Raw genomic sequence first — 144,179 nt, forward strand, 5'->3', positions numbered from 1 at the left:
AAAACAAATTTATTTTTTCAAAACAAAATAAATATAGAAGAGGAAACAGAAAAAATGCCGCAAAGAACTTAAAGATTTAAAGAGAAAACAAATTTACTTTTTTCAAAACAAAATAAATAAAGAAGAGGAAATCGAAAAAAATGTATAGTACCTTGCCTCCTATTACCGCCTAATCCCCTATCAATTCTCTTGTTTTTCTTATTTGTTTGACATAAACGTGAAAAATAGAGGTGAAGTGAGCCGAAAGAAGAAACATCTAAATAAAAATAAATTTATTAGTAAAATATACTTGTATTATTATTATTTGAAAGATTTCTATTTTTATTTTGATAATTACTTTTTATTGTTACTGTAAAAACTAAAAATAGGGTGAGAGTGGTTTTGTGTTAAAAGGAAATGTTTGGTTTTGAAAAATGACCGTTAGATTTAATCTAACCATATATATATATATATAAATAAAAATTAAACAAGCTCATTTATATTGATTGTATTTCAAATCAAGCTGTTCGAATTCCCGATTGTTATCTCTATACAATTAAAAACCCCAATTGTTAATTTGTTATTACCATACAGTTCTAACGGAAGTGTATTCCATCCCCAGTTGATTACAATTAGCATCCGCAAAGTTCTGATATATATATATATATATATATATATATATATATATATCCATTGCATTCGTGGTTAAGCCCTAAGGTATGAAATTTTCTCGTGTTTTTATTTATCTTCTAACGCATATTAACAATGCCATTTTTTTATTTCATGGTCTGACAACAATTTGAACAAATGTGTGAACTTAGTTCAGAAGAAATATTTTAGAATGAAAGGATTAATCAGAAATATTGAAATCATCTCATTGCTACACCAACTGATTGCCAATGTAAAAGTTTTTAGCTTGTAGGTATATTTTATTTTTATTTTTATTTTGTAAGTATTAATTTGTGTTATTTATTTGTTGATTTTGTTTTAACTATGTGTAAAAATGAAAGAATTGATCAGATTAGGATGAGGATTTGTTGTGGAGAGAGAGTAACAATATGATAAGAGAGAGAGAGATTAGCTCTTGAAGGCGCAATAAACCTACTCTCTCAATTTAGAAAGATAAGTCTTTATACTTCAAAATATCTCAACCGCTTTTTCCTCTCTTTTCCTTCTGTTTATAAACTTTTTCAATTATTCTAGGAACTTTTTCTTTAGTCTTCCATGTTGGACCGATCATTTGGGCTCTTCTTGAACACTGGCTCATTTCCTTTGCTTTGGGATTGGGCTTGGAGATTGTCTCAAGGGATGTTGGGCCTGATAGGTGGTCATCCGATCGGGCTAAGGGTTCTATCTTGACCCAATCTTTGGTGATATGGGTCGTACCTGGCCCTGGCCATTTTTGGTATCTTCGCCTGCCCCAATAATCTTTCCCTAATTGATTAGGGTGAGATTATCGAAGAGTCTTAATAATGACATGACTGCTCGAGGCGGTGACGTGGGGAAGCGAACGGTTGGTTCAGAGGCCCATATTTCAGAATTTGAAATATCATCATTGCCATAACTTATTGAGTCATTTCCTCTTTAAAACCCCTGACTTCCCATCTTTTACCTTTTTTCTATCTTTCCCATCTTTATTTTCAAGCATCATCCCCTTTGATCGTTTCCGTCAATAACCAGGTCTTCTCCGGTAAGTTTTCCTTTTGCGATTCTTCATCTTTCACTTTACTGCGGTGTACTTTGCAGATTTTCTTTCTAAGGTTAGTCCCAATCTCCTGTTATTTTTCGAGGATTTTGCTCTTTGCTATTTTTTAAAAAGAAAACCTAAATCCGAGAGTTTCCTCCACCATTGCAATGGCTCTTGACTTAGAAACCTTTCGTTTGAAGTACGAAATATCCAACAATGTCTCCATTAGGTTATATTCTGGGGGTTTGGATGAGAGAACTGGTGAGGGTCTTCTTCCCAGAGAGATCATCTTCTCTCTTCTTCACTTAAATGTAATTAGATTCCCTTTGCATCCGTTCTTCTGTTATGTCTTTGACAAATTTGGGTTTTCCCCTCTTCAAGTTAATCCCAATTTTCTCAGGGTAATATCAGTTCTATTGATTTTAAATCGTGATAGAAATCTAGATCTTGACATCCTGGACCTTCTTCTCTACTATCGAGTTACCAAAATCAGAACCAGCGATATATACTTCCACTTATTTCCCCTCGAAAAACGATCTATATGTACGGATAAACTCGCCTGTGAAAAAGGTTGGAGAAGTAACTTAATCGGGGTCAATAGGGCTTGTCAGACTCCAATCGCTCGGATTTATCCTATCCCGACCATTTTTGGGGAGTGTTCTGTCCCCTTATACAAAAAATATAAGAAACATAAGAACGACTGCCCCTATGAAATTTGCCTTTCTCGTTTCTGCACTTTCCTTTGCCGTTGCCTTGGCATTCCTCATGATGAATTGGTTTTCAGCGTTTGTAGGGCTAGACTCGATTTTCTAAAGGACAAGATGTTGAACATCATCCCTTCCACTTCCGATCTGCTTACTCCAGAAAATCTCTCTGACATATTTATCCTTAGTGCTACTATGGAACAAATACAGATCCCTTCCTTCAGCATGTGGAGGAACTATTCTGCAGTTGTTCTTACGGCTACCCTAGCTGCTTCTGTGGCCATTCTATATGCTCCGATTGTTTCCCAAAACCCTGGCCAGCCTACTCCTGAACCTCTCACATCCATTTGAAACGAGGTTCCTCCCACGCACTATGCCGAGCGATAATCCTTCTGAGGCTTCACCATCAACTACTCCGAACACTGAGGGATCAACTCCAATCCGAACAGCTGCTTCGGAAAAAAGCCTGAGCAAGAGACTCAAGCCTGAGGGTGGGTCTAACCAGGATGACATTTTTTCGTCTCGAAGGGCTAGGACTTGTAGGATTACCACTACTCTCCCTTCATCACTGGTGTCCATTTCGAAAGGTGAAGCGGCTAGAACTTTTGCCTTCTCCCTAGTAGTGGTTTTATGGTGCCCCCTACTTAAACGGGAAGATGGGTTAATCGTGGCTCATACAGACTCTGTGCTCAAGGATGGTGCCACTTCATTTACTTTTTACAAGGGCATTTGGACCCCATAAGACCTGAAAACCCAGAAGGAAATGACCTAAAATGAAATGTTCAACCGCTTTCCCTCGGCTGCTGTTGAGGTAACTCTTTTCTGCCTTTTGACAAACTTCCATTTTTTCCTCGCTAGACCCTTTCATACTCGTACTGGATGTATCATAACGCTTGTGTCTTTATGCAAACTCTGTTCGGAATTATCACTTTTCAGAGGAATCTTGAGTTGCCAAACTAGAGAATTAAAGCCCTCTCCCCTGGACTTGATAGATCTGTCAAAAGTATGGCAGTAGTAAAAGCCAAGAACACAGAACTGTTGGTCAAGCTAGCTGAATCATAGAGAGAAATAGATGCTCTGAAGAACAAACGGGACTCTCTTCATAATGAAATGGACGTCTTGAAGACGGGAAAAAATGTCACGCAGACTGAGAGAGATGCGCTGAAGGTTGAGAAGGGGAACCTCCAGCGCTCTTTAATCTCTGAGCAGCTGACCTGGTCCATTTTTGAAGAGAAATCTTCGAATAAGCGTACTGCTCTACTAGGTGTTATAGGCAGAGTTGATGGTGGTATGAAGGCTCTTCATGCTCGTTTTTCTCGAATTGGGGCTCTCAGATACACCGAGGGGTATAGAGATGGTTTTATTAATCGTTCTCCTCTTGAAGGTCAAGCGAGCTCCTATGTAGGTCTAGATGATGTTGACGACTTTTTAAAGATTAACCCACCAAACGTTTACACCGACCCACTTCCTGATCATGTCGAATGTATACTCATAGAACGCAATGAGATTGCAACCTCTGGAGTTATCCCATCCGTTCGCCCTCTGATCGAGTATCTCTCCCCATTATTGCTGTTGTTCCTCCTACCATTGTAACCAATGATAGAGCTCTGCCAACTGAGGAAGTCATTCATCTTGACTTTCCATCTAAAGGCGAGGAAATGATCAATGATGGTGAAGAAGACAATAGACCAGTAGGAGATGATGAGGTAGCCAATGATGGTGGAATGGGCAATGGATCCACCACAGGAGAAGAGATGATAGATTAGAGTTTCGCTGACCTTTGTACTTGTTTTATTTCATTCTGATATCACTTTTTGTATACCCAGAATCATTTTGTAATGATGAATGGAATGATAATTTAATCTAGCCAAATGTTCTTATTTCGGCTTGTATTTGAACGAGATGATAATTTAATTTTGCCTAGTATTTGGCGTTCGGCTCATTGTGCCACTTGCCACTTACCACTTACTTGATTAAGTGCTTGGCGCTTGGTTAGAATACCACTTGCCATTTAACTTTTCATTTTGTGTAAGTTTTTGGCGTTCGGTTCATAGTGCCACTTGCCACTTATTTGGTTAAGTGCTTGGCACTCAGCTAGAATGTCACTTGCCACTTGACTTTAAATTTTGTGTAAGTTTTTGGGGTTTGGCTCATAGTGCCACTTGCCCCTTATTTGGTTAAATGCTTAGTGCTCGGCTAGAATGCCACTTGCCACTTGACTTTTTATTTTGTGTAAGTTTTTGGCGTTCGGCACATAATGCCACTTGCCACTTACTTGGTTAAGTACTTGGTGCTCGGCTAAAATGCCACTTGCCACTTGACTTTTTATTTTGTGTAAGTTTTTGGCATTCGGCCCATAGTTCCATTTGCCAATTACTTGGTTAAGTGCTTGGCACTCGGCTAGAATGCCACTTGCTACTTGACTTTTTATTTTGTGCAAGCTTTTGGCGTTCGGCTCATAGTGCCACTTACCACTTACTTGGTTAAGTGCTTGGCGCTCGGTTAGAATGTCACTTGCCACTTGACTTTTTATTTTGTGTAAGTTTTTGGCGTTCGGTGCATAGTGCCACTTGCCACTTACTTGACTTTCAGTAAGTGCTTTTTATTAATCTCTCTCGGCAGCATGTACTGGCAACTCGACCATACCGATAAACTCCACCTGCTTCCCATCGAATCCTAACAGTGGATTTCCTATGGGTTTGAGCTTTTCTGGTTCAATCTCGAGCCGCTCGAATGTTACTCTTGTCATTACATTTGTGCTACTCCCCGAATCAATCAAGACTCTTCGAACCAAGCATTCTGCTACCATCAGGCTAATAACCAGGGGATCTTCATAAGGGATTTGAACTTGCAACACATCTGTTCTGTCAAACTTTATTTGAACTGAGCTGTTTTGCTGGTGCAGAGCGTTTACACTGCCTATCCTTTTCTTCATTTGTGCTTGACGAAAATGCATTCGGAGCAGTTCTTTTAACTCTTCGGTCGGCTCAGGCCGGCCATGAATTGCATTTATTATACAAACATGCTTAGTGTTATGGCAATTCGGCTTCTAATTTCTTTTTATTTACTCATCCGGTCGGTTTTATTTTACTGTTGGTCTTTAAATGTAACCAGCGAACTTTCCCTTTATTGTCAGCATCTCCACTTATCTTCTTAAATTCCTGCATTCATTAGTCAGATGTCTAAAATTACTATGAAAAACACAATGTTTGGATTGATCTCTTTGTTCGAACGGTTGTCTGATCGGTAAGGGAGGGCGAAACTTATCTTTATTTTCTTAGAACAACCTCGCCAGGCTGACTTTGAGTGGAGTGATCGATTCTTTCTCCCTAGGCCTCTTTTTTTCTTTCCAGGGGGTCGGACGCTGTGGTGCAACTTGCTTTGTCTGATCTTTGTTTTGGTCTTTTCTTCCACTGTGACCATGGATGTCTTCCTTGCGTTAGCAGCTTTCTCTTCCTCTAATCGCATAAAACCAGTAGCTCTCTGGTTCAACTCATCCATGGTCTTCAGCGTATTCACCACTAGATTTGTGTGGAATGGTGTTCCTCGGTTCATGGATAATTTGAACGCTTGAACCGCTGTGGATGGATGACACTCTATTACCATGCTCTTTTCTAGGTTAAATCTAGTGAGAAAAGTTTGGAGACATTCGCCTTCAAGCTGTTTCATTGTAAGAAGACTTGAAATGTCCTTGGCCGTCCGCTTGTTTCTATAATATTGGCTTATGAATCTGTCGCACAGGTTCCGAAAGCTTTCCACCGATCCCCTTGCCAAGTTCTTGAACTAGTTAAGCGTCAGTCCAGTAAGGCTCGTAGGGAAAACTTTGTACATTAGAGCATCATTTTCTGTATTCAGAGCCATTTTTAGTTGAATGTGATAAACATGTTCGATCGGATCGCTCGTTCCATTGAACAAAATCAAAATTGGTATGGAGAATTTTCTTGGATTTGGAGAATTCAAGATCTCATCTGTAAACGGTGAATCGACAGTCCGAGCTGCTGTGTGGAGGGCTTCATTTTCCTTCGAGAGTACCTTTTGCTCAATAGATCTCTTGCCTGAACTTCTGTAGTCATACGTGGCCATTGACGCATGGTAGACTGGATTGAACGTCTTTTCTTTAGTTAACTCCTTCTGCCACGATGGCATAGCTTTATTGCAACCGAACTCCATAGCTTCTTCTCGTCTAATCCTTTCGTGATGTGGATCGAACTCCATGGCCTCTTCTTACCTAATCCTTTCGCGATGCGGATCGAACTCCATGGCTTCTTCTCGCTTGATCCTTTCGCGATGCGGATCCAGATAGATAGATCCTTCCCGATCTTCCAGATGATGGATATTTGGTGGAAAATCATCCGGCCTGAAATTTCATGGCGCGGATCTAGGGGAACGTTTCTTTCTTGTTCATCCTGGAGAACGGTGTTTGGTGGTTACGGAGGTGCCGGAGCGTGTCGTCGCTCCATTCTGGCACTCAATTCCGCATTTTCTCTTCTTAGAGCCTCAATCAGGTTCATCAATTCATCAAGTTTTGCATGTTGTTTATTTTCTTGTGCATAAGAACTCTCACCTCCGATCATCGTTCCCGACCGGAGCAGAGTCATCAACTAAGAAATCTTGATCAGATCTGAATTCTACTACCGTAAGTGTATTGGATCTGACCTTTGCCTGGCGAAATTTTAATTTTCGTCGACTAGATCTGAATCTTTTCTGCCGTGAATTCGTTGGATCTGGCCTTCGTGAATCAAGATCAAACCTTTGCAAAACAGATCACAATCTCCTCAGGTCGGAGTCCAAACAGATCACAAACCTTTGGGCTCCTCTTGAACACCGGCCCATTTCCTTTGTTTTGGGATTGGGCTTGGAGATTGTCTCAAGGGATGTTGGGCCTGATGGGTGGTCATCCGATTGGGCTAAGCGTTCTTTCCTGACCCAATCTTTGATGATATGGGTTGTCTCCGGCCCAGGTCATTTTTGGTATCTTCAGCTCTCTTAACCCGAATATTCCGTAAAATTGGATTGTTTTATTTTTAATATTTTTATACAAAATTTAAACACATAGTAAAATTTTATTGAGACACGTCACTTAGGATGCGTTTGGATACATAGGAGAGAAAAGAAAAGAAAAGATAGTATTAGTTAGGAGAGAAAAGAAAAGAAAAGAAAGAATAGTAATAATTTTTATTCATATTTGGATAGATAGGAGAGAATATAAAAGAAATAATAGTTATTTTTATTTGGATAAGATAAAGGAGACAAAAGAAAAAAAAGGATAATGACCAAATTACTGTCTATCCTTCCTTTCATAATGTCCCTAAAAATACTTTTGTTTATAAAAATACTTTTGTTCATATATGAGAGTGTTGGAGCCAATAACTCAAAAAAAGCCATTTAAATAGCAATATGATGCCTTTATTTGATCTGTAAACAGCAAAAAGAGAATCCAAAGAAAATCGCGGTTCATGATCAATTTTTTATTCTTCAAATATAAGTGAGTCATATATTTCTAATCTAAATTAAATTTTTTATTTATTTTTAAGTTTATCTCTGTGGAGGGAAAAAAACTCCCTCCAATAAAAAGCGCACACGTCACCACTACCCATGTCTACATTCCAAGGACATATAAGGCCCATCATGCTCAAGCTCAAGTTGAGGGTATTTACAGCCCAAGACCATTGTTATTTGTCCTCCAACTTCCATCAAGGCCGAATCAAGAAGTCATCAGCCCAGCTTATGAGTATTTAACATCCGGCCTGTTACTCAAGCCCAGCCGGATCAAAATATATTCAGCCTAAGAATGCACAAGTCCTACCATTTGAAGGATTTACTGTAGAAGGAAAATTCTGATAGGAAGTTCTGTACAAGGCAAGTTCTATGTATGGAAAATTCGACAATGGAAAGAACTCTATTAGAAAAGAATTGTTATATAAAAAGAATTGGAGGGCAAGCAAGGCGAGTCCTACCATAATTTTGCAATCTTTTGTGTATAAATAGAGGCTAAGACCTCCAATAAAGGATCAAGCAATTTACGCTTCTCTATACACTGTTCTTATTTATTTTTATTATTTTTTGAGTGAGTTGTTTTATTTTTCTCAATCATTATTGGTTGAGCGAAATTTTGAACCTACACTTTGGCGCCGTCTGTGGGAACCGTATAAAAATATATTCCTACTTGTTCTTCAAATTAAATCCTTTAGTCGTGTCTGGAATGTCAAACGGAGAGTCAGCAATGAATCAACAGATAGAATTGATGCAAAAGATGCAAGAGTTCTTGCACCAATTTGAGACACTCCGGCAAGCAAACGATATGAGTGTCGCCCAGATAGCTGCGCTTCAGCAGCAGACTCATACGCTGCACACGGCCATGGCCAGGCTAACGCCACAACCACCACCAGGCGATGCTGCAGCACCACCCCCCACCTGGAATTTACCACCGGTTCACGAGCCTCCAGCCAACGAGACACCACCCAACGGGGCGCGACCTACTAAGGTTCAGCAAAAGCAAGGGACGAGGTCCGAGGTGGTTGCTTCAGATAATCTCCAGCATCGCACACAAGATGAACAGGCCCAGTCCAGCCATAGGCTTACGGTATGGTCCAATGACGTTCCAGATGGCGCACGCGCACAAGATGCCTTCGACGAAAAGAAGCTCTTGAGAGTCCAGACACCAGCCGAGATGGCTAGGGAGCACAAGAACTCCTTGGTCAAGACCCCATTTACTGACGAGGTGTACCTTGTGGAGAGGGCGAAGAAGTTCACTATGCCATCCTTCACCCAGTTCGATGGGGCAGGATACCCCTCTCGACATCTCGATCATTATGCGCAAAAGATGGCACTGGACGATCATAACGATCCGTGGATGTGTAAGGTTTTTCCTACCAGTTTAACCGGAGCAGCGTTAGAATGGTTCAGGAATAGGCCACACAAGTCTATCCCTGACTATGAGACCTTGTGCACTATGTTCTTAGCCCAGTATTGCGGAAATAAGAAGCAGAAGAAAAGTATCGCCAGCCTTTTCACCATAAGGCAAAGGAAGGGAGAAACTCTGCAAGATTTTCTATCCAGGTTTAACATGGAGGCCTCGGAGATAGCAGATTGCCACCCTGCCACGACAATCGAAACATTTAAGTTGGCAATGATCCAGGGAACCAAGTTTCACACATCTTTGGTCAAATATTCCCCCCCGGATATGCAGACTTTGAACGCTAGGGCACAAATCTACATTCGGTTGGAGGAAAACGTAGCCCACCGTGCACAGCACGCTATCCTCGTCACAGTGGAAAACAAGTCTCGAGAGAAAGCTGCGAGCACAAGGATGCAGAAGGTTCCTCATACCGCCACACAAGTCACCCAAGCGTCTGAGAAAAGGCGAAGGACAGAGGATAGGCTTACCCCTCTCCGTACTACCTTGGCGCGCCTATTCCAAGAGAATAAGACGAGGTTTGCGACTCCTCAGCCCATGAAACAACCCTTGGAGCAGAGGGACAAAAGCAAACATTATGCCTACCATAGAGATTATGGGCACACCACCAATGATTGCAGGTCCCTACAGCAACAGGTAGAAAGCATGATAGCGAGAGGCGAATTGGTGGAGTATCTCGCCACGAAGGAGCACGTAAAACCTCGGGAGGTTAACCCTCGACGGGTAGAGGGCGGCCAGGTAAAGGTTATCCATGCTATACACGGAAGGTCAGAGGATGATGAAGAGTCTGAAGAGTTGTACAGATCCAGGCTGAGGGAGGCTCATAAGTTACGAAGATTGTCTTCGGTAAACACGGTTGCACCAGGCAGCATCAACATTGGATTCGGTAACAATGATCTTTCTAGAGTCCAGCGCCCGCATGAGGACCCCTTAGTCATCAGCCTCCTGGTAGCGAATTATATGATCAGGAGAGTGCTGATAGATCCGAGAAGTAGTGCCAACATCATTACAAAAATAGCTTTTGATCAGTTGGGGGTTTCACCATCATCCATCAGGCCAACTTCCAGCCCCCTAATGGGATTTGATGGCACTAAGGTGAATCCGCTTGGGGTGATCGATCTATCCGTTACTGTAGCAAAGAGGACTCTGAAGGAAAACTTCGTCGTGACAGAGATTCATCAATCTTATAACCTCATTATGGGGAGAGGTTGGATCCATCGTATGAATGGAGTCCCCTTTACACTTCATCAAGTAATGAGGTGTTTATCCCCGGATGGCAGGGAGGTCATCGACCTTTGGGGAGACCAGGTTGCTGCAAAAGAATGTTACATGCTAACGCTACATGAAGCAAAGAAAGCGTCGAAATTACCTCAGTCAGAGGCGAATCCCAAAGACGCAATCAAATAGCAGTTACAGTACCCTCTGCCCAAGTATCTCAAGGCAGAGGAAGAAGCCGAAGCTGAAGCACCTACCGAGGAGTCCCTCGAAGCTATAGAGGTAGTCCTCGGAGACCCTCAGAAGATCACCTACATTGGCTCATCTTGCACAGCCGAAGAGAAGGAAGCATTGATCAGAGTCATTCAGTGCAATTCGGATGTCTTTGCCTGGGATCACTCGGACATGGTGGGGATCGATCCTACAGTCTCATGCCATAGTCTGAGGGTTAACCCAGAGTTCAGGCCAGTCAAGCAGAGGCACCGACGGTTCGCACCTGAACGGAATCGCATAATAGCTGAGGAAGTAAATAAACTATTACAAGCAGGATTCATTCGAGAGGTGCAATACCCACAATGGCTCTCAAATGTAGTAGTCGTTCAAAAGAAGAATGGGAAATGGAAGGTATGCGTAGATTATACCAACCTTAACAAAGCTTGCCCAAAAGATAGCTTTCCTCTGCCCAAGATTGATCAAATGGTGGATGCTACGACGGGTTATGAGAGGCTCACATTCCTCGATGCATACTCCGATTATAATCAGATTCCCATGAATCCTGAAGATAAGGAGAAAACTGCTTTCATCACGGAAACGGGCACTTAGTGCTACAGAGTGATGCCCTTCGGTCTAAAAAATGCCGGAGCCACCTACCAGCGACTTGTCAATAAAATTTTCAATAATCTGCTGGGAAATATAGTTGAAGCCTATATCGATGATATGGTGGTCAAAAGTATACGGAAAGAGGACCACCCGAAGCACCTCCAGGAGGTCTTTGATACTCTCAAGAGATACAATATGAAGCTGAACCCCACCAAGTGCTCCTTCGCCGTCTCGTCAGGACAGTTCCTTGGGCACGTCGTAAATAAAAGAGGAATAGAAGTAAGCCCAGCTCAGGCAAAGGCACTCATACAGAACCAGGAGCCGAAAACCCACAGGGAAGTGCAAGTTTTAACCGGCTGAATTGCGGCTCTCAGCCGGTTCATATCCCGATTATCTGATAAGTATAAACCTTTCTTTGATGCTATTCGATCCAAAAACAAAGATATGTGGGGACCTCAGCAGCAAGAAGCTCTCAATCAATTAAAAAGCTACATGACAAAACCCCCAATCCTTTCTGCTCCAACGCCTGGAGACACTCTCATCCTGTACTTGGCAGTATCAGCTGTAGCAACAAGCGCAGTGTTGATCAAAGAAGGAGGCAAGGTTCAACCCCCAATCTTTTACACAAGCAAAACGATGACGGATGCCGAGACATGGTACAGCAAGACAGAAAAGGTAATCCTGGCGTTAATTTATGCCAAGAGGAAACTTCGACATTACTTCGAGTCTCACAGCATAATGGTACTTACAAATCACCCTATACGGGCTATCCTAGCTAAACCAGACCTGTCTAGTCGAATTACAAAATGGGCTATTGAACTTAGCTCTTTTGACATCACCTATGCACCGAAGGTATCTCACAAGGGGCAGTCGGTAGCAGATTTCTTACTAGAGTACGAAGATCAACCTGAGGAACCGACACTTCAAGAGCTATACTGGGAGTTACGGGTTGATGGCTCTTCCAACCGAAAAAGGGCAGGGGCCGGGATTGACATCACAACACCCGAAGGTACCAAGCTCCAGCAGTCAATTTTGCTAGATTTCCCATCTACTAATAACGAGGCCGAGTATGAGGCGATGCTCGCCGAACTTCGGCTAGCTAAACAGCTACAGGTACGATGTTTAAAAGTTTTTAGTGACTCACAGCTTGTGATCAATCAAATGACAGGGCAATATTCTCCCAGGGAGGAACGAATGAAGTCGTACAAAGATGCTGTAGAGAGTGCTATCTGGGAATTCGATCAAATCGAGTTCCATCAGGTACCACGAGATGAAAATGCCGAAGCAGATCGATTGGCCGCAGCCGCATCATCTTCAGATGAAGAGTTGATTCGGCTTGTTCCAATCGATGTTCTCGAAGAACCCAGCATTAATCCCCGGCAAGAGGTGATGGTGATCCCGGAAGTACCACGCGAGCCCTGCTGGATTAATCCAATCGAGGCCTACCTCAAGGAAGGGGTTCTCCCGAATCAGAAAGCTGAGGCAAGGAAGCTTAGGCTTACCGCGGCTAAATACGCAATCATCAATAACCAGTTGTACCGAAGGTCATTCTCCGGTCCCTTTCTCAAGTGTTTAACCCCTACTGAGGCTCTCACAATTCTAAAACAAGTTCATGAAGGAGATTGTGGAAACCACTCCGGAGGAAGATCCCTCGCACACAAAATTCTAACCCAAGGTTATTTCTGGCCATACTTGGCTTGGAATGCCGAGGAATACTCAAGACGATGTGACAAGTGTCAGCGCCATGGTCCAATAAAGCACCAACCTGCCGAAGGTTTGCATGCCATGGCTAATCCATGGCCGTTCGCCCAATGGGGGATTGATATAGTAGGACCATTACCCAAAACCATGAAAAAAAAGGAACATGTGCTTCTGGCTATGGATTACTTCACCAAGTGGGTGGAAGCTGAAGCCTTCTCCAGCGTCACCCACGAAGAAGTAAAGCATTTCATTTGGAGCAACATTATTTGCCGGTTTGGGGTACCAAAAGTCATCGTAATGGACAATGGTAAGAACCTCGATAATAGAAGTACAAGGAAATTCTTTAGCGAACATGGAATCCTGCAAAAATTGGCTGCAGTTAGTCATCCACAAGGCAATGGGCAAGCTGAAATAACTAATCACACGATATTCGGGTGCTTAAAGAAAAAATTGGAGAAGTTGAAGACAAAGTGGTACGAGAATCTCCCTCAAGTGCTTTGGGCCTATCGAACCACTCCAAGACGACCCACGGGAGAAAGCCCATTTGCTATGGCATATGGATCCGAAGCTGTCATTCCTACCGAGTCCATAATCCCAACCCTTCGGACATCCTTGGTACTGGAGGGAAACAATGAGCAACAACTCGAACATAGCCTTGATTTGGTGGACGAAAGGAGAGATGCAGCAGCAATTCGTCTCGTGGCATACCAACAGCAGGTGTGTAACAGTTATAACAAACGCGTCAGATTCAGGAGCTTTGTGGTAGGTGATTGGGTTTTGAAGCAGGAGACAGCTTATGTAAAGAAACTGGAACCTAATTGGACCGGACCCTACAGGGTTACCGAAGTAGTGGGGAAAGGAGCATATCGTTTGGCCGAAGCTGGCGGACGTCCCATTGCGCGTCCTTGGAACACAATACACCTGAAAAGGTATTTCCATTAGTTAAGTTTGTCCATTTTGCTACAACTTCTTCGCAAATAAAGTTACGTATGTCCACAGTCAGCCAAGCTTTTCTTTATTTTGCTTCTATGTTCAGTACCACTTTCTTCTATTTTTGTTTCTTTTTCTAAAATTGGGGGACCATACTATGCATGGCATTCGTCTGATTTTTTCACAAAAACAAAACATGAGTTATGGCCTGTGCTTAAACCTTTCTATCCCACATCGACAAAAAAGTATGTGCCACATTCTGTTATATATGGAAATATTCAAATAGTTAATCACGGTGTAAGGAGGGCCCACTGGTATTTAAGGCTGTCAAGCTCAATACCAGAGGCATTCCTTACACCGACCTTTTTGACAAAATTTAGTCTATGTCCCACATCGGATAGAAATAAAAAAGAAATGTGGTTCATATATGCGTGGTCCACAACATTTGGTTGCCAAGAAGGGAGTATCAGTGGAGGCAGGTCTCTAAAGTCAACAAATGGAAAACTTCACAGCCACTGTTACTCGCTTTCTTAGCCTCCTATCATTTTTGAGTCCTCGGCCTCATGATAAGTGGTTTGAGGAAAAATGTAAAACAAACCTCCCCTCAGGCTCAGCGCCGAGGAGTAATTCATTCGCCTCGGACCTTAAGTGTCTGGTTCGGCACAACCTCCCCTCAGGCTCAGAGCCGGGGAGTAATTCATTTAACCTCCCCTCAAGCTCAGCGTCGGGGAGTAGTTCTCTCGCCTCGGACCCTAAGTGTTCGGCTCGGCAAAAATTTCGCCCCAGACCCTATGTGTCTGACTCGGCAAAAATCTCGCCTCGGACCCTAAGTGTTCGGCTCGGCAAAAATCTCGCCTCGGACCCTAAGTGTTCGGCTCGGCAAAACCCCCATCCGGCACCACGCTAGGGAATGTATAATTCGCCTCGGATCCTAAGTATCCGAGACAGCTTCGGACCCTAAGTATCCTATTCAGCACTAGTCCTCCACGACTCAGTGCCGAGGGATAATTCGCCTCGAATCCTAAGTATCCGAGACAGATCTGGACCCTAAGTGTCCTATTCAGCAATATTCCTCCACACTCAGTGCCGAGGAGTATTCACTTTAGACCTCTGGTACCCGGATCAGAACTCTTTCCTCCGGACTCCAAGTGTTTAATACCCTGTGGATGCGGATATATCATAAGTTCATCATACTCCACCCCACATCAGGAACACACGAGAAGGAAAGAGTATGTATACGTCTACTGCAGGCAAGTAAAAGGCAAGGAGGGTTCATTTAACAGTTAAATCATTGTCCATATGAGTCATCCTGCGATATCAACTAAACTGTTAAAAGGATCTCCTTCTTCCCATAATCCTTGCGTTTTCACGGATAGCATAAATCCGAAGCATAAAGACAATGTTTAGTGTTTAAACACATTACTAGTCAGAGAAATATGAACAGTATCAAGAGCATACAGCAAAAACAAGTCAGGCAAGCCTAAAACAAAAAGTTATATTCATTACTCATTATCCCAAAACAGGCTGTTCATAAAAACAAAATACATGGTTCTACTTCCTCTTCGGATCGAAGGGAGTAGATTCAAAAGCATCCACTACATTAGGACTTGAGGTAGGAGGAGTTGAAGCCGCAGGAGCAGGGGAGCTAGGAGTACCCTTCAGGTGTGCCTTCACCATCTCGGCAAAGTGGATTTCAGCTTCCAAAGCCTCTGGCCCTTCATCGTATGGGAAGTGCACCCCCACCTGCTTGTCAAAAGCGTCCGGATCCATCGTCTTAGGGCCTGAGCCCTGATTATAGCCAGACCGGAACGCTTTAGCACTAGCCAGGTGCGCCAGACAGGAGTAGCGCCTCTGCATTTGCTTCCCCGCCTTGAAGCAAGTAGTAAGAGCCTCGGTCAGGCGTTGAACCTCGGCCTGAAGAGAATCCACCTTAGCCTCAGAGGCTGACAACTGCCTCTTATACGCATCCTTGGCTTCAGAAGCTATCTTCAGATTGGTAGAGGCAGTAGTGGCTCTCTTCTCTGCATTGTCAAGATCCTTTTCCAACTTCTTGATGGAGAGGGATTGAGCTTTAGCAGTGGCGCAGAGGGCCATGGTGTGGTATAGACTCTGTTTAACAGGGAAGCAAATATAAGCATAAATAGAAACACAAGCAAGCAAGAGTAACATAATTCTGAAGGAGCAATGTGAACCTTTATGGCCCGGACTGGGGCAGAGGGGAGTAGTTGCTCCAACCCCATTTGGCTGATGGCTTCCTCGTCCTTTGGGAGCCACATTCCTCGAGCCACCGCCAGTGCAGCTGAAGGGTCTGTAATCACAGAATCCCCTGAGTGTAGGACTGACCTATCAGCCCTGGTGAAGGAAGGAGTCCAAGGAGTCCCAGTCTCAGCTAGAACAAAGGCCCTGACTTTATCTTCAGGTTCGGCATCTCCAGCCTTTTTTCCTCTGCTTTTAGAAGGGACCTTGCCCTTGCCAGAGGATGAGGGGTTGAAGCGAGATTTCTTCATTGGTGGTTCCTCAACCTCCACCTCATCCTCAGTTGATCTAATAACGACCAAGGGTTGGGCATCTTCGGCTTTCTTTTTTAAAGCCTCAGCCCTTCGTATCTCCTCCTCAGTCATGGGAAAACTGTCAAAGGATGGTAGAGATAGATCCATGAGGTCTGCAGCAACGGCACTGGAGGCAATGTCCTTGAGGTTTGAAGAAGTTAGCAGGTCCTCGATAGGCGAGGGATCACTCCAGACTCGTTCCTCAAGAAAAGAAAGTCTGTTCCTTGCTGCGGAGGATGGGAATGTAGCTGAAAAAACACCAAGAAACTCATAAATACGTCGAAACATTAAGACTTGGCAAGGAAAACAGCCAGAACACTTGGTATGAAGGGAGGTTAAATATTCTATACCTAATTTCCCGAACTTGCGCGGGATGGGAAGCATAGTTGATTGGGACACGAACCATTTCCCTTTAACTATAACCATCCTTTCTTTCCATTTCTTTTCGGATGAAGGAAGGTTCGTGCATATCCTCTGATGAAGGGGAGAAGTAAAAAAGAAGCGACCAGGCTCGGTCCCATGCTTAGATATATTGTAAGTAAGCAAAAGATCGGCAAGGGTCAAATCCAGAGCCTCTAATTTCCGGCGCACCAACAGTGCCGAAAGGATGCGAAAGAAATTAGGGTTTACCTGAAGGGGGGCAAGACCCAGCTTATTAAACACTAAATGGTAGAAGGGATGAAGAGGGAATCGGAGGGCGTTAAGATGCCCCACCGAAAGAAGCAACTCATCCTCCTCAATTCCCTCGCCGGAGGTAAAATCGGCACCCTCGGGATATTCTGCAATTTCTACTCCCTCAGGAATATCAAATTCTTCCATTACCGAAGCAATAGAGAACTTGATGCGGCGAGTAGAGATGATTGCTTTCTTCTCGTCATGAGTAAGAACATAATCAGAGCCTGAGGTAGATGTCTCGGTTGGAAGAGGGGAAGTACCTAATGGATTTGACAAAGGGCGATCTGTAGAAACCCTAGGAGGGGGAGCCCTAGTGCGAACGGGGGAAGATGAAGGTGTGGATTCGGAATCCCCAAGGTCTATACGTTCGGAATAGATGAAGTACTCATAAGGAAAGATTGAAGAGAAAGATGCGAGACTAACCTGACAAAGCGATGGAATGAAGAACGCAGAAGTGCAGCAAGGGCAAATGTAACTCTTGCAAAATCTTGTACGTCGGAGTAATAATGAAAGACCTCGAACCGTTTCTGAAGCAAAGTAAAAAACCGGTTTCAATTCCCTCTTTAATAGGAGCCGTCGCTCAATTAAAAACGAAATTTGGGGCAAAGTGTGGAGGGAAAAAAACTCCCTCCAATAAAAAGCGCACACGTCACCACTACCCATGTCTACATTCCAAGGACATATAAGGCCCATCATGCTCAAGCCCAAGTTGAGGGTATTTACAGCCCAAGACCATTGTTATTTGTCCTCCAACTTCCATCAAGGCCGAATCAAGAAGTCATCAGCCCAGCTTATGAGTATTTAACATCCGGCCTGTTACTCAAGCCCAGCCGGATCAAAATATATTCAGCCCAAGAATGCACAAGTCCTACCATTTGAAGGATTTACTGTAGAAGGAAAATTCTGATAGGAAGTTCTGTACAAGGCAAGTTCTATGTATGGAAAATTCGACAATGGAAAGAACTCTATTAGAAAAGAATGGTTATATAGAAAGAATTGGAGGGCAAGTAATGCGAGTCCTACCATAATTTTGCAATCTTTTGTGTATAAATAGAGGATAAGACCTCCAATAAAGGATCAAGCAATTTACGCTTCTCTATACACTGTTCTTATTTATTTTTATTGTTTTTTGAGTGAGTTGTTTTATTTTTCTCAATCATTATTGGTTGAGCGAAATTTTGCACCTACAATCTCAAACAGAGAACAAATCAAGCTCATAACCTTTTTGAAAAATAAGAATGGTACACAAAAATAAAAAATAAATAAAATGCAACAATTTTAAGAATGCTCTAAAAAATAATTAAATTTAAAGAGGAAAAACTAAATAGAAAAAGTGTCCAGCACAAATTGTCAAGTATACATGGTTTAGCTCATGCTATATGTGAAAAAGCTACTGGCATAAGCTAAACTACCAAGAAGTCAAAACTGTAAAAATTAAATTAAGGCAGATATTGCTATCACAAATGTCTACCATATAACCAATATTTCTGGTTTGAGTGTTGTTAACGAAGAACATAGGTACTGGGATTGACGCCATGGGAGGAGGGAAAGAATGAGTGATGAGAACGAGGAAGTTTTATATAATATAATAATTGGGATTTGAATGGTATAATTTTTTTGTATGTTGATTTATGGAGGCTATTTCTGGTATTGTTAAAATACCATTTTCTTCACTATGCTTTCTCCCTTATTTTCTCAAAATGGGAGAGAAACCAAATGAGGGATTGGTATCCCTCCCTATCTCTCTCTATCCTCTCTTTTCTCTTCACTTAACCCACCTAAATACACTCCCATCATATCCTTTATTTTATTTTCTCTCTCTATCCCTCCAAATCAACCCTACCAAACACACCCTTAGTGAAAGGAAGTTCCTCCAAGTAAAACAGAAGTGGATTATTATCTTTTTAAAATGAAATTTTGGAGGGCATTTTAGACATATAATTATTTTGAATGTCTTTGTAATTATTTGACTTAATTAAATTAAATTTAAAAAAAAAATTGTAAGATAGATCACTTTATTATTTTGGATTCCTAACTTGGTTTAAGTGTAATTTTTATTATATAATATAATTGCTTGAATTTGGGAAAGAAAAAAAAATAAAAAAATTCTGATTAAACTCCTTTGATCTCTTAGAATGGATCGATCCAAGAAAATTTATTGTCAAACATATACAAGTATTTAATCTTATAGCGGTTAAGACACTACATCAACAATTTATAATATTGTTTGACTAAAAATAGTACTCCCTCCGTTCCATATTAGTTGTCCAATTCAAAAATTTTGACTAGCTGCCACTTTTTATTTTTGAATCATTTGAGATCATTTTTTGTCATATTCTTTTTAGGATAATACTTAACTACTCACGGATGAGTAGGGTAAAACTACTCACCCCTTTGTGGTCCAATAACAAAATAACACATCATATTTAGTAATAAAATAATTCACACTTAAAAACACTATATATATTTATTCGATAATTGATCCGAGAAAGTAAAGAAATGTGTGAATTATTTTATTATTAAAGGTGATGTGTTATTTTGTTATTAAACCACATAGGAGTGAATAGCTTCACCCTACTCACCGGTGAGTAGCTAAGCATTATCCTTCTTTCTATATACTTATATACTACCTATATTCCATATTAGATGTTTACTTCAATAATTTTTCTTTTTTTTCTTTTTTTAATTCATTTCTCTTTTTTGAATTCATTACTTTAGGCTTCTCTTTCTAAGTACATCAAATATTTCAATATATAACATAGGAGTATTAATTTTGTAAAAAAATGGACTAACTTTTTTTTTAGAAGAGTTCATTAACCACTGCTTCAAGCTTAGGTGTCAAGAAGGGTTTGAGCCGCGTAAGCTTGTTTTTGACTATTCAAAAGTTCAAAAGGCCACGTGGTTACTTCGTTTTAAACATTTCTGCATGCCCCCCCCCCCCCCCCCCCCCCCCCCCCACACACACACACACTATTTATCTCGTTACAAGTGTTAACAATTATTAGCCAGGTCTCAGCACTTGCGAGAGTCTACTTGCATGGGACTATTACTGTCTCTTTCCAAAGTTTTCATCTTCAGCAAACATCAGCTCAACAGTCAGCACAAGCTAGCAATCATTACAATTACAATCTAGCTTGAATCAAATAGATCATAACAACTTGACATAAATGATTATAAATAAGAAGAACATGTCGCATGGTTGATCAATAAAATTATCAAAAATTTATATTGAACAGAACCAAACTTATTATATTATATTGATGGAAACTTTATACAAAATACATACGAACTTTTAGTTGAACAAACAGAACACACACAAACATACAACTTTAGCCTGGAATCTCAATAGCCTTCACCACTGGTTTGTTCTCTGCCGCTTTAGGGATAACCACAGTAAGAACACCATTCTCCATGCTAGCCTTGACCTCATCCATCTTTGCATTTTCCGGCATCCTAAAACGGCGGAGGAACTTTCCGACGGTCCTCTCAACGCGGTGCCACATGCCCTTCTTGTTCTTCCCCTCCTCCTCCTCCAGCTCTCTTCTCTTGTCACCGCTGATTTTGAGCACCTGTCCGTCTTCGAGCTCAACCTTCACTTCTGCTTTCTTGAGCCCCGGAAGATCAGCCTTGATTATATGGGCCTCGGGGGTTTCTTTCCAGTCGATTTGTGGTTGGACGAAGCCAGGGGTACTGTCACGATCAGAGGTCGGAGGGTTGGCGAGGGTGCCTGAGAAGCCTTCAAAGGGGTCCCAAGAAATAAGCGACATGATTCACTATTTCTTCACCTGATCAGAATATATTGAGATGACTACACAGAAATTTCTCAGATATTTTGAGGACTTTTAGTTGATGGGAAGTGGATTGTGATAAGTACAATATATAGAGCACATAAGATGTATCTCGTAGTATCATGGCTGCATTGGAGAGAGTGTTCTCCACTATTCCACAAACGTCTTAGTTTCTCCTGTACTTTTTTTTTTTTTTTTTTTTGAAATTTGTCATGTACTTGATAATATATATCATTATTCTATTTATTTTATTTTATTTTATGAAGATAAGTGGGTCGGATTTGGATGGGGGTTAAACAGTATAAATGGAATGAGTATACAGCATTATCCAACAACTTGATCTTTTGAGTAAATGAGTAAGCGCCCACTTGTAATAGCTGGTATCATAGTCAGACCCAATCCGACTCGAGATAGGAAGAGTGTCCCGACTACAACGAGCTCGTTGCGTGGGTTCGAGTGGGCTACTATTTCTAGTAATTAGAGTTGGACTTGAACATGATGTTTTAACTTGAATTTAATTAACTCAAATTTTAACACAATTTTTATATACTTAAAAGTGTTTCTCTCAATTTTTGTGTTTAAATCTTGATTATTTTAATATTGAACTTTTGAGAAATGAAATTCTTCAATATTTCTACAATTTTTAATTTTTTATTCGTAGAAGTAACCAAACTAATCCAAGACCAACTCCATTTGAATATTCAAGCCAATTTTAAAAATTGTTAACACAGTGGGCTTGATTTGGAAAGCTTACGAGGATTGGGTTGCGTTCGACATGGGCTGAAGGTCTTGTAACTTTTGTTTGAGTCGGTATTGATCTCTCAACCCGCCCACCCTGTCCAAATTTAGGGTGGCAAGATTTAGAGTAACAAAATTTGGCATGATGTTTTAACATAATTTAAACTCAATACGAAATTTATAAGATCAGATTGACCTTAATTATGTTATTGACACTAATTTGTTTATTTAATCATGTCATTTTTTGTTCCCAGGGGCATAGCGGTGTTGACAGGTATCTAGGAGGTAAGTTTTTGAAATCTTGCTTTCGAACCGCACTCCTGACTTAAATAGTATGTGTGTTGTAGAGCGATATACGTGTTTTAAAAAAAAATATCCTGTCATTTTTTAATTTGAAAACTCACCGGATTTAAGATATGTTTAATTAATCATGTCCACGGGATAGGTGATGTTCATTCGCTAATTAGAATTGAATATCACAGCTTAATAAATTTCAAACCAAGAAAGAGTCTGTAGGGTTCTTTCTTATTATACAAAATCACAATAATAAAGTAGAGATATCAAACACAAATGTGAGGGACTCAGAAATATCTTGGACAGAATAAACACACAAGCCAATGGGATCTTAGTGAAGGTAAGAATGTTTGCTTGTAAACTGAAGTTTGAATTTGTAATCCTGCATTTAAGGCTTTAATTTATAGTTCAAGGTTGGTGGGTAATATCCCAATAGTTCTAATTTCTCATCCTCTATAACTAGGGTTTTGCTTGTACTCGCAGGTTGCTCCTTTAAGATTTATTAATCTGACATTATGCCAGGGTTCACGGTTCGAGTGTCATATTCTTGAGACTTGATGACCTGCTAAGTTTGTTTCGAACTCGAGAGTAGTATCTTAGAGATTTTTTAATGTCCTAATATGACGTCGGGGTTAGAGATTTTTTGATGTCCTAATATGACGTCAGGGTTTAGGGCTCTAGTAATCTAGTGTCATGTTCTTGAGACACTTGATGACCTAGCTTGGTGCCTAGGTTCATTTCGATATCTTTGATGATCTCGGAGTTATTTTTACTTTTCAATATGCCAAGTAAGCTACCACGTGGCACTAATTGATACCTCAATGGTCTACAAGACAATAAGATTATCATTTTTAGGGATATTTTGTTAATCTTACTAGAAGGATTCATAAAATTTTTCCCCTTCTCAACTTGACTTCTACCATTCATTCTCCTAAAATCAGTCATCAATCAGCTCAACCAGATATTTAGATCCTTTATCTTGCCAGGTCCCGAAATGAAGACAAGTGGAACAAAAATTGCTTGGGGGAAGGTTTGTAAACCTAAGAAGGAAGGTGGTCTTGATATCCCAAATTTGGAGCTCTCAAATAAAGCTGGTATCCTGAGGTACATTTGGGATCTCCAAACAAAAGGAAATGACAGGCTTTGAATCAATTGGTGTAACACTCACCTCATTAAATCAAGGAACTTCTGGACCCTTAAGATCCCACAACCTTGCTCATGAAGTTGGAGGAAAATACTGCTGCTCAAGCACCCTGTAAGCTTTTCATCCAACATAGGATTGGTGATGGCACTGATACATCTTTCTGGTGGTACAACTGGATCTCTGGTGCCCCTCTCAGCACAAGACATCCACTGAATACTCTCACTGATGCTGGATTCAATGACACAATCACAGTAGCCACATTCATTTTAAATTCATCTTGGTCCTTCCCTACAAGCCCCATAAATGCTATTCCAGAGCTACTTTCACTCCCTTCTCCTTGTCCTTCAAGAAGAGATAAGAAACTGTGGTTGGCATCACCAAATGGTTCCTATAGCCTTAAGCACACATCATGGCATCTTGCAGAACACTCCCCTCCAGTCTTTGGTGTGGAAGTCACCCACAATTCCAAGAATGAAATTCAATCTATAGCTAGCAGTTCAATTAAGGCTTCTAACACTTGACTGCAAGTCTATGTCCAAACATGAAAATGTATGTGCACTCTGTCAAAACCACCCAGAATTACACCAACATCTCTTCTTCACATTCAGTTTCACATCCCCAATTTAGCATTTTATCAAACTCAAATGTAAGTTCAATTCTGCAATTACAAATTGGGAGGACCTGATTCTCTCCATAAGCACTCAATGGAAAAAGAAATCAGCCACGAACCTGCTACGCAAAGTTTGTTTCTCCTCTATGGTCTACTACACTTGGGAGGAAAAAAATGAGCGGATCTTCAAGAAGAAAAAATCAATGCAAAGAGCTGTACTTGCCAGGATTACCTCGATAATCACTGCCCCTAAAATTGGGGTTCCTAGAAGATAACAACTCCTCAAGGCGAATCCTCATGGACTGGAACCTGTCGCCAACTCATTGTCGGCCTCCTCCAAGACCGTGGGATTAATTTTATAGTAGAGGATGATGAGGATCAATCATCACCTCTAGCTAGGGCCGCTCATCGGATCGTGAGTTAACAACTGCATTTAACGGCTAATTAACTAATAATCGTAGTTAATGGCTAATTAATTAGCCGTTAATTACAGTTATTAACTTTTCCACATGATTGGATTTTTTATGTTTGGGCCACTTTTGGGCTTTGTTTTCCCTTTTGGGTTATATTTAGCCAAATGGCCCACCTTTGTAATTATTATTTTATTAATGTCAGTTGCTTAAAATTCCAAAAAAAAAAAAAATAAATAAAATGACTTCTTCCAACTTTTTTTTTAACCTTGGCAAACAGACAGATTGCATAAACATCAAAGCCACAAATACATGAGGAGGAGCACACTGAGTACAGAGAGACAAAGACATAAATGTGTGTGTGCAACCCTCCAAATTAGCTCAACCATGGAAACTTGGAGTTTGTACAATATAATAACAGACAATATAAAATGGTATAAAGCTATTGGCACCATCCAGAAGGCATGTGATATCGGTCACCGCATTAAAAACACCAAACCAGACGTAGTAGCCCATCCCAACAGCACTCCAAGAACCAGAACCATCCACCAATCCGTATGAACATGTCTCTGGGAAAGCTGGAGAACAGCATTAACCACCTCGTGCCTCTGGCTATAAACAGGGGGAATCCAAACTGAGGGGATAACCTGGAGCACCATACAGATATCAAATGGGCAACAAATAAACACCAGTAATACACAGCATAATTCATCCTTAGAAAGACATATCATCACCATTAAGAGACCGGGAGGAACCCAACGTAAATCCACCGGTAGGCAAGAAAAGAGAAGCAACAAACCCTCAACAAAATATATAGAAACAGAAATACCGTATGGGAAGCAAACCATCAACTCAGGCAAATCCATAGCCAACGGACCACCAGTGAAAATGAACACATAAAGGGCCTCATCAGGAAAACAAACAATAATACCCCAAAGATGGCTTCATATTGACGCCACTAATTTAGCACGATATAGCGCCAGAGAGATAATTGGTGAAAAAAGATATGGACAGGAGAAATGACGCCATTCAATAGACGTGGAATCAGATGGAGTCAGAACCCAGCACTAAATCCCAAGGATGATGTCACGATCAAAGGCGTATAGAAGATGCCATTTTCTTGCAACCACATAACACATAGCACAGAACGAAAAATAAACAAGACATACCTGACCCAGTGACATGATTACGGAGGTGGCCCGCCACAAGTCGCTATAACATACGTGACCCTGGCCCACAAAGCACCACAATGAGGCTTCGCGGAGACGTTTCGGCAACATTGCTCTTGCCCAAATTGTAGAGACCACCATCGGCCCCCGGAGCTGAACCACCACCCATGGCATGGATGGTGGATGAAGCAACCCACAACCATAGAACACCAGCCACCAAATTCGCAAATGAAAAGCCAACAACAGGGAACGCATGGATCCCCACAGAAATGATCGTCACCAGCCTCCATTACCCATAGCCCCAAGTCTGATATCGGAACACCAAATCCGATATCGGAACAATCCAATGTCAACGACACCCCAAAGGAACAACAAAGAAGACATAGACCATACCACGACCCCCACCCCCATCACTCGAATTAGACACCCCACAAAGTGACATAGCCAAGAGAAGAACAAAACAGAAATTCCCACAGGCATATAATACAGAAAATGTAATGACCCGGTCATTTTCCCTCCTTTCCTTTTTCTCAAATTTTACGGATAAATTTTTTCCGTTTAATTCTTTTTTCTGAGTTCTGTTTCTCGTCACTGGGTGTCGTTTCAAGTGCTAGGAAATAGTTTTTGAGACTCTTTCGTTTGAATTGACAACTTCCTTTAAGGACCGAGTCATTTCCACATTTTCACTTTTTGGACACTACTCACTTTTTGTCTTTTTTCCCGTTTTTCACTTTTTGGCACAATCTCACTTTTCGTGCTCGGAGTTAATTTTTGACTTCACGTACCTTCATTTTAAGTGGTTTCCACGAAATAAGTATCTTTACTTTTGTAGAAAAGTACTCTGATTGCTCTCCGTGTCCATAGGGGCATGGATGCATAATTTCTTCAGAAACATTTTCTTTTCTTGGGGAATTTTTTGTAAATATCTTTTGAAGATATTTTATTTCAGGGGTTTTAAAATAATATTTTTAGAAGACATTTTCTTTCTGTGTCATTTTTGCAGTTATACTTTCTTGGAGGGACTATTGTGCAATTAACCAAAATTATTGCAATATGCCTCATTTTGAGCCTGGATCCTCGTACGGGATTCATTTTCACATTTTGTTGAGTCGTGTACTCTTAAAATTTCCTTCCTGTCATTTTTTCCAGTTTTCAGCGCCAATTAGCGCCGAACTTTTTCGGGGCATATTTTTCTGCTCGGGACTCAGTTTTAGACATCGTTTCTTCCGCTGTTCATTTTTTTTTTCATTTTGGTTCTTTTTCATTCACGGTGTTTTACCGTCTAATGCATTAGATTTAATGCATTACTTGTATCTTAATACTATCTTGACTTGCATAACTTGTTGATTTTAGAAACTTGGCGATATCAATCAAGACTTGACATGGCTAGGACTTGGTTCTAATATAGGGAATAGAGAGCCCCCTACAATAGAGTGCACACTAGGGGAAGGTACCCATGGGTTAGTAGCCCTAAAGTGGTCCCAAGAGTACGGTTCTAATCCGGGCGATATTCGAGTATCCACATTGTTTGATTTAAACCCTTAGATTTCAAGTGTATTCCTTGAAGTTCTAAGAATCTTGTCGTGTTATATGGAATATTCCCATCTTGTTAATTACATAGATATTATGCATTATCCTTGATTTCACGCCTTATCCTTATCGTGTTAGTTGAATTGTTTCAATCTTATTAATTTTCTTAGTTATCTCGTTTCATGTTACTTTATGCTATCGTGAATTAAGAATGATCCTATACATATAACTTGACTTAGATTCAAGGTAGCATGGACCACATATAATTATTTATATTAACATGCAAAATCTTTAAACTCTTAGATTTCAAGTGTTATCTTTTGAAGATCTAAGAACCTTGTTGTGTTATATGGAGTATTTCCTACCTTTTTTAATTGCATAGACATTATGCTTACTTTGTGTATTTAGATCTCATTTAGCATACTTGAAACTGTGCACTTACTTCTTGTATTTAGATTCCAATTAGTATACTCGTGTCTTGTATACTTGCTTTGTGTGTTTCCGATCCAGTTTAGTATACTTATGTTTTGTATACTTGCCTCGTATGTTTTCAATTTCGTTTAGTACACTTGTGCTCAGTATACTTGCATGTTGTGTATTTCATTTCAATCGCTTATGTAACTTAGGATGATCCCTAAGTCTCCCTTTGACATAGACATTAGGTGGCATGAGCCCCTTTAACATGTTTCACCTTAAGTTGATGATATTGTAAAATGCTAGGTCTATACATACTCATTCCCTACAAGTACCACATGATACTCACCCAAGTATAAAGACCTGGTTCGTGATGTTCATCATTCCTTGGATGACTTGTAACTTTTAAATTTCCATTTCATGCAAATGTTAGCATGAAATGTCATTTTTTAGTCTTATATGTCAAAACTTGTATATTTGATTCCATATATGTAACGTGTACATAAGTACACCTTTTACGATGTATTTGACAAGTATGAGATGAGACCGGAGGCCAATGACATGTATCTTGTATCTTATGTAATTTTTAACTTAATGAAATATTATGAAAATATTGAAAAATGTCATTACTTCACCATGTTTGCATCGGGTGTGGGAATTCCATTTTTATTCCTCCATAGGGTCTCATTAATCATGCATGAAGTGTGGCCAAGGGCCAAACGGTAATTTAAAACCATTTTATAATTGTAAGTTTCAAAATTTCCTTTTTCATGTGCATTTTCGCCTTTTTTGGCCGTCGGCGGTCAGATTTTGCATCAGGTCTTCTCGGGAGCCGCGGACCATTCCCGCGTTCTTGAAATCGTTTATTACGCTTCGTGCACATTCGTTTCAACCTAGAAATACATTTAGGGTCAAATGCATACTTGGTGTAAAGTTACAATTTTTTGAGTTTTTGCCCTTTTCTGATCTAGGAGCATTCTAGGTATTTTACATTGTGTTTTTTTGTTTTATTTCACGCGACCGGGTAGAAAACTCGATTTTAGAGTAGGTTTCTTTTTCGTGTTTTTCCAGAAAATGTTGTTAAGAGCCCCGTTTTTGCTCTTTGTTCTGGCACATTTCAGAAAAACCCATGTAGCAACTTTTTGACCCTCTTGACCTATTCTGATCTAGGGGCATTTTGGAAATTTCACAGCATGTTTTTTTTTTTTTTTTTTTTTTTCGTGCTGCCTGGTAGAAAACTCGATTTTAGGAGGGATTTCTTTTTCGTGAAAAATTTGTTTCGGCCTTTGTTTCAAGCCTCAGTTATGGAAAACCTTTTTTTTTTTTTTTTTTTTAACATGTCCGGGTGCTTGTCAGGATGCTCGTGGGGATGCTCGTGGTCGCCCATGGTGTCCCATCTCGACGTCCTGACGTCGATTTTTGTTTTCGCTCGTTCTCCTTCGTCCGGACTCCAAATAAGATGATTTTTTTTTTTTAACTTGACTAATTTTTCGTCGTTTATCCAACGGTGTGCTCGGTTGCACCCAGAGATTCCTGAATACCAGTTTACCCTTTTAGCATTAAGTATTCGTTTTTTTTCGTCTTACCGTTTCTCTTTCATCTGGATTCCGAAACATGCGAGTCTTGAGTCCATCTTGATTAGTGATTCTTGAGTCCATCTTGATTAGTTTTTCGTTATCTTTCCAACGGTGTGCTCAATGGCACCTGAATCCATATTTTCAGAAATGACTATTTTGCCCCTAGGAGGGGCTTAATTGTTATTTTTCCGATCTCTTGCTTCACTTTATTTCTTTGGGTTCCGTGACCTCATGAAAGGTCATCTTAGGGTCTTAGAGGTGTGTTGTGACTTGGGAGACCGTTGTCTAGGTTCTTGTTTCTGCATTTGAATCCGTTATTGGATCAATTTTCGATTAATCACAGGACGCATTGACTTAAAAACCAGGCCCTTCACAAAAATCCTTCAACGGCATGCTGTGCCACCAAATCCGGATCAAAATAGTGACCAACACGACAACAATACGATACCAAGAGTATCCACAACCAGGCGACATAGCATGTCTAAAGCTAGAACACTCACCACCCACCAAAAGACTAAAACACAGAAAACTCGCACCAAACTCGCGCGAATAGCCTACCAGAAAAACTCACAAACGATTCGGGCGACGCACGAAGATCAATAAACGCAATCAAGAACTGGATCAACCGAGCACCACCAAGAACGTCGTATCCCAAAAAATCACCCAGATCACCACGAAAAAAACAACCAATCCAGATCCCTCCAACAACCAGTGACAATCACATGATCACGATCCACAAACCCAATTGGAAACAATCTCAAATTGGCAACCAACGAGACCGTCGAACAGAGGGAAACCAGAGTGACAGAAAGAAAAATGGCAAGGAAAGACGGACCAAACAAGCAAAAGAACTCCGAACAACAAACTCCAACCAGTGGAGAAACTCCTATGAAAGGAGAGGGCTCTTCCAACTTAGTTTGGCTTTCTTTTTTTTGGAGCGGAAAGTGTCGAGGAGATTTTGTGCGGTGGCACAAAATTTTGCATTCCGAACCTCTTTGAGATTTCCACAATTGAGAACAAATTGGGATGATGCAAGGAATTTTTTTTTTCATGTTCCATAATTTTTTACTTCAATATTTAGTTTGTTTATTTCTTTTATTTGGTAATTTATAATTGTTTTATTATTATTTAAAATATGTTAAAATGGTGTATCCGTGTGCGTGTTTTTTTTTTTCATGAATTTTACTTCAATATTTAGTTTATTTCTTATATTCATAATTTGTATTGCTTTAAAGAAGGAACTGTAGCCATGTTCTTGTTCTCACAATTTTTCAATCCAAACCATGACCAAAGATTACAACTAAAAGAAATAATTCAGTTCCCTTTTTCAAGCAATTTACTACTTCTGAACCATTTATCTCCAACTACCTTCCTATAAATTTGATTATTTCTATAGAAATTAATTTGGGAGGTTCACACTTCAAACACCCCATACCTCAATATAAATAAATTCGAAACATAATCCATTCGAGTTTTATGCCAAAAATTTAACCCAAAAAAACTGCATTTTTACTGCTCAAACTTAAACATTTACAAACCAAAACATAGACCCCATGTTTTACTGCAAGTCTGCATATACATTGCAGAATCAGCTACTAAGAAATCCAACAATACACCAACACCCCACCACAAAAACACACACACACACACTAACATGATATGAAAGAGGGATGATTAACGGACAATTCAACCAGAGATCTCAATTGACTTCACATCGGGCTTCTTGACCTCCTCCTTCGGAATCGTCACGGTGAGCACGCCATTATCCATCGCCGCCTTGACCTGATCGATCTTCGCATTCTCCGGCAGCCTAAACCTCCGCATGAACCTCCCGCTGCTGCGCTCCACGCGGTGCCACGTGTCTCCTTTCTCCTCCTGCTCGCGGCTCCTCTCTCCGCTGATCTGCAGGACCCTATCGTCCTCCATCTCCACTTTCACCTCCTCCTTCTTCAGCCCCGGCACGTCCGCCTTGAACACGTGAGCCGTCGGCGTCTCCTTCCAGTCGATGTTCGCCCGAGCTAACGACGATGCTTCGGAGGGGAAGTTTGAGCGAATCTTATCGGAGAGTGGAGGAAATCCCTCGAACGGGTCCCACACATCCAGAGAGAAGGGGTCGAAGACGTTCGATCGGCGGCCGAAAAAGTGAGGAATCAGCGACATTTCGATGCGTTTGGAAAGTCGGAAAATTATAGAAACGATAAGAAACGAGCTTTGATAATCTGTTTAGTATTTGACGGAATTGCTTCTGATGATCTATGAGGTGGAGTGACGAGGGTTTATATAGGAAGTTTGGATGATATTTTGATGGTTCGAGAGAGTTCTAGTCAAGTAGTCAGGCACTTTCACGAATGTTCTGGACTCACGCGCTCTATATGACGGTTATATTCCCATTTCATTTAATTGTCAAAGAGGACAACATCTTCTAGAATTTATTTAATTGACGTCCCTTAGTTTCTAGAATTTATTTAATTGAAGTCCCTTAGTTTCTAGAGTAATTGACAACTAACCTAACGTTTCAATTTTGCCATCATTCCTTTCCCCTAGTCTCATGGTGGCACTTGCAATCAAAGCTTAGTACAATTTTTTAATTAACCAATACTCTGTGAACTCTTATCCTGTAAACTCAGACATTCTAATTTCTAAGCTTGATTTGTATGAGTACCAAAAAGTATTTGAATTTAAATGATTGAAAATAAAAAATGAATTAACAAACATTAAAGTACAGGTGCAGATGCCTCGATAGTCCAGTGGTTAGTACCTTGGGTAGATTTTGGGAGTGCCAGGCTTCGACTCTTTGCACTCACTAATCTAACTTTTAACCCTTCTTGCCCTGTAAAAAAAATAATAATAATAATAAAAAAACATTAAAGTGCAAGCTTTGAAGGTTTCATGAATAATTATTTGGGTAAATTACCCTTACTGATCAATATAAATTGACATCTCCTATCAAAACTTGTTGTGTTTGTAATTACGTTTATGTCCTTATATAAGGCAAAGTTAAAAAGAAAAAAAACACCTTTAATGTTTTGATTTTGGATAAATAATACTCATATCCATTATTTTGGGTATATAGGTATATAACTCCATTAAGTTTTAAAAATTGAGTAAAAAATGACTTATGTTGTGTATATAAGTTCATTAATTTTGAAAAATGAGCAAAAAAAGAACTTGAAGTCACTATTAAGATATAAAATTTCAAAAACACCCTTATCGCTTTCGATAATACCCTTATAAGAGTAAAGTGAGAAAAACACCCTGATGTTTATATTTTGGGCAAATAACAACATTATCTTTTATTTTGAACATATAAGTCCATAAGTTTGAAAAAATGTGGCAAAATAAGAGTTTGAGGTCATTGTTTCATAAAAAATTTAGTCATATGCATTGCATATAACATTTTTAAGATATAAAATTTCAAAAATAATCTGATCTCTTCCGATAATGCTCTTATATATATATATAATTATATATACACTTATCACATTTAATTAAACTTTTTACCTATTTTTTAATTAAAATATAGAGGAATATTTTAGTCTTTTCAACATTTAGATCCTTGTATGCACCAAAAGAGGGTTTTAGAACGTTTAGATCCTTGTATGCACCAAAAGAGGGTTTTAGAACGTATATGGGGTCATATACTCTATAAGCATACCATAAGGATGTTTTTTGCCCACAACCCTACCCTATATTATATACATAAAAAAGAGGGACAACTTAATTATTTAACATTTAATTAATTTTCTGTTCAATTATAAAAAGACACTTTAGTCTTTTCATCATTCAGATTCTTATTTGCTCCAAAATTAAATGTTAGAAACCATTTAGAATGTATAGAGGGATATACACTCTATATGCATACCGGTGTTTTTCGCTATTGCTTGTGTTGACGGTATACGAATGAAACTATGTTATTTACATGTTTTAAGAGAACGCAAGTATAATTTGTCAAACAAAGGGAGAGGTCTGCATACATTGACAAAACCTCATAGAACTTCAGTGTAATTTATCCTAATCATTTTTAGCATAACCAACCAAAAAAAAATTATTCATGGTCTCTGTTCCTTATATGAATTGAATCCATTATAATTTATTTATCTAATTTACTCATGAGATGACAGTTGCTTACATTTTTCCATAGCCAAATATTTGTTTTCCTTTCCGACTAAATTCATGGACTTTGATCTGCTTGTGTAAAAACCGAATTCAAACTTGCATTGGGCACCAAAATAAGAGAGAGAATACTTATTAATAATAGGGAGTTCATGTTGGCACAAAAGAGAAATTTTTTTGAGACTTTCCCTTCATCATCATCATCATCATCATCATCATCATCCTATGGCAGCCTAAGATCATTCCTATCATATATGCCAACCCAGACAAGGATGATAGGATCCTTAATAAATCAAACATAAGCCCTAATTTCAACTACACAGAAGTCACCTAATTGTACAATAATAAAACCATAGGCAAATATAAACATTTTCAATCATAAAAGTAACTTCGGCTCCTCTTTTTTAAATTCTATAGAATTTACAGTAGTTTAGGTTGTTTTTAAGGGCACTTGTTTAAGTTGCCAAATTATCAATCCAATACAACTTCTAAAAAGGATGAGAAATAGATCAGAATCATTTGATACAACAGCCGCAGTGGAATAGAAAGTTACAACAGTACATAATAACATATCAAACAGCGCAAAAGAAAAAAACAAAATTAAAGAAAAAAAAAAAAATGATAACAAGAACTACAAGCCCACTAAACGCTGATAATGATACCAATATAAACAACACACAGGTACAGATTTCATTTTCTTCAACCAAGAATGGGAAGCAGCAATGCCAAAAAGAGTACCTGAATAAATACCAGGAGATCTGAGGCTTATCTGCTTCATTTCAGTGGCAGGGTCCCCTTGTGATAAGGGCTTCATGAGGGTACGTTGAAGTGAAAGAGCCAAGAGATGACAAAGGCGAATACCATACAAGCAAGCAGGAAATTAAGAAACCGATGGCCCTGCCAGAAGTTTCGAGTCTCTGCTGGGGGCACTGGTGCAGCTGCAGGTGCAGCTCCAGTATCATTGGCCTCATTCCACTGGTCCATCAACTCAGTTTCATTTGCACCAGCAACATTGCGTGCAGTGGATCCACATATCTCACAGGTCCTGCAATTTACAAGATAGCAGGGAAGATAATCATAAATAGAGGCCAACAGAATGCAGAAAAATCTTTTGTGAAGGCGAATGTGAAGTACTTATCTAAAAACTCCGGCAGGTAAATATCTGACATTGACTGTTTCTCAACTATTGCCTGATTTGAAAAGTAATTGCCAATAGAAATGGAAACGAAAATGGAGATTCATGGCAAATTTAAATCCTCCCATATTTTGTGTATTCAAAACTATGATTGGCAAGGTTTACTAAAATTGATAATCTTGTCTACTGGGTGCCAGCTACATGGGTCCTTCTCCAATTTGCTTTATGTAAAAAAGATGATGGACAAAAAAAATTCTACACAAAAACACATGCACAAGGATATGAATCACACACAAACACTTGCACTTTGATGTGACAGGTATGATGGTATATATGAAAACATATTGCTTCTTGACTACAAACGAAATTGATAACTTACCGTCCTGGAATAAATTTTAGCATATCCAGCTCTAAATTTCCAAAATGAGCATTTTAAGAAATGAGAATTTTAGAACAATTATACCCGTAACATATACTGTTTTGATAACCAAAACCGACTATAACATCATACACAATATACAAGTGAGATACGGTGTGAGTAGGATGATAGAACTCATAGTAGAATGCCATAGGAATATGATAGCTCCAAATGTGAGGGTGATTTTCTTTTCACTATGGCCTTCGCATTCTATTCATCCCCAAATCCATTATTTTAAAATTGCATCAATTTTATAATGTGTCGTCTTATTAAAAAGTCAATTAAGTGAAGAAATAAGAACAAAAAATTGTTATTACCGAATTCTGTATTCCAGAAGTGAATCATGTTTTGTATTGTGCATTTCAAAATGCAAATCATTGCGTTATCAGCATTTTGTGGTGACCTTGATCTAGGCTATTGTGTCTGACAAGAAAGCATTAACTAATAAGGGTTTACCAGAGGGTATGACACCTAAATTTGACGTGAATACGATGACAGAATGATATTCAGAAGAACAACATCATAAAGATGGCGGAAAAGAAATGGTGCAAGCAGATAATCTAGCTCTGGTAAATTCAAAAACTAGAAGACCAGCAGCAACAAGTGTCAAAAATTTCACATCCTACTTTGAAACGCCATCCAGTACGAATCCTAATTGGTCGAAAAAGGCGAAGGACTAGCAGAACAACGACATGAAGGAAGAGACAAACTATCTTTCCCCACAAGACATCTATACGATGAAAGAAAAAATGTTTATAAAGCTTAGATGAACGAGTGATATAGTAAATACCAACTAATAATCCTGATGCAAAACCATCTCCAATCAACGTAGTAAAACCTTATTTTGTTTTAAGATAAGTTAGCTCGGCCTTAAATTTGGCCAAACAGCTAGTAAGAGGATCAAATCGGGTACCCAAGTTTGCTCCATTGGTTTGCTGAGTATTACCTTCAGATGGTGGTGGGTTCACGGGAATGGTTGGATTTGGTCTGATTTGTTCAGTGGCGGGTGCTGATTTAGAAGTAAACCAACCCCAACAGCTAGTCGGTCGACCAGATCCAGTACTTGGGGTTCTTCCACTGTTTTTCTGAGATGGTGGACGGCTCAATGGTCTGCCGGTTAGTGTGGATCTGGAAGCAAGCCAACCCCTACAGCTACCTCGTGTTCCTCCACTGCTTTGATGATTATTAGCATCAGATGGTGGATGGCTCCCTGGTATGGTTGCAGCACGTCTGTCTTGTTTCCTGGTAACTAGAGATCTGGAGGGAACTCAACCCCAACACCTAGTCGAAGGATCCGATACGCCAACTCCAGTGGTTTGAGGAATAACTTCAGATGGTGTACGGCGCACTAGTACAAATGGAGCTCTAATTTCTTCTGTTTTGGAAGCAAACAGACCCCAACAGCTAGTCAAAGAATGAACGCTAAAATTGATTTGCTGAGCGGAGCTGGACTCAAACGTGTCCCGAAAGGTACCCGGAAACTCATGTGTGGCACGAGAGTTTCGTACAAGCAAGGATGGATCAACTGTCTGTCCATTGTTTGCAGTTGATCCTCCATTAGGGGAAGCATGTTGTGATAGTGGAGACTGCTTAGGGGTGGGAGCCTTAGGCGATTTAGGCGGTCCCCTAAGGCCCCTAGCCAATGGAATGCATTTATTAGACCTCCAAAAATAACTTTTATTCCCTAGTAATCTAGTATTTAGGCCACAATTAATGGCATGCATTAATGTGAGTCTCTTTTCATTGGATAAGTAGTATTGGAAAGTAACTAAACTCACTTTCCGTCTACTCCTAAATTTTCTCCACTTTTCTTCTTTTCTACTCCCTCTGTCCCATATTAGATGTCCACTTCGAAAATTTTGACTCACTACCACCTTTTGACATTGAGTCATTTGAGGTCATTTTTAGTCATATTCCTTTTATATACTACTTCCGTCCTCAAAGTTCCTGAAGTGGACATCTAATATGAGACGAAGGTAGTATTAAACTTATAATTTTTATTTATTTATTTATTTTATCCTTATTCCTCACGATCTTCATTACAGATGTAATTATTTTTTTATTTATTATATCTTATATTCCTAGGTCTAACCAATACCATGTATTAATTGAGGCCCCTACAATTTAATTCCTATTTAAAGGATAATTGGTATAGGGATGTAATAAAACCTTTCAATTTAGTGCTAGTTTTTTTTTCTATCTAATTTCTTACCCCTTTTATTAAACTCTTAATTTATGTTTATTTATTATTATTATTTTTATCCTTATGTCTTCTCATTAGAGAAGTATTTTTCCTCCTCTTAGACACGCCTTCTTCTCCCTCCTCATCCCTCTCATTATCTCACTCCATCTTCTGTATATTTTTATTTTGTTATCTCACATATTTTGTTACTTATGGACTATATATATTTTTTTTCTTTACCAAGAAGAAAGTAGGGATTTTACCATAATTTGACTCTATAATAGAGATAAAGTATTGAAGAATTTGTAGTGCATTAGATAAAAATTCAACAAATGAACAAGCAAGTCATCTCAAAAAGCAAGAAGAATTTTTAAATAAATTATTTAAAGGGGGTGTAAGATGGGTTATAATGAGTTAACCTAACCAAGCATGATATTTGGTGTCTCATGTGCATGTATTAATAAGAATACCAACTGGGGGGCAGAACAAACATGACAAAGTTTAGAAGACTAAAATAAAATGTGAGGTTCATTATAATCAAGCAACCTTTTTCATTCAAAGGAAGATGTACATGACGACGAATAGTCTTTATTAAATTTATTTCGAGTTAGTATGCTGCTACACAAATGTGCTCGTATTTTCATTAAGTTTCATAAATGAGATACAATAGTCATTTCAAGGTCTTATTTTTAGTTTATTGGGTCTTTGTAAGTGGTATTTAGTAGGTCTAGAATACAGCTTAATAGATGAAGTTTCATAGTTTTCCATTTAAAAATAATAATCAGAGTACATTTAGGAGAAGCATAGCACCTTATACCTCTATATATAATCATCTGACTTGGTAAAGTTGAGTTTTTGAGAAATGAAGGGGTGAACCAACATTCCAATATTTCTTTCCTTTTTTTTTTTTTTTTGTCTCTCAAATTACCGTACACTGGTTATCTCCCCTGATCCATAACTGCCCAATTTTATCCTGAAATCCTACCATACCAAACCCTAATCAACACAAACCTTTCCTTGCCTTTGACCGTTTTTTTTTTTTTTGAACACCAAAAACCCTCAAAGTACCTGCTGTCCAATATTATTCCAAACAACCGAACTCAAAAAATTTGTGCAACCATAACATTCTAAAATTGAGGCCAAATACTAATCTCTTTGGAGTCACAATCACTATAATCTTTCTTCTACCTCTAAAAACTCAACCTACCAGTTTTCCTTAACCAAAAAAACAATAAAACCAATTGTAAGCTACCTATAATAAGATTCCTACTGCTATCATACATCATGCCTACCATTTGAGAGACTCGTAAGAATCTGAAGAAAGAAGAACGAATGGTCACTTTCATTTTCAGATAAAACAAAATTGCACTTGTCACAATGACAAGGTATTAGCAGAGCATATCAATTCCCCAAAGACGATAAGAATAAGTAATAATTGGAAATGCTATATATGTGCGTGTTGTCCAATGTTATACCGGCTACAAAAAAAAAAAAAAAAAAGCATTCTTCAAGTGGAATGCCTAACAATAGAATCAGTCAATTTAAATAAAAAAATTTATACAGACTTTATTGCAATTGGTGGCCAAACCAACGAACATATCTGTCTCAAAGATCGATTTTTTGAGACCATATTCTGAGACAACATATAGATATAGAATTTGACCACTCAATTACACTTATAGACTAAGTCAATATTCCTTATGAGAAATATTGGCAAGTGCCAAATATTTTAGCCTAAAAATGGACTACATCAATCAAAGTCCAAACCCACATTGCAAATAAAAAAAGGGAAACTGGTAACAAGAGTGAAGCAATCAAATTCCAACAGTACAAGGAACAAGAAAAATCATCTGCATAGTTGGCTAAACAAACATGACTACCTGGTGCTTTCATCTTTTGCTTTATTTTCTTGATACCCTTCATTTAATATTATCTGCTTTTACTGTATTTATATACTTTTGCTTTCCGCTAAAGTTAATGTTTTTTTTCTTTATGTGTCTTACATTGCATACAGCCCTTTTTCCCAGTATTCACCCAATAATTGACTAAACCTTCAATCCCAATTAAACAAGAAGTATTGTGCACTAAAATACAGAAAAAAAAAAAATAAATAAATAAATATTATTGACAAATATGATCATTACCTTAAATTTGAGCATGAAACCCCATATAGATCACAACCAATACTTCCAAAACATATACAACAAAAAATATAAATATTTCACTCTAATCACATCCTAAAAACACCTCGACTTACAGAATGCTAAGATCAAACACACAACATATGGGTTACTTATATATATACACAAACACATATACATATATAAACACATACACACACAGAACATATGGGTATCTTCAGAACAGTTAATAGAACAAAATTTTAATATATTTTGGGTACTTACTTGTTGCCCTTGATCTTGAACCAAGCCTCAGCACAGTGTCTATGGGAAGCAGCCAAATCATCCTTACATGAACAACCCAATTCAATAGGAATCCCAGATTCTGGATTCGATGCATCCAAGCTCAGATGACATATCCTGCAATCTCTCTCGATTTTGGCCAAATGTACCTTAATCTCCGGCACACCAGCTTCCAGATCCACCTCCACCGAACACTCGGACACGGAGGATTCCCTCCTCTTATCAGAAACCCCAACAATCTCAGTACCAGAGACGCTTGTGGAACCGAGCGTGGAGTGCCAGGACCGGTCGTCGTCGGCGTCGGAGGAGGTGGAGCTGCGCTGACTTCCTTCGCCGGGGCTCAGGGCGGTGGAATGGCGGCGACCACCACCACCACCGTCGTCGTCTTGGAATTCAACATGGGTTTGGGATTGGTATTGGGATTGGGGTTGGTTTGTGGTGGACATATTGGAGACCCAGAGAGAGAAACTTCATGTAGGAAAGATGAGACGCAGTGACCATGAATGGGCACCAAAAGTTGAAGCTCTCCTCTGAGGGCGCTCCAATCTGAAATTAGTATGGTGTAATCTGTGTCTCTGTCTGAAAGACTGTAACTAGGTATAGTGTGTGTGTGTGACTGTGTGTTGGAGTAGGTACTCTCCCTCTCTCCTGTCTTGTCAGTCCATCGACGGTGATTTGGGAGAGAGAGAAAGTCTCGAATAAAAGATCTGAGAGAAAATACACTTGGATTTACTTTTACATGTGAAGACCGAAGTGGGTGAGAGAAAAATCCAAACACTCTGCAAAAGTAGATTTTATTAATATGGTCGCCCCTTCCAAAACACAATTATTTATATTTTATTACTCCGTATCAATTATTTTTTAAAAAAATATTTGCCCGATGTTCTAAGGGGAGATAATTGATGCACTCTATCGTTTACGCACTTTATTATTATTTTGTTTTATGTAAAAGGATATTATTATTATTAATCAATTCATGAGTCAACTATAAGAAACATTTACATCATTAATTAAAAAAAATTCAACAAAAGAGTGCATATGTACATATAAACTTCATGCACTTAGTTTGTTGTTATTTTTATTTCATAACTATTAAAAGTATAATTGCACTTCGTTCTTCAGAAATCATTTTGTTAGTATTTTAATTATATATATTAAAAAAAATCAAAGTGCTAGTGGAGATAAAAAAAAAAAAAAAAAATTGGAGTATGAATATAATTTTTCAAAAATTGATACAATCAGAATGGTATTAGCATATCAAAGGAAGTCTTTATCACTCTACTTTATTTAATATTTAGATTTTTTTTTCTTTTCAAATTGATATTTAGATTCAATAAGTGCGGTGCTAGAGTGGTTTTTTTTTTTTTTTTTTTTTTTTTTTTTTATTTTTTTTTATCACATTCTGTAATATATATATATATATATATATATATATATATAAAACTTGATATTCTCATTACAATATCCTCTGTTAATAAAATAACATGATTATCCTTTAAAAATACACTAACACTTCGATCAAAATTGTTTTAGTTTCAACAAATGTACTTTATTTTTTAATTTTTAAAATATATGATGAAGTATTTTCAAACTCATTAATAGTTGATTATCTTATTTATGACATTAAAAACAATAGTGTAAATAGTTTAAATTAAAGCATCGACAAGGCGTTGTCTTCGCAGTTGCGTGGAAATTAAAAGGGTTTACGTGGAAGGATTTGATTGAGATAACTATTAAATACTTTTCCTTTTTCAACAGATAACACGAATATAATGTACAGAAATATGTGTTATAAGCTTGCTTTTTACTTTGTCTTTTTCGCTTTTGCTTTTTTATAGTAATAGACTGTTTAGTTAACTTTAACCTAGATTTTTGTTTATGTCTCATGATTACCCTTGTCTGATGGAATTAGAACATCGTTAAAGGGAGGGTATTTTTGTCACTACAACGACATATTTTACTCCCAACCTTACAAGGGTATCATTTTAAGTCTAATCAAAGTAGAAAAAATGGAGACCGAACAGAGAGTGACAGTTGACAGAGAAACTACTACACAGTATTAAACAGTTGTTTGCGTGAAAAAAGATAGGAAATGGTGGGGACTACTGTAGTACTGTGGTGGTTCATTTCACATCATCGGATATATGATGGAAAGATCGACTAAAGCAATCATAGAATAATTGCTCTTACCCTCGAAATATCTACTTGCCTCAATTAACAAGGTCGTGCCCTTAGTTTCACTTTAACCATTTTGGGTTAGATGTCCTGTGAATAAAATAACGGGGTTAAATGGATAAAAAAAAAAAAAAAAAAAATTGAAAATTTTCGTTTTCACAAAAACTGGAAAAAATAATTAAAACGAGCCATTGGAAATTTAAAATACAAAATTAATTAATTTTTTTTTTTTTAAATTGTGAACCATTAAAGTGATGTTATGCAATTTGTTAACACCCCCATAATCAAATAATTTACTATCATGATTAGACTAAATTATACAGACTTGTTCAACATTTATTATTTTAATCTTTCTTAAATAGGCGGTTGAAAAGTAATTTTGAATATGAAAAGTTATTAATATCCTTATATTACATTTTATAAAATTATCATTTTATAAAATTGAGTCACTCGTCACTAAGAAAGAAAATGATAAAGAGTGTTGATTACACGCATTAAATTTTAAAAAAAATTCTAAATATATATAAATGATACCAACTTTTTTACATTTGGGTTGTGAAGTCCTTTTCGTCCATAGTATAAGTAACTTAATTCGTCCAAAATAAATGTCACAATACTAGAATCTAGATTGCACCGAAGTCCAAGCCTACTGCGGTAATGTTTGTGCGTGGCATCGTGTGTAGATTCTAGACAACCCATTAAAGTCTCCAATTGAAGACGACATTTATTCCATAGACTTTTTATGTGCCATCCCTTTCTTATTTCCTCGCTATCCATTATAAAATCAATGTCACTCCTGTCAACACAAACTATAACATTAGGGTTTCGTTCACCGAGTCTGAATTTTCTGCACCATTACCTCAAAAAGACGCTACAACAGAGAATCCGAACGCCGCCGCTATTGTATCTCATAAAATGACATTACAGAATAACCAACTCGTCCTGTGCAAAAATTTATAAATGGATCAAAACAACCCAGTTTGGCCAACATTGGAAGATCATAACAGAGAGCTTACAATCAGTTCAATTTATAGCAAAATCATGATTTGGGGCTTCGTGTATAATGTAGAATTGAACCGATCTTAATATTTTCGAAATACTAAATAGTTGAAATATCAATGGTCACCAGCCGCATCCAACTTTTTAGGTTCTATACTGACAAAAACACTCTGTGTAATAACTGATGTAGAATCTCTGGACCAAGTCTGGATACATATTTAGTAACATGGTTTGTATCTTTTTGAAACAAAATGCTATGATCGCCTCGCCAGTAATGAGGGAGCCTCACAACAAAATGCAATTCTCAGCCTTCCGTCAGCAAGCAGACAGCTACTGCGACGTGTTTATATCTATATATATAGGATTTTACACTGTGCTTCGCACCATACCATGCAAAAGATAGAAAACCAGCCATGGGTTTCAGCTTAAGCCTTCGACCTCAGCTGGGAATGCAAGAGTTCGCATTGACATCTGGGTTGGCATCACATCTGACATCATGCCCATCAACCTGTTCCGCCCCTCCTCAAAGCGAAAATGATTGTTCATCATACTCTGCTCGACAACATCCATTTTCTCTGCAATGCCTTGAGACGGTCTTTCACCAGATGCATTGTCCACTTCTCTGGTGCTAGCATTCTCAAGGCCACTTCTGATCCAGGCAATATTGTTCAAATCAGTGGCTATGGAGGCCAACTCATGACTTGAGAATGGGGGAGGTTCCTCGTATTCAACAAACTCAGGGCCCAACAATGAGCTTTGAGAAGGGACCCCACTTCGAGCTGCACAGCAACCATGGCCACATCTTGAAGGAATCAAAGGCTCACCACAATCACCTTCAACAAATATCCCAAAGTCTGGTCCGGAGGATTGGATTAACGGTCCCTGCATTGGGATTGTCCTTGAAAATTCAGAGCCAATTGTTGGGGAACCAGGAGGATTATAAACATTGAATGCACCAACACGTGCTACTGGACGAGGAAGAGTATGAAGGTTTTTGCCAGCAACAAAATGATTCTCAATTGTTTGAGCTTTTTCCTCACACAAGTTGGGTCCATTTTCTATCATTCTCACATCTTTTTCCTCTGAGGATTTGAATGAATTGATATCACCACATGAAAGGGTTTCTTCTGAGGATGCCTTTGTTCTGTCTAGGCTGCCTTCCAACATTTTCTCAGATGCCGGTCTAAACCTGCTGAAATCCACGCACCTGCGCCTTAACGTAGAATTCCAATGGTTCTTAATTGCGTTGTCCGTTCTACCTGGCAGAAGCTTTGCAATTGATGCCCATTTGTTCCCATGAGTTGCATGGGCTGCTATTATAATACGATCCTCTTCTTCTGCAATCAATTAAGCCTCTATAAGACTTTATCATGAAGAACAATTTATCCATGATTAATCATGAAATGACACATATGGTTAATTGGACATCCATTCACCAAGTAATTAAGAGTAAAAATTTCCAAGTAGGAGCAGATGAGATAATATGCAGGTACAAAGTTTTATCCTCTTACTATTATTTAGGTACCAAGCTTTTAGCCTTTCTATTATTCAACTTTTACATTAATACAATCTTATCAAGAATGATAGCAAACAATGAAAGAAGAAAATATGCAAGTAATTTTATTCTTTCCATTGTTCAACGTTATCTACAATACAATCATATCAACAAGGATAGCCAATTTTTTTATTTAAAAAAAAAAAAAAAAAAAAAAAAATTGGAAGAAGAAAAAATACATATAACCAAGCATAACTTTTTATCTCTTTGATTGTTGAACTTTGTATGGCAACATAAATGACAGGGTAGAAGGCAAAAATGAATTTCTAAAAGAAAGAAAACACAATGCAGAACCTAGACTATCAAAAAGCAATCCAAGTCACTAGGAAAAACAGATCTTCTAAAACGCCTCCACCTAACAGCCCTCCCCCACCCACCAAAAAAATTAAAATTAAAATTAAAAAATAAAGTCATGTACACACAAATATCACATTAAGATTCAGTAACTGAAGAACATAAACACACATCATACAAAATGAAAACATGTAGACTCTTTGAAAGAGTCCGCAACTGGAACTATCAACAAAGCTAATTAGCTAGCTTATCTGGCAAGTGCCGGGGTTTCAAGCGTATTGGAAGGAATACTTTTACACCCCACCACTCCAATGCGTCTCTTCTCGTTCAGTTAACAAAAGTTAATATTGAAATATTCTCTTCTTGATCAATCATACTTTAAATCTCATAGCAACATCATGTTTAATCTCTCTCATCTCTATAGATAACCAAGATTAGGTAATAGAACTACTTACTTTTTGGTCTCTCATAACTCTCTATCTTTAGTATATAACTATATCCCCACTTATACTTCTAGCTTTGCTTAAGTTACATATTTCATATTCATTCCTAGTCATACTTATCTCAACACTTCAGATTCTTGAACTTTTCTCCAAACCTTCAGTTAGATTTGTTCTTGTTTCTTCACTAATAGAAGACCACTTTTGATTCTTGAGCTTTTCTCCAAACCTTTAATTAGATTTGTTCTTGTTTAACTTCTATTAATAAAAAAATATCATCACCAAAAAGCATATACTATAAAAATTTCATCCAAAATAAGTATGATCAATTCATTCATAACAAAAACAAAAGGAACCTTGATATAAGCCTATAGTAATGGAAATTCACTTTATATCCTGGAGTTGTTCTTATCATAGTCACAGCTCCATCACACATGCCCTATATCATGTCAGTATATCTATTTGCAACTCATTTCTTTTTTAATACCAACCATATTATAAATCTAAAGAACCCTATTATAGGCCTTCTCAAAATTCATATGGAAATGACCTCTATTGTTCTTATTTCCGCCATAAATATAAATCAAATTACAACATAATTATTTCAAGCCTAGACATGTAAGAGGAAGTAGAGTGGCCAAAGGTCTTGCAGACATCACAAATTTGAGGTTTCTAAGGCACCAGAACTTTAATTCAAAGGGTTCTCCAAAGTAAAGTTTGAAAGAATTCAAGATCTCCCTATTAGCCTCCATTTCAATACAAATGTGAGCATGAGCAAGTCTAACGTAGTTAAGTAGGCTCATAAAGGTACAATGGATTTCCAAAATCACTAGCCACATAACTAAGGCCATTGTCTATCCAATGCTTATGTGACACTGAAGAACTTCACCCAAACCGGAACACTTGAAAATCGTTCTTTGAAAAATACATCTTAAGAAACCATGTTATGAAAAGAAATAATTTCCCTCCAAAGTATTAAGGGTGTCACCATCAATAAATTTGCTTCTCTCTTCCTCGTTTATAATTTTAGAAATGAAGAAATTATTTTGTTCGAGTCACAATCTCATAAAGATAAACCTTCCGAATTTTCATTAACCCCATACTTGACAAGGTGGAAAGGAAGCCTTTCCTTCTCAAGGAAATGGCCCATTCGAGCATACATATTCCCAAGAAGAAAATCTCATTTTTGAGATTTCAAAAGGAACACTCTACACTCCATTCTTCCCAAGTGCAATGTTACGATATTTGAGTGTAGGTTTAGATTGAGCTTTATTTCCTAACAACATAATACTTCAAGAGATTGGGGCTTTGATAGTGGGCAGTGCAATGTGACTATTGGGATACTTAAAATCTATGTTACATGAACTCAACCTATTCTCCCTCACATACATGTGTCGACAAGACACAACATGAGCATTGGTATGGGTATGCGACATGGGCCCGACACACGTACACAAATAGGAAACATGATGGAAGAGGAAGAAAAGCTTAAATTTGATAACAAAGAAGGCTTTCCTACTTTTGAGATAGATGAAATCTCTTGTTCTTTCATTATATCCATTTACTTTCAATCATTATTGAGTATATTTTTTAAAAAATGATAGGTCATATGTTAAACTTTTTATGCAGTGTATTTCATTTATTTAGTGTTCAAGACGTGTCTACTTAACCGTATCCAAGTTTAAGACACATTTCAAGCTGGGCCGATGCATCCTAAGATTTTGGATTTAGGAAAGTGTAACCCTTAGATTTTGTCTACGTACCTGCACTGCACTTGATATATGTACCTAAGTCCATGTAACTTAACTTTAAATTCCAATTAAGTTCATATTTTGTTATTGATTGGTACTTTCTCACCTTCCAAAGTAGAAGGTCAAGGATTCAAGTCTTCGTAGGGACAAAGTGGGTGTGTGAGAGTTTCTTGCTAAGGTAAAAAAAATAGAAGTATCAAAAATTGGAAAAATGTAAGAAATCAACTAAGATGATTTGACCACATGCAAAAAAGAACAATAATTGCACCAGTTAAAAAGAACAACACGGTTCGCATTAAGGACAATGATAGAAAGGGAAGATTTAAAAAATTAACATGAGCTGAGATAGTAAAGAACAATATGGTAGTGTTAATTAAATTATGGATTTAATTACAGCATCATGGCGAAATAGAAATCATATAACCGATTCCAAATAGGGTTGTGTTAAGTTGAGTTTGAATTACAACAAAGTGTAGCTAACCCATTTTTAGTTGTGACTCATTCCCTATAAATGCATATTATTATCTAAACCATGTGCTTCACATAATGTCTCTGAAGATTCTAACATGAAATTCCTATGGTATTGTATTCAGATTTTATCTCAAATATGGTCAACACAACAACAGATTTGATCTGTTTACACAGTAGGAAAACTAAACATTTTCTTGTTTATAAAGATACCTTAAGTTCCAAGAGAAGTCCTTAACTGGCTCAGACAATACAAATTACAAAAGGTTCTAAATGATCAGCAGCCATATGTTTACTTCTCAACTCACAATTATCCTATTACAGACCCCAAATCCACAATAGACTATCAAATACTTCTACGCTCATTTGGCTCTTTAATAAGGACCAAGAAATTAGGTGAGCATCACAACGAACTTGTAGTTTTCAATGAATTAAACCTTTTACTAACTTCCTAAACCATTCCGCTTAGAATATTACCTGTTGATACTTGCTGTGGTGAATAACAGAATACCAAAGGTCTTGTTGCATTCAAACTAATAACAATTTATTTATTTATAATTTTGCATATTCTCCTCCCCCCGAGTTCTCTCCCGCTGGTTTCCAAGTGCTTTCTTTCAATGGCTTCCAAGGGTTCATAAAGGTTTTTTTTTTTCTTAGTTAGTACTCACACACCCATGCCTCCACTGAGGGTCGAACCCCTGACCTCCCTTTGGGAAGTAGGGGCCTGGTACCACTAGGCCACTGGCCCGTTGGTGGTTCATAAAGGTTTGACAAGCTAAAGACATAATAGAACAAATAAGATTGAGCAACCTCAACACAGTTAGCTAGGCGCATGTAGGATAGATAGAATCATGCATATAAACCAGAAAATTCTAAATTCACTTTTGGTGGCCCCTTAATGCAAAATTCATGAATTCATTAACTGTTACTTATGTACAGTCATGGCTTGGCAAGTAATGAAATATTCAGGTATTGCAACACCAAAATTTGGCCTTCAAAGTCATATTATATCATCATATTTATTTGTCGTTCCAGAACTTCATGGTGTCTAAAATTAGACGGGATAAAATATAATTACAGTGGGAAAAAAGAACCTATATACTACCATTAGATATTCCGTGTGTCAGTAAGGTTTTTGAATGGGAAAGCCTATAATCTCAAGCGGAGTATAAACCAATAGAAACAATGGAATATGCCCAGAGACTTCACAACAATTGTAGTTTTCCTGTCTAATAATTCAAAAAATAAATAAAGTGACAGCAACATGTCTATTCAACTGAGGGCTACAGCTAAACTATATGCCAAAGAGAAAATGTAACCGTTGGATTATCCACCGTTCTGGTGATAATTTGCTGTATATTATTATTCCTGAATCAATATCTAGCATATACCTTTTTTTGTTTTTAATCGGGTACGTACTCACACACACTTTGCAGACGCCAGGGCCCAAACCCCTCCCCATCCACTTTGAGGGTAGGGAGGTTATACCATTGGGCTAAAGGCCCATTGGTAATAACCATCATATAACTTACGGTTGACTAGTATTGTGTAGCAGAATTCCAACAACCCAGGTATGCTTGAGTGCAACTGCAAGAAGACTGAATGTGCAATTTACCTTAACCATTTCAAGGCACCAAAACAACAAATAATACTACTAGAAGATGAAACTCGAGTAACCATAAGGGTGGTCAAGAATAAAACACGGTGCATCTGCTCTGATTTGTTCCTTAAACAATATTATAAATTATTAAGATAGGTGGTCAGTGATTGAGCAAGTTTCATCAACTATCCAGTTTACATCAGTGCAAGGTATATATCATAACAAGAGCTTTACAATCAATTAGAATGACCTCATGAATACCAACAATCACAACAAGGAAAGAATTTATAACACTACAGTTAGTAATCATTAACATTACATCTTTCAACATAATGAACCTTTTTTCAAATTTGACACCAATAACAAGCATAAATGTAGAAATTAAAAACCCCAACTTCCTAAAACAACAATATACTCGAGTACTTAGAACTTGAATCCATAATCACATAATAGGAAGTACTCCTATATGACAAACTCCTAAATACTCAACTGAGTAACAACCCAATAAGTGATAAATAAGCAACACTAAACACTTCTATCTCTGTTCTCAAGGTTTTGGTCCACATGCTCTCACACATTTTCTCCTTAACTAATCAAACCAATTGCAAGCAGCCAACCTCTCACTGGTATGACATAAATAGGCAAGAAAAACACAGAGACACCATCATATCTCTGTTAAAAATACTCATATATGTAACAACTCCACACACACACATCAACAGAAAAATAAAAAGAAAAAAAATAAAGACAATATATCAGCAGCATTTCATGAAATAGATTCACGTTTTCATAAGACCCAAAACTAGTAAAATAGATCATCACAATTGGCATCTAAATGTGCTAATTATACCAGCATCATCCTCTCTAGTGTCCTTTGCAAGCGGCAATTTGGATGTCCCATTAATTCTAATCACTCTATCAATATTTCAAGTGGAAATTTATCTTGAATGGACCCATTAGATCAATTTATCAGCATTTTAAACAGTGCTTTGAGAGAGAAATCCATAGGACGGAACGGAGCCATTGCAGACAATAGAAGCCATCTCAGAAGCAGCAAATGATATTTGTTCTTAAAAATTATATAAAAACAAAAAACAAAACAAAATCCTACAAAACTCAATAAGGATAAGTAACTTTGTCATAAATTTCTACTTAAAGTGCTATAGAAAGTGCCTCAGGAGAATTCAAATTCAACTGAACAAAAAACACATCCATATAGAATTACACTGGAACCAAACACCCAAAACGATCCACACTCATACAAGTGTCCTTGCACACACAAACACAGAGACAGAGTTAAAGAGACTGGTTGGGGGAGGGGATGGGGGGGAAAGGGAGGGGGGTTAAGACTTAAGAGCGACAAGGAAAATGGAAGGACAAACAGTTAAGGCAACCTAAAACTCGAGTGATTCTTCTACTAAAGCGCAAAGACGAACGAAAACATTAACAAAAAAAAAAAAATCTGAATAATCCGGCTAATCCCAGTACTAACACACACAGATAAACAAGAATTTTCAACCAAAACAATAAAAACTGCAAAAACCTTTCAAAAACCAAAACCCACAAAGCCCTCAGATTCAAATTCAAAAAGCACAACTGAAAAAGTAGCAGAGACCAATCAATAGAGCGCATATACGGAATCTATACATAAAAGAGAGACACTGAGATTGAATTGTTAATGGGGTTTTTTACCAGTAAAGGGCTTTCGCTTCACGCAGGGGTCGAGCTGATTACACCACCTAAGGCGGCAGGACTTGCCGGACCGCCCAGGAATTCCTCGGGCGATCAGGCTCCAATTCCTCGCCCCGAACTTGCTCACGAGTTGACTCAGTATCACGTCTTCTTCAGGCGACCAAGGTCCCTTGACTCGGCTACTAGTACTGCCGCCATCACCGGTTCCTCCTCCTCCATCGCCAGCGTCTTCGAGCACCACATCGACGCCGTCAGCGACGACGGAACCGCCGTTAACGGCGGCGGTGTCAGGGATTGTTAAATCTCTTTGCTCCTCCTCTACCTCCATCTTGGTCTCTCTCTCTCTCTTTAGTCTTTCCGTTTTCTCACTTTCTCTCTCTCTACATTTGCAACCGAACCTACCTGCCTAACTGCAACTCGTCTTGAGGGACAGTGGAATTGATTTATTGGGCCGATGTTTCGGTACCAATTTCCGGTTTTGTAAGGCGGTTTCTTTGAAATGACGAACGTGTCCTTTTACTTGCACTTGAATTAACCCACGGTCAAAGGAATCAAAACGCCGTCGTGCGTCGGCTGTGTTTGTCCAATTAATTAGAAAAACACCATAGAATTTGCAAGGGGCTATATTGTACTTTTCTTGTTGTAAATATATGCATAGGTGGGGGTAAATTATAGCTTGAGCTGTCATGCCATTTGGAAAGCCCAATATACCGCCTTGAAGTTCAAAAGTTTGAATACAACTTTTTGATCAATTTGAGAGGTGAATAAGCCCGTGGGCCCAACTTTTGCTCTATCTAAATTTTGCTTTGGGCCAACCAGGAATATCCAAATTAGAACAACTCCAGGACCAGACAAGCCTAGCCTGTTTGAAATGGGTATTGTTAAGAATTTCTTCTATTCAAGTTATATAGTTCACGATAAATTATTACATGATCTTAGGACCACTCCAGACCATTATTTCCGGGGCAATTACATGATGACAAAGTAAATGTGTCAGCTCTGCATCGATTTTATTTTACTTTTGGTTTATGTGTTATCATGTGATTGGTTGGGACCAATAATCCCAGGATCATACAATAATTTATCAATGTTCGGTTGTTTCTTTTCTATCTTCTAAAGTATAACATATAAGACTCGAAGTCATGCTAGGGATACCAAAATAATGTGTGTTCTTTGCCATGGCAAAAAAAAAAAAGGTTACGAATGTAAGAAAGTTTGATATAATAAAAAATATTATTCGTAATAATAAAAATAAAAAATATAATTTATGTAGTCATTTATATGATATTAAGACAAGAATATTGCTAATGATAATGAAGAGTAATGAATGTAAGTCAGATAAGATGACTCAAAAACATTTGTAGAGAGTAAAGCTTAGCTAAAGTGTTCAAAACCTTTAGGAATCAAGTCTATCCATGTACCTTGTTAACTCATGTAGATGTACTAAACCCCGGTTATCAAAATATATACGGAGTACTAAATATATAGAGTACCTCATAATTCACTATTACGCACATGCAGTTTCTGTCCCATGTGTATCCGGCAATTATTGAAAAAATTCTTTGAAATGGCCCTTACTAAAATTCAAAATCCAAACTTCCACAACGTGAGATGAGAGTCCTTGCCATTAGACTGGCATCACTTGGAATTAAAGTTCGTGACTTAAGATATATAGTCATATGCCTTCTCTATTTGTCACCTACTTGACAAAACGACCTGTGACAGCTACTATCCTTTAACCAAAGTTTGTCAAAAGTAAAATTTACCAAGACCCTCTTAAATATTAGTCCATCAAAATACTCAGTTCTTTAGCAGGCCCTCCTTTGGGTATAACGAGTGGAATTGTTAGGCTGAGCCCAAGGATCAGATACGAGAGTTGATCTTGGGCTCAATATCTAGATTCTCCATGAACAGCCCAATACTCAATTTTTTTTTCTTTTTCCTTTTTGATAAGCAATAGGAATATTGGATGTATCGAACTGTTTTATGTGAGTAAATGACGTTATTATATATAATGATGTTATCTCTTACTCACATAAAAATTTAGTTTAATGTGTCCGACTTTCAAACTCTGTACCATTATTCTTTTTCATGAGGGTTTAGAATTTAGTATAATCGAACAATTTTATACACCAATAGCCCCTTAGCCATGTGGCTTTAGAGAGGTGGAGAGTTCAAGCACTAAGCAAAATAAATTTAGTCTTATGCTTTACTTATATATATACATACATACATACATACACTATTTTATGACCCTCTTTTTCACTTATATATATATACACACACACATACACACACTATTTTGTGACCCTCTTTTTCACCTTCCTTATATTTCTCTCAGAGAATTGTTTGAAGAGTAGATCGAAATTTCTATCATTTTCCGACAGGAGAAGGTAGCTTTTAAGTCGCGGATGAGACCATCTTTCTTTTTTGATGCCTTTCTTTTTCATTTCTTTGTCCAATATTGCATTATTGATATCTTATCTTCAATATTACTTTATTGTGCACAAATTACATTCTAAGATTCCTTATCAACTGTGAAAGAAAAATAAAAAGAAGAGAAAAAGACTAACAGCATCTACAGTAGGATGTTAAAATACTTTTTTTTTTTTTTTCGGTATTATATTTTGTCATGTCACCAATGTGTAAAATTATTGTGTTTTTTACAAAAATCTTTTACACAGTTACATCAGTATATTTTTTTTCTCTTCCCTCTTTCTCATTTCATTAACAAATCAATTCAATCTTATATTAAGTAAGCTTATAACAATTATGTGGGGTCTAAATAAAACGATTAGTTGTTATTGAAAGATATATTTTTAAACAAACGGTATAAAAGAACGGTCCAAATTAAAATAAAAACCCAAAATTCAACAATAGGAGATGCTCTAACCTATATATATCTAAAATGTTAGTATTAATGAGGTGGGTTGCGTATGTTGACTTACTGCATGGACCATTAATATTGAAAGAGCATGTTAGTTGGTTTCCATGAACAGTCCCTCCCAAATTGAAAATGTGGAAGGCAATGATCGAATTCAATAGAGAAAGAGTCATACATACCTCAAATTTATATGTTCAATTACAGAAAGTTTAATCATGCGGCTCAGCTTCAACCACCTCATCTTTTAAATTTCTACGTCTATATTTTAGAAACTATTTGACTTTTGAGCTCCCACATATAAAGTAATGCCAGAGGTCGACATGATCTCTCTATCTTTTTGTCACGGTCATGTATAAATATTGATACGCGTACGGTGATGTATTTTACCAGTTGAAAGGAAATTCGACGAGAATTATATTCTATATATATATATATATATATATATTTAATGTATTATGCATATAAATTATGTCAGTGTATGTGTGTGTCCAAATTTCAAAGGGGCCAAACCTCATGACAGTGAAGAAGCTGTACACAAAAGTGTCACGGAAGTGAGAATAGACAGCCATGTTAGTACAATTTGGAAGTTGCAATTAGATGCATGCAAACTTTAAAGTCAAATAATATTTCAAATGAAAATGAGAAATGAGTGATCCAACAAACACGGAAACCCCGGCACCACGCGAGGATAGCACAAAGTGGGACATATATATTTGGACTTTTTACTTGTCATTAAAATTCACATTATATATGCACCAATATATATATATATATATAAACTTTGCTTATTCTTAAGAAGCAATCTCTAAGAAAAATTAACCTAAGAAGCAATTTCTAAGAAAAAGTAACCGAAAAGACAACCTCTAATAAAAAATCACTGTGCCTCGAAGTATGTAGTATTAAGTTTCAAGATCGATTTTTTCTATATACAAATAATTTTTTAGGAGTCACGTTCTTGGACACAGTTTGAGCTTTACCCAATTTGTGAGGACGCCTTATAGGAGTCCCGTGGATTAGTTGGGGCAAAACCCCGGCCATCTGATTCTCAAAAAAAAAAATAAAATAAAATAAAATAAAAAAAAATAAAATGATGGATCAAGAGTGAGGCAAAGGTCATGAATTATACAAGATGGCGACACCAAAAGAGCTATATGCTTGTTCTTTTCCTACCAACCAAAGTGGATCGGCCATACTTCTCCCAAAATGCAAGTGAAAAAAGAACTGCACATCAAAGTTGGTGCTCCAAAAAGGTTAGATACATCCATTGTCATCTTTGGAAGAACACTACAAGGGTCAAGCAAACGAATTCATTATATATATATATATATATATATATATATATGAGGGGGACAAAATTCCGTGGCATTCAATCTCAATTTGAAGAACGTGTCTAGATGCGCATATTTGTGAAAATTTAATTTCGCTACCAATTATCAACCTTAAATTTTTTTTTTTTAATTTTTTTTTCAGAAATTCAAGCAAATTATATATATATATATATATATATATATATTGGAATATGTATATGTGTATATATTTGTTGCATGTTGTGATATTATTATTGCATTTTCAGTGGCTTGAAAAAAATATATTTTAATTACGTGGATTAGAAGGCTCAGTATTACAAGAGAATGGCATTGCAGCATCTAAGGTTATTTTCTTTTCTAATATATATATATATATTTTAGAAAAGAAAACAACCTTAGATGCTGCATATATATATTCTACCTAGGAAATTAGGTTTTTGCGCACTATAAGCAAAGTTCATAGATGTTGAAAATAGATGTCATTGGAAGAATGCCAACAAAAATCGAAAGAATAATTAGCTAGATTCAGGCTTTGTTTGTTTCAATGTTCTATTTTTGGTAATTTTTTTTTTTATTATTATTTATCTTTTAGTATTTGGCAAAGATTTAGGTCTCTATAAGACATGTCAAAAGTTAATGTGTGAACTATTTTGATAAATATTAATAAAATATTTTACTCCTACTTAATACAAACGGATCCTAATATTTTACAAGTCATAGCACCCAACACATGAGGACCCTGCACTCACATAATAACATATAATTTTTAAATTTTAAATTTTAAATTTTATTTTCTAAATGGACAGAGGTCAACCTAGCTTGTCCAATTTTATAATTATTATCCCATTTTTTTGTTGGTACTGAATTTTCATTATGGTCAAGTGAAATTATTAGACGATGGACCCATATCAGCTAACCCCTAACATTATTTGAGGTTTTAAATGGTTGGACCACAATTCCTCTATGCTAGGTGAGATACTATTCAGTGTTCTGTCCCTCCATTTAAGTTGGATATACATTTAAAACAGGAACAAGTTGGATATATATAAGTCGGTAGTTGCACACATCAAACATTAATCCAAATCCATTTTAGGTGGTCACTCGGGGAATGTGTGTCTAGATACATATACCACATATATATATATATATATATATATATATATATATATCACATGAGATTTGAACTCTCATATCATGTATTTTAGAGGTATATAATACCCAAAAAAAAAAAAAAAAATATCAAGGGTATAATTATAATACCAAGACAAAAAAATGCAGCAAAAAGGCGGCAGAAACTAGCTCTCACTAAGTGTAATAAGTGGGCGCTTGTCCATTTACCCAAAAGCTCGAACTATTGGGTAATGCTGCATACTCACCCATTTATACCCAATCACTTTTCCATTTGATTCCGATGTAGAACAAATGACCCTTATTACATTCTTCCCCACCCAAACTCGGAACGCCCTCATTGCGGCTCGGGCCACCTTACTTACCCGAGGTGTTCATCCGGATGCCTTCCGGGCCGGGCGCTTGGTGTGACACCGTATCAAAGACTGAATTTGGCTCTGATATCAATGGTAATGGGTGGACACTTGTCCATTTACACTCAATCACTTTCTTATCCGATTATAATGTGGGATAAATGACCCTTGTTACACTAAGCCAAGCCCACAGTAGATCATGTAAATGACATTATCAGCTCAAATTGATGGTCGCATGACATTATTGTGTGACATAATTCGGTTTATCATCCAATGCTGTAAAAGTTACACATCATGTAAACGGAATTACTTAGGGAGTGTTAAATATTTTTTTTTTTGGAAAACAAAAACAATATTTTAAGTCATTGTTCATTTTTCAAAAATAAAATTATTGGAAATTCATTGTTTTTGTTTATTTATTTATTTTATTTTAAGAAATGAACCATAATTAATAAAAATGATGGTACTCTTAATTTTTTTTTGGAAAATAATTTTTGCATCAAATAATTGCAGTGAATTGTTAGACATACTCTTTTAATTGGTCAATTATACAACAAATAAGGAAAGTGCAACATTCCTCTTAATTGTATTGGGTATAAATAGCCAATTAAAAATTATTAGGTTAGATAATTCACTGCAAGTGTTCCAAACTACCACTTCATCATGAATTCCCAATTGAGTCGTAATACTCAACACAAAGATTAGACCGATTTATTAGGCAGAATGTACGTAGCACAAAAAGACAAATTAATATGACATTAGCATGTCCATTAAAACAACATGAATTTTCAAAGACAAAGTTACCCCTATATTGCCTTCTTGTATTCATCCTCCTTTTTTTAGGGTCACTTAATTGAGATCATCATTAAAATTCTTTTAAATTCCTTTTATAAATTTTATCAGAATACTATCTCTCTCTATATAGATGTATAATATTATATAAATTTTTAAAAAGAAATCATCATAATATATATATATATATATATATATATATATATAAAATTATGGGAATTGAATTGTAGCATGCTTAAGAATATATTTATATATATATATATATATATATATATATATATATATATATATAAATAGATGTATAAGAATATGCAAAATTTCGCAAAATATAAAAAAATAAATAATTAACAAGTTTATAAAATTTTCATCATAACTCAAAAAAAAAAAAAATAATAAATAAATAAAATTGGTGCTTGTTTGTATGCAGAGATGTTGGGTATGATTAACAATTTTTTGCACGGAACCAACAACAAACTGAATGGACTCGTCGATCGAGTGATGAATCTAGAGAATAGAGTTCATCAAATTGAAGAGGAGAGAAAGAGAGAATGCCACCATGGAAAAAGACCAGTGGTCTCTTAGGGTGCACAACCTGACGACGACGACAACGGTGATGACACTGTAAATAACGGGAAAAAATCAAGTATTGTAAAGTGATAATTTTGTGTATCTTGATCGGGAATTAATGATGGTAATGGAGAAAGGGTGAGAGAAGAAAATAAAGAATGGTTTGACTATGGGATAGGGATGAATAAAGAGAGATATTACTGATAATTAAGATTCTTTGCTAATTAGGATTATGTAAGGATAGTTTTGTCCTTAAAATTTTATCTAAGTGTTGTACAACTATAGTGGCACATCATCATCAACTTGAGTTTTGAGTCTGAGTATTCTGTACAAGTATCATTTTCTTTCCCAATTATACAGAGCCATATGGCATGGATTTCTCAATCTTTATATTAGGGATTTACAAGCGACTAAGACCCAAGTTTTAAATAAACCCTAGTTACAAGTAGAAAACACAAGGTAAATTTTTAGTTTGGTAGGGATTTCGGACCCTATTAGGATATTCAAATTAATAGACTCAAATATTTTGTTTTCTCACTAGTAAATAAATTTTCAAGGTCACGTGGATAGGATTAAGAGGTCTTCACAAAGGACAATTCAATTCAATTAGTGCCAAGGACATCCTCTGCCCCACCTTCCCTCCTATTCCAAACTTGTTTTTTTTTTTTTGTTTTTTCATGGAAATCCATAGCTTTTCATATGGTGTTTCTTAGTGGACCATGGAATGTCTCCTAAGAAATTAGGGTTTGGCATTAATATTCCTTACACATAGGACAAATTGTGTTTGGATTGAAGGAATTGGAAGGAAATAAATGAAAGAGGGAAAGGAAAGAAGAAAGGAGAAAAGGGCTCTCTTCTAATTTTGTAAACCTTTTAAAAGTGAAAGTATTTGAAAGGACATAATAAGTAGTCTGGGATAATAAATGAATGCACGCCACAATATATTTCATGAACTGTGATTCTTGAAAAAAAAAGTTTTACATGAACAAGTCAAAACAACTTGGGCTTTAGTTTGTTTGGCTTTGATCAGTCATGATGAAGTGAGACATTGTTTTAGTAATGCCCTCAATTTAGCTTGACCCTGCACTTCTTCACAATGAATCATTGCTTTCAGGAGAATTCTAAAAGAACTAGGTCCTCTCAAATCGCTGATGGCACCATATTTGAATCTCTACTTTAGGTTCTTAAATTTTGTACCAATTAGTAATAGACATGCATGTGTTGATTTATCAATTGTCGGTGTTTGTGTCGGTGTCGATTGGCTCACTCTGTTCCTCTTACGTTTATTACATAAAATTTGAATCACGAAATAATTGTCTAAACACGTGAAAAGAAAGAAAACTCTCATTTGTATGCGTATATTATCTCTATCCTTCAAAGCAGATATTGGGTGTCTGTATCGATTGGCTCACTTTGTTCCTCTCACATTTATTACATAACACTTGAATCACAAGATAATTGTCTAAAACACGGGAAAAGATATAAAGCTCCCATTTGAATGCATGTATTATCTCTCCCCTTCAAAGGAGATATTTAGTGTCGGTGTCGATTGGCTCACTTTATTCTTCTTACATTTATTACACAAAATTTAAATTACGAAATGATTGTCCAAACCCGTTTAAAAAAAAAAAGTTCCCATTTGAATGGGCGTATTATCTCTCTCCTTCAAAGGACCTTCACAGATGATGTATAACAATTGTAGTGTGCCAACTTGGACTAGTGACCAAACCATACTGTATCATTAAAAGTACTACTGAAAAGTCCATCCCATCCAATACTTACAAGAGTGCATGTGAAGACAAGAAAGAACTGTGAGTGAGTTGGCACCAAGTGGAATTGATTGGAAGGGCTTATATGAGTAGCCAAACAGGCAACAATTGGCAGGTTGTTTCAAAGTCCAATGGCTCTACCAGATGGGTAACTAGAGCTGGGTGGGGAAATTCATGTTCAATAAAGAAGAGGCCAAGATGCACCTCACAGGTTCACACCCTTGGCTTGTTGGACATAAAACCAAAATACATGCAACCAAACACTACAGTATCAGCCAAAACCACATTTACCCCACTTTGTGTGTGTAAGAGTAAAAATGTTTGGGTAGGGCACGATCAGCACCATATAGCTATAGAGAGAGCCTGCACTGCCCATGTGGTCCATTTATGTTTCACTAGTGTACGCGAACATGATCTAACATCATGTATCATGATCATGAGGGGTCAACCAAATGTAATTCTATCATGTGCCTGAAATTGTCACTTGGAATTCAATTTCTTTTGGTGCAAAAGCACTGACATGACTACTCTCTACTTCCAATCATTTGACCATGTTTGGAGAGGTGGTATGTCTTGTCCTTAATCGTCGGTCTATAAGTCTTACATGTGTGATTACAAACACTCGTGACAATTGTGGACCCTTGGATGTAGATGATTCGAACTTTGGAAAAAAAATGTGCACAAGTCTAAGTACGAAGCTACAGCTAGTGGTACAAGACTAGTTTTAGTCTTTATCTAACCAGAAATGAGAAATCGGAAAAAAAAAGTTCAAAAGTAGAGGAAACAATCAAAGAAAATTAAATTCAAATTACTCCCAAAGAAGTGTTCACACCTAAAATGATTCGAATCTTAGACCTGATATTTTCTGATACTCCATCATTAAATGTTTACTCACTTGAACTAACTCCTTGAAGTTAAATTCAAATTACTCTATTGTCTAATCTGATCGTGAACATAGGTCTCCTTTACTGTGCCACATTTTATTAATTTCTTTAGATACCAATAAGAAGTAATATGAGATGCTTCAACCAAGTGTGACTGACACTGAGGTAGGGTATTTAATATTTTATCTTGAGCTTCCATTTGTAGTTGGGCATGCACCAAGGTGTGAAACTTCATTTTTATGTCAAATAATTCTATATATAGCTCTGTCCATAAATTTTACCAAATGTGAGGCATGCATCTACACACACACAAACATATATTGTGAATTACAATGAAAGAAGGATCGAAGTCAATAGTTACGAAAATAGTTGAAAATAAAAGATGTTTATTGCATATAATGATAATGCCCCACGGACCCCTCCATTATAATGACCTTCAAGAATGATTTTGAAACCTTAAATCTAATGCCATTATCAATTGGAATGTGGGACATATGGGTAATTTTATCAGGCCTTTCAATTATGAATTACAAGTCTATTAGTTTGCTTGCCAATTGTAGTTTTATCAGGCCTTCAATTATGGATTACAGGTCTATTATTTAGCCTGTCACTTGTACATAGTTTGATTGAGCTAATGAAATCATACATAATTATCAAAAATTAAAAACAAATTTAACCCATGGTAATACATTACTCCTCTTTACTAATAATTCATTATCGACTTCTCTTTTGATCAGGCTCGAATCTCTCCCCTTCTGTTTAAGGATAGAGAGATTATATATACATACCGCTAAGTCAAAGATTCTTTGATAAATCATTATTGACTTTGTTCCTTCAAAAAAATTATTTACAGGTAGTATTTCAAGTTACTCTAAGTAGTATAATTTAACTAAGCACTCTCAAAATCATGATTGTTTAGGGTTTTAAATGTAATGCTAACTACGGGGTAGAAGTTAGGAAAGTATAGTACGTGACAACTTTGAATTTACAAAGTTTATGGGAAAAAAAATTATGTGTATTGATGAATAATGATAATATGTTGAATGATACAATCACTACTTACATAGGCAATGAAATCTTAAGAATAGTCCAATTTGACACCGTTTCCAAGAAGACGAAATTTATGTAATTTCTTTATATATATATAGAAAAATAGGAAGTCACTATAATGTGATATTTGTAAGTTCTATTCTATTTTTATATATATATTAAAATTGGTAGAATTGTTGATGCTATTTCTTGTTTCATCATTTTCAACAATTCTACAGAAAATGATTTTTTTTTTTTTTTACCTGCTGAGAGTATACAATTACATATATTTTTGGAGGAAAATGATGTATTCCTTTTATGTTTTAATTTTTTTTATCATCACATAAAAAATCACTCTCTCATATTGCTCTTAAGGGAATTTGAAGTCTGAACTTTCAATTTTGTACGTTGAATAAGTATTTCTGAACCATAGGCATTGGTGAAAAATATTGTGTTCAAAAATTTATATTACAGTACCGCATGGGAACATAATTATATGTATAGTGTGTGTATATATATATATGTAGATGGCTTGTTTTTATACGTAGGATGTATAGATAGATGGATGAACATGAATTGGAGTGAGAAGCATGGGATAATAAACGAGAATAAAATGAGTCATGTACACTATCCTTATACACCCATCAAACAAACAAATAAAACATACAAGTTTTAAAAGTACCACCATGCACCCATTAAGAAAGAGTCATATAACCATATATAGACACATACATATATGCTAGTGTGTGTGTATAAATATATATATATCATTTGACCAATACATTATACAAATTCCCTCAAACATGTACATACACATGTAATACATTAATATGAGAGAGAGGAAGGAGGAGAATGTATTTCTTATGAAATAAGCATACATAAAAAGTTAGGTGTGTGAGAGTGAACATGGATGGGACCACGACCATTCATCAGAATAAATTATTAATTATACTGAAATTAAAAAACAATAATTATAATATCACTGTAGCACCCAACCCAACCCAACCCAACCCAACTTGTTTGGAATTTCCAAGAAGCGAAGGCTGACCCACTGCTCTTTAAAACCTTCTCATGTGTCTTGGTTTGTTGAAGAGTAGGGTCTACACTTAAATAAAATATCTTTCGAAACACATGATAAATATATACATATATATATATATATACATATAATTAAGAATTCATAAAAATGAAAAATTTAGCCTTATAAAAGCTTCCTTGCACCAATTTCTTCTGCCTATTTCACACGCACAAACACACACAGAGCTTCGAAGGAGCAGGTGCTTGCATTGATTTTCTAGTACTGCTGCTAGAGGAGGCATCCAAAGGGATCGCATTGATCCAGACTCTCTTTCATAACTTAGGGTTTTTTTTTTTTTTTTTCATTTTTCATTTTTATTTATTTATTCCAAGTTTATGCAGAATTTGGATCATGCTATCCCTTTGGATACTTCCTTTGGTAGCTTCTTCTAACATGGTATATAATTATATATATACTCTTGTATATATGGTGCACACTACTCTCCTATGATATCATGCAACTCATTTCTGATCCATCTGGGCACAGAGACAGACAATTTTCTTATACAAACATCTTCAACCAAGTAAGTTAATTTTCTGATTACTCTATCTTTATCAAGGTAGCACACATTTAATTATTAATTATATATGTTCTTAAATAATTCAACGCTGAATTTGAACTAATAAAGGGCTTTACAGAAACTAGTCAAATACATGTATAAAAATATGCATGAATTTTTTATTTACATATATTTTGCTTTGTTCATGTAAAGAAGAACTTTTGATACATGGGTATTGCATTTTATGATTTTGAGACTCTTATTTCACTGCATCTTTATATTAAAACCCCATATTAACACTACGGATCAACATTCCATGAGCATAATAATTATGCTCAACCCTAGAAAATGGAGATCCAGTACTACTCCTGAGAGAAGTTTCAGGAGATCACTCATCATAAGGAGTAGTAGTATTGCTTAGAGTTTTCAAGAAGATCAGTTTTAAGTACATTATGATCTATATCATTTTCATTAGTGTTCTTCATCATCAGTGAAATTGAAAGTTGTACCTCCCTTTTCTTTTTGGGCAAGTGTTTCCTTGCTTCTCTTCAAGGCAATTACTTTGCATGTATGTGTTAATGTGTGTGTGTGTGTGTGTGTGTGTGTGTAGTTAATAATCAATGGGGGAGATGATCTTGTTTGTGGAGCATGATCATCAGCTAAATCAAGTTGAAACTAGCCATTAATTTGATCAGGAATGAAACAGTGCCTGATAGTGAACTGATTTGGAATATCTTGACCATATATATTTCATACTTCTATGGTTGATGGTGAAGACAACTAGTCTTTTTGATCATTACACATACTTCCAACAACTTGAATTCACCTCTATAAAAAGTAACTAATTTTGCAAAAAATATCTATATGTATTTTAACACAACAATGAATATCTAGTAGCATCAGCTTCTGAAGGGGCTGTTTGGTTCCCAAAGTCAGTTCACCATTGTAATTGTACCACTCCTAAATTTTGATTAATTTTCAAATATATATCAACACCAAAAGGAAATATATATGATACATATCCTGGCAAACTACCCTTGTGCATATATATATGTGTGTGTGTGTGTGTTGTACTGTGTGTGCCAAACATAAGTAGAAAATTTTTGTGGCACATCTGAGCTTCATTAGAATTACACTCTACTTGGTCAAACAAAACATCCCCCAAAGCTAGAAGTGTGAGATGGACAGAGTAGGAAATGGGCATAGTAGGTGTGGCCCTGGTCCAAGAGTCCAAATGATATCCACATGCTTTGGGCACTTTATTTAGAATCCAAGGCAGTGAAAGATGATATTTAAGGGCTTCTTTTTCCTACTTTGGAGGCTCACATTGAGTGTCCCAAAGGCAAAGGAATCACAGACGTGGTGACACCTTAAAGAATTAAAAACCCTTTGAACATTGTGTTCTATTTTTTTTTTTTTTTTTTTAATTTAAAATGAAGGGGTTTCTTTATGATCTCCTAGGCCTCTATCACATGACCCCCAATACATGTTAAACAACCTTATCACATGGCCCCAACATGGCCCCAACCCAACCTTTCAAGTCTATTTCCCTTTATTACTTAGCCCCTAAACATTCATTCAAATATCTATCCTCCAACTCCAACCAAGGGTACCCTAATATTGCAGGACACAATTAATGAATACTTTCCAATACATGAACCTTCTGGCCTTTTACATTCTATAGGCATGCCATGCATGTGATTTCCCAATTCTTGTTACCTTCCCTACATCATTCTATAGCCTATAGGAAATGAATGTTAGTTAAGATTATTAGGTACATCTAACTCTCCTTAATTAAATTTTGCAAATTATGTGTTTTTTGGTAGTCTGTGGGACTATAATTTATTTTAGACTTTTATAATATATATGACTCACTTGATGACAAAAGGTTGTGTCTTATTAGTATCTCCTATATATTTTTAAAGAAGATTTGATAGTTTAAATATGGTAAAAAGGGTGTGTGAGTTCTTGCCACACTACAAGATTTGTGGGTGTGGTTGTGTTCTATTAGTATCTCCTATATCTTTTTAAAAAGAAGATTTGATAGTTTAAATTTGACAAAAAGGTATATGAGTTTCTTGCCACGCTACAAGATTTGTGGGTTTGACAGTCAAAATCTAAAGACACGTGGATATATATAGAAAGGTTGATATTTTTAAGATGAGGTAAATTAATAAATTACATATATAGAATAAAATAAAATAATTTAAGAAAAAAAAAAAAAGTTTAAGGAAACATATATATTATATGGAGAAATTTTAGGGGACACTTTTACATATTTCCAAAAAATATATACATATTTGTAGGAATATATATATATATATATATATATATATATATATATATATATAGGAAATAAGGAAAGAAAAAAATTCAAAGGGGGGCATGTGCCATGGTCATACTGCCTCCATCCCTGCTTGAACCGAAATATATAAATTAGGTTTGATTCACAGTACTTTCATTTTTCATTATAAGTATAAATTTTGGTTAATATCAGGACTAACAACAAATCACTTACGATTCATGATTAGTCAAGAATAAAATTTAGAAGTAAATGCAGAAAGAAAAAGAAAAGAACAAAATTTAGAAGCACAAGAGAATTGCAAGAAAAAAAGTGGCTCAAACAAAAATTTTACTACCTAACACTAAATTTGTCAAATTTAATAAAATGAAAGGGACTTTACATTACATCATTTTTCTTCTCTTACATATATTTATTTAAGTAAAATGTAAAATTTAATAAACTGTTGTTGGGCACACACATCAGGCATGCTTTGCACTTACATCATTTAATCTTGAGTAATGATAGCTAACGCAAATTTGATTTGGCTAACCTACGTCAGAATTAAAAAAGAAAAGTCCCTCTTATATGGTATAAATGAAAAGAAAAAAAATGATGCTTTCTCTTTCCCCTCTCACAAACAGAGGAAACTAAAAACTCTCCATTGAATATATACAACACTTCTCCTCAAGCATCATCTTTTGTAAAATTATTCTTGACCTCTACTTTTTCCCTAAAAGACAAATACATTTTGTAGAACTTTAATAGGATGAATAAATTATAGATTAAAAATTCCTTAATATAAATTTTAAAACAATAAATATTTTGTTTATATAAAGTATAGATAATACTGTATTTGTATAGTTTTATGAATTTTTACTTCATAAATTTAAATTTATAAAACACGAGAACAAGTAATTTAAATTTATTGGAAAGATTCTAGTTTCCTGTTCGAAGGGAAAGAGAAAGCACCATGTTATGGATTTTTTTTTTTTTTTTTCGAATCATTTATATTATGTACGAAATGACTCTTTCGTTAGTAATTTTGAAGTGAGTAATTTTCCGCGTTTTCTTTTTCGCATGGTCTATAATTACTCTTTACTCTTATACTAGTATTAAAGTAAGATTTTGGTTTTATTTTGAAATGAAATTATCTGGATTTAGGTGGTACAGGAAGATGGGGTCTTAGGATCAGATGGAAGCATTCTTGGATAACTGAGTACTGTACGGATAGTCTTCCAAATGGGAAATGTGTAGCCCAAAATGTTCCCCTCTTGGACTACAAAAGCTTTATGAAGGACTCAAGGACACATTAACTGCCAATAAAAATAAATAAAAAAAAAAAACCCTAGAAATTAATGATTTTTCAAGTCCAGAAGGACTGGATGCTTCATGCCAGGGGTTGCCTAAAGCCCCTAGACCTGCTCCCAAATTCAAAATCCTCAACCCCACCACATCTTTCTCCACATTCCCACCTGGTGAAACTTGAATTTTTGCCATGAATTAAGGATCCACCAAGGATTAATTTATTGAGATATACTGAAAAGAAAGTGATATAAATGTTGCTTTAAGTTGATAAATTTGTAGTCTCTTTTGGATAATTATCTAGTTATTCAATTATAAAAATAAAAAAAATGTTCTTCTAGAAGTACTCATAAAATGAAAAACAAAAAATATATAAAGATCATTTTTGTGTTCACGGCTATGTTTTACGCTATTGATGATAGTATTCTATAAATAATTAATTGAGATTGATAAAGTAGTTTTAGAGTAAGTCACACCGAGCGAGAGTGGGAGCGGCAAAGTCACAAAATCTAAGTCACGCAATAGAAATGGAAGCAAGAGCACATACAAAGTATGAAAGCAGAAATCGTGCGAAATTTAAGAGCAATAAGTAATACCATTGAGAAGAATTGTATAACTTGAGTTTTACTTTGCTACCAATAAGCTCTGACAAATCCCATCAGGATTGGGGAACTACTCTGATCAATCAGAAGACAACACAATGAAATGGTGGACCATAGTAATATTTGCTATAATCAACTAAACAATGAGAAAGCCAGCTAAAGATGTTGGGATAATAAAATAACAAGAATCCCCAAATCCATGGAGTTTGCACTTTTATAGAAAAAGACACAGATCAAGTTGCTGAGATTTTTTTTGCCCCCAAAGTTCAACCCAATCTACATAGAATCCTCTGCACCATTATAGAGTATTTGACAGACTTTTCAACCATATCTACATTGCTGAAGTGTGAATGATTTAAACCTACACAAACTACATGAGCCCCCATCCATGGAAAGTTGTTTTTTCATTAGTACCCTATGCTTGGCTAACTTTATTTGTTTCCAATTCTCCAGTCTGCAGATTTTGACGAAGTTATGGGTGGTGATGATGGCCATGGTGGTGGAGCTGTGGGGGTATTGTTGTAGTAGTAATAGGCTGGCGACGGCGTTAGTGGTGTGGTAGCTTGTAATGGCTGTGATGATACTATTTCTTGTGAAATGCAGCAAGCAAGACACGATGATTAACGGAGATGAAGCCAATACAAGCATCCAACTAAAGATTGCTTCAAACAAAAATGATAGCACCAAACACATCAGATAGATTTCCATTTTCAAGCCTAGTTTCTGAATTTCTCACCAAGTTGTTTACAAATGCCTCAAATACCAGCCCGGACCTTCTCTTCAAAATCATGATAAATACGAGATAATCATTGCCTCAAGGCACATCACTGATCAATTATTAAGACAAAAGCAATTCCTTGTCACATCATTTACATATTTTTGCATCACTGATATCTTAGATAAACAAGGCAGCACAAAGAATGCTCTATACAGTTAAAAAATGAACTTCTCAGACACAAGGTTTGAAAGCTTACTGAACAATATGAAAGTAAATCAATCAAGTTCCAGACCTACATCCTTCACAAATTAGAAGCAAATCCTAATACCATCTCATATCAAACAAACCGTATTACAGATAAGATTCAGCAGATGATATTATATATGGCCAAAGAACTAAGACCAATAAGTTATTTCAATGATACAATAACAGTATATATTTTCTCAACAATTCCACAACCACCTTATCCTCCTACCATGTCATGGGAAAGGAAATTTAAATAAAAACAATTCCTTTTTAAAGCTTTTCTGCATACTAACGTAAATCGGAATGAATATTCACAAATCCTTGCAACAATTAACTAATCTGAAATACAAAATTATACAAAGAATATTAACCACAATGATTTATAACATGCGTGGGATTTTTATCCCTAAATTCATTGAGTTTGCACTTTTATAGAAAAATGAACAGATCAAGTTGCTGAGATTTTTTCTGCCCCGAAGTTCAACCCACTCTACATAGAATCCTTTGCGGCATTATAGTGTATTTGACAGACTTTTCTACCATATCTACCTTTCTAAAGTGCAAACTACATGAGCCCCATGCCTCCATCCATATTAATTCTATCTTTTAAGTTTAAAGGAATTTGGTTCCTAATGGAAAGTTTAATTTTTTTTCATTCGTACCCTATGGTTGGCTAACAATATTTGTTTCCAATTCTTCAGTTTGCCTATTTTGATGAAGTTATGGGTGGTGATGATGGCCATGACGGTGGTGGTGAGGTGGTAGTGTTGTATCAACAGGGGGTTGATAGCAGCATTCGTGTTGGCACAAAGCACGAAAGTGGTGTCATGGTTACGGCTGTTATAATGCTATTTCTTATGATTATTGGGGAGCTCAAATCATACTTTAATATATTAGGATTACAAACAATACAAATGCATTCTATGTAGGATTTGAATAAAATTAACCCACCTGCTAGCCACTTTGGACTCTCGGATGATTTGCAGACTCCAGATGCACACAATCGCCCGCAAATCACTGCCTGCACAGTTGATGCCATGTGACTGGGAAAGGTTGTGAAATGCAGCAAGCAAAACAACATGACTAATGGAGATGAAGCCAATACAAGCATCCAACGAAGATTGCTTTAAATGAAAATGATAGCACTAGACACATCAGATAGATTTCCATTTTCAGACCAGAAAATTGCCAGGAATATGATCACAATCCCTTCAGGTGGTTCATCAACTATAGTGGTGCATTTGTTAATTAAATCAATTTATTCATCTCATATTTTTCAGATAATTCTACAACTTTAGCTACTGACAGCATACCCATGATAGTAGATGCCACATCCAGCAGCATCCACAAGAAAATCTTCCCTTAAGATTTCATTTTTCCTCCCTAAAACCTTAACCCCTAATAACCAAATACATCAGACTTTGTACTTTTGCTTTTGGGAGGGATGCATAAGCATGCTGGTAAGTCTCTCAAGTCTCAACAAGAGACGTCAAAAACCCACACATGCCAGATAGCAGTCTTTGCTTGCAGGAGTTTCAGATGACAACCTCTTTTATTTTATTATTATTATTATTATTATTTTTTTTCAGATGACAACTTTTTGCCTATGCCATTCTTGTAAGTCATTTACAAATGCCTTAAATACCAGCCCAGAGTTTTACTGTCATAAGCACTCAAGTGTTCAAGCAAACTATATTTCAACCATAAGTTTCCTAGATGATTTCTTCCCCCCCCCCCAAAACCATGATAACTATGAGGTGATCATTGCTTCAAGGCACATCACTTATCATTTATCTAGACAAAAACCATTCTCATCACGAGTTCCATATATTTGCATTACTGGTATTTTAGATAAACAAGGCAGCAAAAGAATGCACTATACAACTAAGAAACAAACTTCTCAAACAGAAGGTATGAAAGCTTACTCGACAATATGATTTTTAATCAATCAAGTTCCAGACCAGAATCACTACATCCTTCACAAATAAAAACCAAATCCGCATACTGTCTCTTATAAAAAAAAACTGTATTTCAGATAAGATTCAGCAGAGAAAATTATATATGACCAAAGAACTGAAATCTGAATGCAATTTCAATGATACAAATACAATAACAGTCAATATTTCTCAACAATTCCACAACCACCTTATCCTCCTACCATGTCATGGGAAAGAAGTTTAAATAAAAACATTTTTCTTTTTAACTTTACCCAAATGATCTACCCATCCAAAAGAAACCTTTTCCGCATACTAACGCGAATCTGAATGATCTTCACAAATCCTTGCAACAATTAACTGATCTGAAACACAAAAGTATACAATAATATTACCACAATGATTAATAACATGCAAGAGATTTCTTATAAAAAACAGATAAATAAAGAAAGCAGCTACTCAAATCAATGACAGGAGAGAGAGAGAGAGAGAGAGGAAAAAAAAAAAGGTTTTGTTCACTGTCATGCCACAAGATTGATAGAGGAGCAACAAAGAATCTAGTTATCATTGATCATTTTAAATGGGAGAGAGTGAAGGGGAATGCAATGCATATGACAAATTGTGAGGGAAACGAGATGACAATAATTTTTCAATGGCTGGCCACGTTGAGTTGCACATTCGGTAGTTTGTATATATAAAGGTTGAAGAAACGACATTTGTGGCCTTAATTCCTAGCTTAATGCAATAAAAGCACCATTCAAGCATCAACCACAAGTTGCAACCCAACAAATATTTGCACAATCACACTGCAAAAAAAAGTGTGGATGGCCTCTTAATTCAGTGTGCATACTTTTAGCTCCAGATGAATTGAAAAAACCCTCCTGTAACCAATTTACACCCTATGCGAAGGGAACTGGTGATTTGAGATGAATTATTTGGATTATACTGAAAACGAAAAAATTCTGCAGCATTGATTGGCTTTGAATTTTAAAATCCAAAAATTGTCCACAACTTTATTATGTTTCCCAGTCAACAAATATCTTCCTTTCATGTATCATAGGCATCCTAGCTATTCCAAATAATTTTTTTATTTTTTAAATTTGTGTTACTTCACAAGAATTCAAAAAAAAAAGTAAGTTTGTTCTGATACACATTAAGCTCAATAAACACATACATCATAACCAGGGAAGAAATAAACTAGTTAATTCTCAGACAGACTTACCAGGCAACATCACCCAGACACCAGCTTTACAACAATCCAGATGGAGTTGAGGAGAATAAGAGGAACTCTCATATACTGTGTTGCATAAATGAGACCTATAAGCTGCCCCTTAAATGAATTTCTCCTGACACCCGAGAATTCCTGGAAGCTCCATCCTCTAGGTGTAAGGAAGCGATCCTCGTTTAGTATTGCCAGTGCATTTGCAATAAGCAGACAGCCTTCCACTAGTGTCCAAAAACCCATAATTTCCTGCATGATAAATGATTTACTAAGAACTTCTGGAAAACTTTTGGCCAAATTCTAATTGAAGTCACTCAACCACAATACTTCATATGCAGAATGGCTATAGAATAACAGGTTGAGTCGTTTTATATGCATGTATTCTGAAGAAGCAAACAAAAATAAATAACAAATGACGTTGAGAATGCTTCTTCTGACACTAAAATTCTGCAGTTCATTCGGGAGGAGTTCCAGCATTAATCCTAAAAGTTCTTAGCTTGGAGGCCCACTTCCTTTAGTGATTGCAATCTATATTTTAATTTCCGCACAGTTTTTGCACTCGTATCGTTCTATGGCTGTTTGAAAACAGCTGCAGCTAAGGATCAGCCCCACCCACATCCCCAAAACCTAGCAGCAGAATTTAGGCAGCATCTTTTGCAATGGGATATTACTATAGGAAGAATAATGCATTCATGTAGTCTGATGGGGCTCGGCATAGACAAATTGCAAAAGAAATTAAGAAGTATTTTATGATCATGGGATAAACAAAGCAGGTGCCAGAAAGATGGCATCAAGGTAAGCCAATGTCCGTCATATTGAAGAAGTTCATACTTGTCATAACGAACCCCTATTATTGGGTCACCAAAACTGCATCATATGGTTTTTCAATACGATTTGCAGGAAATGTTTTTAACAATTATCCTGTTCATGTTCTTCAATTCTAACACGGTTTCAAATCGAAAAGTCTTAAAATTTTATACAAAATTGAAAAAACGATGTAGCAGCAAAAGTGGATTTCTGGAAGAAAAAAAAATTGCAACTTTGCAAATCTTTTAACACCCATGTCTACTATCTCCATAAAAATTATATATAACATGTAGTCTGATGAATCTGAGCACTGGTTGTGCGTATAATATATATCCCTAACGCATCCAACGCATGTACTCTAAACCCAGTCAGAGTAAACTGACAGCACAATCACAATATAAGGAGATCACAACACTAGGTTATCAATGCATCAATGATCAAGTAAAACGAATCTATAAAAGTCAGAAACTACACAAACTAAACATCATAAGTTGCAATCACAATCTAACAACCTAATACCTTTCAAAAAAAAAAAAAATCTGACGACCTAATCAAAAGTTTTCTGAGATACATAAAGTACGAAAATTTGTAACTTATGATGATCTAATTCACAGTAAATAAATGTGAAATCGAAAAGGAGGCTAATTTGAAACAACACACCTGCTAAATTGGGTTGAAGATCAGATTCTCTTCGTCTCGGAAAATTGGGTTGAAGATCAGATTCTCTTCGTCTCGGAAAAGTTCCACTTGTTGGACGACGGGTCAGAAAACTTTCCCCTTTTTGTTTTTTTGTTTTGTTTTTTTTTTTCCGGGAAATTCAAGCAAGTTGCAAATATTTAACGAAAGTGTAGTGTGTGTAAATGGGTTGGTAGCAAAAAACAGCCCAACAAACAAAATAGAATGCAAACTTTGGCCCAAGCGATAGGAATTCTACAAACAGGTCCAACCACTAACAGGTACAAATATCGTGGCCCAGATCTCAAATTTAGTAATTAGGTCAGAAAACTTTTTAAGCAAACCTTGTTAAGAAGTTTTGTTAACAAGTTTATAAATAAATTTACAAGTCTAAAGACTCAATTTATGGCCTATTTAAACTTTTACTTGTTTACTACATGCACATGTATTGTAGAAAAATTCGAGACTCAAAGGGATTAAAAATGAAGGGTAAATTTCAATTACCTCTCTTGAGGTTGGTTGATATTCTACATAGATTTTCTTTACGTTTCATAATATTACTCATTCCCAAAGGTTCTTGTTAGGCACCTGGCGGATTTTGCTGATGTCAACAAGAGAAAATTGATAGAATGCCAATTTTGTCCTTCTAATATCTGAAATGACAATATATAATGCACAAATAAAGAGGAGAAGAGAACACATTACAGTTACAAAGTTAGACATCAAAATGAATCAAAGTTTGGGCCTATGGATTTGGATACTTTACTATGTTCCATATTTTTCCCAATCCTCAACAAGGACATCTTGGTCCATGGGTGTAGCTCCAGTGCCACTCAACCCAGCCCAACTCCAAACCAATTTCCTCCTTACTCCGACTGCCCAAACCTAGTGAGAAATCTGGGCCTGCTAGGCCACATCCAAGTTGTGCTAAAAGACAAGTCGTATTTCCCCTGTAGCAATCCAATCTTCCATATTAGGGTTAGGGCTTCTTATTTGTACGCATCTCTTGCATTCACCGAGTCTCCCAACACTCTAGCAAAAATGGTGAAGGGACGCCAAGGAGAGCGTGTCAGGTATGAGATCTGTATCATCCCCTACTTTCATCATCGCTATATATATATATATGTATATACACTAACAGTCCTTGTTATTTTCATGTTTTGATTCAGACTCTACGTCAGAGGAACTGTTCTAGGTTACAAGAGGTGATATATAATCGATATCAGTAAATTCAATATGTTTAAATTTTTTTTTTTTTTTTTTTTGGCTGCTGCGATTAGGGCTTGTTTTTGCTGATTGGGTTAGTACTGATTGTTGTGTGTGGATTGGTATCAGGTCGAAGTCGAATCAGTACCCAAGCACGTCGCTGGTTCAGATCGAGGGCGTGAACACGAAGGAGGAGGTGTCATGGTACCTCGGGAAGCGCATGGCTTACATCTACAAGGCTAAGGTGAAGAAGGACGGGTCACACTACCGATGCATTTGGGGCAAGGTGACTAGGCCTCATGGTAACACTGGGGTTGTTCGAGCTAAATTCAAGTCTAATCTCCCTCCTAAATCAATGGTACTACTACTGAACTAATTAATATCCAGATTGTATACATGATTCATACACACACGGAAAACCACTCAAATTTACCACCGGGCCACTATCCCGGTCATGCCGTGGGTGTGTGCATTTGCTTTAGCTTTCGGGAAAAAAAGTTCTCAAATTTGCAATTAGAGGTAAAACCATGTTCAATGTACAAAATATAAAATTATATACAATATTTATAGCTATAAACCATGTGAAAATAAATGTCCCTTAAAATATAATAATTACCAAATAGCTCTCCTCTCAAGTAAGTCACTACTTTGAGCAAGCATGAGCACCACTTTTAGTATGCTGAAGCATAGGCTTTTTTGTACATTTTAGTACATTCTTGAAAGAGTTACGAAGTTAGTTTTTATCTAACATGACATTTTTTTTTGGATTGAGAGTTGAATTTTTATTAATTGTAACTTGAGGGCCTTAAATGCACATTTTGGATAGTGTTCCATGTATATCATGTCTTTATGCTTCTTTTTATGAATGATGTATTGAATTTTGACTCATGAAATCATTGTTATTCTCAGGGAGCTAGGGTCAGGGTTTTCATGTACCCAAGTAATATGTGAGGTATTATCAATTTATAACCACTTTTTTATGCTCAACCAATTGTCTGTTGTTTTGGGATAATTGTTTAGATCTGTTTTGTTTTTGGTTTTATTTTAATTGATGTAGTTGCTTTATTTGATTTGCCTCTTTAGATTGTTTTTGTTTTGAAAGTGCATACTTTGATAAATAAATTTGACATTATGGTTTTGGACTTGTGTTTGCAATGAATGTGATTTACTAATGTAATATCCCTTTCTAGTTGGATTTGCAATGAAGCATGTTTTATCCCCCCTCTTTGCTTGGAATTCTATTTTATGGGATCTGGTTTCTATTGGCATGTTTTCCTTGAGAGAAACTAGAATAAAGTTTAGGTGTAGGAAGATATTTCAGTCTGAAGCTAATTGAGGGGACATGATCAATATTTGGAGGATTAATGAACAATTCTGTTGAAACAGGTGGAACACAGTTAATTATTTATCCTTTGTTCTTGACATGATTCTGCTGAAAATTGCTTCTTTGCATCTATGCTTAATAATTTAGTTGGATGTGTTACTCTATCTACTGTGCTTTTCTTCTTCCCTTGCTCTTTTTCCTTCAACCGTATCTCATGTATATGCCCACGCATTGTTGTGTCAATTGTCATTGAACTTAGTCAATAGGCACTGCTTTTTCTAATGGCTTTTAGAGTTTTTTTGGCTCTATATTGTTCAACATTTAATTTTTTATATACTTTTTCTGATTATAGTTACTATGGTCAATTACCCTCACCTCCCCTGTGTTTCACCTTTTTACCTTCAGATGAAACATTGGTCAAAATCGTAGTCAACCTCCCTCGAGGTTTTGAAAAAATCAGAGACTCCCCTATCATTAAGCAACTGTTTGAGGGGTTAAAAAAACATTGTAGTGACCAAAGTGCCCTTAAGTGCGCTACATTTACAAGAGTACCTTTCTAGTTCTGCTATGTAGGTACTTTTGACTCTCCTTTTTCTGCATTTCCCTCCAAATTTTCAACCACCAAGCTTGCTATCTCTCAAATTCATACAGCCATGTTTGTTCTTTTTCTCTCTCACTGAATTGTACATAAGAGCATCCCATTTGGATGCTGCCATCCAAACTCCGGAGCCTTGATTTATAGCCTACACTAGAAACTTTTTTTATACTCTTCTCATTAACTTTCAGGTACTGCAGTCCATTATTGGTCCTACCATTGTATCTTCAATATTTTATTATTATTATTTTGGTAACTATTATAACAATCATTCTTGCTTTGATTTCGATTCATCATTTCTTTGCTTTGATTTTGATCCTTCATTTCTTTGTTAATTTTATAGTTTTCTTTTTTCTTCTCCTCTTCATATAATTTTTTATTGTATTTAAGTTTATTTTCTCTTTGTATACGTATTGAAAAGGGATTGTGGTTCTCAGTGATGAACAAATGGATAAGATGACGAGTCCGATTTCAATCCATTCCATTCAATCATGACGACGAATCGAGGCATTTGTCTGAGAGAAACCCCTCCTAATCCTCTCTCTCTCTCTCAAATTCATACCACCATTTTTGTTCTCTCTTTATCTCTCTCTCTCTCTCTCACACAAACACACGCTGGACTCTCTCTCTCTCTCTCACACACACACACACACACTGAATTGTATGTAAGAACGTCCCACTTTTTTCTTCTTCTCTTCATATAATTTTTTATTGTATTTTAGTTTATTTTCTCTTTCTTTATGTATTGAAAAGGGATTGTGGTTCTCGGTGATGAACAAATGGATAAGATGACAAGTCCGATTTCAATCCATTCCATTCAATCATGACGACAATCGAGGCATTTGTCTGAGAGAAACCCCTCCTAATCCTTTCTCTCTCTCAAATTCATACAACCATTTTTGTTCTCTCTCACACACACACACACTGGACTCTCTCTCTCCTCTCTATCTCTCTCGCACACATTCCCACACACTGAATTTTATGTAAGAACGTCCCACTTGGATCCTGCCGTCTAAACTCCGGAGCCCTGATATATAGCCTACACTTTTAAACTATACTTTATACTCTTCTCATTAACTTTCAGGTACTTCAGTCATTTATTTGTCCTACCATTGTTATCTTGAATATTTTTTATTTTTTTATTTTTATTTTTTGAAACTATTACAACAATCATTCTAGCTTTGATTTCAATTCATCATTTCTTTGCTTTGATTCTATCCATCATTTCTTTGTTAATTTTATAGTTTTCTTTTTTCTTCTTTTCTTTATGTAATTTTTATTGTGTTTTAGTTTATTTTCTCTTTCTATATAAGTGCATTGAAAAGGGTTTAATTATGAAAAAAAGAAAAAAAAGAAAAAAAAAAAGGATTGTGGTTATCGGTGATGAACAAATGGATAAGATGATGAGTCCGATTTCAATCCATTCCATTCAATCATGACGACGAATTGAGGCATTTGTCTGAGAGAAACCCTTCTTAATCGTCTCTCTTTCTCAAATTCATTCAACCATTTTTGTTCTCACTCTCACACAAACACACACTGGAATCTCTCTCTCTTTCTCTCTCTCTCTCACTGAATTGTATATAGGAACTTCCCATTTGGATCCTACCATCCAAACACCGTGGCCCTGATATATAGCATACACTATAAACTATACTTTATACTCTTCTCATTAACTTTCAGGTACTTCAGTCATTTATTGGTCCTAGCATTGACCATTGTATCTTCAATATTTTTTTGAAACTATTATAACAATCATTCTTGCTTTGATTTCAATCCATCATTTCTTTGTTATTTTTATAGTTTCTTTTTTTTTCTTCTCTTCATGTAGTTTTTATTGTATTTTAGTTTATATTCTCTTTCTATACAAGTGTATTGAAAAGGGATTGTGGTTCTCGGTGATGAACAAATGGATAAGATGACAAGTCCGATTTCAATCCATTCCATTCTATCATGACGACGAATTGAGGCATTTGTCTGAGAGAAACCCCTCCTAATCCTTTTTGTCCTCCCTCAAATTCATACAACCATTTTTGTTCTCTCTCTCTCTCACACGCACGCACGCACGCACTGACTGCACTCTCTCTCACACACGCACTGCACTCTCTCTCTCTCACCCTCTCTCTCTCAAATTCATACAACCATTTTTGTTCTCTCTCTCTCTCACACACACACTGGACTCTCTCTCTCTCTCTCTCTCTCTCTCTCTCTCACTGAATTGTATGTAAGAACGTCCTACTTGGATCCTGCCGTTAAAACTCCGGAGCCCTGATATGTAGCCTACACTTTAAGCTGTACTTTATACTATTTTCATTAACTTTCACTTCAGTCATTTATTGGTCCTCCTTCAATACTGCTTATGTTTTTTTATATTTTTGAAACTATTACAACAATCAGTCTAGCTTTGCTTTGATTTCGATCCATCATTTCTTTGTTATTTTTATAATCTTATCTTTTCTTCTTCTCTTAATATAATTTTTATTGTATTTTTTGTTTATTTTTTCTTTCTATATAAGTGTACTGAAAAGGGATTGTGGTTCTCGGTGATGAACAAATGGATAAGATGACGAGTCCGATTTCAATCCATTCCATTCAATCATGACGACAAATCGAGGCATTTGTCTGAGAGGAACCCCTCCTAATCCTTTTTTTTCTTAAAATCCACTACTATGTTTTGATAATGGTTTTTGTTTTTGTTTTTAATATAATCAGAATTATTGTTGCATATTCTATCTATTCCCCACAGAGAAAATTCTCATCGTTTCCACCACAGCTAATGAATTCATGCAATTCGGGATTGCACATATTTGTAATTTTTGGAAAGGCTTGCTCGCGAACCAAGTATAGTTGTTGGAAAAACAAATGAGTACGAACAGACACTCTTCGTGTATTTACAAAATCTAAGATATGTAAATTAATAATAGAAGAATGATCAAATTTGGTCTTTAGAGTGAGGGTATAAACACAATTTCACAGCTTCTGTTTGGCACATTAACTAGACTAACTCTGACGAGGTCAGAGGTATTTTCACAAAAGTTTCATCTGAGGGTGAAAAGGTGAAACTACAGGGGAGGTGAGTGTAATTCACCCTAGTTATTAATATCCAATGATACTCAAAATGGTGTGCTCTTTATGGAACTAGGTATGTGTTGCATACTTTTGAATTTTTACAATTGGTTTTGAAGATTTGTGTTATTACTATCAGTGTCATGATCAATACATCGCCATCCTCATGTAATCAGTTCATGATCCTTCAATCATGTCCCTTGTGTCTTCTATAGAAATAAATTAGATTTTTTTTTTTTTTTCCCTTGTAGTCGTAGCAATCTTTTTAAGTTAACTGGTCTTTGGATAGTAAACTAATTTATCAGTAAATGCTGTTTTTTGGATTTTATGAAGATATCTATGGGGTTTCCTTTTGAGATGTCCTTGGAAAACCTTGGAAAGAAAGTATTGGTTCTTGGGCTGCTATGTGTTGCCAATTGCTGTTTATATATTTGAATTTACCTAGATACATCTCTTTGTCAAGTTTAGTTTTTCATTTTTATTTTTTGGGTAATTATATCTCTCTTTTCCCATTGCAGTTCCCGCTGAAGGTGTAAATGGCAGATTGAGGTCGTCATTGGTGGCTCCAGAAGGATTTGCATCCCAGATTGAGGTCACCGGCGATAGATTGGATCTGCATTTTGCTTTGTAGTTTTCTTTTTGGAGCTACACTAGTACTTTATTCTCGTACTGTTTGTGTCCCGACTAGTTACAGACAGAACATTTGTTTGACCTGTTTTGTTGCCTCCGCTTACATGACCTGTCTATGTGTTTCTTTACTTGGAAATGGATTGTTCCAGCGAATTTTGGTAAAAGATTGTCATGTTCTAGAATTGTTCCTGGTTTTTGAAACTTCCATTCATTCCCAATTGTGTGCTATACTATATTTTTGCCTCTTAGCATGAAAGAGTTGGCCTACAAATATTTATGTTGCATTTGGAAGCACCAATCTGGTTTATAATTTAGCTTTAACGTGTTTGGAGAGGTGATCCTCTTCGATGTACTGTGGAGGATTTGCACCATGTATTATTGTATATATTCCTTTAAAGAAACTAAAGTAGTGGGATACAATTCATTTCCGGACAAAGATTCTCTCCAGGAAAGGAGAGGTTCTGCACACCAACCAACCATTGAATTGGATTCTCTTACTAGTAATGATTATCAATAGTTGGCCGGTGTGTAAGACCTCTCCTTTTCTGGAGAGGACAGGATCCTTGTCCGTTCATTTCAACAAATCCGATACTCCTTATTTTGGATTCTCTTACTAGTAATGATTATCAATAGTTGGCCGGTGTGTAAGACCTCTCCTTTTCTGGAGAGGACAGGATACTTGTCCGTTCATTTCAACAAATCCGATACTCCTTATTTCCTTTATTTAATGTATTGTTTATGCAGCTTGTATGGGGGGGGGGCTGATATAGTTTTAATACGAATAGGGGTGTTGACTTCATAATATAGAAGTTCTATTGTCATGATGGTGCTGCAATTAAAAATGGAAAGGCGCAATACTTTTTATTATTATTATTATTTTTTTAAGGCATAGAGTCTAAGTGACACCCCAAAATTTACGGGAGACAATTCACTGAGTTAACAAGAAGTTAGATTAGTATAGAAGTTAGATTAGTAAATTTAAATTGTCGAAGTTAATTAAAGTAGTATATATAAAGAGTCAAAGTTTGACACTCCAAAATTTACATGTTATAGAGGTATTAACCCATTGAACTATCCAAAATTCACATGTTTTGAACAGTAATTTTGAAATAGCATAACAAAGACACTAACCCATTTTGAACAGTAATTTTTAAACAGCATAACAAACGTTTATTTAAAATGCAAGAAGTATTTCCCTAATTGAAGGAAACGTAAATGTCGCACGTGCATGCTCAACATGAATCATAAATTTTCGTTTCGAACATAAAATGTCCAAGAAACAGAAAATAGTTAAAACATACCTAAAAAGTACAGGAATTTTAAACCGAACCTTGAAAGGTCATGTCCTCTTAGTTACAATTGTGATTTGAGTGAGTAACTACCAAAAAAAATGAGATTTTATTTTTTCCTATAATGTACTTTATTTAATAAATTTTGTTTCACATTCGAATTTAATTCTTTCACGATGAATGACAGTCGTCAATTAAGTCTAAGCATAATTCTAAATATCATATCTTAAATAAATAAATAAAAGGGAACAATACTTAGTGGTGCTATAGTTCATATTAAATGCAACAAAATTAGTTGATGGACATTATTGATTACTAGAGTAGTCATATGAAATCCAAGAGAGATCATTTAATGACATCTCACATTTTATTTAGGGTAGATGCCTAACATTGACGGTTAATTGATCCACTTAATTAACTCGTTAGTAACAGTAACGGTAATTATATCAACAAGGGCTTTCACATAGTCACAAAAATTTATAGTAACTGCATAGTTTGACAATTAAAATAACCATAAATTTTATAATTAAGGTAAAATTAAAGTACTTGATATGCCTAAAAACGAAAGCTTTAATTGCTCATTTATTAAGTCGACATTCAAATATTTTCTTTTTTTAGACAAAATATATATATGACAAAAATAAGTTGCTAAAAATTGATAATTAAATTATTTTTATAAATATTTTACAACAACTATATACTAAAAAAACATAAAAATAAAAATAAAAATTACATACAAAAACCCTAGTAAAAAATTTAAAAATTAAAGAACAAACCAAAGTACAAGTAAAAGCACACCCTTTGCATACATGTAAAAGACGATTCAAAGAATCATTAAAAATAAATAAACAAAATGAATCAATAAATATTAGTTTACTTTTCTCTCTCCAAGTCCCACGCGCGTTTACCTCTTCTGGTTTAAAAGGACTCTCTCTCCCCGCAAACTCGTCGTCGGTCGGCATCAAAACTCCACCACTCTCTCTCTCTCTCTCTCATGACATGAAATTGTATCAGATCCATGGACGAACATGATCTCATTCTCTCTCTACATTCTTCGGCCAATGCTTTTCAGATCTTTCTTAGTCTTCCTCTTCTGTCGTCGTCCTCCTACGTCCCCCTCTCTCTCCAGCGCTAACTAGTATAACTCTTTCTCTCTCTTGCTCTTAATTTCTCTCTCTAGATTCCATTCCTGTGATACAATTCGATAGAATTGAGGCCAGGTCGGAGATGAAGGGCTCGAGCCGATTGTTCACGATCGGGCTCGTGGCGGCCTGGTACTCCTCCAACATTGGGGTTTTGTTACTGAATAAGTACTTGCTCAGCAACTATGGCTTCAAATACCCTATCTTCCTCACCATGTGCCACATGACTGCGTGTTCTCTGCTCAGCTATATTGCAATTGCGTGGATGAAGATGGTCCCTATGCAGACAATCCGATCTCGCCAGCAATTTTTGAAGATTTCTGCCCTCAGTATGATTTTTTGTGCCTCTGTTGTCAGCGGTAACATCTCGCTGAGGTTTTTACCAGTTTCGTTCAATCAGGCAATCGGAGCAACGACTCCGTTCTTCACGGCTGTGTTTGCATATTTAATGACGTTGAAGAGGGAGGCTTGGCTCGTTTATTTCACTCTCATTCCTGTGGTCACTGGAGTCATCATCGCCAGCGGGGTAAGAGTCTCATATGTTTAACGTAAATCAATGTTTATTTTTCTGTATTAAACTACAATTATTGGTTGCATCGTTGGTGATAGCTATTGCAATTAAGTTTTGGTATTATGATATGAATTAATTTTTTACAGTTGCTTTTTTTCTTTTCTTTTTCTTTTTTTAAACAAAGTGAGGAACAGGGGAAAAAGAACTACCCTTTGTTTAGTTGATGGGGAAATTGTGGGTCTTAGAAGAAGAAAAATGAAAATTGTGAATTTTGGGTTTCATGTTCTTTTGATTCTACAGAATTTGAATTCCTCACTACAATAGAAGCCAAATATGGTTCAATTAGGATTTGATTACCTGGAGGATTTTGCTCATTTTGGTCCTACATTATGAAACATTTAGTTTCTTTTTGGTTTTTAAGTTTTCTAGGCAACTAAAAGAATGGTGTATTTTAATCTTATTTTTTGCATTTTGGGTTTGAATTAGTGGAATTTATGGATTTAAGCAACCTGTGAGTTTTGACAACTCCTGTGAGACTATCAATTAGGTTGAGGAACCCTTGATTACTAATGATTTCTTCATTTAGTTGGTGAGCTCAATTATGAATGAACCATATAAGGAACTTAGTCTGGATCCCATCTTAGCTGGTTTAATTCGTACATTTTGGAAGTTTCTGCCATTATTATGCCCTCAGTTGTCCACTTGTAAATTATTGTTTTTCTTCCTATAAAATACCCCATTCAAGGAAAAATTATTTTGTTGGAACAAACTGTCTTGCCTCTGATTCTTGTTTTCTTTCTATTTTTATGGCCTTAGGGGGAGCCAAGTTTCCATCTTTTTGGGTTTATAATGTGCATTGGTGCTACGGCTGCAAGGGCACTCAAATCTGTGCTTCAGGGGATTTTGCTTTCTTCTGAAGGGTAATGAATTTTATACTTTTTTGTACGTAGTCGAGTGATGTACATTTGAGTGAATTCAATGGATTTTTATTTTCTTTTTTCTGTTTTGCATTTATATTAATTCCGAATCTGGAAACTAATATTGATTTTTTTTGTAATTTTGTTTTAGGGAGAAGTTGAATTCCATGAACCTCCTCCTGTACATGGCTCCAATAGCTGTTGTACTTCTACTTCCTGCAACACTCATTATGGAAGAAAATGTAGTTGGTGTCACACTTGCACTTGCCAGAGATGATACGAGGATCATCTGGTATCTGCTATTCAATTCTGCGCTAGCATATTTTGTCAATTTGACCAATTTTTTGGTCACAAAACACACAAGTGCTCTGACTCTACAGGTTTGCTTCCTTTTCTGTTCTAAGCTTCTTTTTTTTCCCTTGTGATTGAATTGACTTTGTGTTTGCTATTAAAACATTGCTTCAGGCTCAGTATTTGAACCACATTAAATCAGTTGTGTTCCTTTCAAAGAAAACTGTAAGCTGGGATCATATTAATTTTTATTGATATCATAATGTGTTAAAGTTGAATTTGCAGTAATATTAATCTCATGGGGAATGCCAATGAAAAAAAAAAATTCTAATGGGGAAAAAATAAAGAAGAAGAATATGAAGTGTTGGAGAAGATTAGTGTTGCATTTCTGTCAGTTTTTATGTTTGTTAAGATTTTCATTTTCCTCTCTGATGTTTTTGTTGGGCCTAATTCGTGTGTGTGTGTTTATTTTTTGTTTTTATTTTTTAGTTTCTGTGATTATGGAGTAAATGATGCTTTAGTTCTAATCTTGAAGAGTAGAAAACAATGAAGAATAGCTAAATGGCTTGTCCCTCTCACAATGAAGAACAGTTGTGTTTTTCCGCAACGTCTGCATCCATTTCCATTAATGGTAGCATCACAATGTAGATATGGTTTGAGTAATTTGTTAAACACGTAAATACGTTTGGAGAAATAGGAAGATAGGAAATGCATTCCCTGTTCACTATGGGTTCCAGTACTTTCTTGATACATTATTGTGATATATGCATACTCAAAATGAGCAAAGTTTTCTTGTAGAATTTAATAACGATGGATAGACACCCGATTTCAACGTAGGTATGGAAGAAAAAAGAAACTTGCAGAACTCATACAGTTGTAAAATGTTTTTGGATCTTTGCATATGGAGTAAACCATAAATCCAACACCTAGACACATAACCTAACTTTACAGATGTATATGGTCCCATGAGGTCGTGTAATTAGTTCTGCTAATTGGAAGGACCTTGAAATGAAAAACATTAGAATCATGATAGCCGTGTCATTATGGAATTTTCTCGCTTTTAGAAAGCTATATGGTAGTTGGAACTAGTTTTGGGGGTTCTTGAGAAACTACTTAAATAGGTGCTTTGTGAAGATCTGAAGCATTTTATCCGAAATATTATTCATTCTTTCCAAGGGGAATTTCATGTCCTAGTTCCTAGGATGGATATTTGAAGGTTTTATATTCCAAGTTGCAATTTTGCTTGGAATGCAGCAAGGTGTAAGATACCTAACAACAAACCATACAATATGAAGGTATATTGACATTTCCAATAGGTGTATACCACGAAGGATGGGTAACTGATTAACTGTATTATCCAGCATTTTTTAGGTGGCTTGGGAGGTATGGAGTCATTTTTTTCATCTTAGGATATCTTGGGTTATGTGAGAACTTGCATTGAAGTCGCGTTGATATTGGATCTTGGTATACCCCATTGACTGCTGTAGTTGATATACTGGGTAGTTTTTTGAAAGATTCTAACAATAAAAAGTTCTTCCTCTTTTGGTTGATAAGTTTCTTCGATAGTTGAGGTAATGATTGTCGTCTCGCCTAGGTATTAATTAGATATTTTGTGTGACATGTCAAAGTGTCTTTATATATAATGGTGCCATAGAAGAGCAAACATAAAGTTCGGAGGTCCAGATGGATGATTGGAAGAGCAACATAACCTAGAATAAGTTGATCGCATTTTGAAGTCAAATGCAACACTAATTGAGGACAATGTGAGAGAGGTTGTCTAAGTTGTTTTAGCCGTCTACAATAAGAGGTTCTCTGCAATGAAAACTATTAATGCTTTGGTAAAAAGTTAAATGTTTCAACTTGAAAGTGTTACAAGGCCAGCAAAAGATATAGGTCGACATTGTTAGAAAAATGATTCATTAAGCAGACACTGAGAAGTCAGTTAAGGCATTTTGTTGAATTAAAAGTTGGTTATTTGGTGTGTAGCTATTAAAGCTCTTTCAAAAAATTTCCCCCTCAATTTTTGTTACTTATTGAGGAGAATAGATCTTAACCTGATTTTGTTTAATTTATTATTTTGTTGGAAGATCTGTAGGACTTGTGTTAACGCAAGGACAATTATTATTTCCATCCAGAGTAAATAAGAATTATTCTGATGTCATATTCCATTTCATAGTCATATGGGGTGATTATATTTGATAGAGAAATTCATTCAAAATTCAATACAAAAATTTCTCATGCCAACTGACTATTGATTGATTTTGTTAAATGATTAAAAGTAATTGAGTACGCCAAGTCTGGTCAATATAACCACAGATTTTCAGTTAATATCAATTCCCTTTTGAATTTGTTGTTGGTAGTGTTTCTGGTAGTCTCTTTGATTGGCTCCCAAAAAAAAAAAATTCCATTGTGCATCATAGTAGACTGAAAAATTAGGTCCTTTTCCGTTATGTTGAGATAGCATTAAGGTCACCACCTTCTTCTGTAAGTTAGGTTGCTACCTTTCAGCACCAATTTTTCTAGTTGCAGCAGGAGTTGGTCTGACTATCCAAATTTCATCCATATCTGAGAATAGAGTGCAATAAAGTGAGATTGCTTTTAGGTGGGAGGGTTACAAAATATTCTCCTGGCAAATATGCCCTTTTTAATAGTAAACATCACACAAGTTATTGTATAGACTAGTAACATCAAATTTTATCGTGGTTTGCCCATTAAAGTTCTAGACACATTTTATCAGCGTGCTGCACTTCCCCTTTTCATTCTTTAGAAAAAAATTCTTTCAAAACATGCTTTCAGATGCTTTTCATCTGTATTGATAACAATTTCTCATTGGTACTTCCAGGTCCTTGGAAATGCAAAAGGGGCTGTAGCTGTGGTGGTCTCAATATTAATATTCAGAAATCCCGTCTCAGTGACTGGGATGCTTGGCTACACGCTCACTGTCTTTGGGGTTATCCTCTACAGCGAAGCTAAAAAGCGTAGTAAATAAGAGACTAGTCTGGGAGAGCACAGGTGCAAATTCCATCTATTTTGGCTTTTTATAAACCTAAATGGTGGCAAGTCAGAAGATCTACTTGCAGTTCTTGTCATGGAATTTGCCTTCAAAATTCTAATTTTTTGCCCACAGACGTGGGGATAAGGTTTCCATATGTATCAGCAACAACCACCAGATTGGCGGAGTAGAAAGTTCTAATAAATACTGATTTCTCTCTTTATTTTTCTCAGTTCGGGGATATTGAGGAAGATCTTTTTTTATCTTTTATTCTTTCGGGAAAAGTTTGTAGAATTGAACCAACAGAATCAGTATGTTATAAACATGTTCTCATAGAAATTAATGAATGAAAGATACAGATATCAATTTTTACCAGTTCTTGGTTTATTTGTACGGTATTTCATGCTTACAAGTGAACCCGATTGCCAATGCTTTGAATCCTTGCCGTCCAAGCACCAGAAATCGTGAACTTCAATCATTGGGATAGTACATGCACTACATCATTAATTTGTTCTAGGTGAATGATAGTAACTTGTGCAATTTGAGTTTTGAAAAACCTCAAGTGAGGGCTAATGGCTATGGCTTCTGAGAATTCCTGATAGCCATTAACAGAACTTCGAAAGATTATCAAACTTGCCTTGGTTACTTCCATCCAAACAACTGTTAGCCTATCCACAAAAGCCTCACCTACTACACAGAAGCTAACATTAAACGCGTACAATATGGCAATATTAGTTTTTTCTCTACGGTTTTTGGCAATGGTAGCGGCATGAAGTATGAACCATTTCTGAAAGCATCATTAAAGTCAATTTCATTTCGGAGGATTAATGCACTTCAAACAGGATGATGGTTGAAGTATTAAGACAACTTTCTAATGCAGCCCCAATTCTATTATCGAAGCAAATGCAGCACCCACCAAAAATTATGTGACGATATCAGTACAGGACCGAGCCAAATTGCAGTACTATAGTCCATCACGATCAAACCTGACTCATGCACTTTGTCCGAGCAAACAAGTTAATCCTACTCTTCACCGAAAGCAAGACAGACTAAAATGGAATTCATTTTACAAGTTGCATAACTCATATGAACTCCACAATCTATTTTGATTCCTGCCTCTAGTTTTTACTCTTCATGCTATATGCACACAAAATGCATGGCCAGTACACTAAAACTAGAGGAACAAGATATCAAGGTTTTCCATACATTACTTAATCTGGCATACAAAATACAACCCCCAATATGTTCAAGCCGTTAAGCTACCAAAATGCTAAATCATATTTAAAGTCAAGTATGACGAAACTACTCAACTTCCATAACTTCAGCTTCACCATTAGTCTCTGCCTTAGGCTTGGTTTCAATCAGAGGTTTGCTTTCCACTTCAGGCTCCATGTTCATAACTTGAACTTCACCGTTGGTTTCTGTCTTGGGCGTGATTTCAATTGGAGGCTTAGTTTCTTCTTCAGGCTCTACGTTCACCAGAGCCATAGACTCCACTTTAGGTTTGGTCCCTGCTTTAGGCTTAGCCTCTTTCTTGGTCTTGGTTTCCACCTTAGTATTGGTCTCTACATAAGCCTCGGCATCCTCCTCTTCTATCTTGGGAGCCAGATAGAACCTGATGTAACCCATCTCCGCAATTTTATACTCAACCACCACAGGCAGATCTGAAGACAAGCTGATTGTAACTTGGTTTGACAATGGGGTGGCCTTTGTGAAGGAGTTCATATACCTCAGTGCAAAGGTCAATGAAACTGGCTCCTGCATTTCTATAATGGTAGCTTCTTCCGGCTGCAAATTATTATACAAGAAAAAGCAAGACCAATATTACAATTAGTTACTCCCCAAAAAATGTCATTTTATTTTCCTACAGAAAATTGAAGAACCCATGTCTTGATCAATAAGTAAAAATTTTATCTGTCGAAATAAAGCATTTAGTAGAAGTTTTGCATTTGTCCTAAAGATTTGAAGAAATAAAAAACCTTGTCAACTGAAGTATTCTGCCTGCAGACAATATTTGCTGTTCCAATATCACCTCTAGTGGAGAACTTCACACCTTCCTTTGACACAGATATCACGACTATAACAAACCATTAAATCTAGCAATGAGCATTCTGAATTATGTTGTTACATAAAATAGGGTATAACGATTACAAGGAAATAGGAAAGAAAAGAAGAATTAAGGAACAAAAGGAGAAAAAATATAGTATTGATGATAAAACAGTTTATACCTGTATCTCCTATGGTGCTGAGATCTTTGGCAATCCTTGCAAATTCAGCCGATGGCATCCTAACAATGGCTTCATATTCTGATTCTGGAATCCCAAGATGCTCACTATCGATGTCCATCAGCTTCATCTCAAAATCTGCAATCTTGTCTTGAGCTGCATGCCGAGGAAGTTGAACCAATTATCAACAGATAAATTACTGGTCTATATGCTAAACTGAAGTATGTAAAGAGAAAGAGGGAGGGGGGGTGTGAAATTGAAATTTAACCCCCACAAATTTGATCTCCATGGCAAGGGGGTCAGCAGTGCTTTAAAATCTGAGCTTGGAATTTTTTATTTCTTTGAGTAGGTTGACCAATTAACTAAAATTTTGCCCCATTGTAACTTGAGATCAATCTGAAGTGCAACCCAAACACAATTCAAAGCTAAAAGATTTTAATGGGAATTGAACTCGGGTTGGAGAGTTTGGATTGAATGTCTGGTTGGGTTAGACTTGGATGAAGGCTTCGTAACTTGGGTTGAGTCTAGACTGACACCTCAACCCGACCAATTCGTCGGAGTTGCATCCCTAGGAAGCATGCACAAGGGAACGAATGGGTTTTACTAGAGCATTGGAAAGATTGTAGGTAAGGATTATTGAACATAAAACATCAAGTATAAATAAACAAAGAAACCCGTTGATCTGATTTGTATAGGGAAATTAAGCCAAGAAACGGAAAAATTACTGGCACATCCATTTTGGATCAATGCGGTCTTGAACGCTCACCTTCCACTTTGAAAGGCAAAGAAGTACCACTAAGCTACATTTTTCGAGGCTTATAAGTTCTTTAAACTCCTACCACTTTCAATAGAATCAAAGAGACGACAAAGAACCAATTACTTTGATATGTATGCAGAATAACAAAAATAAGAAGTTCATGGAGAAAAACCAAAAAGACACTGAATAAGTCTTACTGGTGGTACCTTCAAACTTTTGCAACCCACCATTCAATCTATAAACCTACCCCTTGGACATTGCTTTTTCAAAAAAATTCCCTCTTTTTGTTATCATCTGCTAATATATTTTCTTTCTTTCATAAATGGTACAGGTTCTCATTAATCAACTATATATCCCAAGTTCTGGAGTCAGTTAAAAGGAAAAATATATTCAGATAATACCTACTATATTTACATTTTAGAAAATATATCTTTGGGGACTGGAAGGAAGAAAATAAACCAAAAACAAAAAATAATCAAACAAATCCCTAAAAATTATTATACACAGTTATTAAAAAAATGCATATGAATAAAAATCAGAGAGGCTGTCAATGGGGTAGCATACAGGGGCTTTCGAACATGAAGGTGACAGTATCGCTGCCGTCGTCGGCTTTGATGGTGACAATGTCATCATTGTCGGCGCATTTGATCATCTTGGCCATGTTGCCGAGATTCATCCCCATGGTGAAGTTGCGGTCGCACCGGTAGTGCTCGAAGCCCTCGGATCGGAGGAGGAGGGACACCAGCGCCACGTGGCTCGAATCCATTGCTTGGAGAGAGAATCCGGTGGCTGAGCAATCGAAGTTCGCATCGTTCACCAGGTCTTTGATCGCTTCCAGAACCTTCTTCAGCAGACTCCCCTGCACCAACCTTAGCTCAAACATCTTTCTTGTTCGTTTGGATTCAACACCACCAACCGTCTGGGGCAGAATAGAGAGAAAGAAAGAGAGGAGAGGGAGTTGTATCGATCTTTATGCTATACGAGTGTTATACTAGTACCAACATAGGTAGAGAGAGAAAATAGCTTCGTTGGCGGGAAAGATAAATTCCCGCCAAAACCCCCGCCAAAAAAGTTAGAAGACGGTGTCGCTGGGAATGTGAATTAGAGAACTTAGTATACCCCCTTTGGTGTGTTTTTTTAATTGTTACTGCTTGGCCCTTATTAGTTACTGTCTTACCGTTCTCAAAAATTACTCTGAAAAAGTTTGGCATGCGAAGATTAAGACTTGAGTTCTATCTTATTGAAAATTATCTGTTTCAATTAGTACCACCATCCTTTATCCATGAAAAAACATACTTAATCCAATAAACTGGGGATGGTCTTGATTATAGAACTGTTTAATCCATGGTTGAAGTGAATCCCATTGACTATATACACATACACATATATATATTATATATCATTACTTGATTAAGATCTCACTGACGTCGCATAGTTCAAATAAAATATATATTCTGCTGATTTGTGAGTCTTCAAATTAATTCCAGCCATACAATGTAAGGAGATTGAAATTCAACTCTACACTCAGCATCAAACAAATCCTTAACCTAGCTCAAAAGACTTTGATTTCCATAACAACAAAACTGAAAACAAAAGAAAATTAGGTTACATGACCGTCCAACTCATGGCAACGTTCCTACTTTGTTAGGGTTCATAATTTCTTTCAGACAAACGGAAAAGTGCAGCCACAGCTGAGCCAAAAGAATATCACACCATCACCAGGGCACAATGACATTAAGATGCTCTAAATACTTAGTTGGCAACTTCAATTGTGCAAATATCAAGATTTTGCAACTAAGATGTTAGAACACTTGGGAACAGAATAATCAAATTCATTTGAAAGTTCAATTAGTTAACAAACCTCTATTAAAACAAGGCTTATAAGAGCCACATTGGCAATGAGAATCCCGTAACAATCAAACAACAAGAAGAAGATGCTGACCGAAGTGCAGAAAACCAAATTTATTCGATTTTCGGGCATGGAAAGCAAAAGAGAAATCTGAAGGAAAACACACACAAGCAAATCAAACACTTGTAGATAGATAATAAATAAGGATATGGAATCTCATGCTTCTGGAACAGAGGCCGTTGGGCGCTTCACTGATGCAGACTTGAGAAGATGATTGTAGCTCCCTTTCTCCTTGAAAAGCTGGGAGAAATGATGTTTACAGTACAAAATTCCCTCGAGGGCTGCATAGTTTGACGGAGTTATAGAACAGCCACCATGAGAGCACTTGAAACATGACTTGTGATAGCTCTGGCTCTCCACCGTCACCTGAAATTTTTCATATAAGACCCATACATAATCACTATAGCAACAATATAACCAAAAAAGAAGAAGACAATAGCCCGTGAACACTTCTGTAAGAAGCTTAAAGAACAGAAAAGTCTGATATACATGAAAAATGATCTAATCTAGAGCATTCAGAAGCTTAAAGAACAGAAAAGTCTGATATATATGAAAAATGATCTAATCTAGAGCATTCAGGCAACAATAATGCTGGACCGAGCAATGAAAATATTATTAACATTTTCCTGCTTTCACAGTGGCAGTGTGGATGTAATGGTGACTCCCACAGCCAATTATTATAAATTGGTGAGCTAGAGAGTAAATACTATGACCTTTCATTAATACATAAACACATACACATACATGTGTTATTAATGCACCTATGAGCTCTGAGATCTTCATCTCTATGCAAATAAAAATGCCGTATATATTAACCACATAAAACACAGGTATAACAAAATTTAAGATTCTTCAGCAGCAACAGAACTAGCATTTTGCCTTAAAATATATGAAACAAGAGGAACCCAGTGGCTTATTTAAGAATCTATGACAGTTTTAAGACTTTCTTTGCTAGCTGTTAAGAGAGCACGCATTTCAGAAACTCAATTCAACAAACTTTAACCCAAATATCAATTCTTGCTATGTTTTTTTACAAAAATTAACCACCTGTGCAGCTATTTATCAGCAAGTGATGACAAATATTGTATTCTAAAACAGCATGAAACACGGGTTACAAGCTTCCAGTGATTTTTTAAACACGTCTAAACTGAACTCCCTAGCACCAAAACCAATAATATATATGTGTGTGTGTGAAAAACTGTAAGAACCCAAATATCAATTCTTGTTATGTTTCAGACAAAAATTAAATGTGAAGCTGATAACCAATCAAATCTATCAGCAACTGATTAAAACTATTGTGAGTCTAAAATAGATTGAAACAGAGGTTAAAAGCTTCATGTAAACCTCTTAAACACATCTAAACTAAACTCCCTAGCAAGACTGTTTGAAAGATAAAAACTTCGAAACAATTTAAAGAGAATGAAAACCCAAGTCAGAAGAAAGAGGCAAAAATAGGGAAAGAGATACTATATAAGGTTTAAGATGGGAAGCTATGGGAATCTAGTTTTTTCCCTTAGTCGCACATATTGGCAAATTTCCACATATGCGTGCCAGTAGGTATAGAGTCATGTAAGCACTCACATTCACATTCACATACACACATACATGTACACATTTGCCTTACCGCACAACCTGGTTTACCCTAGCCTTTTATGCCTTACTTTGCACATGATCCCAAATATATCACAGATTAGAGTTCAACTACATTTCTAGTTTCATGCTTTCCAGTTTTCTGATTCATCCATCCTTACAAACCCCATCTCAACTTCAAGCTAAATCTATGAACATGTTGCCAATTACCTTTCGTTAAAGAGCACCAGCAGTCTTTATATATTATCTACTAAAATCTCCCTTTCGTATGTAATTCATCAGGCATTCGTACTCTTCAATTGCACTCAATTCTGCCAGAAGTTGTGATTTCATGGGCCAAATCTCCTTTAATTTCTCCCTCAATGTCCATTCAATAACATGAAAACCTGAGCTGGAATACCCAAGACTAGCAATCATAATAAAGACCATTCCTACTCCAAGCACATCCTTAATAGGATTTGGTCTGTCAGTCTTTGTTGGAACTGAACTTTACCCTATCAGTCTTTGTTGGAACTGAACTTTAGCTTATGCATTTTCAATTCTACGCTTGCGTGAGAGAAAAGCTCTATGCATGGCAGCATCTGCCAAGTATTTATTCCCTGGATCCTCTGAATAACAATTGCCAATATACCACATTTAGGAAACCCAATGTGAGTCAGCTCAAATCAAGAGTATCAGCAGGCTCTGACTCATTTCTTATTCCGTCAGATGCCACTTTTGTTCCAATGCCACTAGCTATTTTGCAAAGAGACTTATTGTAACACATAAGTGAATTTAAATAATGGCCCTACTGATTTCTTGGACACCTAAGTGGCCATTCATGTACATTTAATAACAACGGATTCCATTATTGGCGCTAATAGCATTAATATAAATACATGTGTAACAAATTTACTGTGAAAAAGGAAAAGAATGAGAAAAGATACACATTCAAAGAGCTATAGATAAAAATTACCTTTGAAAAAAGTGCCAACAAAACAGTGCAGGGAATAGAAGAGCATAAATTAAAAAGTTGAACCTTAAGTGACAGATTCCAGAAAGAGGATGGATATCTTGCCCAAATAAAAAGAAAATTACCTTGACATTTACTCCAAATATTGATTAATCATCAAATTAACAAAATTTTGTTCATGTTTAAGGGTGACATTCTAAATTAGTGACTAAATGTTTGAAGTTTGAACCTTTTTACACGCATCATTAAAACTATATAAGAAATGGAAAAAAAGAACCGATAAAATAAACAAATCACGTTCCCCCGGGTTAAGAGAGAAAATTCTGTGTCGTATCTGTTTTCCGTTTTGATACCTATCTTTAAATACAAAACCATTATGAGCAATTATTGAGAGCCTCAGATGAGGCAAGATCTTAAAGGAGGGTACACAACTATTCTGATACAGCCTTATGGTACAGTCGCTCAAGCTGTTTTAGTAACACAGTCTCCTAGCCATGTCACCTAAATCTTTCATAATCCAAAAAGGTAATCAAGTCTAGATATCATGACGAGGTGATAGCATAGGATCCATCTCAGATATTCAATTACACAAAAGAGTTGTATGCATTTTGAATTCCTTCTTAATCACAATTAGAGTTTTAGCATATTGTGAAAACATATTCGATGCTTTCTATTTCAGTTAAGACCTTGTGTGTTTCATGTGAGAATAAGGACAAAAAAATAAATTCCAGGAATTGACCAAGTTGGGCTGTTAGTTTGCTTTGTGATTTCAGAAATTTATTATAAAAAATTAAAAATAAAATAAAATAAGATGTTTCTGAATTACAAGGAAAATGGAAGAAAATGGTATCATGGAATTTGGTCCGGATATTTTATGCATTCTGTGTAGTTGATTAAGTCTGCAACTTATCACAAGGAATTTGGGACAAAAATGTACAAATAAAAGGAAATAATGAAACCAGATTTCTGTCAGTCAGTTGGGACTCCAAATACTTCCACTAAAATTTCAATGGAACTTTAACATGCAGTGCCCTTCATCCCCCTAATATAAAACATTAAAAAGTATCTAATAAACCAACAATTCCACCAGGTTAGGAAGTGGAATAAGATCGAAATGATAAACGGAAAGTTACCAAAGGTTGCAACTGAAGATAAATCTCATTCTCTTTCTGGACAAAATATCTAAATGAAGTGCCTTTTCCAAGAGAATTTAGTCCTACCTTCTCCAGTGGATACGCCGTTTTACCACACGTTGCACATTTTTCTTGTGTCCCAGAAAACATGCTGGCAGCTTTACTTGGTGATCTTGTCTGAAACCCACACAAGGTAGTAGTAATAATCAGTGACACCACAAGGCAACATATTATGTAGCTTAAGCAAAACAATGCACTTTTTGATTGCACGTTATGCAGTAGTAGTAAGGAAATTTTACCATCTCTGGAGTTAACTTCTCAGCCGACTTTGCAGCTGTTGAAAATGAAACGCAATGGGAATCACACATAAGAGAAAGAAAAAAAAAAATGTGCTTGAAAATCAAATAGTGCAATTTATATGGCACAATTGGAAAGCATACGTGACTGAAAGTTCTTGTTGAAATTCCCACTCTCCTTGAAGAGCTGCTCAAAATGAGGCTTACAGTACAAGACACCTTCCATCGAAGAGTAATTGCTCAGCTGAAAACAAATTTAGCAGGTAAATTAGTAGATATCATAGGCATTGATCCAAATCTCACAGGCTGGTTATCTTTGATAATGCAACATGGGTTAATAGTATGAACCAGAATTGCTTAATAAGCTGATCTAGTTACCTGCATTTATTACCCATGCAAAAGTTACCATTTTGGTTCCCTACCCACCAAAACGATTGCATACATTATCATTAATGGTAATATTTCTTGACAGATCACTAAATCCTAGCATTTTTTCTTAATCAAACATGTACCCGAAAATTAGGCATGTTAACGACAATCAAAACTATGGGGATAAAAGAAAGGACAATAAAGCAGCAGATTGTGACTGTAGGTATATACCTTGAGCGTTCCTTTGCAGTGAGAGCACCTGAAACATGACTTGTGATAATCAACTCCATCGGCAGACAACAGCTCTACTGGATAAACTGTCTTCTCACAAGCCTTGCACTTTTGCTGAGTGCCGGTGAAAGACATAGTTATGCTTTAGATCTGAATCTATATAAATAATCCCTAATTCCACAAACAATTCGTCCCCTAGCTTTTACTGATAAGCTTTGCTTCTCAAATAATCTTGAAAATTGAATCACACCAACAAAAATCAAACCAAAATAGTTAGCTTCAGCTTATCCCAAATTGCGCGCGCGCGTGTGTATATATATATATATATATACCTAAAATAACCGATTTGAAGCGCGTGTAACTGAGGTCAAAGCTCTTTCAGAGCTAATCAGAACACGTTGAACCTCAAATTACGATATAAGTATACAATACTGGAGATCTGATTTCACAGGTGATGATTTGCTTACACAAATGTTCGGTCAAATATGCATACCTTTAGAAGTTCAGAAATCGCTGATCTGCTAGCTTCTTGGAGATGAAAATTCTCGATCAAAGCCAAGAATGAGATCGAATTTTAGACTAACACATATTCGAAATGGTGGATTTAAACGCCGAGAATCGAGAGGCTTTTATTGCAAGAGGAGAGAGAGAGATTTAGAGAGAGAAAGGATGGGATGCAGCGAAGTGTGTGATGATGTAGAGAGAGAAAGAGACGACATAAATATCTGTGCTGGAAACGCATTGGCTCCATTTCGACCTACCTAACGGATCAAATCAATCAATACGCGGCTTTTCTTTTTAAATGAAATATAATTTTTGTTGGTAAAGTAAAATTTATCTTATTAGTTTTCCCCTTTTAGGAATATCTTTTTGTATTTTTACTTAATGCTTTATTGTAATAAAAAATATTATGGTACAAACTTTTATTTATTTTTTAGTGCAAAGCTTATCTCACGAGACTATATGATATATTTAGTGCATGTTTTATGGAAGAGATTTGTACCAAAGTGTTTAAGTTTTATACGTACACTAATAAAAAATACTAGTTAAAAATGTTTATTGATATTAATGTGAACAAATTCAAATCAAGCGTGAATAACTAACTTGAGAATAAATTTTATTAGTTTTATTGACCGAATCAAGTCCAAATTTTTTAAAATTATAACAATTCAAATTCACAAATTCAACCCCAACAGAGTTAATATAAGGCTCAACTAAATTTGGATCATTTCATTGGTGACCCTCTCAAAACTGGTTAATTCAACCAAAGCTGAGTTGTGTAAAGATCAGGTGAAATTTAGTTTTTATTAGTTGCTACCATTATTTAATGTCCTAGTTGAAAACGAAAATAATAAAATGATAATGAGCAATGAAATAATTATAAAATATAAATTATTCTTCTAATTAAGCAAATTGATATTACAATCTTACGATTTATTACTAAAATAGTTTGATATAATATAATATATGAAGTAATAAATTTGAGCTCAAGGAAGGGGCATAGATGTATTCTTGTGTTACTTTGCATTAATTCTTCTTCTATGTTTGGTATAAATTTATGAAAATAATTTATTAGTAGTGACAATATAAATAGTAAATAGTATTAAATACATATAAAAACATGTACATAAATATGAACATAAACATGTTCTGTTGACCTAACCTAATTAAATACCATAGGTAATATAGGTGTGTGTGTAAGTAAATGCATATGACCATATGCATACAAATTATATATGTGCACTTATATGTTCATATATATTAGTTTGTATATACGTATGCCAAGGGCATATACATACACTATTCTCGTGTATATGTATATATATGTACTGTCTATGCATGTGCATGTGTGTGTATATATATACATCAGTAATATTGCATGAGAATGCCATTGCAGGTGCTTGCATGCAGTCCATGATGGATGATGATGAGGAGGGCCATTTATTGATGAGGGTAGAAATAAAAAGCATTTTGGTGGGTGTGCAACTATGATCACTCTCACATTATGGACCTGTGTGGTTCAATCTTCCAAATGATGAGGAATTTTTTCAAGCTGATTTACACAAATTTTGTTAAATTTTATTTTGCTTGCACCAATTAAAACTAAAAAAATAAGAGAAAATTTATTAAGACGATTTATTCGCTTTCTGGTGATTTGCATCTAAGGATCAATTAGAAATTGAAAAATTAAATTATGGAACTTCGAAACATAAATAAATAAATAAATTGAAACAAAATCATTTGTCTACCACGTATTTGGATTACTTGTTGGCATGACAAAGAAAATTCTAATCTTTAGAGTGGACTGCATCTACTGCAAATTGTGGCCATATGTTTAAATGTTACCTTTTGTAATTGCATATCTTAAACTTTTTCTTTTTTTCTTTTTTTTTTTTTTTTGAATTTTAAGTTTAAAGTGTTGATTTGGTGTTTCCCAAACACAATATAACTCATTTGAAAATAAAAATTACCGAAAAAAAAAGAAAAAAAAGAAAAAAAAAAACCATACACACACACACACAACATATATACTTGTTATGCTGCAAGAGGCAAAACTTTTTAGCTCCATTTATAATATTTACTGATCCAGCAATAAATATTATGTCTTTTTTATTATTATTATTATTTTTTTGTACCAATTCTTACTTTTCATTGGATGTACACATAAGCAGATTTATCCCATTGTTACTATCTAACATTGGTTTGTTTGTTTGATTTTTTATATTTTTCTCTCAAATCCAAGTTAGCTCCTTCTTACGATAATTAAGGTGGTCCCTAAAGTCTTGTACATAATAAAAGACTCCACAGTGATTATTATTTATTTTATTTGATGTGAGTCATATGGTGGTAAGACTAGTTTTATCTTTGGCGTGCATCAACAATTATTGGTACAAATCTTTTATGTTTTACTTTGGAGCCTTCAGTTGGCGACTTTAAATTGGATATGGAGAAACTCATGTTATTGGACGTCGTAGTGAACGAACTCATGCAGCTAAGAAGTATGAATATTTCAACGGGGTGAAGTACTTGTATCGAATACCAACATTTTTTTGAATATTTATTCACGGTATTCAATTCTTAAATATATTCATAATTTTAAAATATATTTTTTATTTCTCATACATGTCTGATATTGCTCAGATATTTATCAACTACAAAGCATGAATGCTTTTACATGAGTAACGTACTCGTATCATGTTTGTATCAGATATTAACATTTTCGGATACTCATGAATACGTGTTCGATACTTTCTAAATGTATGCATAATTTAAAAATATATATATATATATATATATATATATATATATTTTGTTTCTCACGCATATCTGATACTTCTCAAGCACAAATGTTTTTACTTGAGTGACTTAGGTGTATCATGTCCGGATACTATCACTTCTCGGATACTTGCAAAGTGTTCAATATTTTTTAAACGTATTCATAATTCTAAAATATATTTTATATTTATCACTTGTATCCAATACTTTTCGGATACATCTAAGCTACGAAAGTATGGATACTCCAATATGAGTGACGTATCTGTATTTAGTATTGACACACCTTAAATACTTACGAATATGTAATCAATACTTCCTAAACACATTCATAATTTTAAAATGAATTTTCTATTTCTCAGCAGCAATTTGAATTTGAGTTGGATCCGGCACTTCTGAAATAGTTTGTTCCTTCTTATTCTATGAACAATGGTGTATCTTGTTTTTTTATAGAATTATTGTATTGCAATAGCCGTATCATATTATATTCATATCACGCATTTGTATTTGTGCTTCCTAGACTCATATTGCTCTATTTGGCTTTTTATTGCATCAATCTAATGTTATTCTCCGTGTTTTACTCTTCTTGGGTGTGATTCTTTAACAGATAAGTGTGGTGGGAACAATTTGAACCAAGACAGTGAAATGGGCTGCAGTTTAGTGGCTTTTTTTTTTTTTTTTTTTTTTTTTTTTTTTTTTTTTTTTTGGGAATTTTAAGCAACTGAATATAAATAAAAGATAATTACAAGGAAGGCCTTAGGCCAGAAACCAGCCCAACTTAATGGGAAACAAAGCCCAAAATAGGCAAGACCAAGCCATAAACCAGCCCAATCTAATGAACCAACTAAAAACCACAATTAACGGGTAAATAACCGTTAATGGTGGTTATCAGTACACCATTTCCGGTGAGAAAATGGGATGCAGGTTGTTCAATGATAAATATAGAAGCGTCTGAAATTCTCTATGCCTAATCGTCTAATTTCTTACTACTGTTTGTATTTGATCAATGGTGGCAAGAACTCACCTTTCCTTTCAAGTGTTATGCGAGTATCTAAGTGACTAAGTCCTGCCCTAACTTTCACTGTGTATAACTTAAATTATGTTACATTCGCACTTCCGATCTCTCACTCGCTTACGTTTTCTGTGACTTAGTGCAACACCTCACCACTGTCCTACTTAAAGAATAGTGTAAATATGTAAAATTTTGAGCGATTATGGGATTTTGGATAAATGTTCAAACTCTTGTTAACCCCCATTACTGTCCAAGGTGTCATGACCAACCACTGAGCTCAATGTTAAACCGTTACTCAGTTAGCCCATCCACGTTGGCATTTGGTGCGTTATATTTCTGCCTCACTCTTTATATTTCTGCCTCACTCTTTTCAAAATGCTCATTCTTAATACTAATGAGGAAAATGACCGGTCTTCCAAAAACAAAGAACTGAGCCCTAATGGAAGTATGGAAATTCAGAAAAATACTTGAATTAAAGTTGTCAAATACATTGAATGTATTGAAAGTCGGGATTAGTCGAGGTACGAACAAGCTACTCCGAACACCACAATTGTCAACAAATATATATATATATATATATATATATATATATATTAAAAAAATTTCTTTGCGACTGTTGAATTGTGTAATAGGAATATTCAATTTTACATCACTCGCACGACGCGCGTGTAATATAGACATTAGTGTGTGTATTATTACACGAATAATTTGGATGCACTTGTTACATTATGCAACAAACGGAACTTTCTTCTCCGGCCATCACGTGGATTACACGTCGTAGAATATCAACTCTCTAGGTTTCCAATTGGGGGCAAAATAGTCCACTCAGTACTGCTACAGTATAATTTCTAACATTTTGTTATATGGAATGGTAATATGGAAAATTTATTTCCGTCTTTGACCCCTCATTTTGAATGTAATGACCACTCCATCCCCACTTTTAGTTACGTGGAATCCTCTAGCAAGTACCAAGCTACAGAGATTTCCTGCATCCAGTAGCACCAGATTATTACCTCACCTCTCCTCCTTCTAACTGCCATAACTGTAATCAGCCACCCATCTCCAGTTAACATACGCAGAGTGCGCAGTACACATCACACAACTCGTATAACATACCACTCCCATTCTCTTTCCTCTCTCTCACACTCAAGAACTGCACAGCAGCATGTCTCTCTCTCTCAAGAACTCCACCTTCATCTCCCTCCTCTTTCTCTCTCTACTCATCGCCGGAACCGCATCGCTTCCGGCCACCATCGGTGTCAATTACATCGCAACCGCTCACCCTCCACCCGAGCGGGTTGCCTCCGCCCTCCAAGCCCTTAAAATCACCTCCGTCCGCCTCCCCGACCCCACCCCCGCGGTGGTGCGCGCCTTCTCCTACTCCAACATCTCCCTCCTCCTCTCCGTCCCCAACAACCTCGTCGGTTCCTTCGCAGCCAACCGCTCCGCCGCCGCCCTCTGGCTCTACACCCACGTCGTCCCTTTCTACCCCCGCGCCCGAATCTCCACCATCTCTGTCGGCACCGATGTCCTCGACACCCCAGTCGACCTCTCCGACAGCCTCCTCCCCGCCGTCCGCAACCTCCACCTCTCCCTCCGCGACCTCGGCATCAACAAGATCGCCGTCTCCACCACCTTCACCTTCATCAACGTCATGTCGAACTCTTTCCCGCCCTCCTCCGCCGAGTTCCAAGAACCCATCTCGGGACTCATCATCAAACCCCTCCTCCAGTTCTTGGACGAGACCAATTCGTCTTTCTTGATCAATCTCTACCCCTACAATGTCTACAGGCTCAGCTCCGAAATCCCAGTTGGGTATCCTCTGTTCCAGGAACACCCCTTCAATTTTCGCGACGACTTCATGACCGGAGTCCGGTACCGGAACCTGTTCGACATGATGGTCGACGCCGTGATCTGCGCAATGGCAGTGGCGGGTCACGAGAACATTCCCGTGATCGTGACTGAAACAGGGTGGCCGAGCTCAGGCGAACGGAACGAAGCCGACGCGAACCCAGTTTTCGCCGAGATGTACATTAAGGGTCTGGTTAATCATCTGAAATCGGGACTTGGCACGCCGCTGAGGAAGGAAGGAGTGGCGCAGACTTACATATATGAGCTGTTTGACACAGAAGAAAAGCAGGGGAGCGAAACAGGGGGTCACAATTGGGGGATTCTGTTTCCAAACATGACCCAGAAGTATGCAATCGGGCTTTCGGGTTCGATTCGGGTTGGTGGAGGTTTGGGGAAGATGGCACTTGGGCTTTTCTTGATGCTTGCTAGTGTTCTGCTTTTTTGGTAGAGATTGATTCTCATCACTGTTAGCATATGATTTCAGGTTTTGATGTACATTTACAGTGAGATTTTGATTCATTTAGGGAGGGAATAAATTCTGTGAACATTTGGTAATGGTAGTGATGTACATTCATTGAATTAATGAATGAGATTTCAATGAAGTGTTGATTCTGTGATTGAAGGTCTTTCCTTTTGAAATTGTGTTTCACCATTTTTTGTTTGGATGAAATGAAAATTCTAGTGAAATGTATATGATGATTGATGCTGTGTGGGAAAATGTAGTTGCAAATTTGATTTCTAGTTAAGAGTCATGGAATGATGACATATTGACGTGAACATTTGATTTTGGGTAGTGAAAATTCAAAGAATGGTGCTTTTTGTCTGCAAAAATTTAATTTATGTGATGGGTAAGATTCAATTTGAATGATTCAATCTTAACTTGGTTCAATTTGAATGGTGTTATTTCAATAAAAAGTTGATTCTGTTGAAGGTGGTGAGGTGATTTGCAAATTATGGAATGAGACTGTGAGTGAAATCAGAAATGTGGAGTCATGAGTTTGAGTTCTAGTTAAAATGATAGGTTGACATGGGCATGTAGTTTTTGGCTAGTGAGAATTCAAATTATGGTGGTTTTTGTCTTCAAATTTGATTTATGTAGAAGGTAAGTTTTGGTGCCAAAAGTAGGAAAAAAGCAGTATGTATGTATTTTCAGGCAGGCTATTGTCTATTTATGGAACAAGTGACAAGGGCAAAACAACATTATGTGAGACTGTCACACGGACCGGGAGACAATTTGAGAATGGGAGTACAAAAGCGAGCAAAATTTAAATCGCATAGAGTGGGAGTTAGAGAGGGGAGCTTGCAAGGAGTGTGAAGTCGGAACTTTAACTTGTGTGGTTCTTCAAGTAAGTGGATTGAATACGGATTGTTCCTTTCATAGATGTTTGCAGTGTGCTGAGCATGGATTAACCATTTTTAAGGGATTTGTTTAGCTTTTTCAATGGAGGTGCTCTATTAATCGGGTTATATAATTTATTGCATTGTTCACCAATGAGAATAACTTTAAAAAGAAGAAGATCAAAACTAGCATAGGTTATTAAATAGTAAGAAAAGATATGACAATATATTATTTGATTGAAGTTAAGGATAGAGTAAAATGGTGATTTTGTAACTGAGTCCAAACAATTAAAACAAAAATGATAACTTTATGAGTTTCGTATAAGAACTTTTTTATGTTTTCATTTTTTTGTATAAGGATTCAAATGGTAGGGCCGTAGGGTCAAACCTCCTAATTTGCACGTTGGAGGATGGCAACTTGGATGTCCTCGGGGGATTAAGATATTATTTAGTGGCCTAGTTAGTAGAGTATCTAATTCCTTGAGTGGGTGTGCCCGTGTTTGAATCCCCTATCCCCCTAATTTGCCGGAATAAAAAAAAAAAAAAAAAATATCCCTAAGGGATAATTTGGTCAATTTGAATTATTCTTTCTTAAGTTATTCATTGTCATAGAATAAGTAGGGAATTAACTTAATAATTGCCATGTGCATGTGGAATAAGGAGACTACATGTACTCAGTGGTAGATTATGAGACGTATTAAAAGGCCCGACACTACTATACCAAAAATAAAATAAATAAAAATGTCTTTTATATGTACATATATATTTTTGGTCACTATAAATTTAATTCCGAAATACACAAGAAAATATTTGGGAGACAATAAAGGGTTGGAGGACAATGGGTTTGGATGCAGGTCAATTGGGTTGGACCAGCCCAGTAATCATTTCAGGCCTCTACTTCAACTTCTCATCTTTATCAAGTCCGGCCCAACTCATACCTGGCCCATGTAGTCAATTTGTTAGAACCACAATGGCTCATGAGTCATGAAGTCTCTCTCTCCTTCTCTCTCTCTCTCTCTCTCTCTCTCTCTATCTCTGTGTGTGGGGTGTGTGTGTGTGTGTGTGTGTGTGTGTGTGTGAAAGCTTCGTTTCTCCTCGTGAGAAAATAAATCGAGTGAAGGCCCTTCATCTTTATTTGAAGAATCTCCTTGGCGGACTCTTCTGCTTTCGCCCTTCTGGTTATTATGGTAAATTGTGTGCGTGCGTGCGTATATATATACATACTTCTCAATTAATCAATATTGCAATTGATTTTGTGTGTACACACATGCGTAGTTTACTATTATTTCTGGTGAATTTCATTAATTTGGTCAGAATCGATATTCTTCTCTGTTGTTTCACTTCATAACTAGGCCATCTAATTTTCGTCTACAAATTTGGAGTGCTTGCATTGCTATAAAATTTAGTTTGTCCACAATTTCCTTATAATTGGATTTATTGTTTAATTACGTTAAGATTTTTGGTTGATTAAAAGACCCCATCTCGGAAAAGTTATATGAGTTTTTATTATTATTTATTATTATTATTTTTTATTTTTTATTTTATACCCATTAATTATATGGGCATGAATCGTTCTGGACTTTTACTAGTGGAATCTGGTAGTTCTAGCTTTTGTAAGAAAATAGATAATTATTTATGCACATAAATATGTGTATATATATATTTATATCATTACTGTACATTTTGGTTACTGCATTGGAATTTGAAAATAAAAAGAAGAATCCTTGAAGCTACTTTTTATTGCGGATAAAAAGTTGTTTAAAACTCATATCTTTGAAGCTAGAACTACATTTTTGGGACTATGAAATCAAAATCTGCCCAAACCTGGCTTAATACAGCTATTTGGTTTGGTTGGTATGGATTTTTCATTTCCTGAAATACAGGCAAAATATTGGTTATTTTCTTTTATTTTCCTAGTTTTTCTCAGCAATCAAGTGAACTATTATGTTATAACTACCAACAACAACAACAACCACCAAGCCTTTTTCCAATTATTTGGGGTTGGCTACATGAATCCTATGTATCCATTCTGCGCTATTTAAGGCCATAACCTCAGTCAATTCATAAGTTATCTTATCTTTCTTACTAACTCTACCCACGTTAACTTTGGTTTTCCTCTTCCCCTAGTTTTACCCTCAACTATTATGTTATAGCTGAAGAACAAATACTTGAACATGTCTGGTTCGAATTTGTTGAAATGGATTTATAGTTTTTGCGCATAGTTTTTCTTGGAGTTGTCCCTCTATAACTGTTCTCATACCCCGCTCCTCTTCATTTGTGCTCAATGGAAATCAGTTAGTCTTAGATTGGTTATATTAAAAAAAAAATAAAAACGCTGTGTTTGAGGAGTTTATGTTCTAATTATTAGGTTCCTGCCCTTGCGTGAAACAACATACAAATGGCAAATGAACAGAGGAATTCGGTCACATCAATGCTGAAGCCAAAAAAAGCTGCTTGGACACTTGAGATCCACAAAGTGTTTGTAGATGTATGTCTTGAACAGACATTGAAAGGAAATAAACCTGGGACACACTTTACAAAGGAGGGTTGGAGGAATATAGAAGAATCATTCAAAAAAAAATCGGGTTTGAGGTATGAAAGGAAACAATTGAAGAATCACTGGGATTCTACTAAGGAACAATGGAAGTGCTGGTGTAAGCTGATTGACACTGACAGAATGAAATGGGATCCAATCAATCGCAAGTTTGGTGCGAGTGAAGAAGACTGGGCCAACTATCTACAGGTATTTTAATAAATTTAACTCGGGTAAATGGTATTAAATTTGAAAAACATAAGAAGGTTGTGCTTGATTTCCAACTTAGTGACAGAATAATGAGTTTGTTACAGGCTAACGCTGGAGCGGCACAATTTAGGTTTAAAGAACTTCCTTTTACTGACAAATTAGAGACCATCTTTGATGGAAGAATAGTTAGCGGAGAAACAGAACCTCCTCCTCAGCGCAGGAGGCTCAGTGATGATTCAACTACCTCCCTTTTGCATACAAAAGAGCCAGGACCAGGTGATTCGACTACCTCCCTTTTGCATACGAAAGAGCCAGGACCAGGAGTCTCAAGGCCTGATATCAGAACTGAGCGTGTTTGTGAGGCAGCCGAATCAAGGAGTGTTGTGACAGTTCAATCTTCGCTGGGCAAACTCAACTATAGCATTGGGGAATGCATTGAGTGCTTAGATGGGTTGGAGGAAGTAGAACCAGGGAGTGACCTGTACTTGTTTGCATTAGATATATTCCTGAAGAAGGAATACAGGGAGATTTTCCTTCAATTGAAGAAGCCTAGCGTGAGGGTTGCCTGGTTGCAACGGCTGCAATCAGTTGGTCCACCATTGCCCTTGCGTTAGTACACTTGCCGTGTTATGAGCTTCTTTTTTAAACTGGTAAGACATAGTTATATGATTTTAGTAACATCTTCGGGAAGTCATTGTTGAACTTCTTTTCTCTGGTTTTTTAGAAATTGTCTTTGATACGTTTTGCAAGATGTACTGTACTTTGTTCATTTAAGAAGGTTATTTATACTCTTATAGGAGGTGTGTATGTGTGTGTATTGGCTTCTTAACACAAGTATACCAGTGCATTCTTACTATTTTGATAATACAATGTGTCTCGTGTCACAGAAAAGGTGCAATCTTGGACCTTGAGAATGGATATATATATATTTTTTTCATTAGCCTTCTGCTACTGTGGAAATAGAAGAATTGGTTGTTTTTGTACAGAGGGATGAACTGGATATGTATTTTGGCATAATTGGCTGTTAGATTCCCGTTTACACATGTACTCATCAGTTCCATGTAAAATTAGATGTTATAACTTAAATGCAAAGGCTGGTGTCGTAAATACAGGGCTATCCATTGTGACCTCGAGGTCACTGGTTCGAAACCGAAAATAGCCTATGTGTAGGTAAGGTTGTGTATGTCTAACCCTCTTGAGCAATGACGGGAGCCTCAGGCACTGGCTAACCCTTTTTATTGTCCGCCAGATCAGTGGAGTAAGCTAGATATTTTGAATGCACTAAAAGGCTGTGGGTTATCTTTCATAGCTGCAATCCAATCTGTGTCATGCTTTGCTTCTGAATAACTCTTAGGCTCAATTGAAGAGAGTATTCTTTATCTTCTTCCTGTGCAATTTCACTGAGTTTCTTCCTGGCTCTGGTTTGAATCCCTTCCCTTGGGTTTCCAAGTAAAGGAAGAACCAGAGCATGAATGTAGCTTAGGTGGACCAAGTAAAATTCCCATCTTCATTGAAGTATGTGCTTTTTAGTTGCTTACAAGGGAAAAAGAAAATGAAAAAAGAAAAGAAAAAAATGAAAAAAGAAAAGAAAAAAATTGCTCTCTTATAGTTGCAACTTTCTAAATATCATAAAATAACATTCTTAGAGCTAGATAATTAGCAGATAATTAACTAGTAACAAACTTGAGGACTAAAAGTTCAATTTCTAGCATGCCCAGATAACAATTTGATTTCTGACTTTGCCACTCTTTCATGTAATTCTTTTCCCTCCACTTTCCTTTTGGACGAGAGAGGGAAATTGAGATTACCTTTCAATAACTGGAACAATCAAACCATCAACGGATGCATTCCTCCATAAAATGGTAAGAAAGCTATGCCTAAATTACGCAGATGAAACACTTTAGACTCGTAGATCCAACTCTGAGGGAATAAAAACACATCATCAAAGATCAAGACATAAAAATTCAAGAGAAAGTGCAAAGTAAAACAATTAAAGCACTTGAGTCCAAGAAAATGATTTCTCTAAAGAGTGATGTAAAGACACTGAAATGCAAACAGAAGATACATTTGAACAATAGGACAACCAAGTAACAGGCTTTCAAACTAGTGTGTCAAAAATCATCTTAATTATATTTGAATAAGCATATTTTTCATGGCCACACTATTTATTTTTGGAAATGTCATGCCTTCTCTTTACCAAAGAAAGCCTAAATTTAATTTAAAAGGTTATAAAGAACATTTTCCCTAAATGTTATGAAAGCTAAGCCTACATTGCACAAAAGAATTCACTTTAACCAGCATAGCCATCATCCATAAATCACAATCAGAATAGAGATTCTCAACGGTTACGGGCAAGACCATTATCAATCCAATAAACTCTTGAACTTGGAGCAAAATAACAATATTAAAGATCAAATTAGAAAAATTCACGAGAAAGCACTCAAATCCAAAAAAATGATTTCTCTAATAGTACTCTTTAAAGACACTCTATATGTTTGGATATTATTTTCTGATGTTTGGTTGTTGTAAAAATATTAAAATTTAACAAAAATAACTCGACGTAAACTTTGACAAAAATTGACAAAGTAAAAATAAAAAAAATATTTTACTTAAAAAAAAATACTTTTCAAAAAAATATTTTAAGTCGAATTAAACGAAGCATTAGTGCAAACAAAAGATCGCACATCAAAAATAACAGGCATACATATAGGTATCTATATATATATATATATATATATATATATAAACATATCTACACACTTGGTCCCCAAGTAAGGTAGAAACCGCCTCCAAGATTTTACATATATAAACCGCGATGCGTAGCCTTCTCGCTGCCAAATTGAGTATTCTCGTATAGAAAAGCACGAATTCAATCGAATTCGGAGATAGAAACACTGCTAGCTTCGCCGACTCGGCGGTCTTGTTCAAGAATTTATTTGCACTGTCGTCGTCGTAAGAGATCTCTCCGTGCTCTCTCTTCCTCCTCTTGCCGTTCCAACACCACCCATCATCGCCACCACCGCCGCCCCACCACTTCTCTCCTTCTCTCTCCACGACTCCACCCCCACCACTTACCATCGCCGCCGCCGCCGCCCCACCCCTTCTCTCATTCTCTCTCCACGACTCCACCCCCACCTCTTACCGTCGCCACCACCGCCGCCCCACCCCTTTTCTCCTCTCTCTCCACGTACGACTCCACCCCCACCACTCTCTTACGATGGTGCGTAGCCTTGAAGAAAAAGGATCGGAATCGGAACTCTGAGTATTCTCGCATAGAAAAGCACGAATTCAAGGAGACAGAAACACTGCTAGCTTCGCCGACTCGGCGTTCTTGTTCAAGAACATTTGTTTATTTGCACTGTCGTCATCGTCTTGACAAGCGGCATTGGAATATATAGAGGCTTCTCTTGCTTGTGGTTTTGAAGATGGCAACCCCAAGTCAAATATGGGAACTAAAAACAGATGTTGCTGAACTTGATAGACTGCCATTCCAATTGTCACCCTCTTCTGATTTTTTTGTCCTCAAAGTATATGTGGATCGCTATACAATGTATACCAATTACGAAGTAGAACAGACTCATCACTACCGATATTGCTACTTGATTCCGTCGAATGTGCTAGAATTTGATGACATGGCATACTCATTCTTCCATCGTTGTCTCTGTGACCAGGGAGTAACCCTAGATGACGTTATGTTCGGTGATCTCCTTGATCTCTCTCGTGTCTTGACCGATGACAGAAGTGGTATTCCCCGTACCGCCATACCCAGAGTTATCCTTTCTGTAGCCATCCAGACTATGGAGGGAGACGAGGTTGAGTCCGACGATATGGAGGAGTCGATGGCTATTGAGGACTCAACGGAGGCCTATGTGGCGTCGCAGCTGGTACCCGCAAGCCAAACATTTATTGATGCCTTAGAGAAGACGGTACTTGATCTTACAGTTTGTACCATTGATCAATGCACGGTGTGTTTGGAGAAGTTTTCGGATGATGAGTTGATCACTCGCTTGCCGTGCTCTCATGTCTATCATGGAGATTGCATCGTCCAGTGGCTAAAGACTAGCCACTTTTGTCCACTGTGCCGTTCTGAGATGCCAATTTGATTAGCCAGCTAGCTCGGTTCGTTCTATGTTCAGTTGTACTGTTATATGTTTAGCTAGCTTCAGTTGTACTGTTATATGTTTAGCTTCTATGTTCAGTTGTACTGTTATATGTTTAGTTGTATGAGACTATTTTTGTATATAATTAATGAAGGTTCTGTTCATGGTTGTTGTTCTATATATGTTATATAATCAGTTGTGTTATGTGGACTGGAGAAATCTTTGTTCAATCATCCTGCAGAAAGTGATCATATTTCAAACATATGCTCACAGGAAGAAGAAGAACTGTAGTCAACACAAATACTAGAATTTTGTTAACTTAGAATGTCTTTTGTACACATCCCATTTTTTTCCTGTCCCGTGAAGTTGCCTTGCCAATACAAGACTAGGATTATAATCTGCTAAACAGACACTGTTATAATGTTAACATACTAAAACACCAAGAAACTTCTAAGTTGCAGTTGTAGCAGCAGTAAGAATGCAATAAAACTTGTTGGGAGCAAAAAAAATAAAATGCTAAACGAAATGATACATAATAGAAAATATTGGAGGGGGAAAGTTCATCTGAGTTTGGCGAGCTGGATTAAGTAAAGAATGATGATGACCACGATGATGACTCACAGATACTCAGCAGGAACAAAAATTTTCAAACTTATTTAAAGTAGAACATATCTTCAAGACGAACATCCAATTATCTCAATTACATCCAAACTATTTCACTGCAATTTAACTGAAAGAATAGCACCAGAACTCCCAGAATAGCAGAAGAAAGGGGAAAACTTAGAAAAACACTCCCAGAATAGCAAAATAAACTTGTAGGCTGTTGCAGTCAATTTTTACTCTCCTCCAAGTGAAAATGTTGCCTTTTAACCTATCTATAATCCAAGGCTTTTGACTGAACCAACCAGCATTCGTTGGGCTTAATTCTTCCATTTTCTAGATTGATCGTACGATTATATTCCAAATAGTAAGCAAAATAACCAAATCCAGACCCCGTTTTCCTGAAGATTATAATGCTGCCATTTTTCAAGCAAGGGGAACAGGATGAGTTCTTTCCGGATTAATCTCTGAAGCCATATAGCTTAAGCTTCTTATAGATTGTAGTCTCTCCCATACTGTTCTCTGAAAATCCATCAAAATCCATTTGTTCACTTGGTTCCTAGAAATTGGAAGTAGAAGACATAATAGGCTATCCCTCTCTATGAACTCATACGAGCTGCTCAATGAAGAATTACCATTACCATATTCTGGAAGATGCGTTTCTTGAAACCTCTCTTTAACTATATCCATGGAAAGTATGTATTCAGCAGAATGAACATCCCAATGGAGAAACCTCCCTTCAACAGACACGGTCAAACCAATAATAGTTCGTCCCCCCTATCTGAGCAGGTCCGTCGATCCTTTTCCACTTCGAGCTACTGAAAGACAATGAGTTGCGTTCTGAAACAAGTATCTCGCATTGAACCAACTTGTAGAGGATTACTACATGCATTACCTTGTATACTCTCTTGAATTTATCAAATGTAAGAACTAGCCCGCACTTGCATCTAAAATGTCCTCCACAGTGGTCTGAGCATAACCATTGTGGAAGATGAAACCCTTCCTTGGTGATAAGATTGAAAATACAGAGTGCCCCAAATTCAGATGTGTCTGCTATCAAAAGCAATTCATTACACCAAGACCTAATACGTCCTCTACAAGGTATGTCAATAACTTGTTCATACATCTCCAACTTGAATTCCTTAAGTCTGATTTCATTGATATCCAGAAGACGCGATTCGTATAGATGTCTCCCATGGGATGGCTTTTGGACGATTAAAGAAGCCTGGTCGAACAAGATCCAGTTAGTGATTAGATTGAACCATCGCCTGCAAACAGACTTATATTTGTACCGGAGTAATTCAGCTGGAAGCAAACTCAGGATCTTCAAAATTAAGAATGTTATAAGGAATGTCTGAGAAATAATCATCTGTATTTCCCTTTTTAATCCTTGTTGGTACACATCGTTTCTTGCACACACTCATTTCCATATCTTCTGTACTCTGTGGTTCCACACAAAGCAAATTTTTTTGTTAGACCTATAAAAACAGGAAAATAGATATGAAATTTTATTTCCCAAATTATAAAAAGAGGCTGTAACAAGAAGTGCTGAAGAACTTCATCTCCAAACCATTGCTTGTAGATTTCCACTAAACAAGTAAAAGAAGAAGCGAAGAGTTTACCTAAGAAGGAAGAGACTGTGCGCTGCATATATATGCATGAAAGTTTCCCTTCAGTGTATGGGGTTCAAATGAAACGGAAACTAAGATCACAACCTTTGTTCTAATCAAGAAGCATGAACTCAATTATTGTCAGCCTCCTTTTATGCATTGGGGCTTATTTATCTATTTTACTAGGACAAACCAAGTAACGGGCTTAGTCTATCTGTCTGAAGGCAAAGTGGAAGGTTGAGGGTTTACTTACAAGGGGCAATAGTGAGTTTGCTAATGCCTAATCTATCATTAAAATAAATAAATAAGTGATATTATTTCGAAACACACCTTAGTATTCTTAGCATATTTTCCATGTCCTATGAAGGGCACATTTATTGAATTTCCTTTTTCAAATCCAGCAGGCATCTGGCACGGAAGAACATACTGCTCTGGACATATTTGATCTTCCCCACTTCGGCACAAAGTTCGTCTTCTGTATGACAACCCGATTTTTTGCACGGTAGTTGGATAGAGTTGTTAGAGTTGCACTGCACAATCAACCGGATTTGATACCAGTTGTTGTGGCAGAAACGCAAAATAAACAACACCGTTCAAGGAATAAATAAGCAATCACGAAGAATAAAAAAAATTACACACAAGAACACAAGATATACATGGTTCACCCAAATCTTAGGGCTACGTTCATAGAGCACACCGAACAAATTCACTATGAAGAAGATGAAGAATTACAATAGAGAATTCTCTCTCAATCTCTCTCAATTGCTCTCTCTTGTATTGGCACAAATTTATCTTTAATTTTTACACTCTTTAAAATCTGATTAGAGTTGATATTTATAGAGTCTCAAACTTGTCCTACAAGAACTTGCCTTTTGTAGAATCCAAAACCAATAAGGAAGTTAAATCACACCAGGAAACTGAATTTTCTTAAATCAATGAGGAAGTTAAATCAGATCCGGAAACTGAATTTTCCCTAAACCAATAAGGAAGTTAAACTAGATCAGGAAACTAAATTTTCCCTAAAATTCAGTACTCTTAAGTTTCCATATAATTAAATCTTTCTAAAAAATAATTACCTAATCAATCTCCACAACCACAACAATCTCTTACTTGGAGGCTGGAGCACTTGTAAACCCATTCCATCTTCTTCTCATGCATGTCCCATATGTGTTAGTGCGTTTCTCTCTGTCTTCAAGCTAGAAGATCGACTGAAGCTGCGCACAGCTTCAATTTCTCCAAGGTCACTGTCTTGGTCAACATGTCAGCCGGATTCTTGGTGCCAAGTATTTTCTTAAGTGTCAATACCCCATCTTCTAACAAAGATCTGATGAAGTGATACCAAAGTCCTAAATGCTTGATCCTTAATGAAATGTTGAATTCTTTGCCAAATGTATCGCACTCTGACTATCACTGTACAAAACATTTTTCATCTGTTCGAATCCCAACTCTTTCAACAAACCTTGTAACCAAATCATCTCTTTGCTAGCCTCTGTCATTGCCACATACTCTGCCTCTGTAGTAGATAACGCTATAATCCTCCATATTTGCGAAACCCAACTAACTGTAGTTATACCCACCATGAACACATACCCAGTAGTACTTCTTCTGTGGTCCACCTCACCAGCAAAGTCTAAATCTACATAACCATGTAGTTTTACTTCGCCCCTTTTGAAACATAGGCATCTGTCTGTGGTACCCCATAGATATCTCAATATCCACTTCACTGCTTCCGAGTGTAGCTTGCCTGGATCCTTCATGAACCTGCTTACTTCTCCCACTGCATATGCAATGTCTGGTCTTGTGCACATCATGGCATACATCAAACTTCCAATGGCTGAGGCGTATGGAATTTTAGCCATGAAGTTTTTCTTATCCTATGTCTTCGGACACTGATCTTGAGATAATCGAAAGTGATTAGCTAAGGGAGTACTCACCGCCTTAGCATTATTCATGTTGAATCTCTTCAGAACCCGTTCAACATACTCAGCCTGAGACAACTACAAAGTACCTTTCTGTTTGTCTCTGCTAATCCTCATCCCAAAAATCTACTTCGCTGCACTAAGATCCTTCATCTGGAATTCACTAGACAACTGCTTATTTAATTTACTGATTTCTTTAAAATCAAAACCTGCCACTGACATGTCATCAACATAAAGTAGAAGGATAATGAAACTTGACTTAAACCTCTTGAAGTAGCAGCAATGGTCAGCATTGCACTTGTTGTAGCCATGTCGCTTCATAAAACCATCAAACTTTTTGTGCCACTGCCTCGGGGCTTGCTTTAAATCATACAAGCTTTTCTTCAACTTGCACACTAGTTTTTCTTTCCCTTTGACTGAGAAACCCTCCGGTTGTTGCATGTAAATCTCCTCCTTTAGGTCATTATGGAGGAAAATAGTTTTGATATCTAACTGCTCAAGGTGCAACCCCTCTGCTGCAACTATGCTAAGAACTGAGCGAATGGTACTCAGTTTCACAACCGGGGAAAAAATGTCTGTGTAGTCAATGACTTACTTTTGCTGAAAGCCTTTGAGCACCATTCTCGCCTTGTATCTTTTGGAACCATCATATTATTCTTTCACCCTGTACACCCATTTGTTGTGAAGAACTTTCTTCCCCATGGGCAACTTGGCTAGTTCCCATGTTTTGTTGGAGATAAGGGACTTCATCTCATCTTCTATTGTAAGCTCCCACTTGCTAGCATCTTCAACCTGACATACTTCATCATAGCATTCAGGCTTACCATCATCTGTGAGTAACATATAATCCAAATATTTCCTATTCAGTACATGAGGTCACGTAGACCTTTTGGGTGCAGGCATATGAATTGGAATCTGCGGTGAACTATGCTCTGTGAGTTCGAGCCAAAAACCCTCATTTGTCTGCTTCACATTAATATTCTCTAGATCATTATCCAACCCAACAAACTCAGGCTTACTTTGTATAGGATTAGTTAACTGTGCTGCATCTCTATCTTTGTACATCACCTTCTTGTTAAAAAACATATCTCTACATCTGATGATTTTCCTGTTCTGATTATCCCAAAGTCAATAACCAAACTTGCAATATTACTGATTTTCCCTATTTTCTATTTTCGGGAATTTATTTGATTTTTTTGAATTATTTTAATTCTTACCTTGTTTTGTGTGCTACGCGGGCCCCGAGGGGCGTTTTGGCCATTTTCTTGAGCCGAGGGTTTTAGAAGTGTATTTTAATGATTTTAAGTCAATTAGAAGTGACGGTATTATTTTTAAAATTTCTGGAGGTCGGGATGATTTCCGGACTCGGGAACTTCTCCCGGTTTTCTCATCTTAAGTGAGGGGCATTATTGACATTTCACATGTGTGTGTGTATTTATATACATGTATGTATATTGTATTAATGGTATTATATGGAGGGTGGTATTTTATGGCAAGTATGAAGTTATAAAGAAGTTCAAGGGGCATTTTCGTCATTTTAGCTTCATGGAGTAGCCTAGAAAATTCTAGAGACCAAAAGAGTGTCTCAATTTGGCCCATTCCTTTTCTTTTTCCCTCATTTTCGGACCACCCACCATAAGCTTTCTTCTCTATTTTCTTTCTCTTTCTATATTGCTCTCCCTTCTTTCTAAAATTTCTTCATACTAAAAGAAGATTTTGTTTAAGCCGGAATTAGCAAATTGTAGATCATTGCAAGGGCTACGTTTTGGTATCGGTATTATAAGCTTTTGGTGGGATTAAGTTTGGGGCTTGGAGCTAGAGCTTGCTAAGGCCTTGTTTGGTTGCTATCTTGAGGTAGGGGAAGTTTAAATTACAAATTCTTATGGTTTTAGTGAGTTTCTATATGCCTTATTGTATGATAATTTTGAGGTTGTGAAGCATGCTTATTTTTTTCATAAATTTTGGTTGTGATGTTAAGCATGAGTTGTGATGATTTAATTGTTGAGGGATGAGAAAATGATGGTTTCTTGTATTTGTGCCAAGCATGCTACTTTTCTATGAGAAAATGTGAAAATATGATCTATGTGATCAATTTTTATGTTTGGATGTTTGATATGATAACTTTAATATAAATTATAACTTGCATAATGATGAATGGTTGTATGACATGCATATTCTTAGCATGAGGGTGAGTTGAGAGGATGAAGGTTGATGTGGGAAAACGAGTTAGAAAATGAGATGGGGGTTTGTGTGGTAAGCCAAGGTGATGGTTAGGAAGGTTGTAGTGAGGTTGGGTTGGAAAGAAAGAAGGGGACATTGCATTTCATACTTGATGGTATAATTTGTGAATTTGTGAAATCTATGAATGTTGAAATGATTTAATCCCATGATCCCTTTTCTTTGATCCCCATTCTTTAGTTGTGGCTCACGGGATTTTTAGGAATGTGATTTAGGCTTTTCTCTAACGAGTTGTTGAGCTCACCTTATCATTATTAACATTTTTCAGCAATTTGGAGACGAACAGGTAAATGATGTGCATCCATGGACATTAATGTAGTTAGGAATTCACTTCCATTTTGTTTATATTGAAGCCATGTAAATTTTGGCCATGGAGGCCTCATTCTTATATTTAATTCTTTGAAAATTGTATAAAATGATACTTATGTAATTCGGTCTTTAAATGATGTATTGGGCTTGTATTCGGTCTATGTGAATGAACGAGAGTTTAATTATGTTTTTATACTATCAAATTAAAGATTTGGGGCAGGTTTGAGCTTTGATAAGGTTGCATAAGGACCAAAGTAGTGCAAATATGTAAAAATCCAAGATTTTAATCTTTCTGGGGCATTTTTCAAGGTTCTGGGTGTTTTGAACTGGTTCAACCCCATTTGAACAGGTTCAGCCCCAATTGAACCGGTTAAAGGGGTGCAAATGGTTCTCGAGTGGGCATTCTGCCCATCTTGAACTGGTTCAAGTCTTCCAGTGGCCATTTTTCCCTTGTCAGCTTCTCAGTTTTGAGCACACAACTTTCATTTTTGAGCCCATTTTCAAGGATTTTGAGTTAGCGTTCCAATGAGGCTAACCCCATTTCCAAATTCCACTCATGTTGAGAGATATGGTTGTTTTAGTGGGACAGTGTCAGAATTTGCCTTGAACCGACAAGGGCATTTTTGGGAATTCATATTCGGTGACTATAGAACCTCATCGAGCTTCATGGAACGACTAGAATAGTTGTTTTAAACCTCATTTGACTAATTTAAGGATGGATTATCCTTTCATATCATAAAAGACCATTTTACCCCTAATATGTCCTTGGGTTCGGGTAAGGACTCGGTTAGCTATCCGGACCCCGGTTTGGGTTGTTATGTGATACCCAGGGATTTCCGGATGTGGGTTGGCCAGGTCCACGCCCGATTACCCAAGAATATCAAACCAATTAGTAATAAACGAACACAGAATGCAATTAAGAAAACATGAATAAATAAACTGCTGAAAAGTAACTAGAATGATAAACCAAAACTGAAAACCTCAGAATAAATTTTTTATAAATAAAGTATTAATTTGATACATCCAACTTCTCCAATTCTAATACAACTCGGGAATCCATCTGGTAGACCCCTAATAAAACTAACACTGAGAAATGAACCACCGGAAAGGAATCTAATGCTAAATCATACAGAAACTGCCTACGTCATTGGTAGAGTGAGTAGTCGTCTCTGCTCAGCACAAACAAGCTCTAAGACCTGATACCGTCCGTTACCTGAAAAATAATAATGGGTCAGGCCCACAAACAATTTCTATCCTAACTACAATCCAAACAGAGACCCGATACGCAGATACATCCTAGATGTCTCAACTATATCTATATAGTTCGTAAATATATATATACACATAACCACATTACAAGACTCTCACTAAGCTATGTTGAGGGTTTCAACCTGAATAGAAGACAACATGCAAAAACGCACCTGAATGGACATGACTACCTAAGCCTAACAGGGTATACCTCAACCAACATAGTTAGCTACGCATCCTACTGCATATACGCTCCCTAACCGTCGACTATGAGACTCAAGCTCAGATCGCGGTACCATAATTTATATATATAAATTCCCATCCAAACCAATGTAGTGCCGCTCAACAGTTCGTTGCCATGACACGACATAAAATTAGGATTTAAATGTTTTAATTAAATCCCTGTCCATCCTACTAACAGAAAATATAAACAACCATCCAATATGTCGTTCAACTGTTATAATTGACAGGATATGAAACCATGTAGGATTTAACTATTTTAGTTAATCCATTCAGTATGTATGAACAGGTTGGAATTAGCGTTTTGATCTAATCCGTCCCTTTGCATACCACTATCCCATATCGGTGCATACTATGCATATGATCCGTAAATGATGCAATAACTCAATCAGTACATCACATAAATTCACATAATCCAAATAGTTGATAAAACAGAATTGAAATAGTACATCAACTATAATCCCAAAATACCATCCCTGTAGTTGCTAAAATAGTTTAATAGTCCAGCAATAAAAATCCCAATCCATAATCCAAGTACTTGCATAAACAATTTAATAATCCAACAATTAGAATCCAAACATTTAATCCAAGTAATTTCATAAACAGTTTAATAATCCAACAATTAGAATCCAAACATTTAATCCAAGTAATTGCATAAACAGTTTAATAATCTAGCAATTAAAATCCCAAATCTATAGTCCAAGTAACTGCAGAAAAGAACATAGTAATTTAACCATTAACATCCAAGATATGCATAGATCAAACTTGTTAATTAAATGATCCTAGCATGCAACCAAAATAAGATTTATAAACATACTAGATCCTGCTGGATTGCCAAAATTAAGCTTAGGCAATTTAAGTGTTCTTCCATCCATTAACTGTATAAAGAAATGCATAACTTTTATACAGTTTGTTCCGTTACTTTAGGGGTAAACTTTAATCAATTAAAGTCCGATTAACACCTAAAATTAACTTCTTAATCATTCTGTGCAGTCCTAGAATTTTCCAAAACAGTTCAGTTCCATCCGCCCGTTAACAGTATGTTAAATTGTATAGTTTAATACTGTTTCATCCACTAGTCTATGGGTATAATCTTTGCCATGTGAGACTTTAATAATTCATGAAATTATATTTAAAACCCACAGTGCACTTCAAAAACCATTTCAGAACACCAAACAAGTCCCCAAACAGTGCCCAAAAGTCCAGATTTCACGAATACAAAGGAGTTTGCTCTTAAACTCGTAGAGTAGGCTCCAAACAAACATTGAGCAGGCTCAATTAAAAAAAAAAGAGCCGGCTCCAAACACTTTGACCAGGCTCCATTAAAAAAAAGAGCAGGCTCCAAACACATTGAGCAGGCTCAATAATAATAAAAAAAAAGAGCAGGCTCAATCTTAAAAAAAAACCTGAACCTTCTCCGGCCTTCTTCTTCGTCTCTGGCCACTCTCAACCTGCCTGTTTGGTTTTACAACAGTTCCTAAGAGTCCTAACTATGCCCAGTATAATCCCCATGGTGTGTTTACAGCAGTTATAATCAAATACAGAAACTACAAGTTCTACAGACTTTTCATGCTTTAAGAAACATACTGATATCAAATACGCACAACCTATAATTAATCAGATTTTAACCCATACAGATCATCAATATAACATCTATTATACATGTGAAAATCAGTTAATGATTAATTAAACCCTAGAGACCATCTAGATGTACAGAACACAAGCCAAAGGGAAAGAGGAAGGAAAGAACTTGCTTGTGATTTCAGTTATGAAATCTCGGCGTCGTGTCCACTGTTCTGGCAACACTGAGTTACTGTCTAGCTTCCTTTTACTTCTGCTCTTTCTTTCTCGTAGGTCTGACCTTGAAGCCCCAGCCGAAAACCTCACAAACTTATTCTGTTTCTCTCAAAACCTCACTCTGTATCACACTGTGTTTTGAGACGTGAATAGGGTTTTCCAACCCTTCTTTCATGCTATAAACATATATATGTAGGCACAAATAAAACCCTAATTCTAATGGTAATCAGAGATAGAAACCCTAACCTAAATAAAACCCTAATCGGCCCATAGGTTGAAATGACTGTATTAACGTAATTTAAATACTCATTTAACTTAATTAAATAAGTAAAAACCAAACAATAAATTAAACCATTACTACCAATCAATTAAATCAAGGAATGCAATTAAATTAAATAATCAAACAACAACCATAATTTAAAGAAAACAATTCATTTAATTAAAACAACTAATTAAACAATTTGACACCTAAGAACATAGAATCAAATTTAAATTCCAATTTTATCATTTTGAAAATTAGGGCTATTACATTCTTCCCCCCTAACAAAAGGAATTCCGTCATTTATTTAACTAAAACAACTAATTAAACAATTTGACACCAAAGCACATAGAATCAAATTTAAATTCCAATTTTATCATTTTGAAAATTAAGGCTATTACATTCTTCCCTCCTAACAAAAGGAATTCCGTCCTCGGAATTCACAAAATTATGAATTATTTATGTTTAAATTCATTTCCATCCCATTGTGGATGCTGTTGCTATGCAGGAGCTCCACTGAATTCCAAATCCTCAAAGGAAACTTATGAGTTCCATATCAAGGAAACATAAAAGTTAGGCAACACGTAAGTTGGATTGAGCAACTTATCCGTACCCAAATTGTTTATACAGGGTAAAGATCCATATTCCTCCAAGTTCCATAGCATAAATGTGTAAAACGTTTATGCATCTCATCCTAACTTTTTAAACACACAAATCAATAGGCGACCCCTAAATGGAGAAACAACCCCTATATATAACAAAAAAAACTGACCTTCCTCAATAACGCACCTTGCTTCTGATATAGAAGACATTCCCAAATCAACTATTTCCCACTCCCATTTTGATTTAGGCAGTGGCAAAAATCCCCAAAGAGCTCAGGTTATCCATCGTCCACCTTTCAAACAAGTGTTACGCGTATAGACAGTTATATACATGTCTCTTCCCAAACCTGATCCCTAGAACTGACAGTTGATGTCTTGATGTCCCGTAGAACCATCCGAGTGCATTAAGAAGAAGTGTCGATTTTTGAAATCGCATTCATTCGGACAACATTAACAAAAACTACGGTTCCGCCGTCAGTACTTAAACTCTAGATGAGTAAAGTAACACCTCCACGAAGATCAAACCCAGTATATGCAGTTGAGTTCCTATTTGCCTATGATAACAACCCGTGTCATTGTTATATAAGCGAAACTGCCACTATGAACTCACAATGAATCGCAAGATATGAATATTCGATCGGTTATTGAGAGCATCCACCTCCTTATTCCTTTCCCCTGGACAGAACTTAATGCAAAATGTGAATTACCACATTGAGGCATCTAAGTCGTCTTGTAATCCCCTCTATTCATACGAACTGATGACCCACTAGTTCGCAATAAACCAGAATTTAGCTGATTTAATAAAGAAACGAACCAACATCCCAACTAAATCCTAACCCTTTGTAAAAGTTAGCAACCCCTCATCCAAAACCGTGAAAAGGGTCTATCAATTGAACATAGAAAATGTCTACAAGGGTCTCATATTCTTGAATGGTCCATCTCGGACATTTTAGAAATGGTATCTAAATCACCACGTCCCTTTGCTTGCCGATCCTCCAAACAACTGCTTCATACCATGAAGCATTTTATATTGCACCGGGATGAATAAAGAACTAAGAGATGTGAATCTCAGTCCTTATATCCTCCTTCCCATTTGTCTATAGAAAGTACCAACTGGTCTGGTACCACCAGCTTCCGTCTGCACCATTGCTTACATTAAAGCATTGTCAAAAGCTAACCCTGCAACTGTATCTATGCATCACCAGTTAGTGATAAACTTACCGATAATAAAATTAACTGGTAATTCCATTTATCGAAGGTCAACTTATTATGACTTTTTCACACACACCATGCACCGCTTCCTTATATAGGTGTTCGGTATCACATTCCTATCCTTAACACACCCTACTTCTCTATTATAGGTAAGTGTCAAGTTAACTCTTTGTCTCGTTTCCATTGAATATGAAACCTTTCCCATCCTCCATATAGTCATCAACGTCGGAGCAACAACTAATTGTTGCGAAGTATAATCCTAAAAAAAAAAAAAATTCACATTTTATACAGTGTAGAAACTTTGGTTCCTCCTCTAAGTGCAACACCAGCAACTCCTCCAAATGACACCCTCGTAAAAAAATGTCTAGATCACGAATAGACTGATAAAGCTTTCATCAGTCCACTATCCTCCCTCGGCGTCATGCTAAGAAGTACCTACCAGCACGAAATCTTCCATCTGAACCATAATGGCATTACAGTGATCTTTACCTACCACATCCTCACGAATCCCCAAAGCATTAACAATCACCATTATTATAGCATTGTAAAAACGAATCCCTACCTAGCATATAGCATATCAAACTAATCCTTTTAGATTATTTGACTCGTGTTGATAGTTTAACTATCCCATCCTAAATAGCATACCATATTGATGCATATCCAGGTCCAATAGATTGGCTAGAAGTTTGTATTTCTACCCAATCCTATGACCATACATTCACAAATCCTAGCGTACATAGCGCTATTACCCATGTCATCAAAATAAGAATTGGTTGATCACATACTTGTGTCCCCAACCAATCCATATTCCTAATCCGGATTAATTAACAGAAATGAAACACGTACTGACAAAATGCAACACATAATCACAAAAATGAAATACGTAGATACACACAATTCAACAAAACAACTAAAATATAATTCTATTTAAGACATCCTCCTTTCTAGAGAAAAAAACCTCATTTGAACTCAAATTGCCAAATTAGGTCACAAAAGTTCATTTTGTAGTTTCGTTGGTAGTCGTCCAACATTGAAACCTATCCGCTAAACATAGCTTAACTGCACAATCGTTTGCTTAAGCAAATATCCAAAGGCTTAATCCTCATCCTCCTTATACACGGAATGTAAACCGTCGATCGTGGCTTTACAAAGAAACTTAGAACGTCACAACCTAATTCCCCATACGCTCCGAAATGTGATATAAAATCACGTCTTTGTTCTGATAAGAACTCCATCCGATTCCCAAACTTCTAAAGAGTACTCCTCAAATAACTCCCGGAGAGATGATACGAAACTTTAACTATATGCAGATTGGTTCACACCAACTCCATTAGTACCATTCACTATACTGCTGGTGAATGAGAGCACACTTGTGCGATCCTTTATCTTCAAGTTTCAATATCCCCTTTCTTGGAGACGTTGATATCTCCTCCCTTAGGATCATTTTCAAAATCCTACTCTTCACTTGTCTCCTTTTTGAGAACAACTGAAGTTGTGTTGGCCCCAACATGCGGCGACATAACACCTACACCCTGATCTGTTCTTGGCGTATACTTTCTAAGTAATGCCAACCTTGGAACTAAACCTTCGATCCTAAGTTCTGCTTCTGGCAAAGAACTCGACAACCTATTCCATTACTCCTTTGGGTCCGTATCATTTTCGCTTTGAACCCTATCCTCCTCCTCGTGTCAACCACTATGTGTCTACAGAATTCAATTGACATCAACTCCTCCTAACGAACCGTAACGAGAGTACAACGAATCCTAATATGGCTCTAAGTTTTTAAGAGATGCAACGCGGAAGTCTTATAATGAAAACACTCCTAAGGACACTAGAACCTGGAGTGCTCTGATACCAACTATGATACCCCCGGATTTTCGGATGCGGGTTGGGCAGACCCACGCCCGATTACCCGAGGATATCAAGCCAATTAGCAATAAACGAACATATAATACAATTAAGAAAACAGGAATAAATAAATTGCTGAAAAGAAACTAGAATGATAAACCAAAACTGAAAACCTCAGAATAATTTTTTTATAAATAAAGTATTAATCTGATACATTTAACTTCTCCAATTCTAATACAACTCGGGAATCCATCTGGTGGACCCTTAATAAAACCAACACTGAGAAATGAACCACCGGAAAGGAATCCAATGCTAAATCATACAGGAACCGCCTACGTCGTCGGTAGAGTGAGTAGTCGTCTCTGCTCAGCACGAACAAGCTCTAAGACCTGATACCGTCCGTTACCTGAAAAATAATAGTGGGTCAGACCCACGAACAAGTTCTATCCTAACTACAATCCAAACAGAGACTCGATACGCAGATACATCCTAGATGTCTCAACTATATCTATATAGTCCGTAATTAGATATATACATATAACCACACTACAGGACTCTCACTAGGCTATGCTGAGGGTCTCAACCTGAATAGAAGGCAACATGTAAAAACGCACCTCAGTGGGCATGACTACCTAAGCCTAACAGGGTATACCTCAACCAACATAGCTAGCTACGTATCCTACTGCATATACGCTCCCTAACCGTCGACTATGAGACTTAAGCTCAGATCGCGGTACCATAATTTATATATATAAATTCCCATCCAAACCAATGTAGTGCCGCTTAACAGTTCGTTGCCACGACACGACATAAAATTAGGATTTAAATGTTTTAATTAAATCCCTATTCATCCTACTAACAAAAAATATAAACAACTATCCAATATGTTGTTCAACTGTTTTAGTTGACAGGACATGAAATCATGTAGGATTTAACTGTTTTAGTTAATCCATTTCGTATGTATGAACGGGTTGGAATTAGTGTTTTGATCTAATCTGTCCCTCCGTATACCATTGTCCCATACCGGTGCATACCATTCATATGATCCGTAAATGATGCAATAACTTAATCAGTACATCACATAAATCCACATAATCCAAATAGTTGATAAAACAGAATTGAAATAGTACATCAACTATAATCCCAAAATACCATCCATGTAGTTGCTAAAACAGTTTAATAGTCCAGCAATAAAAATCCCAATACATAATCCAAGTAATTGCATAAACAATTTAATAATCCAGCAATTAGAATCCAAACATTTAATCCAAGTAATTTCATAAACAGTTTAATAATCCAGCAATTAAAATCCAAATATTTAATCCAAGTAATTGCATAAACAGTTTAATAATCTAGCAATTAAAATCCCAAATCCATAGTCCAAGTAACTGCAGAAAAGAATATAGTAATTTAACCATTAACATCCAAGATATGCATAGATCAAACTTGTTAATTAAATGATCCTAGCATGCAACCAAAATAAGATTTATAAACATACTAGATCCTGCTGGATTGCCAAAATTAAGCTTAGGCAATTTAAGTGTTCTTCCATCCATTAACCGTATAAAGAAATGCATAACTTTTATACGGTTTGTTCCGTTAATTTAGGGGTAAAATTTAATCAATTAAAGTCTTATTAACACCTAAAATTAACTTCTTAATCATTCTGTGCAGTCAAAATTTTCCAGAACAGTTCAGTTCCACCTGTCCGTTAACAGTATGTTAAATTGTATAGTTTAATATTGTTTCTTCCACTAGTCTATGGGTATAATCTTTGCCATGTGAGACTTTAATAATTCATGAAATTATATTTAAAACCCACAGTGCACTTCAAAAACCATTTCAGAACACCAAACAAGTCCCCAAACAGTGCCCAAAAGTCCAGAGTTCACGAAAACAAGGGATTCTGCTCTTAAACTCGTAGAGCAAGCTCCAAACAAACATTGAGCAGGCTCAATTAAAAAAAAGAGCCTGCTCCAAACACTTTGACCAGGCTCCATTAAAAAAAAGAGCTAGCTCTAAACACATTGAGCAGGCTCAATTAAAAAAAAAAAGAGCAGGCTCAATCTTAAAAAAAAAACCTGAACCTCCTCCGGCCTTCTTCTTCGTCTCCGGCCCCTCTTAACCTGTCTGTTTGGTTTTACAACAGTTCTTAAGAGTCCTAACTATGCCCAGTATAATCCCCATGGTGTGTTTACGGCAGTTACAATCAAATACAGAAACTACAAGTTCTACAGACTTTTCATGCTTTAAGAAACATACTGATATCAAATACGCACGAACTGTAATTAATTAGATTTTAACCCATACAAATCATCAATATAGCATCTATTATACATGTGAAAATCAGTTAATGATTAATTAAACCCTAGAGACCATCTAGATGTACAGAACACAAGCCAAAGGGAAGGAAGAAGGAAAGAAATTGCCTGTGATTTCAGTTATGAAATCCCGGCATCATGTCCACTATTCTGGCAACACTGAGTTACTGTCTAGCCTCCTCTTACTTCTGCTCTTCCCTTCTCCTTGGTCTGACCTTGAAGCCCCAACCGGGAACCTCACAAACTTGTTCTATTTGTCTTAAAACCTCACTTTATATCACACTGTGTTTTGAGACGTGAATAGGGTTTTCCAACCCTTCTTTTAGGTTATAAACATATATATATAGGCACAGATAAAACCCTAATTCTAATGGTAATTGGAGATAGAAACCCTAACCTAAATAAAACCCTAATCGGCCCATAGGTTGAAATGACTGTATTAATATAATTTAAATACTCATTTAACTTAATTAAATAAGTAAAACCAAACAATAAATTAAACCATTACCACCAATCAATTAAATCAAGGAATGCAATTAAATTAAATAATCAAACAACAACCACAATTTAAAGAAAACAATTCATTTAACTAAAACAACTAATTAAACAATTTGACACCTAAGCACATAGAATCAAATTTAAATTCCAATTTAATCATTTTGAAAATTAGGGGTATTACACGTTACAAAACTCATCTTCGCCATACCCAACGAAGATGCATTTTAGTGACTTGGAGTCAAGCTTTACCCTAGCATGGTCACTAATATGCGTATATGCAATACAACTAAAAACTTTTAACCATGAAAGATTTACCTTTTTGCCACTCCATACCTCTTTTGGTATTCAATGCTCCAATGACACCGATGGTCCACGATTAATAAGGTAGGATGCTGTATTGACTGCTTTTGCCCAAAATTGTTTGGGTAGACCCAAATGTATGCGCATGCTTCTGGCTCTCTCTGTTAATGTTCGGTTCATCCGTTCTGCCACCCCATTCTGCTGTGGGGTTTCTTGCACAGTCCTCTTTAATCTGATCCTATTATCAAAACAAAACTTCTTGAATCCGTTGTCTTCATATTCACTGCCATTGTCTGACCTCAACCTCTTAATCTTAAAACCTGTCTCATTCTCCACCATGACCTTCCACTTCTTGAACACATCAAATACCTTAGATTTGTGCTTCAAAAAATAAACCCATACCTTCTTTGTGTGATCATCAATGAAAGTCACAAAGTAGGATTTTCTGCCAATGGAGAACTAGCTCAAGTTTCTCCTTTCTAAGATCTCTGCCACTTTTCTTAAAACTAACCCTCTTCTGCTTACGCATCACACAACTCTCATAGAAGTCAATATCAATTGCCTATATGCCTGGTAGTTTCTCGTTTGAGTGCATAATTTTGAGCCCTCTTTCACTCATGTGACCTAGTTTGTGGATCCAAAGGTTGTGATCTTCTCTATTTTCTGTAACTGCTGTAGACCTACAAGCACTGGTAGTTGTATAGAGAGTGCTAGATTTCTTACTGTTGACCTTAAGGATTTCGTCCAAGGACAATCTAGGTGTTTTGAAGATAACAAACCATTAATGGTGTTTGAGAACTAATGTTTACATTGAGTGTTGTAGATGATTTACATTCAAAGAAGAACCTTAATGTAGATTATAAAGACCATGCCAAGTATTCTATTATTAAAGATCACATCAAGGAAAGGAATGAATACAAGAAGACTTGAAGTTGCAAGAAAAGATAACTTAGACTACAATGAACAAAAAAACAACTCAAAGAAAGGAAGAAAGAAATAATACCTCAAAGCCTAAAGAATTATGAACAAAGCTTGAAGAAAGGGGTAGATAGCTTGGTGAGTGCTAGCTTAAATTGTAAAGTTATTTTTGAAGTAACTTCATTTGAAAGCTCATCTCTATAGGACCATGCATATCATTATCATTCATGTGTTCCTATAACTACTAACAATAGACTTAACACTTAATTCACATATAATTGACACATGAAGTCTTTGCTAAAGAATGAGTTAGTTCAAGCTTGCTTAAGCTTTGAAAAAACTCATCACTTGTGCTAGAAATACTAAGACCATGAACATCAACTATATGATTCATATTGGTCAACTATTAAGGCATGAGAAGCCTTCATTACCATGAGTTGGTAATAGACATTAGGACCCCAGAATGTGCATCATGAAAACTGTATTTTTGGTTAAGTGTGAAAAATGAATTTTTGTAGAAAACATTTTTCCAAGATAATTTTTCCCGGTAATTACTCCTTACACTTCAATTAGCCAAAATTGATTTTATGAGATTTTATGGCCAAGTCTACATTAGTTTACATAAGGATTCAATTTTACCAAACTGTCAGAAATTCAAATTTATACTAAAACTGAATTTCTACATTTTGATTTAGATGGATTTCAATTTTCTTTTATTTTTTATTGAATCCAAATGGGGGGTACTTCCTTATTTACATTGTAAATTTAAAGTAAATGGACAAATAAATAATGTAAAGACATTTACTTAAATATTTTCAATGGAAATAAGGTGAGCAAAGAAGTCCTGTGCAGAAGCCAGTAGTAGAGCACTGAACAGTTTCATTTTATGGTATAACTACAACCTAGTCAATTTAATCTTCAACTCAGCCGACTCAGTCTTCAACTGAGCTGACTCTTTCTAAAAACTTAGTCAACTTATTTAGACCGAGGGTTATCATTTTTCAGAAAACTGAAGACAGCCAACTCAGCCGACTCGATTAGCAATCTAGTCGACTCAGTTCATAACTGAGTTGACTCCCTCTACAACTCAGTCGACTTTCTCTAGGCAATTTGAATCTAATGGCTATTTTGACCCTTTGGCTTCATGGAATTTTATCATTTTGCCCCCAAACGACTATATTCTAAAATGGGGCTATAAATACATAATGTCTAGACATTGTAGGCATGCAAGAGAGCCATAGAGAGACCTCCCTTTGGGGATGGAAATTGTCTATAATTTTTTATAGAAATATTTTCTAGGAATCACCATTGAAGCATTCATTTCATATCATTCATGTGATTCATCTTGCAAACTTAGAGTTGAGCTTTCATTTAATTATTTCATTTGTAACTCTAAGTATGAGAGCTTTAATTTGTATATTTGTCTATTTGAGAGACATTCATTGTAAGCTTCATCAGATATCCATTCTTGAGAGAAGAAGACCAAGAGGTGCTCTTGGTAAGGGAAAGCTTGTTTAAGCTATTGTAAGGGTTCACTTTCTCAGCCCATAAAAGAAAGAAGGTGTCTCTCTAATGACAAGATTAGGTAGAGCTCTCCACTCGAAATAGTGAACAATGGTTTCTTCTTATCCATCAAAAGAAGGAGAAGCGAGATAGCTTCAATCTAAGGTCGGTTCTTCACCCGCAAGCACGAACATGTAAATGTTTGCTCTCCACCCGTAAGGAGGAGCCGTAGTGGAATCCTTGAGAGGTTTTCTTAAGGCATGGATGTAGGCTAAGCTTATGCCGAACCATGTACATCGCGTGTCTTTTGGTTTGTAATTTCTCTTACTCTTACTTTATTTATTTTCCGTGCATTTTCCATTTCATAATCTTAATGCCTTATTTATGAAGGTTATGAGATGGACATGTTAATTTATATTTGAGGAGGATGGGATGAATGATTGGATTAAGTTGAATGAGTGATTGATTTTAGCTTAGACCATATGTCCTATATTTGATTCATATATAGCTAAAATGATGTTGGATACCAAGTGCTTGACAAAATACATATTCAACACATCCTTCACCTTTAGAGTTTATATGCACACCAAGTGTATGATGAATTTTTATAAACTCTATGATAATATGTTTCATGATATTTGCACCTTGAATATTAATCACATTAATATTATGCAAATGCGAGAATGGGATGTATACTTGGATTAAGTGGAATGTATTGAGATAGTTGCTTGAAGAAATCATATATGAATATATTTCTTCACTAGCTAAATGTTGTTGCACACTAAGTGTTTGATAGAATGTATATTCAACTTAACCTTCATAATTAGAGTTTATATGCTTGACAAATATTTGGTATATTTCTTATAAACTCTATAATAAGGCTTCTTATGACATTTGTACCTTGAGCATAATTTACATCAATTATTCAAATATTTATCCTTAGTGGTTAATTGAATTACATTTATTTATGCTTGAAGTAATCTCATTTATAATTTGAATTCAATAATGCTCATGCTTAATTTTACATCTTACATATGCTTCATTCAAAGAAAGAATGAGAAGATCATTTACTAAGGCAACATACTCATCAAATGTAGTAAACTAATTGTTTTACATTCCCAATGTTAAGAAAACTTTTTACTATAATCCGCTAGAGAAATGCATTCATTACAATGAATCGTATTTGGCTCCAAAGTATAGAGACAAATAAAAAGGAGATTAGAGAAGTTAAATCGAAAAAGTTCCATAGTTTGCAAATGACCCTATTCACCCCCATCTAGGGTCATTTCTTAGGCAACACTTACCACGTGCAATGGTCATAGCACCTCTGGAAACTTTCCAAGAGTCTTCATTGAAGGTTATAACAAAACCTTCATTTGACAATTGTCCCACTGAAATCAGATTCTTCCTCAAGTCAGAGATGTGTCTCACATCCTTTAACTTCCAAGCTGACCCATTCAACTTGATTTGCACTTCACCCTTGCCAATGACGCTGCAAGGCTGATCATCATCAAGATACACCTTGTCAAGGTTACTCGGTTCATAGCTATTAAATAGCTTTGTGTTTGAGGTGCCATGAAATGATGTGCCCAAATCTAAAACCCATGACTCCATCTTGCTTTCCAAAGAGTATATCAATGTATCATCTGATTCTTCTGAGATAACGTTTGCTTCAGTTTTCTTTCAATTCCCTTCTTTGGAAATCTGCAATCAACACGGTAATGTCCATTCTTTCCATAATTCCCACACTCAACGTCACTGAGATTTGTGCAATTCCTGAAATTTTGAGACCGTGTCCTTCCATTCCTTGACTTGGATCTGCCTCTGTTTCTATTGTTGCCCTTCTTCTTGTTTGAACCTTTGCCTCTGCTTTCAACATTCAACGCCGAACCACTGCTGGAAACCTTTGCTGTTTGCCTTCTGATTTCTTCAGTCAGAGCTTATAACTTCATCAAACTTCAACTTGGTCTCCCCTGCAAATCTACTGATCGCTGTAACTGTGCCACTCCAACTCTCGGGTAGCTGCCCTAGAATTAGTAGTGCTCGGACCTCGTCTTTGAAGTCGATATTAATAGACTCTAATTACCCAACTATCTCGTTGAACGCATTTAGATGTTCGTTGAACTTACCACCTTCGACCATCTTCATGTTGAACAATTTCTTGATTAAGTGCACCTTGTTCACTGCAGAAGGCTGTTCATACATACTAGAAAAGAGCTGCCATGAGAGACTTCGTCGTCTTCTCATTCTTGATATTGAAGGCGACTGATTTTGATAATGTCAATCTGACGGTGCCAAGAATTGCATCTTCCAGAAACCGAAGTTTGTGCCATCGAACTTCTCAATCATGGATGTGGATGTCTTATCTTCTGATGCCATTACTCCTACTCGAACGAACAGATCTGATCAAAAGACTTTCAGAATTTCGTTAAACACCTTCTGTGCCCTAGGTTCTCAACCAAAGGCTTTGATACTAGTTGTTAGAGTTGTACTGCACAATCAACCAGATTTGATACTAGTTGTTGTAGCGGAAACGCAAAATAAACAACATTGTTTAAGGAATAAATAAACAATCACGAAGAATAAAAAAAAATCACACACAAGAACACAAGACATACATGGTTCACCCAAATCTTAGGGCTACATCCATGGAGCACACCGAACAAATTCATTATGAAGAAAATGAAGAATTACAATGGAGAATTCTCTCTCAATTGCTCTCTCTTGTATTGGCACAAATTTATCTTTAATTTTTACATTCTCTAAAATTTGATTAGAGTTGATATTTATAGGGTCTCAAACTTGTCCTACAAGAACTTGCCTTTTGTAGAATCCAAAACCAATAAGGAAGTTAAATTACATCAGGAAACTGAATTTTCTTAAACCAATAAGGAAGTTAAATCAGATCAGAAAACTGAATTTTCCCTAAAATTTAGTACTCTTGAAATTTCCATATAATTAAATCTTTCTAAAAAATAATTATCTAATTAGTCTCCATAAAACCACAACAAGAGTATCTAAACAGGGGACACTTTCCTGGCAATCTCTAAATCTCTAACATGGAAATTTCTAGCTTATTCAAAAGTGCAGGTGATGCACCCAACAATGTTGTCTAATCAAATTGCAAGTAAAATCATCTTTTCTAATAAAATTATCTATTTCTTTTGAAAGTGTAGGTGATGTGAGATACGGAGTCGATGAAAATTGTACAGAAAAGATTTAACTATATCTGAAACTTCTAAAATCATATCATTGTTACTATTAGACTTGTCTAACATTCTAACATATACACATTATTGTACTTCTACCTTTTAGGATTAAATTTTAGCTTTTTAGCATTTTCAAATTATTATTATTATTATTATTTTTGGGGTAAGTGCTCATTTAACATTTACAATCTGCATATTGTATGGTTAGCATTTTGAAAATTTTTTTTTTTTTTGGTAAGTTAGAAAAATTATTTGGATGAGCATTATGAAATTGTTATTTCTATATTTTTCTTCTGAGCCAAAATTAAAGCTCAAATTAGGTGTCAATGTGTCAAATAACATGGGATGTGAAGGGTAATTTCTCAGGATTGAAGTGAGAAACTAGAAGGATTGGTTGAGTAGCACATGAGGATGTGAGAGGTGTTTCTATTGCTGATTTATTCACCACATTATGTATTTTTGACAATGTCATGCCTTTTCTTTACCAAAGAAAATTAAATTTAACTTTAAAAGCTATGAAGGCTATTCCTAAATTAGTCAGAAGAATTCACTTTACCAGTCATCACCCATAAATCAGAATCGGAATAAAGGTTCTCAACCAGTTATCAACCCAAGAAACACTTAATTAAGACTTTTACATCTATTTTAGAGGGAATAAAATAACACTGTTAAAGATCAAGAGAGAAAATTCACGAGAAAGCCCAAACTCAAACAATTAAAGCACTTAAGAGTCATGTAAAGACACATAAATGCGAACAGAAGATTGCACATCAAGAATAATAGGCAGACATAAATACAAATATGTGTATATATATACATAATATACATTAGCTACAGAAGATCAATACACCAAGATTCTCAAGAAAATTGAGTAAAAAATTAAAGCAACTGAATTCAAGAAAATTCATGTAAACACTAAAATGCGAAGAACAGGTTGTATATCGAGAGAATAACAAATATATCTGCATACATGCATATACATATACATATACATATATAAACATACATTTCTGAGTTGGAAGAATGCAAATACATCAATAGCGGGTGATCCGAGAGAGAATCTTCTGGAAACAGTGGAAGGTAGTCGTGAAAGAATTGTCAGTGACCAATTGGAGCGGAAAGATGTGAACAGAATGAGAACTTAGGGCTAGCCAAATAGAAATACTAAAAGAAGCATGACACAATTTGTGTCATGCCTCCTTTTATGTATTGTGGCTTAGTTATCTATATTATTAGGACAACCAAGTAACAGGCCTTGAAACTAGTGTGTCAAAAATCATCTTAATTCTATGAGTTCAACATAATGCTCTAGACATATGTGATCTTCCCCACTTCGACACAAAGTTTCGTCTTCTATGTGAGAGTGTTGATGCAAAAATCCACATGATACAGAACCGAGGGCCATTCCTGCAAGACAAGAGAAGTGATGACAGGCATAGTACCGGCCGAGTGCACTCCGACGGTCAAGTTAGTACTTGACGATTGAATATCTGAGATTAAATATGGAATTTTTGGCATACCTTTTTAGGTTGACCGATAACTTCTCTGATAGAAGCATTAATGGTAATAGTTTTCTATCATGAAACAAATTTATTTTCCTTGTCCATTACGGATTGTAAAAGTCATTGGATAGGGTAGTAGTTGTTATTTCTATCTCCTTAAGTTTATCCATACCCTTTGAGTCTCCATGTCACTTGGAATTCTTATCTAGTCGAATATTCTGTATCAGTAGCCCCCCATTCCTGAAATCTTGCTTTTCAAGCATTGGGAATGCCAAGTCCTTCTAAGCTAAGCATGTTCGATGATTACTTTCTTGCCCCCTTTAATAAGGGAGTGGATTCATGAGCTCACTTTAATAGGGTAGTGGATTTGCTCGAGCTTTGTGAGCTCATCCTTTAATAAGGAAGTAGTTAACCCCTCATCTCTTTACTGAGGGAAGAAGATGAAGTTGACCATTCGTTCCTTTACGGGGGAAGGAGTGTAGTCTTAATGAGGGTGCCCCTTTTAATACGGGAGATGTCGATTTCGATCTGTATTAGTGGGGGGAACGACAATTACGAGATTCACTCTACCTGAACCCTTATGATACATGGCATAATGACAATTACAAGTTTCACTTAGTTTGGGCCCTTATAATACGGGCCACTTCGATATGGATCACTTATAGTACAGGGATATTTATTACGGGATTCATTCAGCCCGAACCCTTATAGAACGGGGTACTTTGATATTAATCCCTTATAGTACGGGGTACTTTGATTTTGATCACTCAGCTCGGACCCTTATAGTACCGGAACTTTAATTTCGACCCTTTTTAATACGGGGGATAATAATTACGAAGTTCATTCAATTCGGGCCCTTATAGTATGGGGCATTTTAATTTTGACCCCTTTTAATACGGGGGACGACAATTACGAGCTTCATTTAGCTCGGACCCTTGTAGTACGGGGTACTTTAATTTTTACCCCTTTTAATACAGGGGACGACAATTACGAGCTTCATTTAGCTCGGGCCCTTATAGTACGGGGCACTTTAATTTTGATCCCTTTTAATACGGGGGACGATAATGACAAGCTTCATTCAACTCGGACCCCTATAGTACGGAGCATTTAAATTTTGACCCTTTTTAATACGGGGGACGATATGACGAGCTTCATTCAACTTGGGCCCTTATAATACGGGGCACTTTAATTTCGACCCCTTTTAATATGGGGGATGATAATGACGAGCTTCATTCAGCTCGACCCCTTATAATACGAGACACTTTAATTTCCACCCCTTTTAATACGGGGGATGATAATGACGAGCTTCATTCAGCTTGGGCCCTTATAATACGGGGCACTTTAATTTCCACCCCTTTTAATACATGGGACGATAATGACGATCTTTATTCAGCTTGAGCCCTTTAAAAAGGGAGTAGGTTGTCCTGACCTTCGTGATCTCATCACTTTAATAAGGGAAATTAATTTTCCTTAGCTTCGTGAGTTTATTTCTTTTAATAACGGAGGCTAATTTTCCTTAGCTTCGTGAGCTCCGCTCTTTAATAAGAGAGTTTAATTTTTCTTAGCTTCGTGAGCTCTGCTCTTTAATAAGAGAGGTTAATTTTCCTGAGCTTCATGTTACTCAAACTCTCTATAGGATTTTGAATCCTATATTAGGTGCCCCCATTCCATTCTCGAGCTTGCTTGTTACGCGAAAGGATCGCTAAACTACCTATGTTTTCTCCTATTTGCCAAGTTAGCAAAATAGTAACAGAGAAACATACATATATAATGTGAACATATGAACATACAAAATTAATAAACGGATGTACCAAAGTAATCACATTAGTATGTCAATTGAAATAGGAATGATTACTATAAAGATCTTAGGAGACGGGCATAAATAAAGCTCAACAACATAATCATGGTTGGCAGCGACGATTGCCAGCGACGGCAAGGTGCAGTGGTCAGGTGTGGCTTTCTGGCAAGTTTTTACCTGATTTGAGTAGTGTATCATGAAATAATAAAACTGCATCGTTTAGTCAATTAATCTGCCAACCGTTCATCCGAACCTTAGGCACCACTACTCGTGAGTATCTTACTCGACTCTTACCACTCATTCGGCCAACACCTTTATGATTGAACTCAATGTCCACAAACACAAATATATAGATCGATATATACAATGATACACAAAAATAGACATGAAACTTCCTGAAAGTTTTATGATTAAGGAAGCAAAAATTGAACTTCTTCCAAGAAGATTTTTTATATTTCTTTCTTTGTATTTTATGATAAAGAAAGAGAGGGACTCATATTGGTTTTTTCAGATTTCAGGAGATAGTTTGAAAGCAGCGAGAAATTGTTGTTGCGCCTAATGTAGAGAGATTCTTTGAGTGATGCCAAGAAGTTCTTGCTAACCCAATGCATCAAATTGATTGCACCAAATTCAGTCCACCCTAAGCAATTAGGCAATTGCAGAGGATAAAAATTAGGAAGGAGAGATGGGGCGATCCTTAGTATTTCGCCTCCATTGCCTCAAAGCCTTTTTATTTTGTTTTGAATTTCTAAGAAATGAGGTCCCATCAAAACAAACTAAATACCTTAACAGGGCATAGTCGAGTAGTTATTTCAATTGTTAGACAGAAAACTATGAATTTGCGAAATTTTAATTTTCTATATTTTTCATAAATTTATTTACTTTTTGGCAAGTCTATTTTATTTTTCTACATTATCTTAGCAGTAAACAAGAGTAGCTAAACAATAAATGGAAGTGGCACCAACACTTCCCTCTATTGAACTGAAAAATGTGTTTAGACAATATGCCGTCTGACAGGAAAATGAGCACCCCTAGAATGCACAGCCTAACTGAATTAAATTTCTTTCCAACATTAGAAGCAACCAAACAAGAAGAATTCATTAAGATAATGAAAATTTCATATAGTACTGACCTGTAATATAGTGCAAAACTCACATAGAATTGATCATGCAGTATGATGGATGTGAGAGTTTTCCCTGGCTCAGCTCATTATGATGAATATGAGAGGTTGTCAAACGCGTGTCGCAGCAAAGCCCTCTGCATTTCAGTCATTTTTGTATAGTTGGATTCACTTAATCCATCTTTATTTTTTGAGCGATAAAAAATTGATTGAATTTCTTGCATCCGGCGTACAAAAAGAGAACGGGTTCTCGTTGATTCATCCGACTTCCAGTCGGGCGGCAATGTCAGTCGCGGCAATGGGTTGGAACCTGAATCAGGTTTGCCAATTGGGTCCACTATTCAAGCAATTCTATTTGTTGGACAACTAAGATTCGTTTTTGTTTGCGGAATCGTTTGGATTTGGGCTGTTCAAGTTTGGGATTTCTGAATTGATAATGCTTGGGCGTATGATTGACCATTACACCAGTATACGCATCATTTGCCGGGAGAGGTACTGCCAGTTGCCTTTTCCATCGGCTCTGCTAGAATTTTACAAAAATGCAGCAGGACTATGCTTTTCGGTGAAGAGTTTGCAGAGCTCTGTTTTCTGAGATCTTGAGACAGTGATATCTCAAGTTTCTATGGTGACAGTTTTCCATGGTCGTAACAGAGTGCATTATTGTGAAGCATGCGGTTAAAACCATAAAACAACCCATATAATGTGCAATTGAAGGCTACTAAATTCTACACAGAATAATGATAAGCCAGTTGAAGATTATTACTCTTTCTTGTATTCTAACAATTTGCCCCTTGTATAATTTACAGGGTATATATATATATTTTAAAATAAGTTTGTATACTTTATCCATATACCACCATAGCAAAGATTATAACAATACTTAGAAAGCAGCTTCTGGAGGTAAGCAAAGATGGATCAGCCTTGTAGTAATGCTTGAAATTTATTAATGAATAGAATTATTCCATGAAAAATCAACATATTGTGTAAGATTTTTTCGGAACTCCTATTTGAATTAAGCCACATGATAGCTCTTACCAAGACATGATTTATTGGAAATAACAAACTATATTATCACCATATGTAATCTTATTCTAAAGTTAATTAAATTATTAAGGCAGCCATATAAATTAGTCAGAAGGACTTATCATGCCTTCAATCTCAAGATGGTTCTTGAAAATTTTATATGATGATGTAAAGACTATTTCTTAACATGCCAATCGAATAACTCTGTATACAATATAGCAAAATAACTGATCTTCTTTGATCATGAGATAGATTCAACCTGCTTTGGATAAATCTTCCCCATCCCGTGTGAATTGGAGACGGTCCAATTGGTTAGGAATGATGATACTTATATGGGACAATGTTTTGTATATATTCAAACAATTTCAGGCTATGGCTGCTCCAAGCAAACAGTGAAATTAAATAGCATAGTTAAGTGCTCTTTTGTTTTAAATTTAGAAGTACTTCCATAGCTTTGCAACTAAATTTATTTTTTGCTCAGGAAGACTAAAAGTACTGGTCCAATAATTTGGAATTGAAGTTTATAAATAATGGAGCGGTGTATATACTTTTCCTATTGCTGTGCAATGGTGTTTTACTTGAAACTAATAATATCAGTCTTTAAGATGCTGGGTGGAGAGAGGAGAAATTATTACATGGCATTGATTGTAATGCTAGATATTTCCAAACATGCATTGTGCAAACAATAAATATTGTCATTGCAAATAGATGCACAAAACTGTTAAGAGTTTACATGCAACATATTATCATCGCAAATAGATGCATAATATTGTTACGGCTATAAATGTATATGTTATCATTACAAATAGATGCACAATGTTAGAATACTGCAGATAGATGCACAACACTAGGCAGTTTGCTGTACTGTTGTGGAACCCAGAGTTGGATTTTCGAACATCTCTACGTTTCTCACAGACGGCGCCAACTGTTGATGCAAAAATCTACAAGGTATAGAGCCAAGGCCCATTCCTGCAAGACAAGAGAAGTGATGACCGGCATGGTGCCGGCCGGGTGCACTCCGACGGTCAAGTTAGTACTTGACGATTGAATATCTGAGATTAAATATGGAATTTTTGGCGTACCTTTTTAGGCTGACCGATGATTTCTTTTATGGAAGCATTAATGGTAGTAGTCTTCTATCATGAAACAAATTTATTTTCCTTATCCATTACGGATTGTAAAAGTCATTGGATAGGGTAGTAGTTGTTCTTTCTATCTCCTTAAGTTTATCCATACCCTTTGAGTCTCCATGTCACTTGGAATTCTTATATAGTCGAATATTCCGTATCAGCATTATTTTCTTGCAATCTCCGAGTCTCTGACATGGAAAATATGCCAAAATTAAAGCTCAAATAGGGTGTCAATGTGTCAACAAACATAGGATGTGAAGAATAATTTTCTCCGGATTGAACTGAATACCTAGAAAGATTGGTTGAGTAGTACATGAGGGTCTGAGAAGTGTAAATTTCTTTTTGCTTATTTGTTCACCACATTATTTATTTTTGACATTGTCATGCCTTTTCTTTACCAAAGAAAGGCTAAATTTAACTTCAAAAGCTATGAAGAACAATTTTGCCTAAAAAAACATGAAAGCTATGACAAATTACACAGAAGAATTCACTTTACCACCACAGTGATCACCCATAATCACAATTAGAATAGAGGTTCTCAACAGTTACTGGCAAAACCATTATCAACCCAATAAACACTTGAACAATTAAAGCACGAAACAAAATCTGAGGGAATAAAATTACACTATCAAAGATCAAAACAGAAAAACTCACGAGAGTCTCCAAACTCAAACAATTAAAGCACTTAAATCCAAGAAAATGATTTCTGTAAGAGTACTCATTAAAGACACTAAAATGCAAACAGATAATTGCACATCAAGAACAAGACATGTACAAAGGATTAAGTTTGAATGCTATATTTGTTTTGCATTTAATTGCCTTGCAAATCGAATATAATAACATCACACTAGCTAGCAAAGATCAAAACATAACAAGATTCTCAATAAAACTGAGTCAAAGATTAATTCATCTGAAATTCATGGAAAGACACTAAAATGTAAAGGACAAATTGCATTTGAGAGTATAACGAGTATATATCTACATACATGCAAATACATACACACCATAAATATATATATATATATATATATATATATATATATATATATATATAAACATATCTACACACACAGCAAGATTCTCAAGAGAACTGTCGGTAAAAAATTAGAGTAATAAAGTTCTGAAAGTCATGTTAAGACGCTAAAATGAGAAGAACAAATTCCAAATTGGGATAATAACAAACACAATTGCATACAATGCATACACACAAACATATATATAAACATTTCTGAATTGGACGAATGCATAAAATGCGAGGTCGTATATTGAAAGAATAACAAATATATATATATATATATAAACATACATCTCTGAGTTGGACGAATGCAAATACATCAATACATTTCTGAATTGAACGAACGCAAATACATTAATAGCGGTGATCCGAGAGAGAATCTTCTGAAAACAATGGACACCAGTTAAATTTCTCCGAACGTGAGAGAAAGATGGCATGTAGTCGTGAAAGAATCGCCGTTGAACCTAGAATTGGAGTGAAAAGATGTGAACAGGAGACGACTTCTCAGGCCACGACAGCAATTTTTATGCTGGCATGGACAGTCTCGGCAAGTTGACCGTCCGTTGATTAGTGAATGGCGAAGAATGGAAATCAACTGCCCGAATTGTGTCACGAATAATATGGGACATGTCGGTATCAAATTATCAAAGCAGATATTAGAATTTTTCATTATAATGTTACCCACCCGTATTGATTAACATTTTATTTAATTTCCTCTAATATCTCATTTCAACTATTGCCCAAAAAAAAAAAAAAAAAAAAAAAAAAAAAAAAAAAAAAATTAATACTTCTATAAAAAACATCTTTAATATCAAACTATCACACTGGTGCATTTGTAAAAATTATGGAAGAGTTCCTTTATATCATTGATTGCAGCACTAGGTGTATGATGTGTCATGGAAGCATAATTCATTGAGAAATGAAAAATTTATGATATGGACATATGAAAAATGTTTTTATTATACATCAATTAAGTTGGTCAAAAATAATAATAATAATAATAATAAAATATGAGTATATTGCATGGACCTCTCCTATGATTTGTCATAATTACAGTGGCCTCTCCTCTGTTTTGAGAAATTATTCGGACCTTCCCTAAAAATAAAACTATCCTACATGAATCTCCCTTCCTAGTAATGGACAGTCGAATGCACTAACGAACATGTCTAAATATTGTCATCTTAAATTACTAAAATTTTCCTAAGCTTTTTATATGAGTGACGATCATATATATATATATATATATATATATATATATATATATATATATTCTTTTCAATTCATGCACTTTCCCAAATGACCCAAGACATGTTTTGTCAATCCACATGCTACACAGGTTTTACTATCATTCATGGCTACACTTTTTGCCCAATCTACCATCCAACAAATCCCAATCTACCATCTGTGAATGAAGACGATGATGCTAGTGCAGCCAAAATAGCTCCTTATGGGATATGATGACGATGATCATTTGGTAGTGATGGTCAGTTGCGCAAGCCTGTTAGTGAAGTTCATCTCAAGGTTCATATTGAAATTCCTTAGTGAGCTCTGTGTAACAATGGCTATATTGGTAAGGACGAGAGATTTTGGTGATTCTTTTGTTGCTGCAATAATATAAGAATTTTAATATATTACATACATGACATCAATAGAATTCGTCGTTGACTATAACGTAAGAGAGGTCTATGTAGAATAGTTTTATTTTTATGGGAGGTTTAAGTAATTTTTCAAAATAAAGGAGAGATCCTTGTAATTATGACAAATTATAGAGAAATCAATGTAATTTACCCATAAAATATAACCATATGTTTGTTTGTTTCGAAAAAACAAAAAAAAAAAAAACAACCTCTTGCAGTTGGGTGGTACACACCAATTGCAATACTTGAACTTATAATATACCAAATGACAATATTTTCTTATTAGTGAGGTGCATGAATACATTTTTTAAAACAACATGGAGTGTTAAGGTATCATTTTATTGTTAAAAGAAGAAAGGGGAGTTCAAAAAATATCATTATTATATATTATATATAGATGATGATTTGTTTTCAAATGGATAATACATGTAAAGGGAATAATATTCCTTCTTACCTTAAGCATGTCTTTCTCTCAAATCTCAATCCTCTAAGTATAAAGTCCAAGAGGAGACAAAAAAAGAAAAAGGATAAGAGTCCAAGCCAATGAGCTAATTTACAGAGGCACTTGGACTTAGGTCATTTTCCTATTAACTGATAGCACCCTCCCAGAGATTTTCAGCTACACTGATTAAGAAAACTCCATTTTCTTTTCAAGCAATTGAGAAGGTGTATTTTACCTAAAGCACAAAATGTATCAATGCCAACATTAACAATGTAGCTAGGTTGGACAAATTTGACACCTGCAACCAACACATAGAGTGTCCCAAGCGAGGCCTCGGGAACCACAACCAGATTCTACTCTCTCTATTGTCATTTCATCGACTCATAAATGAGACGAGATTAGGAAAATCTGACTATATAATTTCAAACAATTAAACAGACAAAACATATATAGATATTGATATATAAAGAAGATAAATGGTTGTACGATTGAAATTTAGACAAATATCAGTGCTATTTTGCAAAATAATTAAATTTTAGTGGAGTTACGTACTGGCGTGCATCATAGGGATAGCAATGGGGGTAGTTTGGGATAACTCACATCCCCGTCCCCATTTACATAATCAGTTTTTTAAAATTAGTTTTTGAAATTAATTTTTTACGTTCACCGGTCCAGAAATCAAGCTCTGCATATCTGTTTGTTCATTTGATTTTTTTTATTTTCTTTCTATTCGGTCATTAAACTAACAAGTTAAGCTCGAGCATTTTCTAGGATTTGTTTACCAGCCCCGATGTTCTGCCGGGTTAAGTCCTTCAATTCAAATCTGAATTTTATTTGTTCCCCTTTTCAACTTGCAGGGTTGCACGTAGGAAGAGCCGAAGAGAGGTGGAATCTGATTCCCTTCTCTCTCCTCTAATCTTGTAGAAAATGTGGGATCGGATCCATGTGGCCCTTAGTTGCCTTATATCTATCAACTAAGCTCTCTCTCTCCTCCAAAGACATTCCCAACCACTCCATAAAGAAGGAGGGTGGAAATGTGGAAACCAATGCACAAGTGGGCTGAAGAGGGGTGCATTTCCGAGCTGCAATCTGGCTGATTTTCGAGCACTCGAAGAGTGGTCTCGAGCACTCTAAATTAGTGTAATGTGCAACATGCTTTTCTTGCTCAGCACTGACCTACTTTGGTAAAACTGCTATAACTTTGTGCCCTGAACTCCGAATGATGATCTGTTTAAAGATTTGGAGAGCTGATTCAGTGCTTCAAAAACTTCATGTTTTGATGAAGACCCAATTCTCAAGTATGGTTGGTCAAAAATGGGGAGAAAGGCAGTACTTCAGTGCTTCCAGGCAGTTCTGCGCACCTCTGTTAAGAAGATCATATCTCTCTGTTCCAAACTCCGAATGATGAACTGCTTGAAGATTTGGAAATATGATTCAGAGCTCTAAATCTTTCATGTTATGATGGAAGTCCAGTTCTCGAGTTTTCAAGGTCAAAATGGCGAGCAAAGTCCAGGTTCCACTGCTGCCAGAAATTCAGCATTGTGACCTTTGATGTTCAAAACTCCACAAAGCATCCTTCTTGCTTCTTTTTGGCCAATGAACCTGAAAATATGCAAAAACGTGCATATGAAGGTAATCTACATAATTAAACAAACAATGGACTTAAATAATGCAATTAAGGGCGCTTGAATATGCAATATTCGGCGCTTATCACTAAGACTCAAGCTCATACCATGACACATATAATAAATATATAAAGTCCGTACTCCTAGTACAAAATATCATCCATCTGTATAGTGGTCTGATATATGTAAAACAAATCCATCCTGAAACCATAATAGGTCATTCAATTTATTTGATTGACATGACACAAGTAGGTGAGGGACTTAACCTTTATGGTTAATCCATACCTTAATCCAAATTAGGTAGGACTTAGTGTTTTGAACTAATCCATGCCCAATATAG

At 36.3% G+C, this 144,179-nt stretch overlaps 11 protein-coding genes, 1 long non-coding RNA gene and 5 other non-coding genes across 17 annotated transcripts; 10 read left to right on the forward strand and 7 right to left on the reverse strand.

Moving 5' to 3' along the window:
• Window positions 1-20,504: 20,504 nt before the first annotated feature.
• LOC132314934 (18.1 kDa class I heat shock protein-like) lies at window positions 20,505-21,287 on the reverse strand. The gene has a single exon (XM_059813705.1). It carries the CDS (start codon window positions 20,940-20,942, stop codon window positions 20,505-20,507), a length of 438 nt encoding a protein of 145 aa, XP_059669688.1. The 5' UTR covers window positions 20,943-21,287.
• Window positions 21,288-30,335: 9,048 nt separating this feature from the next.
• On the reverse strand, window positions 30,336-31,194 carry LOC132312117 (18.2 kDa class I heat shock protein-like). Its single transcript, XM_059810373.1, has one exon. It carries the CDS (start codon window positions 31,007-31,009, stop codon window positions 30,536-30,538), a length of 474 nt encoding a protein of 157 aa, XP_059666356.1. The 5' UTR covers window positions 31,010-31,194; the 3' UTR covers window positions 30,336-30,535.
• Window positions 31,195-33,458: 2,264 nt separating this feature from the next.
• Window positions 33,459-39,897, reverse strand: LOC132312118 (uncharacterized). The gene is made up of 2 exons (XM_059810374.1): window positions 39,103-39,897; window positions 33,459-34,007 (listed from the first exon to the last, which is right to left on the reverse strand). Exons 1-2 carry the CDS (start codon window positions 39,564-39,566, stop codon window positions 33,773-33,775), a joined length of 699 nt encoding a protein of 232 aa, XP_059666357.1. The 5' UTR covers window positions 39,567-39,897; the 3' UTR covers window positions 33,459-33,772.
• Window positions 39,898-42,167: 2,270 nt separating this feature from the next.
• Window positions 42,168-50,527, reverse strand: LOC132312119 (transcription factor MYB1-like). The gene is made up of 2 exons (XM_059810376.1): window positions 50,095-50,527; window positions 42,168-43,631 (listed from the first exon to the last, which is right to left on the reverse strand). The coding sequence occupies exons 1-2, from the start codon at window positions 50,420-50,422 to the stop codon at window positions 42,715-42,717; spliced, it is 1,245 nt and encodes a 414-aa protein (XP_059666359.1). The 5' UTR covers window positions 50,423-50,527; the 3' UTR covers window positions 42,168-42,714.
• Window positions 50,528-61,994: 11,467 nt separating this feature from the next.
• LOC132312121 (uncharacterized) lies at window positions 61,995-67,440 on the forward strand. Its single transcript, XR_009483186.1, has 2 exons — window positions 61,995-62,408; window positions 67,026-67,440. It is a non-coding gene; the product is annotated as an uncharacterized LOC132312121 (long non-coding RNA).
• A 2,081-nt stretch (window positions 67,441-69,521) lies between these two features.
• On the reverse strand, window positions 69,522-72,316 carry LOC132312120 (uncharacterized). Its single transcript, XM_059810377.1, has 3 exons — window positions 72,160-72,316; window positions 70,693-70,941; window positions 69,522-69,835 (listed from the first exon to the last, which is right to left on the reverse strand). The coding sequence occupies exon 2, from the start codon at window positions 70,933-70,935 to the stop codon at window positions 70,702-70,704; it is 234 nt and encodes a 77-aa protein (XP_059666360.1). The 5' UTR covers window positions 70,936-70,941; window positions 72,160-72,316; the 3' UTR covers window positions 69,522-69,835; window positions 70,693-70,701.
• Window positions 72,317-73,119: 803 nt separating this feature from the next.
• Window positions 73,120-79,177, forward strand: LOC132312124 (large ribosomal subunit protein eL33w). Its single transcript, XM_059810379.1, has 5 exons — window positions 73,120-73,247; window positions 73,344-73,379; window positions 73,510-73,738; window positions 74,290-74,332; window positions 78,884-79,177. The coding sequence occupies exons 1-4, from the start codon at window positions 73,216-73,218 to the stop codon at window positions 74,329-74,331; spliced, it is 339 nt and encodes a 112-aa protein (XP_059666362.1). The 5' UTR covers window positions 73,120-73,215; the 3' UTR covers window position 74,332; window positions 78,884-79,177.
• LOC132315541 (small nucleolar RNA SNOR75) lies at window positions 75,731-75,823 on the forward strand. Its single transcript, XR_009483722.1, has one exon. It is a non-coding gene; the product is annotated as a small nucleolar RNA SNOR75 (small nucleolar RNA).
• LOC132315539 (small nucleolar RNA SNOR75) lies at window positions 76,063-76,154 on the forward strand. The gene has a single exon (XR_009483721.1). It is a non-coding gene; the product is annotated as a small nucleolar RNA SNOR75 (small nucleolar RNA).
• LOC132315544 (small nucleolar RNA SNOR75) lies at window positions 76,675-76,767 on the forward strand. The gene has a single exon (XR_009483725.1). It is a non-coding gene; the product is annotated as a small nucleolar RNA SNOR75 (small nucleolar RNA).
• On the forward strand, window positions 77,193-77,285 carry LOC132315543 (small nucleolar RNA SNOR75). Its single transcript, XR_009483724.1, has one exon. It is a non-coding gene; the product is annotated as a small nucleolar RNA SNOR75 (small nucleolar RNA).
• LOC132315542 (small nucleolar RNA SNOR75) lies at window positions 77,838-77,930 on the forward strand. Its single transcript, XR_009483723.1, has one exon. It is a non-coding gene; the product is annotated as a small nucleolar RNA SNOR75 (small nucleolar RNA).
• A 1,997-nt stretch (window positions 79,178-81,174) lies between the features above and the next one.
• On the forward strand, window positions 81,175-86,512 carry LOC132312122 (probable sugar phosphate/phosphate translocator At3g11320). Its single transcript, XM_059810378.1, has 4 exons — window positions 81,175-81,952; window positions 82,754-82,857; window positions 83,006-83,234; window positions 85,988-86,512. Exons 1-4 carry the CDS (start codon window positions 81,512-81,514, stop codon window positions 86,132-86,134), a joined length of 921 nt encoding a protein of 306 aa, XP_059666361.1. The 5' UTR covers window positions 81,175-81,511; the 3' UTR covers window positions 86,135-86,512.
• Window positions 86,513-87,325: 813 nt separating this feature from the next.
• LOC132312125 (proliferating cell nuclear antigen-like) lies at window positions 87,326-90,781 on the reverse strand. The gene is made up of 4 exons (XM_059810380.1): window positions 89,684-90,781; window positions 88,366-88,518; window positions 88,117-88,214; window positions 87,326-87,925 (listed from the first exon to the last, which is right to left on the reverse strand). The coding sequence occupies exons 1-4, from the start codon at window positions 90,000-90,002 to the stop codon at window positions 87,440-87,442; spliced, it is 1,056 nt and encodes a 351-aa protein (XP_059666363.1). The 5' UTR covers window positions 90,003-90,781; the 3' UTR covers window positions 87,326-87,439.
• A 149-nt stretch (window positions 90,782-90,930) lies between these two features.
• On the reverse strand, window positions 90,931-96,341 carry LOC132312126 (LIM domain-containing protein WLIM2b). The gene is made up of 6 exons (XM_059810381.1): window positions 96,093-96,341; window positions 95,600-95,830; window positions 95,144-95,243; window positions 95,003-95,037; window positions 94,791-94,880; window positions 90,931-91,394 (listed from the first exon to the last, which is right to left on the reverse strand). The coding sequence occupies exons 2-6, from the start codon at window positions 95,732-95,734 to the stop codon at window positions 91,185-91,187; spliced, it is 570 nt and encodes a 189-aa protein (XP_059666364.1). The 5' UTR covers window positions 95,735-95,830; window positions 96,093-96,341; the 3' UTR covers window positions 90,931-91,184.
• Window positions 96,342-101,049: 4,708 nt separating this feature from the next.
• On the forward strand, window positions 101,050-102,183 carry LOC132314370 (glucan endo-1,3-beta-glucosidase 12). Its single transcript, XM_059813244.1, has one exon. The coding sequence runs from the start codon at window positions 101,050-101,052 to the stop codon at window positions 102,181-102,183; it is 1,134 nt and encodes a 377-aa protein (XP_059669227.1).
• Window positions 102,184-104,099: 1,916 nt separating this feature from the next.
• LOC132312127 (L10-interacting MYB domain-containing protein) lies at window positions 104,100-106,610 on the forward strand. Its single transcript, XM_059810382.1, has 3 exons — window positions 104,100-104,260; window positions 105,442-105,816; window positions 105,921-106,610. The coding sequence occupies exons 2-3, from the start codon at window positions 105,472-105,474 to the stop codon at window positions 106,428-106,430; spliced, it is 855 nt and encodes a 284-aa protein (XP_059666365.1). The 5' UTR covers window positions 104,100-104,260; window positions 105,442-105,471; the 3' UTR covers window positions 106,431-106,610.
• Window positions 106,611-144,179: the final 37,569 nt, after the last annotated feature.

The sequence above is a fragment of the Cornus florida genome, unplaced genomic scaffold, assembly GCF_030987335.1.
Source record: "Cornus florida cultivar Cherokee Brave unplaced genomic scaffold, ASM3098733v1 CherokeeBrave_3.0.0_Hap2_Chr06, whole genome shotgun sequence".
Lineage (NCBI taxonomy): Eukaryota > Viridiplantae > Streptophyta > Magnoliopsida > Cornales > Cornaceae > Cornus > Cornus florida.

Excerpts from the sequence above, each read along its gene's own strand:
- LOC132314934 (XM_059813705.1), bottom strand. The coding sequence starts at position 20,942 with ATGTCGCTTATTTCTTGGGACCCCTTTGAAGGCTTCTCAGGCACCCTC.
- LOC132312117 (XM_059810373.1), bottom strand. The coding sequence starts at position 31,009 with ATGTCGCTGATTCCTCACTTTTTCGGCCGCCGATCGAACGTCTTCGAC.
- LOC132312118 (XM_059810374.1), bottom strand. The coding sequence starts at position 39,566 with ATGTCCACCACAAACCAACCCCAATCCCAATACCAATCCCAAACCCAT. Across the intron at positions 34,008-39,102 it reads TTCAAGATCAAGGGCAACAA|GACCTGTGAGATATGTGGAT; the intron begins GTAAGTACCCAA and ends TGTAAATTGCAG.
- LOC132312119 (XM_059810376.1), bottom strand. The coding sequence starts at position 50,422 with ATGGAGGTAGAGGAGGAGCAAAGAGATTTAACAATCCCTGACACCGCC. Across the intron at positions 43,632-50,094 it reads GAAGCGAAAGCCCTTTACTG|AAGAAGAGGATCGTATTATA; the intron begins GTAAAAAACCCC and ends AATTGATTGCAG.
- LOC132312120 (XM_059810377.1), bottom strand. The coding sequence starts at position 70,935 with ATGGGTTTTTGGACACTAGTGGAAGGCTGTCTGCTTATTGCAAATGCA.
- LOC132312124 (XM_059810379.1), top strand. The coding sequence starts at position 73,216 with ATGGTGAAGGGACGCCAAGGAGAGCGTGTCAG. Across the intron at positions 73,248-73,343 it reads CGCCAAGGAGAGCGTGTCAG|ACTCTACGTCAGAGGAACTG; the intron begins GTATGAGATCTG and ends GTTTTGATTCAG. Across the intron at positions 73,739-74,289 it reads ATCTCCCTCCTAAATCAATG|GGAGCTAGGGTCAGGGTTTT; the intron begins GTACTACTACTG and ends TGTTATTCTCAG.
- LOC132312122 (XM_059810378.1), top strand. The coding sequence starts at position 81,512 with ATGAAGGGCTCGAGCCGATTGTTCACGATCGGGCTCGTGGCGGCCTGG. Across the intron at positions 81,953-82,753 it reads GAGTCATCATCGCCAGCGGG|GGGGAGCCAAGTTTCCATCT; the intron begins GTAAGAGTCTCA and ends TTATGGCCTTAG. Across the intron at positions 83,235-85,987 it reads CAAGTGCTCTGACTCTACAG|GTCCTTGGAAATGCAAAAGG; the intron begins GTTTGCTTCCTT and ends TGGTACTTCCAG.
- LOC132312125 (XM_059810380.1), bottom strand. The coding sequence starts at position 90,002 with ATGTTTGAGCTAAGGTTGGTGCAGGGGAGTCTGCTGAAGAAGGTTCTG. Across the intron at positions 88,519-89,683 it reads CTTCATGTTCGAAAGCCCCT|CTCAAGACAAGATTGCAGAT; the intron begins GTATGCTACCCC and ends CTCGGCATGCAG. Across the intron at positions 88,215-88,365 it reads CAGCACCATAGGAGATACAG|TCGTGATATCTGTGTCAAAG; the intron begins GTATAAACTGTT and ends GGTTTGTTATAG.
- LOC132312126 (XM_059810381.1), bottom strand. The coding sequence starts at position 95,734 with ATGTCTTTCACCGGCACTCAGCAAAAGTGCAAGGCTTGTGAGAAGACA. Across the intron at positions 95,244-95,599 it reads ACTGCAAAGGAACGCTCAAG|CTGAGCAATTACTCTTCGAT; the intron begins GTATATACCTAC and ends ATTTGTTTTCAG. Across the intron at positions 95,038-95,143 it reads CAACAAGAACTTTCAGTCAC|CTGCAAAGTCGGCTGAGAAG; the intron begins GTATGCTTTCCA and ends CATTTTCAACAG.
- LOC132314370 (XM_059813244.1), top strand. The coding sequence starts at position 101,050 with ATGTCTCTCTCTCTCAAGAACTCCACCTTCATCTCCCTCCTCTTTCTC.
- LOC132312127 (XM_059810382.1), top strand. The coding sequence starts at position 105,472 with ATGGCAAATGAACAGAGGAATTCGGTCACATCAATGCTGAAGCCAAAA. Across the intron at positions 105,817-105,920 it reads ACTGGGCCAACTATCTACAG|GCTAACGCTGGAGCGGCACA; the intron begins GTATTTTAATAA and ends AGTTTGTTACAG.